Source organism: Camarhynchus parvulus, chromosome 1A, assembly GCF_901933205.1.
Source record: "Camarhynchus parvulus chromosome 1A, STF_HiC, whole genome shotgun sequence".
NCBI classification, from domain to species: domain Eukaryota; kingdom Metazoa; phylum Chordata; class Aves; order Passeriformes; family Thraupidae; genus Camarhynchus; species Camarhynchus parvulus.
The window spans coordinates 6,624,922-6,768,525 of NC_044586.1; the positions used below are offsets into that span (position 1 = coordinate 6,624,922).

A 143,604-nucleotide genomic window follows, 5' to 3' on the forward strand; every position below is an offset into this window, starting at 1 on the left:
ATATTCATTTAAATATTTGCGAAAAGCCAATCATAAAATATGTGTTTTTCACACCCTGTCTGCGAGTGACTTTCACCCGGCCGTGAAGGTGTTTGCTTTGATCATCGGAACAAGCCACCATTTAGCAGGGTTCTGGACTGTGCTTTCCTACAGGCCTAGCACACTGCTTATAATTACTATCCTGATTAGGATTTTAATTAAAAATTAAGGAGGAAAATGAACCAGAGGCAAGCAAGAGGAAGCAGGATAGCCCAGGACAATCCAGGGCACGGCCGCCCCCTCAGCCGCCCTGAGGCGCCTCCCGTGTTGAAAATGATGAATTATGTTATTCAGAACCTGCGAACATTAACTTGATTAAAATGTATAAACAGGTGAGAAAATTTCTTTATCAGCTTTTGTGTGGAAGCCCGAAGTTTTGTGGGGCAAGGCAAGTGACTGACTGACACTGACAGAACACCTTCGGGGTTTGTTTTTCCCGACGAGTTCGGGAGAATTCGGTCAGACCGCGGCTCGCGCCGGAAGTCACGTGAGCCGCGGCTCGCACGGGGCCCCCCCTTCCCTCGCAGTTGCCTTTGGGGCGCCCCCCCCGCGGCCGCCGGCGGTACTGCAGCCCCCGGCCCCGCCCCGCCCCGCTGCCCCCGCCGGGTGCACGCGCGGTGCGGGCGGGAGCGGACGGCGGCGGCGGCGGGCGCGGCGTTCCCGCTCTGGGCCCCACCGAGCCCCGTCTCCCGGCGCACACCGAGGGGGCGGCCGGGCCGGGCGGCATCGGGGGGATTGTGCGGGCACAGCGGGGCGCGCTCAGCCTGCGAGGAGACCAGGAGACCCTGCGTGCCGCCCGCCGCAGCGTCGGCCCCGCAGCGCAGCGCGGCAGGAGAGAACCGCCCGCCCGAGCGAGTGAGTGCCGCGGGTGGGGGGCGCGAGGGGCGGCCGGGCACGAGTGGGACCCGAGCAGGGGAGCGCGGGCTGGGGATGGAGGCAGCGGGGCGGCGGCGGCGGCGGGGTTCGCGGGGGGTCGCACCGTTCGCAGGGTTCGCAACGCGCGGATCGGTCTGTGGGGTGCGTAGGCAACGCGCGGCGTCCCCGGGACGGAGCGAGCGGAGCCGGGAGTGCAAGCGGAACGGCAGCGCCGCGGCCACGGGGGCGCGGGGTGGCCCCGGCGGCATCCGGCTTCCGCTTCCTCCCGCCGGGAGCTGCAGCGACCGCGCTGCGACACCGCCGGGCCCGGCACCCGGCCCCGCTGCCTCCGACACCGCCGGGACTCCGGCCCTCGGTACTCGGGTGATGCCGCCCCCTGCGAACCTCCAGGGGAGCCTCGGCTGCGCTAAATAGGGCAGCGAAGCGCTCTGTAGGTCAGCGAAGCATCTGCGTTGTGTTGTTTTTAAACAAGAAGAGCTCGTTAATCGGACAAGAGTCAGGGAAAGGTTCTTTCCCCAGAGGGTGTCGGGCACTGCCCAGGCTCCCCAGGGCATGGTCACGGCCCCAAGGCTGCCAGAGATGCGGGAGTGTTTGGACAGCGCTCTCAGGGATGCACAGGGTGGGATTGTCAGTGTGTCTGTGCAGGGATTGATGGGGTGTCTGTGCAGGGATTGTGGGGGTGTCTGTGCAGGGATTGTGGGGGTGTCTGTGCAGGGCCAGGGCTTGGACTCGATGATCCTTGTGAGACCCTTCTAACTGAGGATATTCTGTGATTCTTTGATATGTTTCTCAAAATCCTTCTATCTCAGCCTGTTCAGAGCATGTGCTCCAAAAACTTCGTGATGTTTGTGAACACCAGCCAGACGTAGGTCTGTGTTGGTTCTTGTTTCACAGGATAGAACGGACTTCAGGTTCTCTGACAGATCCTCTACAATGTTTTTGAAGAGAATCTCTATAACACAGGCGGGTGCAGAGAACCTGGAGCTTAGGTCAACAAGGTTTCCCCTCTTTTGGTGGGGGATAGGCTCTGTAGTTAAAGTGCTCTTTCAGTAAATCAAATATCTGATGTAATAATGAAACTAATACATTTAAATAATACTGTAGTATATTATATACTATATTATGTACTATAGTATATTATATAGTATAATAATACTATAGTATATTATATATTATACTATAGTATATTACATACTATTATATAATAGTATAGTATATTATATAAATAATACTATATGTATTATATAATATATATACACATATATATTATATTATATTATGTATATACATAATGTATATATATGCAGAATATACGTGCAGAACACTTATTTATTATAAATTAAAAATTAAAATATATTACATAATACATTCTACATAAAAATTATGTAATAAAATAATAATTCAAATAAAGGTGACTTTAAAATAACTTCTTTTTTAGCTTTTCAGTGGGTTAGATTGAAATTATCTCCCAGGGATTTTCAAGCAAGGATGTCTACTTTCAGGACAGAGCAGATTAGGGAATTTAAATATGTATACACAGGCTCATCTTTGTCTCTCTACTTCCAGAAGCTCTAGTAACTTGACCTAGTAATTTGTGATGTGTGTCAGAGAAAATTCAGGACTTGGATGTGTGATCTCCAAGTGTGCTGCTGGATGTACTGTTCTAAAATGTTTCAACATATAAACAAGATATCTTGTAACAATGTATTGTTACAATGTCTTGCTCTGAAATTCAGCTATTTGTGGATTTTTTAATCTTTTTTCTGGGCAGGTCTTAATCACAAACCCAGGGGGGTTTTGGAAGGGTTTTAGTTCTTGTGCTTGCTTGAGATATAAATTGCAACAAAACTGCATATTTCCTTTGGAAAGTTTTTATATTTAGTGTCAGAAGATATAACCATAGTTAGTAAAATATCTCTTTTTTCACATAAAGTTCCAGTAGTGTGATTGCTTGCCAGGTTTTTTAGATTGACTGCAGCTACCATGTTTTCTTTCTTTGGTTTTGTACACAGCTCATAAGTTGTACTTTAGTAAAATTGGACTCAGAACAGTTACAGACATTACATACAGTTACATCACAGAGATAACCAGGAAAATGATGATTGTTTTTGCCACAACATTTGGTTTTCAGTTGTCATTCCAATCTTGACCTTCTTCTGTATGAACTGCAGTTCCTGTTTTATTGTTCTAAGAATAAAAAATTGAAGATCACTGCTACTTAGAATTTAATTTCTGTGCAATTCTTTCTAGGATTTTTTTGTTTCTTCCACACAGGTGGGGAAAAATGGCCAAGAGAATTGCAGAAAAGGAGCTGACTGACCGAAACTGGGACCAGGAGGATGAAGCTGAAGAGGTAAAATACACATTAGTCCCCCCCCATGCACACCTGCAGGTCATAGAGTAGCTGTTTATATTTCCTGTGATCTTGTGCATAAAACCTACAGTAGAACTGGTTAAAAGTTTAGCAATTAAAGATAATTTTATAGAAGTGGATTTTAAAAATTGTTTTTATAAAGCTTCCACTTATGCATACCCTATAGCAAAGCAGCTTTTAAGGGTTAAAATTTCATCAGTGGTTCTGGGGAAAGGAACTTGATGTTTCTAGAGGGAACTCCAGGCTTGTTAAAATGCTTTTGGACTCTTCAAATGTGTGATAGATATTTATTGAATTGACAGGAAAAGCAGATTTGATTTCTGGAGATAAATGCTCTGTATGCCTCCAGTATTTTTTTTTGAGGGTCAGTAATAGCTAATTTTAGAGCTATGTTAATTTCAGCTGAATTTCCCCACACAGCCAGAGGAATTAGGCAAATAGTCAAGTGGTATGTTCCACCTGATTGTAAAAACAGATTTTTACTTTTAATGTCTCATACTTCCTCATGGCTCATCTTTAAACAAACTGATTGAGTTTTTTTCCAACTAAAAGTATTAAATACTTAGGCCTGTAAATGTAAAAAAGAAAATTTTCTCTTCCAGGAATTTGAATATAAGAAAACTTAATTTCCTCATTTGTTGCAGGCTGGTACTGAGCCATTAGCTGCCTTTGTTGTGTTTGAACCACAGCAGGCCGCTGGAGGTTGCCTTAGAGCCCACATCTCCATATATCTGCCCTAAACTGTGGATTACTGACAGATTCCCTTCAGCACAGAGATCTTAGAGCTGTGTTTTAAAAAAGCAAAGCAAAACTTACATTATTTGTTGCAATAAAATGGAGATAGCACAGGGAGAAATGTAGTGCAGAACCAGAGTTTTCCAAGTATCAACTCACAACCAGTGGGCTGGTTTTTAACTTGTTTCCCTGTTTGTTTGGTAGCAGTGTTAGAGTTGTGTTAAGAACCTGATCTCAGCCATCCCTTCATGTTGAATATTCCACTAATGATTCCATAACTTCCTCTTCAAGGTGGGAACATTCTCTGTGGCAAGTGAGGAGGTCCTGAAGAACAGAGCTATTAAAAAAGCAAAGCGCCGGAACGTTGGGTCAGAGGTAATGTGGTCACTGAACAGGAGTGCTGGAGTTTTACTCACTTACAAAACATGACATCACACTCAGGTTTTTACTTCTTGGGTTTGTAGTGATGCTGAATAAAGTCATCATTTCAGCTCACCAGGTCATATGTTCACATGAACTTTGGCTTTACTGTTCCATGCTAAGAATAAGGCTAAAGCAAAAAAAAAGGGTAATAATAGTTTGGTGATCAGGGTGTTCTTGCATATTTTTGAAGTAAAAATAAAGAGTGTTTCAGACACAATGTTGTTTACAAATGGGTAAAACAGCATTTTTACTGCTTTACTTCCATTTTTTTATAGAGAAGGAAGTATGGAAGTGCAAAGTTATTAGTTATCCATACTGGAGGGCTGGGGGATGGCTCAGAAGCTTTATTGGTAAACACCCAAGTACTAAGCTGCTCTGAGAATGAGAAACATGTCTTTTGTTAAGAATGCTGCTACTTTCTTTTCCTCCCTGCCTGTCAAGAGCTTTAGTGCCATCTACTCTTTGCACTAACAAATTGAAAATTGAAAGGAAGTTGGCCTTTGTTACAGGTTTAGTCCCTGTGAAAGCATTATCCCAGTCCAGCCAAATTGTTGTCCTTCCAGAAATCTTTGATAATGCTTTGCTGTATATATTTTTCCCAGGGCATTCATGATGTTAGAAGTAGGCTTGGAGCTTTATGTGTTAAGATTGCTTTAGGACTAGATGGGACTAGGCACAGTTAGGAGCTAGACAGCCTTCTCCTATGCTTTTGATTTTCCTTCTTCAGTCCAAGCACTGTAAATGAGGAAGCTGTCTTAGCCCACTGATGCCTTGAGTGGTTTTAGCCACAAATGTGGTAGAGGGTACAGTGAAATAAAGGATTGTACTGGAAGGAGGTGATGCAAAACATAAACTACAACTTGAGCAGGAGAGATTCAGGGGCAAATGGGATGGAAAAAGTAGAATAGAATGGGAAAGGGGAGCAGATGGATTGTAGAAGTAGTCAGGAGACTGGGAGCAGGCTGTTAGAGCTGGGAGAAGGGCTGGTGAGGCTCCCTCTGCCTCCTAGTGTGATGAGGAGAAGAATCAGAAAAAAGGATAAAAGCCTGGGTTGAGACAAGAACGGTTTAATGATTGAAATACAATGATCATGATGATAAGGGAACCAAAAAAAGAGAAAGAAATAAACCCCAAGAAAAAGCAGGGATGCACAGAAGGTTGCTCACTACCCACTGACCTCATCCCATCCCCAAGCAGCAATTAGCTGCTCCCAGCCACCCCCTCCCAGTTTCTGTGCTGGCCATGACATTCTGTGTTCAGGTCACTGTCCTGGCTGTGCTCCCTCTCAGCTCCTTGTGTCCTGCTCTCTGGCAGAGCATGAGACACTGAGAAGTTCTTGATTGCAGTGAGCACTGCTCAGCACCAGCTCAAACATCCTTGTGTTATCAACATTCTTCTCACCCTGAATTCAAACCACTGTACCAGCTACTAGGGAGAAAATTAACTCCATCCCAGCCAAAACCTGGACAACAGGCTGGACAAAATCTAAAACACCAAGAGATGACAGGGCAGCTGAAGTTGTGTAAGAAACCTGTGAAATAATTACAAAAAGGTAAACTTGAAATTTACTGATGTTCCTACATGGAGCAAGCAGAATGCTGCAGTGAAAAAGACAGCAGTTTAACTGGAATGTCCAGAGAGAAAGGTGGGACTGATCAGAGATACAAGCACAATAAAAATGCCTACCTAGGAATGAGAAGCAGAGGACTGCACTGGAAAAGAGAGCACAAAAGGAAGCAAAGAGACCCATAACCACAAGGTCAGATAATGGAGTACAGCCTAAAATTGACAAGCTTTGCCATTTTTCAATGGCAAAAGCAGATGGAACTCAGAAGCAGTTCTCCTCTGATGGTTTTCCAGAGACACTGAAAGTTCACTTTGAGTAGTAAAAGTTTATTACCTTCAAAGGCCTAAAAATTGCAGTGCTTTATTTGCATGTTAATTGTACTTTGTCTTTTAGAAACACCTAAGAAACTATACCATAAAATAATATGGTTGCAAAGACAGTGGTCAGAACTGGGTAATGAAAAGGTTGCAGAGATGGGTATTTTGTGGTCAGGTACAGTCTGTCTTTGCATCTTCTGTCAGTCACATTGGAATATTTTGGGTAAATCACAAGAGGTTTCATAGGTGACTCCAGAGTGATGAGGGGATTAAAGTATTGGGCTCTTGACTGCCATTGTAAATGCCAAAAGTTGTTGAAAAGAAACATGAAATTACATAATCTTGTGTAGTTATTTAAAGAAAACAGGATGCTGTGAATATCCAATAGGTAGTCAAACACATCCACAGCTCTGAACAACTTCCATGTATTCACGTCCTAGACCCAGTTTGTTTTCATACCAAACATCTGAGTCTTTTAAAAACAGTAGCAGTGTGTGTCATAAGGAAGCTGTTAATTTTGTTTGCATAGCTGACACAGTAATGCATGGAATGAACTAGGGAAAAACAAACCAAGGATATCAGGAATATTAAGTGGGGGTAGGTTTTGTGTAGAAAAGATGTTTGTAACTGGTCGTCTGTCTTTTTTTTTTCCTCCCCAGTCTGAAAGTGGAGGAGCTTTTAAAGGGTTTAAAGGCTTTGTATTGCCTTCTGGAAAAGGAGGAGGTGGCTTCAGTGGATTTGGGAATGGTGCAGGAATAAAACCTTTGGAAGGGTTGTCTAATGGAAGCAGCAGTGTCTCTAGTACTCCTCCTTTCAGCAGTTTGAAGAGCACCTCTGAAACACAATCAGCATTTGGTAAGTTTTAAATAAGCATACAGATTTATCAACACTTTCAGTCATAAAGTTTGTAAGGTTTTTCTAGTAGTGAAAAAACAAATTTAGACCATCTTATAGTTGTGTTTTAAGGTTTTGAGACTTCATACCTCTTTGTAAGATTTCTTATTATTTTAGAGTGCTGGAGGGACAAGTTTTCGTCTGCATGCAATTTAAAGAGGTGGCAGCTAAATTCATATTTCTAATACTGGAGGTAAAAGTTTTCTAGGCACAGATGGAAATGGAAGGCACTGGCATAAGGCAGTCTGTAAAAGTATAAAGCATCTGGTGACATGTCCCAATTCTTTGAATTTAATAAAAAATACATGATGCTGCATAGCTAAAGTCATCATCTTTTTTCCTTGTACATCTGATGTTGCAGACAGTTTTGTTAGAATTTTATCTGTTACAGTTATACCTACATTTTAAGACATTTTAAATACTTCAGCATGTTGAGCTGTCATGCTTTGGAATTCCCTGAGGAATATTAGTTCTGTCCCTTTGTGCTGGACATGCAGAAATGTTAACCCTGCCACCACAGAATTTTGGCATCACCATGGCATAGAATAAAAATGGTGGAGTTTGAACTTTAGAGTAACTTGGATTACAGTGAGCTTGAATAAATTAAGGGAAAGCAAATATTCAATGAGAATTTTTCTAGTTTGCTTCTTAGGCTTTTTATACAGAAGTGCTCAAAAGCTTGTAAAATTATGGGCTAGTGCACTCAGGGTGGTTTAAAGCACATTTAAAACACATTTAAAGCACAAATGGCAAGAGATAAGTTGAGTTTTTTGATTTAATAAGTGTTACAGCTTGCTGAAGATCTTAGATTTTTGTAAGATTCTGAAGGTTTTGGCAATATATAAAACATGTATTTTTTTTAATGTTCCGTACAAGATGTCTTTGGATTTTTTTGTACACCAGTGTGCTCCATCTATTTTGTCTATCCCTAACTTACTTGTCTAAATGAAAACTTGGGTCAGCTCACTGGCATGGGAGTACCTGGGGCACAGTGTGGTGACCCAAAAGAAGGAGCTCAGCTAAGTAAGGATGACTGATTTGATTAAGAAATGTTGAGCATGTTAGGCTTTTAAGAGAGCTGTGCTTTCTGGGTAAAAAAAAAGGTTCTAAGCCACGTTTCTCACTAGGTCAGCAAAGCATCTGTGTTATTTCTTTAAACCAGAGCTTATTAAGCAAATGAGTTAAGTTGATATTGGGATAAGGTATCGGAAAAGGTTCTTCCCCCAGAGGGTGTCGGGCACTGCCCAGGCTCCCCAGGGAATGGTCACGGCCCCAAGGCTGCCAGAGCTCCTGGAGCATTTGGACAGCGCTCTCAGGGATGCACAGGTGGGATTGTTGGGGTGTCCTGGGCAGGGCCAGGAGCTGTACTCAATGATCCTGTTGTGTCCCTCCCAGCTCAGGATATCCTATAACTGTGATTTTTCCCGTAACAGGATCCCCAATGTCCAACGGCCCCACTGCTGCTGTGTTTGCTGAGAAGAAGGCTGCCAGCCCCACAGCCAACGGCAGCAGCCAGCCCTGCTCCTCAGGCAGCACCCTGGGCTCAGCACCCGGCTCTGGCTCCTACCACAAACAGCTGGCTGCCCTCAACTGCTCCGTGCGCGACTGGATAGTGAAACACGTTAACAGCAACCCCCTGTGCGACCTCACCCCCATCTTCAGGGACTACGAGCGCTACTTGGCCAGCATCGAGCAGCAGCACGGGGGCAGCAGTGACAGCAGCTCCGAGAACGAGAGCAGCAAGACCCCTGCCCCCCAGGCTGCTCCCGTGTTTGGGAGTTCAAAGCTCCAGCAAGGCTCCACCTTTTTGTTTAACAGCAAAACTGAGGATACCTCAGACAAAAAAGCTGAAGCTGCATCAGAAAAAAGAGACCCGTTGTTAGGAGCTACATCAACTGTCTCGTTTAATTTTGGCAAGAGTGTTGACAGTCCTGTTTTGGGTTCCCTTGGTTCAGGAACGCTTAGTAGTTTCTCATTTTCTTCTGGGAATTCAGGTTTGTTTGGAAAAGATGCAAACCAGGCCAAGTCTGTCACTGCAGCATCCACCAGTTCATTGGAAGCTCAAACAGACAGTGGCAATAATGATGACAAAGGTAAATTCTCTGTATTTCTATTGATAGTTATTTTAATGGTCAGCTATGAGTGTATGTGACTTTAGAATATGAAAAAAATGCAATATTAGGTTCACTGAGATGATGGCTGAGGAGGTTTGGGCTGGATATCAGGAAAAGGTTCTTCCCCCTGGGGGTGCTCAGGCACTGCCCAGGCTCCCCAGGGAATGCCAGAGCTCCAAGAGCATTTGGACAACACTCTCAGGCACAGGGCAGGATGGTTGGGGTGTTCTGGGCAGGGCCAGGAGCTGGACTCCATAATCCTGGTGGGTCCTTTCCAACTCAGGAAATTCTGTATTCTGTGATCATCTTCATTCTTCAATTTGAAAGTGCAGAATTATACCTCTTATCTGGAGAACCCAGCCTTATATAAGCAACACCAAAAGTATGTGCTTATCAAGACTTACATAATTCTATCAGATTTGTACTTTATATAATACAATATACAAAATAATCCCATATCTGAGGACAGGAATTGATGAAATTTAAAGCAGCTGATACGTTCACCTTTGAGCCTGCTTTTCCTAGTAGGTTTATCAAGAGATCCCTGTAGTAAAAAGCATGAGATACAGAACAGTTCAGTCCATTTTACTTAATAGATTGTAAGGAGGCCAACAAAGTTGCATAGTACCTGACAGTTTTACTCTAATCTTTGCCTGTGCTGAATACAGTAGGCTGGTAGAAATCCCAGCAGCTGAGGGGCTGGAAAGGCATAATCTGCCACTCTTATCTGTCATTCTGCTACTAATTCCTTTCCCCCAAATTAAACCTGGCTCTTGGAAGTATTTATTGTGCTTTCCTTGAACCTGTTTGTGGAGCATACTCTGAAATGTGAAAACTGTTTCTGTTCAAACAGAAGCTTTTGACTACTAAGCTTTATATTGTTGGTGTTTGATTGTTTGGTATGGATTGGGTATTTTCATCCCATTTAGACTGGAGGTGAGAATGAAGTTGCTTTAAGAGCTGAATGAAAAGCAAGCAACCCTTTTTTGTAGCTGAAGCTGCTGCAGAGTACACATGTCCATGTCAACCATGGTGGGCATAAGGCAATTCCAAGACAGTGCCAAAATCTGTGCTCACAACATTAACATATTAAAACTTTCTATTTAAAGGAGGAGAAGAGGAGGAAGAAGAGCCACCAAAAGTCATCGTCAATGAAATAAAAGAAGATGATGCTTTCTACTCAAAAAAGTAAGTGACTTTAACTTGGAAAATAAAATTAATATCTGTGTATTGCTACTCTTAACCACCTAAAATGGCTTTAAGTTTATTAGAGCCTCACTTAAAAATGTTTACAAATTGTACATTAAAGTCCTATTATAACTTCAGAATGATACAGCCAGTTCTTACGACTTTCTGATAAGGCCCCGAGTACAGGTTGCTGTGCCTTTTACTTTTCCCTGAAAGTAATACATTTATCATTTCAATACTGAAAGAAATAATTCACTTTCTCTTTGATCTCCAAGTGCTGTCCATTAGCACATGAAACAAGGTCAAGAATAATAAAGATTTAGGTTACTCACAGCATGTTAAATCCTGATTACTGTTACTGTGAGTCAGATGGATACATGTACCTGGGAGATATCTTTTTATTTCATCTCTACATGGCTGCACAAACAAGGATTTGGGTTTTATTTTTTTTTCTCCACAGGTGCAAACTGTTCTACAAAAAGGATAATGAATTTAAAGAAAAAGGTGTAGGAACATTACATTTAAAACCAGCAGGAAATGAAAAAACTCAACTCTTAGTACGAGCAGATACCAATTTAGGTAAGTACATTTATCCCAGTAACAGGTCTTGATGTCAGAATTCCTTGCTAAGCATTAGGATTTTTTTTTTGCTTTTTTTACACAGCATTAACAGATACAATTAGTGACCTTTCTACTTTTTTTCCCTAAATCATTTAGAATACTGACAAACACTTGGGTGCCTCTAGTGAGCATTACAAAAGAGAGCACATGAAGCAGTGCAAGAAGTAAAAGGTTGTGGTGTATGTTTGGGGTTACAAAGTACCTGTTTTACCCTGGTTTGTCCAGATTAACATCTGTCTGTATCAGAACATTTTGGTTCTGCATCTGAACTGCATCTAGTGGTCAGAATGAGGAACTTGGCATAAACTAAGCACGGTGACTGGACTCCTCATTTGCTGCTTTTCCCTTGTCCCCTTCCCTTTCTCCTGTGTCCCCCTACTATCATTTGGTGTTCAGGTTCCTCCATTTAAAAAAAGGAGTTTGCAGTATTTGCAGAGATTTTCTCATTTCTAGTGAGGAAAGAAATCTGAGACCAATGGCCATGAATGGATGCTTAGGAAAGAAGAAGACAAACATACATGATGTTTGTGAACTGCCTTCCTTCCAAACACCACCCAAAATCTCTAGTTACTATCTGTACTAACACTGTATTGCAGTAAAAGCTAGAAAATGGCTAATGGTAATTTTTTCCCCTCCTCAAATGCAGGAAATATCCTGTTGAATGTTCTAATTCCACCTAAGATGCCATGCACAAGAACCGGAAAAAACAATGTTCTTATAGTTTGTGTTCCTAACCCACCCATCGATGAGAAGAACCCAGCTGTTCCTGTCACTATGCTAATAAGAGTGAAAACAAGCGAGGATGCAGATGAGTTGCACAAAATCTTACTGGAGAAAAAGGAGGCTTAAATAAGTTGCAGTCCATAATTTGAGGATTTATTGCCAAACTGCTGCTGCTCTTTTTTTCTTCCGTAACTTCATTTGAACATTTAATTCTTTACTCTGATATTAAGAACTGTTATAGGAATTCTGGAAAAATGATGTGAGGAAAAGCTAAACTAGCTAATAAAAGCTTTAATAGAACACAAGTGTTGGACTGTTCTCCCTCATTTTCAGTATCCAAATGCAAGACCTCTTCTGGATAAAGCACATGGATGTAAATCCAAGCAAATGTTTTTAGCACCAGTCGACCAAATGGACAGAAATCTGAGTACGAAAACATGGTACCAGAGCTTCCTTACAGACTGTAATACAATGCAAGCACCTCCTGTTTTGGAAAGGGAGGATGTTCAAGCTTACCTGTTGCAACTATTTCTAGACTGCAGATTTTTAATAGGTCTGTTGTATTCTGGTGAGAGTGACTTTTTAGACACAGTGGCAGTACTGCACCCCACCAGTGATGATCTCCATTGTGCTGGGTCTGTACCCTTGCAGACCTGTGTGCTTTCAGGACTCAGAGACTGGAGATATTTGAAAGAGAATTTGCTTGTGTAGTCTTGTTGACAGTAGTGGTTCCTGCAGAGGAGCTGTCAGTTCTGTTCTTACTGAAGCAACAAGTGAATGATGTGCAATATGGTACAAGCAGACAACTGGAAGACAGTTTTATCTTGGACACACTGGCATCCCCTGGCTTCTGACAGGTCAGAACAAAGGGTTGCACTTCCACATGGTCCTTCCAAGGTGTTTGTCCCTAGTCCCAAAACCCAGCTGAGGCAGAGCTGGATGTGCTGCATTGCTCCTGCTGCTGGTACTTTGCTGAATAAAGCTCTTCCCACAACAAACTTCAGGACTTTTAAAGACCCTTCTGTTGCCTGTTGCCCTTGCCAGGAGACACATGCACAAGGGTGTGTGTCAGTATGTATTTTTCCATGTGATAAAAATGCTGTGCTGCACTGCATTAAACAAAGCAGGCCAGAAGCTTTCTGTTGCATGTGGGGAGCATGGGGTAATTTGTAAACTTAGTTTTCAGCTGTGATAAAATTAACCAGGTGGCAATAATTTGGGGATCAGAGCATTCATTCTGGTCTTGGTTTCACTCCCAACTTTGTCAGACTGTTTGCTAGTTTAATCCTTTTCTTTTTTTCAAATGTTTGCTGGAAATTCCTTCCCTAGTAACTTTTTCTACTTTGCTTCCAACTCTGGGACTTCTCCAAGAGCTTGACGATAATAAGAAACTTGAACTGCTCTCAGATGTGTCACACTGACCAGCTCTGGCAAGATGGAACAAACATGCTGTTTTGCTTTTGGCTAATGTGACACAGAGGAAAAACCCCTTTCCTTAAAAAAACTCAGTGTGACACAATTCATACAGGGGACCTGGTGGTCCAGCACAGTGGCATCCTGTGGGCAGGGAACAAGGAATAACACCATTTGATGAGGTGCAGCACATCTGTACCCCTGCTCTGGCAGGGAGCAAATGGCTGCCTGTAGGCCTAATTCACTGCACAATTCAGGTTACGGCCTTTTTCCCCCTCTTCATTAAAAGGAGGAAAATCTTGATTTTATCTGTAGCCCTGTTGACCAAAGTTCCAAAAGAAAGGCCTTTGCTCACATTTCAGCCATGCTTAGGGTACAAGAATTGCATTTTTAACACTGGAGTGTGAAGGGAGCTTAGATGCCATTTGAGATATCTGAAAAATAAACTGGTGCCTTTGAGGATTCTTTTTGCATCTGGCTAAGTACTTAAACCATTAAAAGTCAGTGACATTGCTTTCCTCAAAATAAGATATACTTTTTTAAAAAACAAGTTTTGCTGCTACCTAAATTGGAGGCCCAAAGCTGACAGGGTGTGTCTAAACGTGTATGAATGAAAAACAGAATGCTGCCTAAGAGTTTAGTCCAGGCTCTGGTCCAAGGGCTCAGTTAATTTTGCATTTGTCTTTTGACTGTAGTGTCTTAACCCTGTCTCTGTACAGAAAGCTTTATAGACAGAGCTTTGGTTGTACATCCCATAAAGAACAGCTCTGTCTATAAAAACTTGGCCTTTTCTTTGCTTACCTCCAAAAGCTCATGGATTTGGAACTGTTCCTTCATCCTTAGAAATGTGGACCAACAAACTGAAGTTAACACTTCTTTCCTTATTGCCTGCCTCTAAAGAGGGGCAGTTAGGTTTTGCACACATGGATGTGGCCCAATTCTGACAGTACACCTCTGGCCTGTTTCCAAGCAGAGGGCACAGAGTGAATGGAAAAGTAAGTAGATGAATAATAAATTGTGCTGGAAAGAATTAAACCTTACCCTAGCCATCATAGCAAGTAACACCTGAATTCTTCTGTGCACATACTTAATCACTAAAGCCAGGGGAAGGTAAAAAATTGGGATGTCACCTTCATTAGAATGTCAAATATATGCATAAACATGCAATTTTGAACATTTTACATGGGGAAAATTGCCTCTAAAAGGACAGGGAAGATTTTTCCCTGCAAAGCAGATTTTAATCAACATCAATTCATGGTGACCATACCATTATGTGGACTATGAAGCAGGAAAAGATAGTCATACACTGACAAACTTGGTGCTCAGGTATAAAGCACAGCCTTTTCCAGCACTTTAGAAGTTTTTGATGATGCTTCAGTTTCTATTTAAGGAATACTAAAATATAGAAATGCTGTAAAAGGCCAGAGATTGTTAAATAGAAATAAAGGCCTTAAATGAAAAAGCAAATTTCACGGAGACCACAGACATCAAGTGTACAACTGCCTTCATAACAAACTGGCACATGCTATCCAAGGAAAGAATTTTGGTCAGAATTCCAACTCAAAGAGGCATTCCTGTGTCTTAGTAATGTATTTAACAGCTGGATATCAGATACCTGATATTAAAGATGCAAGTTTCTGCCCCAATCTGCGTTAATGCCTTCGTTGTTCCAGGTGTATGGAGATGTTGGAGTGTCTTATCCATTCCTCCTCCTCTGATTTTGAAGTTTCAGCTGGAAAATAAACATCTCTGCTTCTTTTAATTATCAGAATAATTTCTAAGGGAGATTATTACAGTTGGCTTGAATTTTATTTTAAAATATTAAATTGCAGTATGCAAGGTTTAATTTGAGAGGGCAACACTGTGTTCCTCTAAGCCCTTTTGGCTGATGGATGTGAAAGTTTATATTAAATTTACAGTTCAGATGAACATACTGTAGAACCTAAATTAATCAGGAGGTTTGCTGTGCTATTGAAACTGAAGTTCAGCTCCCTTTGCAGCACTGTAACATTTAAACTGTCGTTAAAGATTGACTTTCTGATGCCTTAACTTATTTGCATTTGATAAATTTTGTAGCTGGTGCCTGTGTGCAGAAATTACCTGACATTAAACAATTTAAAGTGGCATGAGCTAGTCTAAATCCAATGAAGATGCTGAATGTGATGATTTGTTAGTTGTTAGTAGATTTCCAAATGCTCTGAATTTTTCAGTGGATACTTAAGTTTTACATAACGTGTATGTTAATGTTTTCATTAGTTCTGATACACTGAGGTCATGTACAACAATCCATGGAAATGTGAATAAATGAATGGAAGATTCATTTGTCTTGTGTGAATCACTTTCATTTTGAGTGTATAACACTTGGAGTAAGTAATAAAATGAATTGTACAACCAGTGGCTTGCAGGTGAACTCCTGTCTGGATAATTCTGCTACTCAAAGAAGGAATGTCCTGCCCTGCCCATTCCTGACTTGGAAACCTGGAGCCAGTTCAGCAAAATGCTTCCTCCTTGTGAGGTCAGTGAGCTGGGGCTGCCTTGGAGGACAGAGGGAACACTTGTGCTCACATAGCAGTAGAGTGACTGGTAGAGAGACTGACCTCTAAACCCTCCACATAAATATTAAAGGATTTAGAAACCACATCATCTAGGTCTGCCTGATGACCCTTACTGAATTTACTTTAGATCTTGCCTAGAGGCACAAACCTAAAGTCAGGCCAAAGTGATTATTTTTTTCATTGGTTTGTGACAGTTTGCAAACATAAGAAAAAAACCCCATTTGGATTAAAAACTAAACCCAAAACCAGCACACCTTTCCCTGTCCAAGCTTCTTGAATGACTAACCAAGCAGGGGAGGTTTATTACCAACACTTGTGACGTTCTAATGCTCTTTACCTTTAGTAATGATTTAAATAATACTTCTCCATTATGGCTGCTTCCAAAACCTTTCAACTTGAAGCATTCAAGGAAAAAAATAACACACTTTGTTTCAAAGCAATATTTTAGTGTTTCCCAGCCAGCTAAGATTCCTGCCCAGTTGCATGAGCAGTCACAAAACAACACTGCCAACAATCTGCTCAAACATCCATGTAAAGAACTGAGACATCCTGTTCTTCTTAAGCTCTGTGTTTTATTTCTCCCTAATATCCCACATGCCTCTGGAGCTATCACACTTGGCTTAGGATAAATGTTGTTACCTACCACATGGATACATAAAACATCCTGGTCTGGGATTCTTTAAAATGAAATCATCAGCACATCAACTCATGGACATAGTTGGTAACATTTGTTCAAGGAGTATATACAAAAATCCCCTGAAGGTTTCCAAAAAATCAGGTGAAGAGGGAGTATTCAGAGCCTTGCAGGTCTTTAAATCAAGGCAGATCCCTACCAGTACACACAATTCAAGGCAGTGTAAGCAGTGCAGATCTAAATGCAATCTCATTTTTGTGACAATGCACAAATCTGCATTGAAGTTCTTCCTGAATTAATCAAGGAAAAAACCATAAGAGCCATCAGTCCTCATTATTATACACTGTACAAACATAAATATGTCTACATAATCAAGTTTAGAACAAATCACAGATCAGTTTAGAAGGGCTGTTGTAAAGGCAGTAACAAAAACCTTTTGTAAACCAATTCAGGACTACACAGAGTTTTACCTTCTTCCCCCTTATCCAATGTCAAGTAGTCAGGGACTGATCACTCAGAGGTTCTGTAGCAGAAGCAGCTTTGTTCCAAGGGCACTGAGAATGAAGAGCAATGAGGCCACTCTGCCACATGAGTTTCCATCTGGCAATGCCTACATGAGTGCCACAGAGCCTATTCCACCACTGGTGCCTGCCACCAGGAAGGAATGCATCCAAACTCCAACACCAGCAGGCACAGTAGAGAGAAAACACCACTAACAGACTTTATGGTCATTAAAGAGGTCTGTTTATTTGCTGCAGGGTCCAACACTTTCTTCACTGCTGCCATAAGCACAGCCAACTTTATTTTTGGTGCACAACCTTCTCCTTGCTCTTTGTTCAAATGGCTCAGTACAGTGCCTGCACAATTTTCAACCCCATCACCTTTTAAGCAACACCAATGATCGATGAGGCAAATAAAACCCGAACCATGCAACATGTGTTAGGCTGATAAAATTAGGCTGAGAATATTTATATATTTACATAGAGAACATTCAACATTGGAACCTGCTTGCAGACTTGTATTATCTTGACCAAGTATCCAAACAGCTACATTCTGGTGTAAAATACTCTTTTGTTTAAGGTTTTGTGTAAAAGCTACTTACTTCACAATGCCTTTAACTGGATAACCGTACCTGGTTTTGACAGAGAATCTCTACACACCAGCACCACACACTTGCAGTCATACCTTGCAGAATGTGTAAGGCATTTGCAGACATCTGATTGCTGTGACCACAGGAAATCCACCTTCCAGAGCTTTCAGCCATGACCTTTGGAAACCATGAGAGTCTTTCAAATACAAAGAGTGAATTCATATGAGAGACACTGTTCATCCAAGAACTATAAACTTGTCATTTCTTGACACTGCTACATACAACACAGATAGAATTTAAGACTAATAAATTATTTTCCTAAATAAAAATTTGTTCTTAAACCCCACTGAGTAACAACAGGGCTTAGGCACTTCTGAAGATTTTATCTTACATCTGTCTTTAATATGGAAGCTTTAGACTATAAAATATAGGACAAGAAATCATCTCAAAAAGGAACAATTAGTGACTGGCAAGAAACAGGTCAATAGTCTAAGAATGTAGTCTATTTCCCTGGATTCCACATCCATACAGAATTTCAGTGATCAGATGGGATTCTGTACATGAGGGTCTGCTGGAAGAAATCTGTCTGCAGAGCCAAGGACTTCACTGTCTAAATAATGAACATACTTTGGGGAAAACATATTACTGTGAAAAGCCACGTGTGCAAACAATTCTCTTTTCTGGAAAGCACATCCTGCCCAGAAATAGAAAACTATAAAAAGAGTAAGAGCAATCCAGAGCCCAGCATGCCCAAGCCTTGTAAACAGTGAAGACCAGGAGAATAAAAAGAGAAGGAACAGGGACCAACACAAACTGGATTAGCCAAGACAGCTGAAAGACTCAGAGTTTCTAAAAGCATCTTCTTTTAAAAGGAGATTTGGAATCTGCCTTGTCCTGGCTGGCAGTAAGAAAACATAATTTCACATACATGGTGGTCTCTAAGGCAGAGCAATAATTTGCTAGCACAAAATAATTGATTTAAGAGCTTTCTTAAAAAGACAAACAAACAAACAACAACCCAAAAAACCCCCCCAACCAATCAAAACAAAACATCCCAAGCTTTTTATACTGGTTAAATAAATAGCAGTGAAAAACTTGTTATGGATTAAAAGATTCACATCCTTGTATTTGACATCTATCAACATACAACATCTATGAAGAGCTCAAGTGGTAAGCCTTGATCTCCAGAGGGAGTGAATGGGCAGAAGGATGGAAGGAGTTAACTGAGCAACGAGGTATGGTGGAATTCCAAAAAGAAAGAAAAAAACTTTGTTCTGCAAAGTTTCCCAAATTTGTTAACTGAGCTGCACCTTCAAACATCAGCATTACTTATGAAACACACTGTGCTCCAACCATTAAGACAATGGCAGCCAAACAGCCCTCATGGCACTGCAGGACATGCCAGCTCCATCTGCAGCAATTACTTCAATGGCCAACAGGGGCTGAATCCAGTCCACTGCTTAGGAGCTACAGAATTAAACCCCCTCCAAATTAACAGGGTGAGAGTTTCTTACTAACATTCACTTTTCTTTTTTGATGTAGTGCAACAGCATGCTAAGGGTCCAGCTGTGCCATCCTGACCCAAACAAAATGTTCTGATCAAACTCCTTGTCAATCTGTCCACACACAATTTTCAGGGTTTGCTTAAAAGCAGAACAAAATGTGGAATTTGATAACAAACGTGGGAACCACTGGCTATACATAAAAAGTCCAAGACAGTTGTTTAAAGAAGGAATAACTGAGAATCTGGAACATTTTTGCTTCCAAAAAGCACTATTGACATTCAGTAGAACTTTTTGACCTCTATTTTCCATGGATGTCCATGAGGGCATACTTGTAGTCCTTTTCTACCAGAAAAGGTGAGTCATCAATGTACCTATAGCATATCCCACTAGCAAGATACAAGAAAGAAATTCACTTTTTTTAGGACATTACAGCCCTTCAAACACTAGACATCAAAATCCAACCACATACATGTAACAAAGCAGATGATACCTCCTGAAACACGGATGTAGGATCTAAACTGTACCTTCCATAGCACTGCTTTTACACTAATGCACTAGCTTAGAATCATTCCTCATTTGCTTTGAAATCTTACACAGCAAGATTTTCTCAGTCTTTCAAAATCACACAAAGTTAAGCCACCTAAACATAATACACAACACCAAGGGAGCATTACAAATTCTTGTCCACTGAGAAGTGTTCAGGCACCTACAGCTGAGGGTCCTATGTGGATACACTTCCTTTTTACATTGTTCCTCTGGCTGCCTGCCTGAAAGGTATCAATTGTCATGATTAGTACAAATGTGAACCCTCTCTCCCTTCCCTCTGCAGTGAACATTTGAAGGAAAACCAAGCACTGATTTGCCCAGTCCAGCAGTATGAAAGCACAGAGTAAGGAGCACATTGAGAGGCTTGTTTTCTAGCTGAGAAGTGGTTTAATTCTCAGCATGGGCAAAGAGAGAATATTTGTACTGACTGGTGCCAGGCACTCTACCTGTAGGGGATCTCAGGTACCCACCCAGGCTGCCTGGCCAGTTCCTTGAGAGGGCACTTCAGCTGCTGTGTGAGGACTCCACCTCTCCCTGGGCTCAGGGAGGAAGCCTGGGGCAACCAGGTCAGATGGTGGAAACGCCCTCACAGACCACAGGCAACATTCCAAGGTTGCAGCATGAAAAGTGGGTGTGCTGGTAGTGACAAAAGGAACATTTTCCTAACATTTTCTTGCAACACATTTGAAGCCAACTGGAAACTGGTCAGCTGTCCCTGTCATACACTCATGCTGCCAGTGTAAGAAAGGCCACCGTGCTGTGCTAAGGTGACAGCTGGCCTCAAATACAGACAGACCTCCTTACCATGCTGGAGTCATCAGGTTGGGCTGAAGGGCAAATTTGGCCTGCCTTTATGCTGAAGTGGAGCTATTTCCACGGAATCTAGCCTGAGGAAAAAAAGCAGTAAGTCCTATTTGAGAGGTTAAGTCATTAGATGCTACTGTGAGAGTAACAACAAAGCACTTTGGAAACCAGGTACGAGGGAGACAAAGGTCCAGGCTCAGAGCACATGCCCCAGCATCAGCTTTAGGTGCTCAGAGTCTGAAAAGTGACAAAAATGGCATCTTCTCTCTCCCTCTGTGCATGCACTGGAGTCTCACATGCCTTAAGGGACATGCCACCCCTCCCACTGCTGTGGGGCCCTAAATGGACCCAAGAATGTACTGGCTCTTATCAAAATATCCAGAGCACAGTAACCTCAGCATTCAACCATTTTGTGTTCAAATGTCAAGGACAGCAGTTTTGCTGTTTAGAGAGAGCTGGACTTCATGTGTAAACATAAGGCTGTTTTCCTGAGAGCTCCTGACAGACCTCCCACTATGCAAATTTTAGTCACTTTTCAGAACAGAATTATGTTTCCATCTTTTGTATTTCAAGAAAGCTCTCTGTGCTTCAGCATGTAACAACCAAAGATGGAAAATTCGGGCAGGCTGCCTCATCATAAAGCAGCTCCCATGCCCTCCTTGCCTACAAAGGGTACCCCAAGGATGACTACAAACCCCCAAGTCCAGTGCATGCAGGAGGATGGGTTCCTGGTAAGGTTTTAGGTCTTTGGAGACTGATTATAGTCCCCTGTTTTTTCACTTTAGACTCAAAGTGGAATTGACTCAACTGAGAGGAAGATAAGCAGCATTAGTACTGGAGATGAACCTCAGCTTTACTATAGCAGCACATTTTAGCCTTCTTTTCACTGGCTCATTTTCTCAGCCAGCTCTTGAGGATGAAAATGTTGCTGTTCTTTGGTAGATATGGAAATCTGTCAGCAGAGTTCACCTGTCCTAACACTGACACATGAAAAATGGGAACATTTTCAGCCTCTTTTAAGCTCTGACCTGACCTGCTGCACATACCAAAACAGAGATGTATCTTTCTCTTTTTCTTCCCTTAGAAGGAAGCTTCTCTCTCCCTGCTCTGATCCACACACACACACACACACACACACACAGAGGCACACACACACACACACACACTCACAAATGGCTGATCAGACGAGGAGAGGGTATGGCCAGAGTCTGTGGAGGGCGGTCCAACAGCACATCATTATGAAATTCTTAGAATGTTTCTCCCAAAGAATATAAAGTTTAGCACATTCTGTACATATTGTTGGCTTCTTAGTTATAAAGTAAACACGGTAGCAAACTGTCCATAAAGTGTTGACTCAGTTTAAACGCAGCCCCTTCTTATTTTGTCTTGCTAAAAGTCCTCTTCCAGTCAGAAACACTCCAGTCATGTGGGCATTCGGTGTGTGACAGCAGAGGAAGGAAGAAAGAGGCACTTTTGATCGGCTGGTATTCCTGGAGTTCCCTTTTTCCTGCGGAGGTCTCTGTTCCTGACACTAGGTGGTAGTGTTAGCAGGGAAACCGCTGGGGATAGGCACTTGGCAACAAGGCTCCAAGGCAGTGCCCGCCCTCTGCTATGTCATCAGGATTGGTTTCTGCCGCACTTCCAGGATATCTGGGCATGGGAGAGAAACAGAGAGACACAGCCAACTTAAAAGGCTCCTCAGAGCAGCCACGGTACCAGGAAGCAGGAAGAACTGGAGATGTGAGCGTGGACTGTGGCACAGCCCACCAGGAATCTAAACCATAAGAAATACACGGCTTTGCCTGTTAAAATCTGAGTTAACCAGGATGCAGCTGGGAGGAACTGAAAGATGAAAAACTGCAAATGTATCCCATCATGTGGAGAGAAGAGCTGATCTACTATAACTTATACTGAGATGAAGCAAAATACATTATTCCCTGGCAATATTTTCCAGGGAATCAAGGGCAAGTGCCATTAACAAGAGATGCCAAGGGGTTTCCCATTCTTGAAGGGACAAATGCAACATCCCCAAGTCCATTAGGGAGACTTCTCTGGGTACAAATAATTCAACCCTTTCCTTCATGCTATAGCCCAAAGCCTACATTTCTGCACTCAAAAAGCTGCCATAAAAAAACATCCATCTTTTTGGCTCCTTAATTCCATATTGTCCAAGTGGGACAGAATATGAACCTTAAAACTTCTGTTGTAATCATGGCCATCTTTCTAAATATACACAGTAAAACCAACGTGGCAGGGCACTATGCAGAAACATCTGGAAACTGGGCTGTGCAGTCCTTTTTCAAGGCTACACAAAGAAAAAGGAATGTGGGAAAAGGGAGCACACAATTAATAGGTTGATCAAATGGCACTGCACAAAGAAGATGACATGAGCAAACAATGATCTCCAGCTCCTGATGGCTCCAGCCACACCTCTGTAAAGAATTAAACATAGTGGAGGGAATGAAGGGCCACAGAGATGACTAAAGGAATTGGATCATCTGACATATGAGGAGAAGGTGACAGAAGTGTGACCATCCAACAAGGACAGAAGGGTCAGAGTGAAATCTTATCAATAAACTCAAGACATTTTAAAAAGTACTTTGATCACTATCACTGGGATTTTAATATCTTAATACAGGTTTCCTAATTACCCAAGAGAAATGAGCACCTTTCCCACTTCACCCTGCCCCACATGTCTACCTGGAAATCTGCCACTGGCACAGATACATTGATTACAAAAAGGCCTTGGAAACAGGGCCTACACAACATGTTAAGCTAAAACAAATGTGAGTAGGGAAAAACGCAGATGAAAATTCTGCCTTACAGTCCAGAAATTTCATTCCCTATTTCTATGTATCTCAATACATATCCTAATTCTTGAAACTGTATTTTCAACAAATTAAGTCTCAGAAAGGATGTTCAAGCTCAAAGCCAGTATTTAAGCATGGAAGCATTTGTGCCACCCTCTTGAGCAGATATTAAATGCCAGCAGAAACAATACATCTTCTGTGAATTCCAAAACGCCTGTGGTGAGAGACTGAGTGAGCTTGGTAACTCCAGCTAACTTGCTGTAAGACTATCAACACAATGATCATAAGGAATAATTATGTACTTTGCTGAAACGTTGTTCAAAATCCATCCTGAATTACAAATGACCCATTTTTTAACTGGAATCTGTAACTTCTTCTAAATTGAAATCAATTCCTATTTATGACAGCGTTACAGAGAATGTCTTAATAGCAGAGGAATAAGTATTTGGTGGGCTGTGCACAATGGATGTCAAAATTCACCTGTTAAAATTCGATGCAATGGCAAAGTGATGTATGTTAAGTGTGCATAGAGTAGAAAGTTTTCATCAGTTCTGTTCAGCTTCAGCCACGAGCCCACCAGCGAGCGTCCTGTTCCCGACAGGGAGCGCGAGCGCAGATTGGTCGCGTTGTGCAGATCTGCAAAGGCAGGAAGAGACAGCAAGCCTCAGGGGATTGTACTTCACTGGAACACTTCTGAAACTCAAAAAAAAGAGGAAAGCCTCCCATTCATTGTTTAGAGACAGATCACATGCAGGACACTATCATTACTGCTTTTTAAAAACCAGGCAGACCTTGCCTAGCACAGAGTTCACCATTTACACCGAAGCAAATAAACGGTAGCAGCAGCAGCTGAAAACAGCAGACAGACAGGAGAGGGCTTGTGTTACCACACTGCAGCAGCAGAACACTGACTCAGCCTTCCCTCATACACAAAATCATAGAATAACCGTAAAATTAAGTACTTACTCATGCTGAAATTCATCTGGGTAACAAAATAGAAATAGTTTCTTTTGAAGAAAATTGCCATCTGGCAGATATGGAGAGAATCAACACTAATACTTCAGTTTTCTGCACACCTCCATGCACACCCTGAGCCACACCTAGGATCCTTCAACTGAGCCACTGTTCTCAGAATTAGTTTAGATGTCCCCAAGCAACTTTTAAAACTAAAAGATACTGAGTCCCCTGTAGGTCAGAGGAGTTTTTCCATAGGTGCAGGTCTCTCCCACAGCCACGTGCTGGATTTTTGGAGCGTTTTTAAATTTTTGCTCTATTTCCTTGTAAAATTCAGTCCCACAGGGCTAAAATCAGATGTTGAAGTCAACAGATCGATTCTGAACCAGAGTGATCCAGGCTCTGGGACTGAAAGCAGACTGTCATCCAAAGAGGAAAATATGTGGTGGCAGCTGCTCTAGAAAGATGCATAGCAATGTGGGAGGAAAAAAACTGTGAAAATCTTACTCTCCTTCCCTATACATGTGTATAGCCAAGCTGTCTATTACCTCTTCCCATGCATGACCACTATGCCAGGAGCTCTGTGGTGATCAGGGTAGAAGGATCTGGCTCTGGAAGCTGCAATAAGAACAATTCTCCTGGTGTACCATGCTTGCACACAGCAAAGCCCCTGAAGTGGGCCTTGATGGGCAGTTCCTGTTCACCACAGGTCTTGTCTGCACTGGGGCAACTCTGCAGCATCACTGGCTGTACCAAGGACATTGCTGATCTTTACACACAAGCCACAAAGCCAAGAGGCACCCAAATATCTGCTCCTATCTCTGCATCTTCTGCAACTGGCTTTTTCATGCCAAAATAAGAGTTTCACCACTGCAGCTCCCAAGGACCACAGGTAGGACACTCAGGTTTCTGAAATTTGTAAAAAAAGTAGCAATTTTACAAAATTTAGCAATTCTTTTTACTATTCCTTTTAGAAAACTAATTTTTGAATAAATTAAGCTTCCTAGCATAAGCTGTTAAAATATTCCTCTTTTCATTTTTCCGATGACGAACAAGAAGGTCAAAACATTTAGAAACCATTTCTTGGTATTTTATATGAATGCTATAAAATATCTGAAAAACCTAGAATTTGTTTACTTCCATGAATATATTAGAAGGAAAAGGATATCAAAATAAAAAGAATGTCCATCATTATCATTAAAGACTCTAGGATCAGACCCCACAAGACAACCCTGAGCAGGCACTGCACAACCCATGAGGGCTTCCTCTGGAATACCTCAAACTCTGTTCTATCCTGGGCAACCTGCAAAATAAAGATACCAGAAACAGGACTACATGTGGGGACAGCTGCCCTTCTCCCCACACTACCCTGTGCCTGGTAAAATATACTAAAACACATCTCATTTGAAATAACATATGTTCTGACTAGGAAAATTAGGGGAAAAGAGATGAGTGAAAGTTTTTATTGATAAATTAAATTAGCTGAATTAGCTACCATCAGTTTAAGCTGCCACAGAATTTGCATTGAAGATTGTCACTTCAGTTTGGTTTGTAAAGTGCAATTCTTCATTAGCAAAGGTGGTCCAGTGCTGCTGACAGGCAATTTCTTTGCTACTTTCTTTGCTACTTGTAATCTGGAAATTACCTTTGGGTTTATCTGTTAGAATGCTAACAGACAGATTTGTTGACTGAATTGTTTTTAAACATATGGAAAGCAATTTGGACATGGATATTTGTGAGTTTCCTGCCTCACAAGACAATGATGTGACTGGGATTTATGTACTATATTCTGAGTCAGGCTCCACCCTGCCAGTTGTTTCCTGCTGAGTAACTAGGATTTAAAGGAAGAGTTCCACAAGGCACTAAACTATTACACAGACAAACTCATTAAGTTTTCTCTATAAAGCTCAGAACTGATTCAAAGGCAGCTGAAGTAAATGCCTTTTCACCAGCTTTAAGCAACTCTGGATCAAATCAGAATCCAAAGAGAGAACATGTCCAACCCCACTACACCTGGAGAAGTGCCCCCAGAGACTGGGGCATCTTGTAAAGGGGCAGGATTTCAGCTGCTCCAGTTTCTCTCAAATAGGTCCACATAAAATAAATAAGTTTTAATATATTCAGGGCTCCAGCCTTCAAAGAGATGCTTAAGCCTATGAAAAATTTCATTTTCAGAGAGGCACTGGCTATATGCAGAGCTCATGTTTTTCCACCCTGCAAACCTTCTTGAAAACCCTGCACTGGGATCCCTTTCCACAGCTCTGTACCCTTTACAGACAGGTCTGTTTAGTTGTCAGTACTTCTCTCACCTCCACCATCATCATCTCTGAAGAACTCCTCACTGTCATTTGCTGAATGGGACTTTTTCATCTCAGCAATTCGATTTCGGGGCACTTTTCTCTTGAGGGATGGGGAGAAGAAGGAGGGGCGGTTGTTTCGCTCTGGGGTTGGTGGTGTGCTGAAAGAAGTAACCTGAAAGGGAAATAAAAGAAATGCTGGAGAAAGTCTCGGCTTTCCCTCCATGTGACACAAGGCAATCACATGTGTAAAAACCAGAATGATGGCTGGTATATAGGTCCATTTTATCAAAGTGGCTACAGAATTTAAACTGAACAATCACTTCAAGATGCTCATCAAGGGGAAAATATTTTGATATATCACAACCCTCAACTGTTACATGAATAATGAAAAACTTCTCTCCTCAGATGATCACTTTTAACAAGGATCTACAGTCATAATGGCACAAAATTAGTAATTTAGGCACCAAGAATGTCAATCTTATTTTTGCAGGTTGAAATGCAGAAGACTTAATAAGAATGTACTTTGTTGAACACACTCAAAATGTGCATCTTCATTTCTTTGGCACACACAAGGCAGCAGTTTCCCTACTGGGAAGGCTGTCCCATGGGATCCTTGTGGAAGGTCAATGTTCCTGGGGAGCAGGGTCACAAATTCCTGAGCCCAGCACACTGAGGCAGAAGTTAAGACAGTGTTCTCATTTATGTGTGTCATGTTTCAATACTGGAAGGAGAAAGTGAAGCTGTGGTGCCTCAGAAGATTTGGTCAGTCCAAGTGATGACAGGGATGGAACTGTCTGTGGTTAAAGTCAAGTTAGGGACAAAACTATGGAGACACCCTTCCTTCAGAGCAGTAGTTGCCACTGAGTAAACTACAATTAAAGCCAAGTACACATGTTTTGGAGAGAACTGAAACATAGTGCTGATGTACTGGCTTACTCTATTTTAATAATTTTAAAATCAAACTATTTTAATAGTTTCATTTAAAAGGGAAGAAAATAGGGATAACTACTTTGCAAATGGATGTGAGTAATTTTGATCTTGTCCTTCTTTCTTCACACAGTCAATTTAACAATCCCATAACCTCCCTGAGACAGCAAATGACACTGCTCATATCTGTCCAAAGAAATGCAGAGGGAGGTGACATGGAGTGATGATGGCAGCCAAACCAGGTTGAGTGCAGAAACACACTCCACTCCACAACTTACTCCATGTTGTACCTCTATCACTAATGCTAAAAAAATAAAAGAAGGGCATTGTAACACCCAACTGATCCTCTTCCCAACATTTAATTTCTAATTTGTGGTTGTCTCTGTATTTAATTTGGGAGTCATTTCATATTATACTGTAGGAGGAACCAGAAACAGACATATCAGTGCTAAAGCCATTAGCAAAAAGCAGTGGTAACACATTATCAAATCTAATTTTACATTTTCCAGCTGACACTGAAAGCCTTGGAGACAAAAAAATCATGTTGTTCCTCCAGGCCTGATGTCTTCTGGCTATATTTCTGTGGTAGAGAGCAAGAACATCCAGTTAATGAGTTCTGTGCTGGTAGCTGATGTTGCCTTTTACCAAGTCAGAAACAAAAACCATACTGCCTGCATGGAGACCTCTAGAAGCTGTTCTGCAGATGTTTAAATGATACAGGTTAGCTGCACTACACAGAAAACCATGCTAGACTCCATCAGGTACTGACCCAGCCCAGGTTTGTGCATTATTTTGAAGACATGTTGCCTAATCCCCATTAACCAGGTAAAATGTCTCAATGGAAAATAAGGCTCAGGATTGAATAAAGGCCAAATCAGCATCTGTGCTCTGATTCTACTTGGATTAAAATTAAGCATATGTATGAATATGATGCTGGATCTGGATCCATGATCTGTGCTTTAGCATTATACAGGCTTTGTGTTGGCAGCATTCCTCAGTGGCACAAACTAAAAGCCCCACTTAATATGAGGCTTAGCAAGCAACCTATATAATACACAAATTCCATGTTTCTAGGTAAATCCCACTCTGCACAGAAGTGGAATCTACTTTTTTTTTTTCCCTAGGAAAAAAAGGCAGAACCATTGGTTTCCCTGGCATCAAGATTGCTGTTGTTTCAACAAAGCACTCCTCCAGAAGTATGAATCATCCACTCATCTCTGTATTCAGCATTTGCTCAGGGGAAACTGTGTTAAAGAATCCATCTCACATACTGAGCACAACCAAATTACACACAGGCAAACCTAAGTGCAGAACCTGGATGGGAGTTAAGTCCAGCTCCAGCCTGTTGTGGCATTCACATTCTCTGAAAAAATTCCTTCACCCAGGGTTTTTCTCCTGGGAAGCTGAAAGGCAGCGAGAGAAGCCTAAGAGAACAGGAAAACAATTCTTATCTCATTTGCTTCTCCTGTGTTGTGCTCGTGTGGAATGTGTTTGGAGATTGTTTACCCACAGGTGATTGTTTCACTGGATTCTGGTGTGAGTTGCTTTCACTCATTGGCCAATCAGTGCCAAGCTGTGCCACTTTGGAAAGAGTAATGAGTTTTCATGATTCTCTCTTTAGCATTCAGCAAGTATCCTTTCTGTATTCTTTAGTATAGTACAGTATTCTTTAATATAATATAGTATAATAAAGGAATAAATTAGCCTTCTGATAAGACGGAGTCAGATGCATCTCTCTCTCTCCCCTCGTCGGTGGCCCTGCATTTACAATAGCCTGCCCTCCTGTCTTTGGAATAAAGCATGTTCATGCTTCACCTTAAGAGAGTATTTCTGTCTGCTACTTACTCTCTCATGCACTGGGGAGTCTGGATTTGAATCCTCTTCTGTCCCATACGGTGAAGTGTCACCAGTGGAAACTCTGCTCACTGCCATCTCTGCATGTCCTTTTCCCTGTGGTCCTTTCATTCGGACAAACTCCATGTTGTTGTATTTATAAAAGCCAAAAGACATTCTCTGAGCCATCTTAGCTGCAACACTCACCTACAATGCATGGAGACAGGAGAGAAAAACATGTAATAACAGCTCTACCAGTTGAAAATAACATCCTCTGAAAGCAGTTATCTAAGAAAAAGGCAGAACCATAGTGAATAATAATTCCTAAGAAACATTTTAAGCCACAATCTGAAGCAATCTCAAAAAATAAAGTAATTTTACAGAGACAAAAACAGGTTCTGAGAAGAAACAACTCCTTCAGCCACCCAAAAGGCACAGTAAGCAGTGGCACAATGAGAGAAAAGGTTTTTATTCAGGTCCACACACTGTGAGCACAGGCAAGCATGTGCTCAACTCGATGCAGCCTGTGCTGGGGCACTCATTCAAGTTCAAAACCAATAAACATACACACAAAATTCCTCAAACCAGCAGAGCACACCCCACAACTGGGTCACTACTTTGTCCCAAGTAATTTCTGACATTTTTATGTTCCCACGTTCATGGCCAAAAAATAAGGAACCAGCTCCATGCACAACTAAGCTGCACTGCATGGCTCACCAGGACACCCTGACAGTTTTAAATCCCCTCAACAGATACAGGGGCTCAATTTCCAGTCAGCACAACTGAACTGAAAATTGAACTGAGAACTGAAAAAGGGAACAGACCAATATGAAAACAGTCAAGGTTTTCCTAAGTGAAAATGATGCCTTAAGTTTTCAGCTTTTATCTGTAAGTTTAAGTGATTTATTGCAATTTTCATCAGTTTAGGAAAAGCCCAAGATGCTCATCAGCTTGTATAGTAGTGAGAATTACAGAATCCTGGAATAATTTGGGTTAGAAATAACCTTTAAGATCATTAAGTCCAATCATCACTGCTGAGCCCACCACTAAATCATGTCCTTAAGTGTCACATCTACACATCTGTTAAATATCTCAGGGGCTGAGGACTCCCCCACTTCCCTGAGCAGCCTGTTCCAGTGTTTGACAACTCTTCCAGTAAAGAAATTTTTCCTAGTATTAAATTTAAACCTTCCCTGAAACAACTGATATCAAATAATCTTCAAAGGTATAGAGATCACTCCTGTTCTGTGAAAAAAAAAAAGGTAAAATTTCGAGTTTTGCCTCTGGCCATGATGAAATATTTGAAGAGTTAACAATTTTATTTCATCTAACAAAATAATATCAAGTGGTTGTGTGGTCAGTCAGGACATTCCTAGGCTATAGGGTGACTTTACTACATCAAATCTTATCTTTCCACTGCAGGGCTTTCTTTTTATGTTGTCTTCAGTGATTCTGCATTCCCACTTATTTCAATAACCCAGCTGCTGATGGTGTAAGGCCACAAGATGATGGTGGGAGAGAAACAACTTTTGTTTCATGTTCTCTCAGAAACCTGCTGGAAGAATGCAATGGCTCACATTTAAAACAGGGAGATGGGAAATTATTCAGTAACTCTCCTGACAAAGAGAGATTTAGAGACACAGTAGATATTGTGAGAATTTCTTTTGCTTGTTTCTAAAAACCTCTCAGGATTGTCGTCATAATAAACCATTTGAGAAGTTCTTGATTTCAGCACTCAGTACTGAATTTGAAGGTGAAAGTGCTGGTATTTCATGTCTCTGTAGAAAGCAAAGAAAGCTTCTCTCAGTGGCAATGAGACTACAGGGGTTTTTTGAATACAGCCAAGTGCAAAATACAATGAAGAAATATACACTTTATCACAAGGTAGTTACCAGAGTTTAAAATCTCCCATGAAATCATACCTTCTTTGAACACAGAAATATCTGTGACTTTTCAAGAAAATGAAGGGGCTCCAAGAACTGTTGTTCAGGTCCATTCCTGTGTCACACTCTTGACTATGTATCCCTCCCTTCCCTCCTTCTGGCAAACAGCAGAGGAATATTCCCAGTCTGAATACCCTCAGTTATCTGAGCCAAAACCAGCAGCTTTCAGCTAACTTGCAAAGCCAAAAAGGACAGACTATGATGTAGCTGATCTAACAGGACAAAAAGCTGACAGACTCAGCCACAAAGAAAATCTAGTCAGAACACCACTGCTGCAAAGGACATTGTCTTTCAGAAGCTCCTTACCCTGTTGTCATAGACCTTCTTGAGTGCTTCATAGCGGATGGACCCCTGGAAAATCACCCCTTGGAAGGTGTTGCTTTTATCACTGGCCACAAGCTCCACACAGACCATTTCTCCTTCTCCCACAGTCATGTCACTGAAAACCTGCCAAAGATGCAAGATGAAACACTTTGATGCAAAGCTGTTCAAATCAAAATACCTTCAGATTCCCATGGCTGTCCTTATGCCCAAGGAAGTTTCAATATAAATTGAAAGGGAGCAGAATGTTCCACCCCAGCCTTTCAAAAACAGACTCCAGGCAGTGCACACAGCAAATCACTTGTTGAGATGAGCAGCTCTCACATCAGCCTGTCATGCTTTAGCCCATCATCAACACCAATGCCAAAATCCAGCTTTAAGATCAGATTTCAAACATTAAAGAGAGAGGAAGGTTAAATAAATTAAGATCTAGCAGAAAATAACCCTCAACTGACCCAAAACATTTGATCAAAAGGTACAAGAAAACAGCTAATCAGGACATAAGACTAGAATGGGATAAAACTTCGCTGCTGCAGCAAGGAACTCACCTCCTCAAAACTGTCAATCATGAAGAATATATTGGGGTAGCTGATCTTTGATTCCTCTCCTTTACTGTCCATCGGGTGTTTGCTTGGAGAGGCAAACACTTGCTGAGAAAGATGCAGAAGAAGATGTCACCTCTCAGTTAAATGTGCTTGGGAACAGACACATCAAACACAAGGTAAGTAATTACAAAAGTATTTTACAAGGCAAGTAATTACCTCAGGCTGGCACTGCTCACTTACACTAGAGATGCTGGACATCCTGCAAGCACAGCTGAGCTGGTTTCTGACTAAAGCCAGATTTGCAATAATAGCAGTTGAGAAATCCTTTCACATACAAGTAATTAAAAACTCATTAATTCACAGTAAATGTCCCTGTGTGTACCTGACCTCTCACTATACTACAGCAGACCATAGTACTTTTTCACCACCACTTTCAGGTGCTTTTAAGTTGCTGCAATGCGCTGCAAAGTAGAATGCCACAGTGCAAGAAAATTACCACGAAACAGCTGACCCAACACCTTTACTTTAATTTGTTGTTGTTTACTTAGAACCACACTAAGATCAACCTCCCTCAGTAAGGGTAGCGTGGCCGTCCTGGGGTGATTCATAATGTTATTTTATTCCACATCTATCTGCACCCTAAACCTGTTACTGTATCTTTCTGACCTTACACCTGCAGACCTTGCATGTGGGGAGCTATCACAGGCATTTTTGAAACTGGTGTGGAGGCAGGTTCCATGCCCTTGGCCGTGTAATATTCACTTTGCAGGCTACTGGGTCTTTGTTCAGGCAAACTATTTCCTTCCTGGTTTTCATTCTGTCTTCATTTTGGTTTGTTTTTTTTTTTTTTCCTTGTCTAGAGGAGACCGCAGTTAGCAATACTGGGCTGTCTGGGGGCAAATTCCACAGGTGCCCACCTGCAGCAGCCCTCACTCCAGTCCCAGCCATGCCGGGAGAGAAGACTATGGAGAATCTCTCTCTGTGGCAGCTTTAGGTTTGCAACTGTAGCTACTTGTAGGATATGCAATTTGCAACTAGAAACTGTTTCAAAGTTAACTTTGAGAACTCTCCTTGAGGTGACAAAAAAAGTGAGCAAATTCAGGGGGCTAGGCCATCCTGGGCTATGCCAGGAGAGAAGACTATGGAGAATAGAGAACCTCTCTCTTCCGTGGCAGCTTTGTGTTTGCAACTGTAACTACTTGTAGAAATTGCATTTTGCAACAAGGAACTATTAGAAGTGAACTTTGAGAACTCTCCCTGCAGCGACAAAAAAAGTGAGCAAGTTCAGGAGGCCAGGCCACGCTGTGCCATGCCAGGAGAGAAGACTATGGAGAATCTCTCTCTTTGTGGCAGCTTTAGGTTTGCAACTGTAGCTACTTGTAGAAATTGCATTTTGCAACTAGAAACTATTAGAAGTGAACTTTGAGAACTCCCCCTGCAGTGCCAAAAAAAAGCGAGCGAGTTCGGGAGGCCAGGCCATGTGCTGTGCCATGCCAGGAGAGAAGACTGTGGAGAATCTCTCTCTTTCATGGCAGCTTTAGGTTTGCAACTGTAGCTACTTGTAGAAATTGCATGTTGCAACAAGAAACTATTAGAAGTGAACTTTGAGAACTCTCCCTGCAGTGCCAAAAAAAAGCCATCGAGTTTGGGGGGCCAGGCCATGCTGTGCCAGTGCCCACAGGCCGGTCCTTTCCCTCAGCCCACAGCCGGGGGCAGAGCCCACAAGCAGCAGGAGGAAGGCAGGGGTTGTCACTGTCAAAAATAGTTGGAAACTGTTGTGAAATACTTAATAATTGTTAAGCATGTGCTGTTAAAAAGTCTGGTTTTTTATACTGTAAAAGGGTAGTTATAAGAAATACAGTATTCAACATACTGTATTGCACCTAAGTAAAGTGCACCACCCCCTCAAGCAAAAAATGAGCCAGCCTGGACAGAACTGTAATGGGCCAATCAAGCACCTTAAACCTTTATAGAAATGAAGGATCCCAACAGAAACCAATCCAAAGGGACAAAAAACAGGATAAAAAGGCGGCAATCCAAGGTGGTGAGACTGTGGAACATCAGGAACATCCCTGCTCAAGAAAGGAAGAAGATCCAGGCCCGGTGCTGCAGCATCCTTGCCCTTCAGGAACGCTCCTGATTGACCCACAGGCCCTCCAAGCTTTAGGCCTTACAACAAAAGCTGAAATCACTTTAGTTCCAGGAGTGTGTTCCTGTTTATAACCCCACCATCTTGTCACTTTGTTCCCGGGGACACACGGTCACCTGGGAGGGACCATCTTGGTGTGACGCCATCTTCCCTTTGTCCCTTGGCCTCCTTCAGGCGCCATTTTGGGAACAGGCGTTTCTGGCATTTTGGGTCTCTCTTTGCTCAAAACGGGGTTTTGAGTTATAGCAGTTTGGTATCTAGCTGTTATTTACTTTTTCCCTCTGACTGTTGGCGTCCGTTTCATAAAAAAAATGTTATTTTTTCACTTAAACCTATTAGTATTTCCTTCCTTATTGGGGGAAAGGAATTGGTTGGAACCAAGGGGGAGTTTACTCATTTCAAAGTGCCCACTTACAACAAAAGCTGAAATCACTTTAGTCCCAGGCAATGGGTGGGTGAAATGATTTCTGTTGCACATCCTGGCCAGGACAACATCCTGGCCAGAATAAAGTAATGCTTTGATTCTCTAACACTAAAAAGGTTTTTGAAGAGTTTTTGCTTTTCCCGCAGTTTTGGTGACAAAACCAAGACAATGGCTCACAGGAGGACTTGGTTTCTCATCTGCATCTTGTGCTTCTGTTTCTTTCCCTATCACTATGCTTCCTCTTGCACATTTCTCCCTCCCAAGCCATTCCTGAACTCCTTTAGCGACTTTGTTTGTGACTTTGTTTAAACAGCAGAAAGCTTTAGATTTTATCATTCCAAAAATATTAATGAGTAGATAGGAGGAAGAAGGAATTCATACCAAGCAGATTTCTTTGCTTCCACAATTGTTTACAAGCAAAGCCTTGACTTAAAGAAACCTGTCAAATCTCAGCCCACTGCGAACATGCCAAAAGCTACGGATCTGACCAGGCTGTCAAGCTTGTGACATTCTTGCTACAAACCATTCAACACAAAACATAATTAAGGATATTAGATAATTATGAGAGGGTTGCTTTTCCTTATTTGCACTTATGCAGACTTTATGCACATTGAATAGAGTTAAAAAGAAAGGTTTAAGACCAGAAACATCATTAGAAAGCAATCAGACTCCTCAAAAATGCTACCTACACCAATGCCTATAACAAGGACCTTTTCCAGGCATTCTTGCTCCTCAAACCAGCCAGTGAACAACAAAACACCCTCCCAAATTCATCTCCAGTCAGGCACACCTGAGGAAAATACAGTTTGTGGAGATCTTATTGTCAAGCCAGCAGTTTGCAAAATAAAGTCAGCCTTTTCCATACTGGCTTCATGCCACAGGCACTCACTTGTGTGAGCAGAGTAGATTTGTCATAGGTCTCAAGTAGGACAGCAAATCTTAGGCCATCGACATCTGGCTGCATATGGGCAGGAGAAGACACATTTTCTAAAGCAAGAACCATCAGAGCAGAAATGCAGATCCAAACAAGCTGGATCTTCTTCATTCAAAACCAACAAGCCTCAACAGTGGATGCGACAATGAAATGCCCAACTGCAAACACGCACTTTCACAGCATATGGAATTGCCTTTGCCTCTCTATAGATCAACACAATGATGTTGAAATGTTTCCGGTATGTACTGGCAAGTTTATGTGGAAAAGGGAAGACAACAATTCATAAGCAGTCCCACAGTAGGAGCATCTAGAAAGGAGGAACAAAAAACTTCCTCTTCATTCTAAATACTGCTCACATGCAATAACGGCATATCCCTCATCTTCTTCTTCCTAGTTTTCAAATCTGCAAATAATATTTACATATTTTTCTCAAAAACATTTGCAGAAGTTAAGTTGTGGTGAAATTAGGACTGGCCAACAGAGAAAAAAGCAATGAGAAATAACAGGCTTGAATCAGCACGGCAAAGTGGCATCTCAAGAGCCTCTAAAGAAAAAAAATTATGTGTAATCAATGTAAATCACAGAGAAAATAATCAGCATTGCTAGTTCTGTTTGTAGGCAAAGCAAAAGTTCTTTTAAAGTGGTTAAACATAATTAAAAACTCAAGAGCATTGGATTATTTAAGTAAAGCCACACAAGCAGCTGCATGAACTAAGGGAATGGAAAGCCTGGGAGAAAAAGCCATTTAAATGCAACAGGAGCCTTTTAAAAGAAGAATTTCTGCTAGCTAGCATAAGTTGTTGCAAGGTCTACATTGCAAATTGAAATTGAGTGGGGAAGTCTCAGGTTTCTTGTTCTTATCCCCTTTATCCTTGTTATTCAGTCTCTTCCACTATGGGTTAACTACACACAAAAGATAAAAGCCTGTGGAAGGAATGAGCAGTTTAAGAGACCAAAAATCTTGCAAAATAATAAAAAACCAAACTGGTCATCAGTAAATTGCCTGCCATTTAGCAGCTCTACATTAGAAGCTTACCCTGAAGGCTCCTCATATTCCAGATCTCATACAACTTCAGGTTTAGTCTCAGACTGGGGAACAGTTGGGCATCATATTCCTTCCTCCCCCTGGCACCTTCCCTCTCTCCCCTAAATCCAGCAGGCAAAGATACACACCCTGAAGCATGCAGGGGTCTTCACAATTCTTTGAGAGGCACTATAAAGGACATTTAGATCTCAAATCTAGATAACTGGCAAGAAATATCACAATACAAAGACTTGAGATGCTTCAGGAGGATGAAACTGCCAGATTACAGCCTGAGAACCACTACCCCAGTTTTGGAGCAGTTTTTCGGATTAGGTAATACTGGATACCAACCTCTGATGCAAAGCAAGAGAAGGGGAAGCTCACCTGAGATTTCTTTTTGTGAATATGAATATCTCCTCCATCAGAGCGTGTGCACACAGCACAGGTCACCACATAATCCAGCTGGAACAGGGCACCAGGCAGAGAAATGAACATTTAGACTTGGGAAAACAAAACATTCATGTGCATGAAGCAGAACACATTCTGACTCCTTTTTTTAGCTGTCTAAAAACTAAGGTATTTTGGTGTTGCCATTTTCTTTACTCTCTTTAGTGTACTGAACCACCTACAATTGTTTTATTATTTTCATAATAAAATGTTATTTTTTCCACTTAAACCTATTAGTATTTCATTCCTTACTGGGGGAAAGGAATTGGTTGGAACCAAGGGGTTTGGAACCAATTGGTTGGAACCTGTGTTTGTTCATTAACTCAGTGACACCAAAATCTCTTGTACAGCTTCTTGTTGAAATGCTCAGCTGATGGGTAAGGAAAGTCCTGCCAATATTGTTTATCACGAGCTTAATTTCAGCTGGGGGAATAAGCAGCACACACACACACACCCACACACCCACCCCCACAAACCCCTAAGCACACTTTAGGATAGAAATGGAAAAGATTTCCTCCCTTTGAACAGGAAAAAGAGACACTAATGTACAGCAGTGACATGTTAGAGAGGTCAGAAAACACAAGCACAGCCTTCCACACAACATGAAAATGCTTATAAAGAGCAAGTGCAATAGCTCTAGACAGCAGCTGTAGTAACATCTCTGAATTCTGACTGTGGCAAATGCATCCTGGCTTTATTGAGCATCAAATAAAGGCAAAAACTGCTCTCTGCAGAGAAGTTCTGCAAAGAGACTTCTGGGAGGAAGGAGAGAGAATGAAAACAATTTATTTTCAAGGATGTGTGCCTGAGCCAACAGTTTCCCATTCTGAGATCATAATGAGCAAAACCTTTAAGGGATCTCAAATGATTACAGTAATCAGCTTTCCTGAGCTATAATGTAACACACACAATAACCAACCAACCTATAAGTCAATTAAAGAAACAATTAGTTCTAGCTTCATGTTCCTACCCCCAAATATTTTATCAAAGTTATGTTGTGAAGAACAGTATAATTTATGACACTGCATTTATACTCTTCTCTCTTAGCTGCACCAGTGAACTCTAATGGAAATGCTGCTTATCTAAGTCTCATTCATTCTCAAAAAACATTAAACTGGATGAAGCCTTCCTTTCGCAAAACTTTGTTACAGAGCACAAAACTCTGCCTAGCTTCACTGCATGCAGTTAAAGATTTTTGTAGAAAGCTATTAGGACTCTTGAAAAATAATGAACATCTCAGTTTAGGTTCATTTAGATTCTGAAAGGCCAAAGTGCATAAATAGTGCAAATTAGATAAGCATCCCTGTCACCTTCTGCAGGATGAGGTTCAAGTAGACACTCTCTTCCCAGTCAATGTCAGGGTCTCCCAGGCCAGGAAGCTTCTTAGAATCTCTCCGGTAAACTTCAACTTCAACCTGCTAAGAAAATACCACATCTCTTTGAAAACTATTACTCAGAGGTACCTATTTCCAAACATCAAACTGCAATCAGAAGCTGTACATCATGTAGCTTCCTAGTTTTCTGTCGGGATCAGATTTTGCTGATGATGCAAGGCTTTGTGTGGAAGTGTATTGGGGAAATATTTTTTAAAAGGTTTGTAGACATAGTTCTTCTTTTGGTTTGTTTTTATTTCTTCCAAGGTTCCCATACATGATATTTTATTTGCAATAGAATTACACAAACTAATGACAGTTTCTGCAAAAAACTAAAGATGTGAGCAGATGAAGGAAACAATCTAATTTAGATTCATCTCCAAACAAAGGTAATATTTGCAGTTCTGTGCTTAAAAGCACAGAAACATGACAAGAACAAAATTCCAGAAATATCTTGCGAAACAACAGCCATCCTTTCTCTGAAGGAAAGAAGTGGTGAAAATACAGAAGGCAGGACTGAGCAACGGCAGGGTAAAACCCCAACTCTAAGTAACACCAGGAAAGCAAAACCAAGTGTACAGCAGACACCTTTTCAGTCTCTTCTGTCTCAGTATCCATGGAGCCTTTATTTTAAGCCAAGAAGCAGTTAATCACCTCATAACACTGAAGTTAAAACCTCTCTCTGCAGAAGTCAGCCACTAATTCTTTCTGTTGGTGAAATTCACTCACACATGAACAACTTCTCCCCAGCAACTACAATGCCAGTGCTCAACAACTCTTTCATGGAATGCCTTGCAAGTCTATCACAGATATTGACAGGAAAAAGGCTTTTTTAAACCATTTTTTCCCCTGTGCACCAATTCAGGGTAGGATTCCTTGGTGTACAACCTGTGGGTCAGGGCAGAGTGGATCTCCATGAATCACAGCTCTCCATGGACTGGAGAACATGCTGGATTTCACACAGCTGAGTCCTCCCAGGAACACAAAACTGCCCCAGCCAGGAATCCAGGAGACACTGGGCCTTTTCCAGGTCTGCTGCTAACTCACCTGGCTATGCCTTATCTTTGTGCTTGTTTACCTGGCTCTACATCAGATGTGCCTGCCTGCAAGTATGAAAATAGAAGCAACTATGTAAATACTAACTCTTTATTCCCAGTGAATTCTATATATTTGCTCATTCAAATCAGTGACCCTTCTGGAGCTGAAATCCATGATGCCACCTTTGTATCAAGTTTTCACAGGGTTCCTGAGCTACAGCTGTAAAGGAGAGGGACCTCAGCCAGGGGTACCTCCCACATGCCATGGATATTTCACCATGTTACTTCCTCAAAAACCCCAGTTCAACGACCTTTGGCTGGACAGTACCTGGGAAAATACGTTGCTTTGAGAACTCATTCCAATGATTAATCATCCTCTTGGCTCCAAGTGTGCAACTTCATTTAATTCAGCTGCTTTCCTTTTGCCAGCCTCTGGATCTTGTCATACCAATTTATGTATTTATATATATATACGAAGAAGATCTTGAATACTCAGTTTTGGCTTTTTTTGTTTCGTGCTTGGGCTTTTGGGATTTTTTCTGTCATGTGTTAATCTTTGCTAATCTTTTAAATAAAGCTGACAAAATACTTTTAGGACACCTCTGAGCCTCTCATTAGGCACCACCTCAGAACTTGTGCTCCTTTGCTCCCCATCTCCAGACATGGAGACACTGGTCACTCCTGGCTTCCCTCTCTATACATGTCAACAGCATGATGCAGTTAGGGAAAAAAAAAAAGATTATCTCAGGAGCTGCCTGGACCCTTTGGCACAGGAAAAAAGCATTTTCTCACACTAAGAAACCCCAACAAACAGCATGTCTAATATCCCAGGACTTGTGATTCCTGTGTTTTAACAAGCTGGGAAGCTCCAGACATGCAGAACCCCATTTGGTACCCAGCAGTGCTGCAGAACAGATACTGAACAGAACACAGGCTGGGCTGGCCAGTTGGCCATCAAAATCCATCTGCTCATGCATCTGTTCTCCAGTGACATCCCTGTCTCTGCTAAATGGGAAGGAAATCCAAGGAGCCTGCTATTTTCTGGAGCATGCAGAGAAGCCCTGTGGGAAGGGTGCACTCCCAAGTCCTGTCATGCAGGGAAGCTGATGTTACAGCTGGAATATTTATATCCAAGATAATATCTCAAAGGGGACAACTGTATTCAACAATGCAACAATGTCCTAAAATGAAAAAGAAAGATTCTTTCAGATGTTATATGGAGAAGCTTTCTTAGGATTATGGCTACTGAAATTTTCACTGGTGGTAACTGTAGAGCACAGAGTAAGGAATGGCTTCCAAGACAAAATTCCTATTCCCTTTTTCTGGATACTATCAATTATTCAGAAGTTGCACCTGATCCTCCTGGAACACACTCTGGAGCCCACATAAAGGCAGCATAATGCCCAGTAGCTATGGCAACTCGACACCCACCATAGCTATAAAGCTGAAACAAAGCCCACTGCAATAAAGCAACTGCAAACTGTGCAAGAAGCAAAGTTCAGCTGCAGAAAAACCGCCCATTTTGAAAAATTTGCTTCTGTGTCAACTGCTTGATTTCTGTGCCCACAACCCCTCTGTACAACCAAATGATCACAAACTTTGGGAACTTTTCCTTGTGCTAGTGTCTTGGTTTAGAGAAAAGTTTAGGAGAAGAACACTCTGGAATGAGTGTTTCCACTAACAAAAAAGGGTTGCAACAATCCCTTTCTCCCAGTGAGAGATTAACACTAGCGGATGAAAGGGGAAAAAACCAATTGGTTATTGACAAACAGAGTGCCAATATGGGATGGGAAAAAAGCTCCAATTCAATTGCATATTAATTTCAACACTGAACCCAGACCTTCACATACCTCTAATAAGCAAGTTGACCAGCCTGTAACCCAGAGATCAAATCCACTAAGTGTTCTAATAAACCAGTGGCTTCATGAAGCTTCTGGGGAGCTTCAAGCAGACACTTTTAGCTTTTCCAGGATGCAAGCTTAGCCTAGCAGTGCCCTTCTGTCCCTCAAACCCCCAGTGACTCAGACAGATATGATGCATTTCTGATACTGAATTATTCAGCACATTTCATCAGATAGGAAAACTGGGTCTGGGCTTCTTCCCTTCCCAGTGAAGTTGCCCTCTGTAGCAGAGAGCAGAGCATCTTCTTGGCTGCCACATTTCAGTGCCATTCATATTAAAATCACATCTGATTCTGGCTTTCTTGTCACCCTGTTTGACTGCTTAAGAAGGGTTCTTCAGAGACTGGGAGCAATATAAAGCAATTCATTAAAAATGCCTTTGCAGCCCACACTCCTTCCTAAGTCTGGAATTTTGTGACTGTGATACTGTGAAAGAATTTCAGCTGCACTTGCTCACACATTTAGACAATCAAAGTGGCAGAAGAAAGCACAGAGATTTCGGGCAAGGGGAACTGCAAAAGAAAGGTCTTTACACTGAAGATACTGAGCTCCTTACAAAAAAAAAAAGAAAAAAAATCAGAGTATCAATCTGATAAGGCCAGGGTTCCTTTTTCATGTTTCAAAATGAAAGCATTGTGTGGATGTTGAACTCTGCAGGAGCCAGAGCAAAACCTCTGCAAGTTCAGCACAATGGAACAACTGAGGCACAACAGCTGATTCTGTATCAACTTGGATGTGTTGGAATAATTGTTCCCTCATACTACCCATGAACAAGGAGAAATCTATTCAGCAAAAGAGATTCAATTTTGGCCACTTGTTTTCTCTTCAGCATTTGGGTGGTGGCAGGGGACTGCCATGAAGTACAGCACAGGGCTCTTCTGGAGACATTCTGTTTGCTTGCAGTGTTGAAAAAGACCTTAACACTGGAACAGAACCAGCAATGAAAGATTCTTAAAACTTGTATTTTTATTAGATGCTGAGTTCAGGTTGTTGAATCTTCCAGGCAGGCAGACATTGACAGTAACTTACAGATTCAGTTAGGAAAATCCTGTGATTTTCTGTGCAAGCCATGTGCCTGAAGTAATTTGAGTTTGGAAACTGACTGGTCACACCACAAGTCATATTTGTTGAGTCACAGGTCCAGATGCACATAACATACACACCATGGCTCTGTTCAGTTCTATCTCTGAAGCTGCAGTCTCAACACCAATAGTTTAAGCTTTTTGGAGACTTAACAGGCCTAGTGACTATCCTGTGCATTTGGTAGCAACTCTACTCCTCCACATTCATAGGATGCTGAAGAAAATAGGAACTACTCCAATATCCAGGCAAGCTCAGAACATATGCCCAGGGTATCTTACATTTATCTTTTTTATTGCTTTGCTCTATAGATATGGCACCTTTTCAGGTGACAAGGCACAGTGAAAGGCAGAATACAACTTGCTGGTCTATCACTGAAGTTTTTTCTTTCTTCCCCAGCTGTCTGTGTAACACTGTATACTTGCATCTTTTGGATTTTCAGGAGAAAGCAAAGCTGCTCTCTACAGAAAGATTAGAAAACTCAATCTTGACCTAACACCATTTTAAAATCATAATCCTAAGTCCAACCATGTTAACCTTTCAAACCTGAAATGTCCAAGACCCTTTGGAAGTGAGGATCAGGGCTTACATTTTCCAATAGGTCACATCAGCTGGCATGAGAGGCAGCAGCAAAGCTGGTTTTGAGTCTTGACTTAATAAAGGGCGACAAGTCAAAGGGATTCCACTTTACAAAACCCTGCTAAATTCCTTAACCTTGTGAAAAGCTACACTACACAGTGCCTTGGTCTGCAAAGAACCCGATACAAGACACCAAGAGAAGATGTATCTTCAAAACTTGGCAAGAAAAACATGCAAGAGTGTTACTGTGACATGCCAAGGAAAGACAGAATTAAATGTACTTCTCTGGGATCCAAGAGTTTGTGTAGTGGATATAGCTCAGAATTCAATATGGAAGTTCTGCCCTGGCATTCACATATTAGGAGCTTAATTGCTGTTTCACCCATCTATGCTCAGTTTAGAAATTGGTGGGAAGGAAAAGAGAAGCAAATGGAAAGTCACTTAGACCAGGCAGAGTGCAAAGCAGATAATTTAAAAGGCCTTTTAAAGTAAAATTTATGTTGGTAGAGAAGTTTACCATCAGCACCTACTGGACATAGCAAATGGTACAATTTATTACTTCAAGCTGTTGTGACTCATCCAAAGCCCTTCTCATTCAGTTTTAAAACTGAGCAGAACATCTCATCTCAATCCTATCAGGTTTTTTCTGCTTATCCTCTGTTACACTTCAATTTAAAACCAAATGTTATTGCCAACACTCTTCCAGCTCCAGTAAGCACAGAAAAACCCAAATCCACAAGCAGGAGCTACTTTTAATCAGACAGTTCAGGCACCAAAGCCTGGGAACCACTGGATTCATTGACCCTTGTTCCCCACTGACACACACCATCACACCAGGGCATGGAAATGACACAAACAAACACCACCATTGTCAGCATTCAGACAAACAGCATGTCCCCACTCAGCCCCTTTTGTCATTCTCATCAGTATGATGATTGCTATCCTCCAAGCTGCACAGATCTTATTTTCATTAAGAAAAACTAATGTTCTGGGCTGACATGGCATCGAGTCACCTCTGCCAGAATTCTTCAGCCAAAACCTGCAGCAGCCAGCTAAGCACAGAGCAATATGTAGTGGTGTTGGTGGAAGAACTACAATGACCTTGCTTCACTGTACACCCAGACTACAAAGTCATCCTCAATGTGGTCCATGAAGGAATCATCACCAGACCATTTGACTCAGCCTGGCATAAAGCAGGAGCCAACAGCACAGATCCAGTTCTGGTCCTAAATGTCCCCAAACAACTCTGAGCTCTTCACTTGCCTTTTCAGTCTACCCCTGGAAAGCTAAATGAGAGCACAGCTTGGTGGGTGGCAGGGAGGCTTGCACTTCTAGCCAGCTCCTACAGATATCAGTCTCCATCTCCCTCCCCTTTAACAGTACGACTTTGGCATCATTTTTCAAGGAAGAATGTCCAAAACTACAAAGTAAATTAAAAACCCATGGAGTCATAATTTGGCGTGTAGGAGTAGTTGTCTCACTGCACTGGGCAGGCTCAAAAATCAGACAAAAGAGGAGTTGGAACTACAAAGCAGTCAAGTGAAATCTAACAGGAGGACAGCTGAACAAGTGCCAATGAATCACCAACTATGAAGTTTCACAAAGCAATTGAAGTACTTGAAAGTCACAGGAAAGGTTCAATTCTCAGAAGCCATGCAAAATAGAGCCAGCCACAGGAGAGTTACAAAATGCTGTGTGTGCTATAAAAGCCCACTCCCCATCCCTGCTATCACTGCACACGATTCACTAACGCTGATTTTGTGGTAACCACCACTTATACAACCTCCTCACAAATAAAAATTATTTATGATGCTTTTAAAAAAAGCTTAAATAATGCTCTGAGAGAGCAGAAACAAGGGTTTATGTCACTGTCACCTGTCCACAAGAGCTTCAGACACTTTAGGCTAATGAATTAGTTAGATTGATCAGTGGTCTGTGAATGGATTTAAGCAATGAGGCTGTCTCTGAGATTCACTTTCCTTGTTGAGAGGACAAGAGGTTAAACAACCCATGCTTTTACCAGGCTGAATAAAGCCACAATATCATTTGATGTGAAACAGGGATGCTTTTATAGTCACTGAAACAACCATCAGGATGGAAGTTTTCCCCACAAGTCATAAAGCTCCAAATACACTAGCTGAAGACTAAACCACTGACTTGACAGAGAAAGAACCATATTTTTCCATCTTCTCCTTAGTGGTTGTCATGATGTAAGTTGGAGAGCCAGGGAGAAGAGAGAAGATAATTCTGTCCTTTTTCTCTATCTTCATCAAAAGTGTGGGAAAACCTTCTGGAATCTTTTTCTCAAGGGAGCTGACAACTGTGACTCTTTACACCAGCACATATGAACCCAGAGAACTCTTACAGCTGGTTGCAAACACTTTCACAGACACCATGCACAAATACCTGTGATTCAACAACAGTGTCAATTTTTTACACATGTCAGGAAATGAATCCCAGTCTTTTCCTCCTCCATTTATCTTCCTACATCCACCAAACTTAATTCCCAATAAAACCATCCTACCTCTTGCTTCTGTTTCCCCCAGCTAAGATGAAAACTGCCATGGAATGCTAAGAAGTTTCTCAGATCTCTCATGGGAAAATACCTGTGCAGCAGCACTAGGACACCTGACTGTGCTTGCAAGGAACAATAGTTCTTTATGAGTTCTTTACATTGTCTTAAATGTAAAGACTCTGAGAGTACAGGAGTTTCTCTGCTGTTTGTCACTGTTGTATCCCAGCACCAGGAGGCTGCTTGTGTTCTGCTACTGAGTACACCCAACAGATGTTCATTCCTAATACTCTGGTAATCTCAGCCAGTTTTCTTCTAGAAATAGCAGTGTGACCATCTCTCTTCTCCTTTTTTTCCTGTCTTCCTACAGACTTGTGCTTTGAGTTTATAAAGTATCATCACTGAGAAGCGAAACAAAAGTCAGCTTTCCAAAAAGGCAGGCAAGATTTCTGATTTTCTCAAGTCCATAACAGAGCACCTCACTTACCCTGCTGCTGATGTTACAGAATCACAGAATTGTTAGGGTTGGAAGAGACCTGTGGAGATCATCCAGTCCAGCCCCCCTGCCAAGGCAGCGTCCCCTGGCATTCACAACCTTAACCATGTATTTCCTCATGGACCGATTTTGTATAACATCTTGTGGTGAGCAGAGCTGGAAATTCCTCATCCTCGCTTTGCAATTCTTCAGATGCGTCAGGTACCCCACAACACCACCAAACCCCATGCTACCTTAGGCTTCCCAAGTTAAAACACATTGTTACTCACCTTTTTCCCCTCTGTGCTCTCCCCAGTGACATAGGACAGCTTCCGACGGACGTAGAAGAGCATGTCATCCTGCCGGGGGGCCCACTTCTCCATGAAATAGGTTGAAAACATCCAAGTCCAGAACACAATACGGTCATCTTTGAAACACCCTAGGAGGCACAGAAGAAAGGAGATATGAGAGCTGTGAATGAGGGTGTCACTTCAGCTTGTGCGTAACACGACACCAGAACTGTAGTTCAAAGTGCTTCTGTGGTGCACATGACAGTAAAAGATTTTAAAATCACAAAATTCAGGGAGCTAGAAAGAAAGTTAGGCTTAGTAGGCCCTGGGAAAATGTTAAAGGTAGGCCCTGGGAAAATGTTAGGCCTTGTATTTGCTAGACCATGTGAAACTGCACCTGTGTAGTCAGTATATGATAAATGATATAATTGTTAGATGTGGTTAGATATAATTATTGTTTAAAGAATCATGAGAAACTATGTTAGAGGTTTGAGGGGATCATGAGAAATCCATGCTTGGATGAAACCAATGTATACAATAGAACAATGTAAGTTTAATAATTAATATGTAAGTTATATAACGATAGAATATAAAACATGTTCAGTCCAAAAGCATGTCGGAGTCAGGTTTGGGTTTGTGTCCCCTGACACCCAGAGCTCTCAATAAAAGCACCTGCATATAATAATTCTGTGATTATGTGGAGTGCTAACACACAGACGTGGTGCTGTCACTTGGCCTGAGCCCAAAGACGAACCTGGGACATTGTCAAGCCCATTCCAGCAACCAATCTGCCCCTCTGCCCCACAAGCAGGGCACAAGGTCAGGGCTCAGGAGCAGATCCTGGCTTGTGGCATTCACATTCTCTGAAAAATCCCTTCACCCAGGGTTTTTTTCCAGGGAAGCTGAGAAGTCTCAAAGAAAAAGGAAAACAATAATTATCTTGTTTGCTTCTCCTCTGTTTTGCTCCTTTGGAATGTGTTTGGAGATGGTTTCATTGGTTTCTGGTGTGAGTTGTTTTCACTCATTGGCCAATCAGGGCCAAGCTGTGTTGGGACTCTGGGAAGAGTCATGAGTTTTCATTATTATCTTTTTAGCATTCTCTAAGTATCCTTTCTGTATTCTTTAGTATAGTATAGTATTCTTTAATATAATATAGTGTCATAAAGTAATAAATTAGCCTTCTGAGAACATGGAGTCAGATTCATCATTCCTGCCTTCATCAGGGCACCCCACAAATACCATTCCTGGCTCTGCCTATGCTTTGAAGAAGTGCAGGGCCAATGCCCTGAGGGAGAACACATCACAGCCACACTCAAGCACTTTCAAAGACATGTGGTGACAGCAAATGCTCCAGTTAATGACCTGAAGCCACAAGGTGCCTACAGGTTTCTTATGGGGTCTTGAGGATTACAGCCAGTGCTTCAGGAACTAACAGCTGATGCCTTCCTTAACCAATACACAGAAACAAGAATGTACCTGTGACTGTAATTCACCCTCTCTGTGAGAAAGGAACAAAATCCAACTCAAGGAAACAATGAGTTCACAAGACTTGAATCCCAATCACACAAAAAAGAGTGGCAGGAGAAGGACAAAAATGGGAAGAAGAAGATGCCACAAAGTCTCATTCAAGGAGATGAATGACATCAGCATTAGCACTGCAGTTGGCCTCTCCCCAAGAAAAGGAGGCACAGTAGAGGTGACATCTCATTTTGTGAAACTCTTCAAAGCTCTTAGCTGTAATAAAACAGCAAAGGCTGCTGCACCTTTTGTATTGTTAAAGATAAGAAGAGAATGCAGTCCTGCGCCTGGTGATAGGGGAGCTGATTACTACTCCATGGAGTGATTGCATCCCCTCCCCAAAGCCCCCAAGCTGTTTTAAACATGTGAGGAGAGAAACTGTAAAAAACTACAAATAATTATATTGCTGACAAACAACAAAAACCTGAAATAGATAGTGGGGATAATGGATGGTTATTATGTACAAGACAGCAAGACAGGGGGAGCCAACCCCTCCTCCTGAACATCTACCCTTCACAGGACATCCTCAGCACATTCTCCTACTTCACTGTGCCGTATTTGCCAGACAAATCTTTCTTCCAATCTTTAATTACTGGGGTGGGCAGGAGATTAGACTTTCAAAATTTCAGGAGATAGATGTGTGACTGAAAGAAAAAGATGAAGTGTCTCCAAACTAAATAAAAAAGCAATATTGAAACCACAATAAAAATCCACTAATGGACCATGCACAGAATATGTTAATCAACATCAAGCAGGACATATAGCTGATTTAAAAAAAAATGGAAAGGCTGAGGGAGAACAGAAAAAGGCCAAGATAGTTAGTTCCCAGTGCAGGCTAATTCCAGGCCACACTGCAATTACTTTATTTGCATGACTGCAGTGAAGTAGTTTCAATTACTTAAGGCAGCATGGAACATGATGTGCAATCCTGAATAAAATCTGCACTAAATACTTGAGCACTTAAGGACTGTCCATTTTTTTCCAGTGGACAAATGGAATCAAGTGCTGGGAGATAGATACAGGATCCTGGACATCTTCATCACAGGAATGTCTCCTTAGGGCACAGATGAACAGGAGTGTGCACAGCAAATAATTACACCTGAGAGCATGTAAGAGTGGATTCCAGTGTGTTCAGACTCATAAAACCAGTGTGGAAAAGGACAGGATTATCACTGGCCTGTATATTCACACAGGAATATCAAGAAGAGAAAAAGAACTCCTCAGGTTTAAGGATAAACCTCGCTGACACAAGGCCAAATGGCTCTAAACGAGCCACTGACACACATGCAGGCTGGAAATCCAAAGCGGATTCCTAAGCATTCAAGTCACAAAGTTGAGGAGCAGCACCCTCAGCTGGAATAGTGAAGGCAAAATTCCCTGCAGCTGAGACAAAGCTCAGCTTGGTTAAGAAAGTTCCTGTGGTACCTGTGACAGCTGAGGACACCATGACCCAGTCCCACCTCTATATTTAGCAAAGAGCAGAAAATGGCACACATTCATCATGGTTAACTAATAGCCTCAAAAAACCTCAAAATCTCATGGGGTTGGGAGTACCTGAATTCCTAACCTTAATTAGATAGGAAGGGAGGAGGAAAGAGGATTGCCCTGAGTTCCTCTGAAGTTCTAAGAAAGACAAGGGAAAAGGTAAAAAATGAATGTACATTCTGTAAGAACCATCTCTGAAAGTGCTCTAGTGTTTAGAAATACTTTGCTTTGGTTTGCTCCATAGACAAGGAAACAAAATAAGTCTAGGCAACTCCTAGATTTATAATGCAAAATCAAGTTATCTAAATCCGGCATTATAAAAAAGGGTTTATTAATCACTCCTAGATAGATTCTTACAGTCCATGCAAAACTCTGAGAAACTGTCCATGAGCTGCTGACACCATCAGGTGTGTTTTAGGCTATAAACCACAGGAATTTCCTATGCTCAAATAAGTATTCAGGGGTGGTTATAGCATATATATTTAGCACATATATTTCTGGGTGGTTATACCTGCAGGAGAACAGAACTGAGTAGAATACCAGGACATTGTGTGTGCTTTTATCCTTGCTGGGGAACACAGAACAAAAGAGATTCCACAGATTCAGCCTTAGTCTAAACAGAAAACCTGGGGACAAAAGTGCTGCAGCACTGAACCGATTTCAGCACTGCAGCACAATGCAGGGGAAAAACCCTGGAAACCCTTGGAGCCACATTGGATCACTGTCCATTTCAGCCCCACCTGCAGCTGATGAGATGTAAAACTCTTCTCCATGCTTCAGAGATGCTTGCAGATTCTGCTGTAATTAAAACCGGCCTAAGGATGCTGTGATTGTTGTGACTGCAGTGGCTAAAGGACTCGTCTTGAAGCCAAAAAGAGCCAAACCACAGCAAAAGAGCTGCTTTTTATCCAATTCTAGTAGAAGCAGCAAGGATGTGCAACAGCACACAAGAAGAAATAGCCTTTAAAAGCTACTATTAAATTGCATTAACTTGCAAAGGAAACAAAACATTTTTATTTGTAACCAGAACTTAAAAATTGAGAGGGAGAAAATCCATTACAATTTAAAGCCTGAAACTGTCAGATCCAGTATGTCCACTCAGGAACTCCTTCAACTATTACATCCCCACATTACAGTAATTTTGGTCATTTACAGCTTCTCGTGGGAAGCTTTCCAGCTTTGCCAAGAAGAAAATTGGAAACATCTATAGTTGAGAGCGTGTAGCAAGTCAGCTTCCTGAAAATGCTCCTCCCCTAGCAAATCCCACTTCTAAAGGAATAAAATGGAATTATGAGTTCAGACTATAAATCTTAATAAACCCAAAGTAGGTTATATAATTATGAGACCTTTGTCATGAACAAATCCTAACTACAACAATTACTGTAATTATACATTTACATGTATTTTACCCTCATTAGAAGCAAAATTTATGCCAACTGCTATGCAATAAATGTCTTTCTTCTTACCTATTAGGTTTTTATACTGAACATTCATTTCAGGGAACTGACTTCATATCCACATAGGAAATCATGAATTTATTTCTTTAATGCCTTCCAAATAATCATTGGATAAAAGGAAGTGTCAGGTTATTATTTTGCTTCAAAAGAATAGAATAAAAGACTTCTCATTCAGTGGATAGTAACTTTTTTCAGCATGTACCACTCAGAGCTTAGAAGAACAATAATTTCAGCTAGACAAGGTTTCTTGCTATGCTTTTATTCCTTTAGTCTGCCAGGAGATTCTCCTCACTGTGAAACATTATAAAACTCATTTCATCCAACACTGCCACAGTGATCATTCTGTAAAATAACTATCCTTAGATGTTTAGGAGTTAATTAAACACTAATGAAGATATTTACAACCCCAGTATGGTGATGAAATGAGAGTTCTAAGCAACTCACACTGTATTTAGTTTTATTTTTCTGAGTTTAGCCAAGTACTTTTGCAAGGACAATATAAGAAGTACTTCACATATATTAAAGCTACCTTTGATGTTATAAGATTGTAATTATGACTGCATAAAATCAGAATGGGTGTTCCCTCTCTAGAGATAGTTGCAGCTAACCAGATCATCAGAAATCTGAAGTTCAGGCTTCTTCCCAAGACTACATACAGGAACACCACTTAATCCCTCCAGCTTGACCTTACAAAAACAGGACTTCAGTGAAGTTGCAGAAGTTCAGCAGCAAGCAATAGTTGGAAGGCAGGTGATACAGAAGGAAAAAATTTTACTGGCAGAACTTTGGCTAAAAAGGAAGGCATCATGGTAACAGCAGCAACAGGGGCAAGGCAGATGTCACAGATACAACCCTCCTCATCACCCTTGTGAGAAACAATGCTCACTTCTAAAATGTCAAAGGTTTATTAAACCTTAAGAAAAATACAACAAAGGACTGAAAAAGGAAAAATTACAGTGCTGGGAGTCTATGTGACCAGCAGCCACGTGCTCTTCTGCAAAATGGATGTTCGGGATGCTCTGCCTTTTATACTCTCAGCCCCTCCCAGAGTTTTGTCAGTCAGCTCCTTCCCTGCCATCCATCGGTGGAGATTATTCTCTTACATCTCAATTGGAGGTCAGCTGTTGTCATGCCACACCTCTTAGTAATAAGCTGACCCTCCCCAAATGCCCCCACTACCAAGGTTATTACAAGGGGCAGGGGAAAGAGGACTATGGGAGGGCATATTACAGTAATGTGAAAAATGCGTACTTTATGATTGGTTTTTTGCAAATATTAAAATGAATATTATATGTGTTATGTGAGAAAGTTATGCTGTAGTAATTTTCTTAAGTAGTACGTTAAATATAGTTTTAGGTTAAAACAAAATGTTAAAATAGAAACTATGCTATGTAGGACACTTTTTCCTAAAGAAAGGACTCGTACTGAGATAGCAGCCACAGGACACCTAAATCTTTCAGAGAAAGAGAATTATTGCTTCCTTATCAGAAGAAACTGACTTCATCCTGCCTCACTCAGCCAGGACGATGCCGTTAGGATTAAAAGGAAGAAGCTGACACTGACCAGACAGAATCCTGTGTTTGAGTGGAATTTTTGTATCATGTATGAGATGTATGAATATGCAACAGGCTATTGTTTTTAAGGGTTAATCCTCTGTTCAGGTGTGTCCTTTTTCGGGCTTATTTTGCCCAGAAAAAGGTACCCATACCGCCCATAACTCTTTGTATCTATTGTCTCACATTGTCCTAATCCAAATTGTCCAAATTATTATTATTCTAATTATATTGCTATTTTTATAACCATTCTATTATCATTAAACTTTTTAAAATTTTAAAAACAAGTGATTGGCGTTTTTCACAAATAACATCACTATATATCTACAAAACTTCTCTTAACATACACGTAATATTCATGTCTTAACTGTGAGAGCAAACCATCACATTATTCATCTATAACACCCTAAAGTAAACTGTTGTATTGCACTAAATAGTTATTTAGACACCAAGTTCTTCTCTATTCTACCCCACCAAGTGTGGCATGCACACATCCATCCATCTAAGATGAGGAAGACTCAGTATTACCCCAGTTAGAAAAACCCTGAGATCTCTTATATGTTCATTCAGAAAACAGCTGGAGATGAGCCAAGAAATCCATGGAAAGGGTGTGGAACCTGGCTGCAGGGAGGCAAGGACTGATTTCAAGGAAATCCACAACTGCACACCAGGCTCCCCAGCTGTGCAGTTACAAATTCAGGAAGTCTCATTGTGCCTGTGCCATCTCACCAACTTTTTGGTGGGATGCAATCAAATGGTCTGGAGATAACCATACAGTCCAGGCATCTAAATAGACCTAACTCTTACTAGGTGTAACCACATATTATCCTGACTTCTAAAGCATGTTTTTAAAGAGGTTACCATAATTATCCTATTTAAAAATTTATTGCTAGAGAAGTATTTCCTGTATCTCATCCATCTGGTGGGGTCTTTTAAGCTACTTTGATTTTTCCATTTAAATCATTCTTTTACCAAACTCAACAAAATTGGTCTTGCTATCCTACACCAATCTCTGAAACCTGCAACCTGTTTCCCAACCTTTTCCTGCAGCTCCTACTGTTTTAACCACTCACCCCCCCCCAGAAATTGCCTCTTCTCCATTAATCTACCCAGAATGAAAGCCAGACCACAGCAAGATTAATGAATATAATACCAAGCAGTCCTTTTAGGTACTGGTCATTACTGCTGTGCCTAAGAGCACAGACAGCCCTGCCAGTCAAAGTTACCAACACTTAATGCATGTCTCATGTATTTAAGGACTTAGCTTGGCCCCAGTGGTATTTATAGACTTGGAATGGGGAAAGGAGGGCGCAGGATGAAGAGAATCCTCAAACACAACTACCAACTCTACAATTTGCAGGAAAATTTTAGGAAAAGGAAGGTCTCAGCTGGTTTTCAAAAGAAAATACAGGACTTTGGGATTAAAAAAAAAGTGTAAGAGATGGCTCTATCTCACCTAGGAAAGGACTTAAGGAAGAAAAAAGCAGCCAAAAGAGGTCCTGGCCTTGCAAACCTGCCCAGCTGGAGAACACAAAGTAGAGGGCAAAGCAGGGAGTGTAGGGCTTAACAACTCATCAGCTGAAGGGTCTTTTTCAACATTTATTTTAGGGCCCAAAAGTTTAATTACTTCCTCAGCAACAACGGGGAGTTGGAGGGGGTGCAAGGGGTGTGAGGCACAACAATTCTGCACACTGAAATCATCAGAGAAAGAGTCTAATCAGGAGATAAAACAGTGAGAGCATACTCAGACAGCTCTAACCATAGTACCTGCCCATTTTGAAGGAACTCTTTCACATATTTAGACACTGATTCAAAAAGAAGCATCCACAAATGAACCAGGTTGTACAGAAGGCATGAAAGTTCAAGCCAAAAAACCACCAGAAGAGGGTTTTCTGCCCCCATCACCAGATCTTTAACTCTTTTGGTTTGAGTAAGTCACTCAGCAGCCCTGCCTGACTATTCCATCTGTCAGGATAAGGCAATACTGACATCCTGTCACAGAGACAGATCAGTTAAATAAATAAATAAATTCCAAATATTTCATTTGTACTTAATGAGAAACATGCTTTAAGCCATTCTTTGTCCAAAATGCTCTCAGATACGTAGATTATGACTCTAGCATAAGCAGAGATGGGCCAAAGAGCATCCATGGAAACATAGGAAAGATACCAAGGACCTATTTAGACAACAACTATCAATATAACTATCATCAAGTGTCTGGAGTGTCCTGACAGGACACCACAGAGCTGCAGTTTAACCTCTTGCTAAACCATCTCCCTGCCAGCACTTTGATCTGCCTTGGTTCATTAAACAGTGACACAAAGAGCTTATTTTTCTTGTCTCTTAGGAGTTTCTTGGGATTAACACTGGGGTATTATTCTGCAGCACAATGAAGTTTAATGATCAAAGTTATATATCCACTAACTCCACAGAGTTACTAAAAGATCAGCATACAAATACCACAAAGTAGCTAAATTCAGATAATCCAAAACTGCATAGTATGAAATTAAAGAAGAAATATTTCAAATTCTCTCTGTATTACATCTCATAGAGTAACATTACTACTGGGCATCATCTGCTTGGACATATCTAGACTATCACAACCTACAATTGTTTGTGACCATGAAACCCACAGCTTTTATCATACAGGAGCTGGTTTTGTTTGGTTTGGGAGTTTTTTAGGGGCTTGGGGGTTTGTTGAGATATTGGGACACAAGAAAGATGATGGACTTTGGACCTGGTTAGCATAAGAGGTTTGATAACAGAATGCCTGGGCAAACAGAACTTTGAGGATTAAAAGAAGATTCAATCAGACTGGTTTACCAGAATAGTAAAATTTCATTAAACTCTGCAAGCAAGGAATGTTGTAATATGCATACGTTTGTGTATGTGATTTTAACATAATCATTGCAGTAAACATTACTGGTCTTCCTAAAACAGTGTATAAGCATTGGTAGTCCACAGTAAATCTAGATTCTGGTCACCCATCTGTCTTCATCACTGACAGGGGTTTTCTTTCCTACCAATTTCCAACTTTAAGCAATGGTTTTATTCACAGAGAGGCACAGTGAGCAATTCCTGCCTACACACTGTATTCACACCATCTACTTCACAAGTATCTCGTGGCACACAGGACCTGGAGCATCCCTTTGCCAGGCTGACAAGTCCTACCCTACTAGTGAAGTATCCCCCGTTCAAAAGTCATCCCCATAGCACCTCTGCTGCCCTTCTCTGAACCTTTTCAAGTTTACAACATTAAAAATGAGCAAATGCCACAGAATCTTGCTGCACTTTTGCCTGCACTGAACACAGGAACAATTACAGCTCCCAAACTAGGTAATACCAGCTTGCTCTGTGAAGATGATGTTTGCTAATCTGCTAAACCCAGGGGCACAGTTTCTTATGCAACAAGTTTTAGGGTACAAACATGCCTTTCCACAAAACTATTTCCTCTTTTTCCCTTCTCTTTATAACTCATTGCAGAGCTGTAGCACAATGTGAAAAATGCATATTTTATGATTGGCTTTTTGCAAATATTAAAATGAATATTTTATGTGTTATGTGAGAAAGTTATGCTGTATTAATTTTATTAAGTAGTGTGTTAAATATAGTTTTAGGTTATAACATAATGTTAAAATCGAAATTATGCTATGTAAGATATTTTTTTTAAAGAAAGGACTTGCAGTGAGATAGCAGCCACAGGACACCTAAGTCTTTCAGAGAAAAAGAATTCATTGCTCCATTATCAGAAGAAACGAACTTCTTCCCTCCTTGCTCAGTCCTGAAGATGCTGTCTTGAGTATTCAGAGGAAGAAGCTGACACTGACCAGACAGAATCCTCTGTTTTAATGGAATTTATGCATCATGTATGAGATGTATGATTATGCAACAGGGTTTTAAGGGTTAATCTTCTGTTAACATGTGTCTTTTCTGGGGCTTATTTTGCCCAGAAAAAGGTACCTGGACCATCCATAACAATTTGTTTGTATTGTAAAGATTGTCCAAATTATTATTACTCTAATTTTATTGCTATTTGTATAACCATTTTATTACTATTAAACTTTTAAAATTTTAAAAATAAATGATTTGTATTTTTCACACACAACTAAAAGGAAGAAGCCTTATGCAGAGGCAGAACAACAGTGCAGATTTCCAATGTGTTTGTGCACAAGTGGACACATTACAGGCCTAAAGGAGGGAACAATGGAGCTCCTGCAGGCAGCACTTCAAACACAGCCACGTGTGAAACTGCACAGCTTTGCATTAAGAAAATTCATCCCAGGGCTCCTCACTTTTAATACATCTTTGTCAACAATACTTCACACAGGAAAGCTCAATATTTCATGTGCTTGAATTTTCCAAGATTAAACTTATAAAAACCCACTGCATCAGCAACGGAAACAATTCCACCCACCTGAGGAATGCTCCTGACTCTGAAGAGCAATCAACCAACATAAATTTTTCAGTTGCCTCCCTTGCTCTTAAGGTCTTGTACAGCCTTTTCTGAATCCAAACAACTCTTTTCTGCTATTTTCTGTTTTACTGAATTTCACCCAAGAGAGAAGGGATTCACAGAAGTAAACTTGAGTGTGGCTTTAGGCACATCTGCAATGCACAACCAAAGGAGAACAATGCACAACACAAAGGGGTTCTGTTAAGGACCAAATTGTTTTTTCTGTGGTAAATTGAGCACCTCTTTATATAGAAAACAGCTAAAGGCCAGTAAGACAACTCCCATAAAGAGCTGTTACCTTAGGAGAGAAGGTACACCTGAGTTAACAAGCATTCTCTTTCAGCTTTAGGGTTTTATTTCAGTTTTGGGTTTTTTCTCTTCCTATTTTCTTACCAAACTAAGATTTTCTGCCCAGTACTCATCTCACCATTCTAGATATCAATAATATATCTTATCTACATCCCCAACTGCTTTCTAAAGTACTTCTGGTCATTTCAGAAAACTTCAGTTTCTAGAACACTTTTAATTCCACTTTCTGAACTTCACATATAATCTGCCACTTCGATTACATTTACCATGTTTGTTTTCCCTTTGTTTTCTCTCATGCAGAGGAGCACAGGATGACCTTGTGGAAGTCCAGCACAAGTTCATGGATTATTTAAATTGAAGACACATGAAGAGAACAACTCAGTTGATCCTGCAACTCATGCTAAGGTTTACACCACAGCCATGCAGTGTCACATCCTACAACACTGGAATGCACTTGATGCCACCAAAATGCAAAGGACATGCAAATTTTTGTGTAGTATTTTGAAAGTCTACTAAAAGTGGCAGAGAAAAGTATGACTGAACATGACTGAGGTTAAACACTGGTCACAAAGTTTGGCTGGGGTTTCAGAGCTGCCTCAAATTTGGATCCTTTGATTCCTCACATCCTGGAAAAAAACCAGTATTGCTTATTTGTCACTTCATTTCATGCAAGTAGTGAGGATATTGAAGGGAAAGAAGTGTTCATTTGCACAAAAGCATCAAGAAATCTCAGAGTTTGGACTCTGGGCATTGCAGTTTTCTGTTTTATTCTCCTTGGGATGGTTTCTGTGTTACTCAGAAATGGAAGGTGGAAGAGAGATTACTTTCTTTCATCCAAACATTTGTTTCAATTCTCCATTTCCATTTTTACCTGCACTTCTTCCAGAACAGAAAATTGCTCCATAGCATCATTGCTGAGAAGACAAACACAATCTCCTCTAGAAAAATGATTTATAAAATGTATTCCTAAAGTTCACACATCTTCCTGCAGGTCTCTTCTTTACTATTACTCATCATATGCTGAGGAAACCATCTTTTCAGTTAATATTCAAAACCCAATCAAAGCCTGCATAATTAAAAAGCATAAACAACTGTGTATCATCTACAGATTTCCACTTTGAAAAAGCAGAATTCAAGTGGAACCATAATAACATGAGAAATATTTTCCAACAAGAGTAACCCTAGAAGGTAAATTTAGAGAAAAACCATCCAATATGACAGGTCAGTATGAAACACCAAATAAAGTCAGCATTTTACAGTTTACTTTGAGTACTAATCCTAGCAAGGGTCAACACAATGAAATGGATATGGTTACCTGCTATTGAACTGCAGGGCACAGAAATAATAAATCCATTCTCATCCAACAGTTGTCAGCTCCTTTGCTGTACCTCAGCCTCTCAAAGCATGTGGTAGTTCAGTTCCCTGGAAATGGCACCCAAACTCTCAAACTATGTGCAATTCCCAGAGGTCTGCAGCATCGCTTCCACAGATTTGATTTACTCAGGAGGGAAGCACCAGAGGAATCACCTTGTTATGCCTTTCCTAAGAAACTGCTGCAGAAAAGCTGCTGTGTTTCAGAGCTGGCCTAATTGGGCATTTAGTGTAGGTGTACACATTCTCCTTCAACAGAGGCAGCCCCACCTGATGCAGACACTTTAAATCCAATGAAAGAGGGACAAATGGTTACACATTTCCTACTGCTGCTTTCAGGATTACCCAGCAACAATCCCAAACTTTCCAAGACCTAGATCCAACCTGGAAAGGGCAACTTACAAAGCATGCTGGCCCTGCTGGAGTGCAGAAACTTGTCTATAACAGCACAAATATGTATTTTCACTGCTAAAATATATGCTATTTTTGTTCTCTGCCAAAGCAATCCCCCTGATCAAAGACTGCTGCTTCTCTAAATTTATGACATCCAAGGTCCCTATTTTCACACTCAATAAATACCACTGGCAAAGCCCTGTCTGAGAGACCACTGTGGTAGGTCAGGTAAAACTAGCAAATTGTATTTTAGGAGTATTCCAGCCTTACAAAACTACCAAGACTGTGGTTATTACTGATAATTTCATGTGTGTACCTCCCCCAGCACCTTATCTTTGCCCAGGCTGCTAGTTAGCAACTTGCTGTCAAGGCAGAAGGCAGGAGCAGCTATCACACAGCAGCTGGCAGAGAAGCAGAGCTATTTCCTAGCCATACTTGCTATCACAGACTGGCATTTTCCAAATTCAGTTTCTTTTCTGGTTAGAAACATCGGCAGCATCTTTCTGAGCGAGCACTTGGCAACTTTACAGTGGAAGCCATAATTCTCACTTACCTTCTACACCACAAACCCACTCACTTTTAGAAGCTGACAACCAACACTTTCACCTATCTTGCAGCCAAGATTTAAAAAAAAAAAATTGTTTGACACTGCCATCGCTTAGCTGGGTGCCCAACCTGATATGCACACACAAGACAACCAGTCTAAAGAAGGATGTATTTCTTAACAAAAAAAAAGAAAATAAAAGCCCTTTAAAAATCTCACTTAGGGTTGTTCAGGGTTGGGTTGTCCAACAAACTGTCTTTGCTAGCATCTGGATATTTCAGCTATTTAGGCAGCACTCCCTTTAGCACTGCTATTACTGTTAATGCAGGTTTCTAAGACCACAAATACAGCTGTTTAGATAGAAATAAAAGTGCACTGCCTGCACACTCACCTCCATCCCAGTGAAATCTCCTGTTATGGCAAATGCAGGCCACTCTCTTTAAACAAATCACAGTCACGCATGGAAGAAAAATGTTTTCCCTAACAGCTGATCACTTTCCTATGAAAGCATCAAATTGTCAGGGAAGCACAGCCAGGCTGTCCTGCAGGCACTGCAGGGCTGGAGAGCATCAATGCCCTCAGCAGCACCCCAGGTTTGCATGCTGCAGGCACCTCATGCATGTGAGGAAAGGGACAGTTCTTGACAGCCCCAAGTAAGGCACAAGAATTTCATTTAGTCCACAACCAAACAACTGGAAACAAGAAAAAAACCTGTCTCTCTGTGGAAATGGTCATTACTGGGAGAGGAGAAGGGAGGGAGAGGGAATTTTATTAACAGATGTGACATCCTACATTCAGTCAGACAGAACCCAAAAACTGCCCTAAAACCAGCACCCTGCTCCTTAAGGGAGAGCAACTACTGCAAATCTGCTGTTCTAGTTCATAAACAGAGATTTAGTCTTGCATTAGTATTTCAGCTACTGTAAACATGCCATGCCTTTCCATTGGTAACCAGCATCACTGCTCCACTTTCTCATCCAAAGGGGAGGCTTGCACAGCTGCAAATCCCTACAGACCTGGAAGGCTTGGTTCATGGGTGTATTACAGCAACCTGGCCAAGGGAACAGAATCCTGGGCTAAAGAGTTAAGAGACTTTGAAGCTTTTTGCCTCCAACTACACCATGTCTATTGTTCAGCACTTCAGCTCTGCTACTTCCACCCTCCTTCCCCTCCCTGGTCTCTCCCACCCACCACATCACCCTCAACAGGCACTCTCTCCAGGCTAAAAAGAGTTACAAAAATGGCTTACAAACAACAAGAGAAAGTCACAACCTTTATCTTCTGAGAAATCACTTCTTCTGTCTCATGACAGTGACAAGGTCTCAGGCAGGAACACGTGAGCTGAAGAAGAAAAGTCTTCCTTAGAAAATTCCTCAGCACAAGCACCACAAGGTCTTTTACTGCCTTTTACCGCCTCTGCCCACCACTGGGCTTACAAACATGCTCCCCTGAGATTTTGATTACACAGTTTAGTGCCTTTTGATGTTGCAAATACTAGTTCAGAAGAAAAGAATATAAATCTTAATATTCTTCTATTCAATCATTACAGCACTGCAGCACAGATCCTGCATTTGAAGAGACACACCAAGGCTTTAGATGCAGCCACAGTAACTGCAATTTCTCCCTATCCTTTTGTTTTCTGTAAATTTTAGGAAATGCCATCAGTCTCAGGTTTCACAGACAGTGACAAGCAAGTACAAGGGAAGCATTACATTTTTACTTGCTGCATTATTCACAGCATTTTGCTCAAGAAACATTTGTGATTCCCTTCAAAGTATTTTACCAGAAAAGGAGACAGAGGAAGGATATGTCTACACTTGATTTCCCTTTTTGATTTTCCCTTTTTGACCCATTCAGGACAATAGGCTAAAAAATTCGAACCCAGAGTTTTCTTCATTTCTGGCACTTGTAGAAAATAATTCAAACTGGAAAGGAACTCGGAATTCAAGTTTTGCTGCAAAAAATCACAGGCAGCTCTGTGTTTATGTTTTTTGTTAATAAAGCAGAATTTATGTTATTTACAGGCCAGGTGGTGCTCCTGGCCATGCCACAGGAGGGAACAGAAGACAGCACAGTCCCCAGGAACAGGACACTGGGTGCACACCAGCTACAGCAAAAACATCAGAGTGAGCTTCAACACAGCAAGTCTCAATTTTTAGTCTCTTTATTTTGAAGATACCTAGACATTTACTTTAGGAATTTAGAAGTTACTTTAGAAATTACTTCAAGACAGCAAGATTGTAAAAGTGGCAAACAGAGTACTTGGGATCTCACACTTTGCCTGCCTTTCCACTTTTCCATTTGAGACTCACAACCACATTTTCCTTACTGGCTTCTAGGAGCAACTAGGACTTCTAGGATGCTACTCAAGTGTAGAACGAGTGCAAAAGGATCATTCTTCCATTCAAAAATACCTCTGTTGTGTCACAGGATTTATGCATCCTATTAAATATACACACACATATGAGTACTTAGATATCTATCACCAAATGAGTTAGACTGACAGCTGTTGAACAGAAGAAAGTGAAAAATCTCATAATTCTATTCTGGTCATTTTTAAAGCACCTAATGCAAACATTTAAATTGTTGTTCCTTTGTTAACTGAAAGAAAAGAAAAGCCACTGATGAAGAACAATCCAGAATGAATCTGAAGAGTCAGAGCAAAGAACTCAGCATAACGTAATCTATGATTTTAATTTCAAAGATCAAAGAGGATGAAATCAGTTCCTCTTTAATCATGTAAAACATGGGCTACTAACAATTGAAATTCTTTGAGTTTAGTCACCCTTGTTATGAAAAACAAGGGTCATCTGTTCAGACCTTCATTATTTAGGCAGAATTAAACTATTCATTAGAAACAAACAAATAAACAAAAAAGGTACTTCAACATTCCTACAAAGTATATAAAAAGCTGGACCATCATTATTCAGAAAGACACCTGGGTTTACAGAGCTTTATCTCCAAGTTGTACTGCCATGAACTTGCTGCTTTCCTTCTGAAAGGATGAGATCAGGCAGTCACCAAGCAGGAGTGACCCCCCGAGGCAATAGACTCATCTCAAGACTGGTTATTTCACTCATACTGAACAGCCTGTGTATTGTTATTTTATTACTGTATATTACAGAGCACTGAGTTTTATGGAAATTTGAAACCCACCTCTCAGGGTCCTTTAAGGCAGGTAGGAAAACAAATCCCTTATTGGCAATGTAACACTGCTAGACATGCAACATCTCCTGGATCTGCTCTCCAACAACACAGAGGAATAAATTTCCAGTGAAATCCTTCACAGCTCTTAGCAGAATGTTATAAATCCATTTCAAAACACTTCCCTCATCTTGATGGTGCTTCAGCATCTCCAGGCAATTAAATCAAGCTCTTCATAGTGCAAAGACAGCTAAAGCTTCACTGGCATTTTAATCCATTTCCCAAGTTCCTGCTGATCACACCAAGCCCTGCAAGGTAGGACCAAGAACTCCCAACACACTTCTGCCTTTTATCCAAGCTTGAGTTCAGACATGCAGACAGAGTTTGGAGCTAAAGCTCCCTACGTTACTGCCAGACACAGATAATCAGAAATAATCTACCTTCCACCTCCATGTGCTCAAAGGAAACCCCACCTCAGCGTTCACCCATATTCCTACAGAACACCTGACACGGTGCAGCACCAACAGATGGATACAATGGGAGCAACACCTAACACAATATTCCTGACACTTGAAATCACTCTGGCTGTGGTGACAGGGCAATTCCTGACTGGGAGCTCATGAAAAGCTGGGTCACTATTGAGCTACAAAGATTTTCAACACAACAGCAAAACCAGGGGCAGTCTCAGCCTGACTCACTGAGCACATCTTGCCTAAAAAGGAGGAACAAAACGCCCAATGATGTCATTTTCCACAGGGAAACACTACAAAGTTCAACAGATCAGGCCACCTCAAATGCACTTCTGCACATCCAGCACACTGCTGTACCTGGAAACAACCCAGAATACTTCAAATGTGAAGGACTGATGATTGCCTGACATCTGCTCTGCCTTCTGAGATAAGAAAGAAAATTATGCAAAAAAGATATTCTGAAACACCAAATGCAGCCTCAATACCAGCAGCAGCAGCTGTTTCCTCATTGCTGTGGCAGGACAGATATGGCTCCAAAATGAACTTCTCTTCACATCACAGCACATCACCTGCCTGCAAAATACCACATTCACCTAAAGGGACTTAACTTGTGGCCCCTAAGGAAATATGTCTAGGGAACCCCCAGAGTAGGAAGATAAAGAATATTATTGTTTTCAGGGTTCAATTTCTGCATGGTATTAGCACACTGTCTACACTAGAGACCAGGCAAACCAAAATGACAAAAACTTCAGTTTTAAAGCCTTGAAATTGCAGAAAACCCTATAAATCTTCACATAAATAATATAATTCACATAATATCTTTTGTCTTATCATTTGTGTCTATAAGTTGTGCCTTCACATAATATAATTTGTGCCTTAAACAGTAAGGATTCAGGGGAAAAAATTACTCAGGAGTGTTGGTGCATCTGATTAACTTCAGCCAACAGAACTAGTGCTGCAGTGTGCCCAGGTGACCACAACTCCACAGCAGCAGCAGGATGCTGTATCTGCTGCTCCTGTATCCTCACTGCATTTTATTTCCTGCACAAAAAAAGGCAATCAAAGCCCTCTTTATGAGCACACACCCCAAAAAAACCAGCAACCTTGCTTCCCTGAAATTCACCCTGCTTAACCCAAGGGACTGGGTTAACAAACAAAACCAGCTTGTTTCACACACTTTTGAAGGCTCTCTGTAAAAAGCATCTTCACTATTCAGTGGGCTCCTGACACCATGAACTGATTTTGTGCAGACTTTCTCTTTCTACCATATTGTTCACTTCCAGGTAATGCTCTAAAACATCAGTGAGCTGCTACCTGATCCTACTGAGCCAGTTTGCAGGGATAAGCAGATGCAACAACCATCACTCACTGTTTAACTGCAGGGGTTTGGTTTTCTAGAAATGCAGCTGAACATGAGCCACTGTGTATTGAAAAGCCTGCATTTTCTGAGTTTTTTCTGTTAATCAGCACCCTGAACACTAACACTTAGAGGGGAGACCAACACACTTCATTCTTCAGGAAATTCCACTTTTCATTCCTTAGAAAGAATCCAAACGGATGGAATGTTAAATCTTTAAAAGATCCATCCTGAACCTTATAGGTAAGGTGTGTCCTAATCCCTAAGACAAACCTCCCATCCATTTTAAATTCTAAAACAGAACTCGGACTCCCAAATGGATTTACAACTTACTAAAGATTTAGAGCACACTACTAGGACACAAAACTAAGCAGCAAAGGTTGCTAGAGCTATAGTATTACATAAATAAGAGATGGGTGTTCTCAAATGCTCAAACCCACACTCCTCCCATTATCAATCTTATGGATTCATAATTCTGCCCAGAGGGACACCAATCGGAAAAAAAGAAAAAAAAAAAAAAAAAAAAAAAAAAGAAAAAGAAAAAAAAATGTAAAAAAAAGAATAAAAAAGGGGAGATCCAGCAACTTCTGCTAGCATTCAAAAATGAACAGCAGCATGCCATGCCTTAGAAACTTAACTGCTCATTTTGGTAAGGCAACAGTGTTCTGGAAGGTATTTTGTCGGATTTTTTTTTGGGGGGGTGGTGGGGTTGGATTTTTTCCTGGTTTTTAAAAAAATCTTGCCTCTCTACTTCAGCATCTCCAGTGGGATTTTGATAATTTGAGCGTGTACACTCCTGAGCAGGACATGAAAAATCCTGTAAGGTTTCATCTCTGCTAAAATGAAAGAACAAACTAATAAACCAATTGTTATAAAAAGATGTGAAAGGTGTAATAAAAGAGAATTTGGTATATTATCCATGTGGCATGGAGTATCTGTCACACTCCAGACAGAAGCCAACCTTCAACAGCCACATGACAAATCCCTGAATACACCAGTGAGTGATGGAAACCTGACAGGTTATTAGTGACATCAGCATGAACAAGGTTCTAAGGAACAATCAAAACAGAATTTTAAATGAATCACCTTTAAAAGACAAAACCAAACCAAAAAAATAAAACCGCACAGAAACAGGGATTAACCCTGGAGAGCTGCAGCCCAGGAGCTTAGCCCCAGACTGCTGTTCTGCATGGCCTGATCCTACAGAGAATCCCTAAACTTGACTGTAGAAGTGACAGGATGGGATCCCAGGACACAAAACCCTTGGACAAGCAGAAATGCATTCCCATCCCCTGGACAAAGCCACTGGGTCTAAGAGTTTGCTCCACCTGTGGTTTCTCCCACAACACCCCATCCAAGTGCTCATGCACTTCTAATGTCCTCATGTATCTGATTGCAGAAATGTCTTCCAGACAATTTTCAATGCCAGGCAAAAAAAAAAAAAAAAAGGCAGTTTTAAAATAATCTTTCACACAGGAATTTCTCTGGTATTTGCTCATCTTTATCCAACTACAAATCTGAGGTTCAATACCTCAGGGTATTTACCTAAGGGTAAACTGGTTGAATCACTTTGATTTCAAAGTATCTGCTTTGACTCTGATTTAAATAATCTGGTCTGATCTTGCATTGTATTTGCACTTTCTAGAACTCTTCCTGAAAAGAAATACAGATTCCTCTCAATTGAGTGTTGTGGGGGGGTATTTCTGGTTTTGACTGATTAGGAAGCTACTCTATAAGCACTTTTTTATTTTACTATTTGTAAGCTTCTTACATTAGTATCTTCTTTTTCTTCTCAGTATTTGACTATGCACTTTTTAGTGAACATTTCATATTCATTAGCTGCAAAGCACTTTATAAATAGGGCAAAAGAAATTGTGTAAATAATAAGGTAAAAGTAATAAAAAAATGTCTTTTTAAGGTGAAAAAATTGTTCTAAATAAAACAAACTCATTGGTCAATTTGATTGCATACATGCCTCAAGTTTTGTTAGGACAGATGTGATTTTCATTGACAGATCAAAAGAAGAAAAAGCTTTGCAGCTTTTGTAGTTTCTCACCTTTGACTCCACAACTCCCTGAACTAATTCCCAGAACCACGAATGAAGAATGTTTTGTGTCTGCTGGAAAGTGACTCCTGTCAAACCAGTTCTGTGAATTCTCTTCAGGCACTTCCACCTACTCTGTGGATATTCTTTCTTCAAAGCTACAGACACAATTACATCCTTCTTGAATATTATAATTTAATTAAAAGTTACTACACTATGAAAAAGTTAAGGCCTGAATATTTCAAATCCAAATTAATTCTCCTTTTAATTTTTCATTTTAACCTCATTTTGTTTTCCAAAACAAATTTCTTCCCCTGTTCTTCATCCTTTTCCCCACATTGTGTTTCCATCACAGGGACCAGCATTTACTGTGTGCCACCTCACCTTCCCTTCTCTCAGGAAAGCTAAAGGATTCTCTCCAGGTCTTACTCATCAAGGCAACGTGGCCCATGAATCACACTACAGCTTTTTCTCACATGATGAGCCCTGAGCTTTGTGCACTGCTGCACAGACAAGTCCAGGCAACCTCTGGCTCTGAGGATGAGCATTCCTGCTTCTGCTGCCCCTGTGCCAAGCACACCCTGCTCTGCTCCAGAACACCCCCAGGACCACAGGAAAGCAAGCACAAGGAATTCTTCACGACAGGTAACACCACTGGGCCTCTCTGCTGGCACCTGGGACAGGTTCCTGCTGCACACCTCCGTTTTCAGCTGCCTGTTAAAGCCCCATGTGCTGCACTCTCCTTCTTTTCAGATCTTTTCAGGCTCTCTAGGACTTCCACTTTTCACCCACTGCATGTCCCCATTACAGACTAGCCACAGTTCAAAAGATTGTTTGGATCTACTTATTTATTTTTCCTTACTCATTCCAAATTCCAGTAGGAATAAAGTCACACTCCACCCAAACCCACTCTACTACTCTAAAAGCAGGGCAAATTGTCCCTGAATGACAGAAGGAAATTAAGTATCTGAAAATGTTACACAGTAGTATCAGGAACCACCAAAAATAAAACACTCCCCAGTTCGGGGATTTGGCCAAAAGGAAAACTTTAGAGCCTTAAAAAGTTAAAAAGAAAATTTAGAGCCAGGAGTGTGTCTCCTGCAGCCTGGCTGAGGAGAAGTATTTTGCCACAGAAGTGTTGCAACCAGCAGCATTTCAGAGGGGCCTCAGTGCACAACACCAGAGCTGTCCAACTGGGTGACACCAGCAGCCAGCCAAGAATTCCTGGAGAGACATCACCCTTCCCAGCTTGGTAAATAATGACATGAGTCATTATTTTGTGTAATGTACAAAATGTAGCACTTCAAACAGGACATCACAGAAAACCCCACCACACAAGGGGATTTACATTTCTGAACAAAGCCTGTCCAAATGCTTATGTGACATCCTTGAAACAAAGCAATTCCTCTCACCAAACCTCAGTGTCAGCAAAAATGGCAATTTCCTCCTCCTTGGGCTCGCTTCTAGAAAACACACAAAAGGAGACAGAATGGCCAAGTTGTGACCTAGTGAGTCCCATTTTACTGTTGAGGGATTAGCAGCACTCAGGGAAAAGCCACTGTTGGAGTCTTTGCCAGCTGTTTTGAAGGGAACTGAAAACAACAGGTTTCACCTGCTGATACAGCTCAGAAGGACACAGCCACCACAAAAAACCCCACCACAAATACAAAACCAGCTGTGGGTGTGCAGCTCCCAAAGCCCCACAGGTGACGTGCTACCCAGGCACAAAAGGCAGGCAGAATCTCTGTGCTAAACACCTGAACCCAGACAGGACTGTGAATGCTTCCATGACTTCTGAAATTCAAGAAAATCCCTGCCATCTGCTGTGCTGCCAGAGCCCAGCACAGCCCAGAGCAGCCCAGGCTATTCCAGCTGTGCTGCATGCCTTGCAACAATTTTCATTAGAGCAGACGTGCACAAGTTTAAGCCTCAAAATCACACCTTGTGTTCATCCACAGTTTCTCCTAAAGGAGAAGGTGTTCTTCCTAAAGGAGGTGTTTAATCAATTTACTAACCTGGCAACAAATCACAGCAGAGGGGAAAGAGCTCTCATTAGCTGGGAATGATGATGTTGAGGATCAGGGAACACACTGCAAAATGCACATCTCCACACAGGGACAACTCTCCAGAGCCACGAGCAGCCCCTCAGTGCCACGAGCTAAGCAGCTCTCCTGAGGTTCACCTTTCCAATCTTCACCTGGTAGAAAAGAGGTCCACTGTGCTGCTCCTTGTGTGACTGTCCCAAAGCCACTCAGCAGGACTTCCCATGATGGGCTGTTGTGGATGTCTGCTCAAACACAAGCAGAGAAGAAGTATCTGCATGGTCCTATCAGCTACCACAGCTTTTCCCTTTCCTAATTTTAGCAAGTGATGGTGATCTTTCTCTTTATCACACATTCAAACATGAGATGGCCAAACAGGACCTGACAGAAGCTTTTCCAATGAATGCAATCTCACAGGCATTTAAATTTCATTTACAATTTCTTTGCCACAGCATTTTACTTGCTTTATTAGACCCTGCAACATTTCAACACTACATTACATCCCAGAGAGCCAATTCTATCAGGAAAAAAGGCATAAAGAACCAAGAATCATTTCTCTTTGTTCATACAAGATTCCACTCTGTGGCAAAGCAAAAGGGAAGAACAGAGAGCCCGTTCCTTCCCAGGAAGCACTGACAGAAAAACTGATGCATAAAGGCAGAGAACCAGAGAATTCCCCATGTTCATCCACACCTCACGGCCTGTAAAACCTGAATAAAAACTTATTCTGAGCTTTCAACAAAGACTTAAAAATGGATGAGACTTTTGGGGCCTTATAAACAAGCTGAGGAGGGAGGAGTCATTAATAAAGGCACCATGGGAGAAACAAGTGTTGTATATCACTTTTCATCATTTCAAGCACTGCCCCTGCAAGAACTTCTGGATATTCACCCCCTTAGAACACAGGTCCAGCCCTGGCTATACAAAAGCTTTGACTAAGGTAGACAGAAATTTTGGAAGAATAATTTCCTTGATCTCTAGCTGCATATAAAAACGAGTAATTTCTATTCATTAGCCTGGCCAGAAGAGTTTCCTGATGTGAACAATTTTGGTTAATGAGCTGCCATATCATTCTGTTGCCTAAAGTCGACCGAATTTCAACCTGAAACTTCTGTTTTGCAGCGCATAAGCTTTGCCAAAACCTAAATAAAGACCCGCTGCGTGAAATGAAAATTAACAAGACAGAAAGCTCAAGAAATCCTCCACGGTTTAAAAAATTAAGCGACCTGCAAGAGCCACAACATCCTGTGCTTACTAGAGCACGGCGAGCGGAGTGAAGTCATTTAAACAGAGAAGGGAGGCGTCAGCCTCGCAGTCTCCAGAGAGCCGCACAACAGCGAGCGCTGCCAAGAGGCGCCCAAAATCGCTTGTTTCCACCCCAAAACGCGCGATACGCTGTTTACACTTTAAAAATGCAATATGGGGTGACGTGCGCGGTGCTGCCTGAGGGGTTTTTTTCCCTCCAAGGGCATTTCAGACAATGGAGCGGGGATGATCCGGGGGGCTCGGGCGGGCAGGAGGGGCCGTGCCCGTGGAACACAACAGGTGCTGCTGCTGTTTGTTGTTGTTGGTGGTGAAGCGGGCGCGGTGCCGGCCCGGGGCTGAGGCTGGCGCCGCTGCCGGGGCTCTGCCGGCCCCGCTGCTCTCCCCCGCCCGCCCCCCCGCCCGACTCACCGAGGCCGCCGAGGCCGTCGTGCCGGAGCCCGGCGCGGCTCCGCTCCTCCGCTATGGCCCGCAGCATGTGCCGCAGGGAGCGGTCGGGCTCGCCGTCCGCCTCGCCGTCCCTCCGGGCACAGGCCATGCTGCCAGCGCCGAGCTCATGTCAGGCCGCCGGCAGGCGGCACCGGGGCCCGGCACGGCACGGCACGGAGCCTCCCGGCCCCGCTGCCCGGCCGCTTCCCCCGGGGATGGTCCCCGCCGGCCCTCCCGGGACACGGCGGTCGCTGCTGCCCCGATCGCTGCCCGGCCGCGCTCCGCCGCTTCCTCCTCCCGCTGCCGCCGCTGCTGCTGCGGCCGGGCGGCACCGGCAGGGCCGGCACCAGCCCCGGCACGCCCACGGGGCGGGCCCGCCACGACCGTCATCCCCGGCAACCCACCCTGCATCCCCGACAGCAACCGGCATCCTGGGAAACCCGTCCTGCGTCCCGGGATACCCGTCCTGCGTCCCTGACAGTCCGTCCTGCATCCTGGGAAACCCATCCTGCGTCCTTGACAATCCACCCTGCATCCCTGACAATCCGTCCTGCATCCTGGGAAACCTACCCTGCATCCTTGACAGCACCCGGCATCCCGGGAAACCCATCCTGCATCCTGGGAAACCCATCTGGCATGCCTGACATCAACCAGCATCCTGGGAAACCCCTCCTGCGTCCCTGACAATCCATCCTACATCCTGGGAAACCCATCCTGCACCCCTGAGAACCCAACCTGCATGCCTGACATCAGCCAGCAACCTGAGAAACCCATCCTGCATCCTGGGAAACCCATCCTGTGTCCCTGACAATCTGTCCTGCATCCTGGGAAACCCATCCCGCATCCCTGACAATCCATCCTACATCCCTGACATCAGCCAGCATCCTGGGAAACCCATCCTGCATCCTGGGAAACATGTCCTGCTTCCCTGACAGTCCATCCTGCATCCCTGACGATCCATCCCTGCATCCCTGACATCAGCCAGCATCCTGGGAAACCCATCCTGCATCCCTGACAATCCATCCTGCATCCTGGGAAACCCATCCTGCATCCCTGACATCAGCTGGCATGAAATGCAGTTTTTTGAGGAAGAGATTAAGCAATTTAAAAATTCTAATCCTATTTTAGTCTCATTTTGGGATATTACCATCTTTGGTAGTTTGCTGCTCTGCTGAGAGCTTGCCTGTGGGTCAGTGGCCATCCAGGCAGTTTATATAAAAAGAAGAATTCTCAGTCTCTACTTAATTGCCTCTCTAACTGCATCAAAGCATTCTAACTTAGGACGTGCCAGTTTGGGGCCTCCCATTATAAACTGTGTTAAGTTGGTTAAGATAAAGTTACTTCTAAAACTTCAGCACTGGCCTGACTTTGCTTCCAAGATTAAACATAGAAGTTACTGAAAGTTTTATCTGCAGAATGTTACATGATCTTTTTTTCAGCTAAAATAACTCTTTGAAGTTAGGCCTCTGAATGCACAGCAGAATACTTAAGGTCGTGCAATTTTGAAGTTAGAGGTGTTCTATGTATTTAGTTTTCTTTTACTCTTCCCCCTTTCTTTGTCTTGTTACCCCTGCTCCTACTTTAATCTGTTAATTGCTGCAGGTTATACTGAATGGAAGCCAGAAAGGCTCAGCCCAGCACTGTAGGAGTAGAAACACACCTGAACTTGTATGTAGAGCTTTGAGCCCAGACTGATCCCTCTTCTCTTCAGCCAAAACCACTGAGCCTTCTGCATCTGAGCCTTTTATCCCAGGTTGTTCCTGAGAGGATAATTATCTCAACAGGAGTGACATATGAACCATAGCCTTTGTGATAACAGGCTTCTGAGATTAATAAGCCACTTAGACAGAATCCACATCTCATTGTTTTATTTGAGCTGTACTTGTACCCAGAAATCCTTCATCACTTGTGAACCCACCCCAAGCTCTTCACCAGCTCAGCAAGTCTGAAATCCATGTAGGAACTATTTTTTCACACTGCTAAGCTCTTGGATAAGAGGAAGCGGGGAAATCCCTTGACAAATTCAATTTCCTCTCAGGAAAGAAGCCCCTGCCAGGCTAAGTAGGGCTCTTCATTCAGGGCATGGGATTCTGCTGAAAAAGCTGAACTGGCTGGAGGCCACCTCAGAGAGCAGAGATAATCAGGACTTAGCACAGGCCAAGTATCTGCTGACAGGTCTGTCCCAGGGACTGACACAGCATTGCTTTCCACAGGACTCTTACTTGGTGCCAGTATATTTTAAATTCCTTGTCATGTTACCTCACCTGTGCCTCACCTTCACGTGCCTGCACTCTTGAGCCTCTGCGTGTTACAGGCTTTGAGTTCACAGGCAGCAGCTGCTGAAGAAATGTTCAGCACCTCTTGGACACAGGATTTCAGAACTGTGAATGTGTAACTCTGCTTAAGTGTTGCCTGTGTCCTGTGAGAGGACAAATCTGGTGGAACACAGGTGGGTGATGGGGCCATGGGGGCTCAGTGAGGTGAGCCAGGGCTGGGAGCTGCTCTTGCGTCACACTGAGCTGTGGCTGCCAGGAAAGCACAGGAAAGTGTTTGCCGTCCACTTCAGGAGGTGCTCAAGGCTTGTGCAAGACCTGTTTGTAACCACACAGAACAGGTTTCAGCCTGCTTTAAAGAGAAAATTCCCCAAATGGTACTTTAGAGGAGCTGTGTGTGTCAGAAGTTTCTGTACTGCTTGTAGACAAGCTTACTCTGTGCTGTAAGGCATTTGTGTCTCACCAGGAGGAAAAATTAAGACATTTGAAGGCTTGAGGTGTTCAGTGCTCCTCCTGTCAGTGTCAGGCAGTTCCCTGGCCAGTTGCACCCTCCCGGGTGACACTGTCCTGGGGAGTGTTGATCACACTGGTGCAGGCAGAGCAGGAGGAAATGGACTCGAGCCAGTCAGCTTCTGGGTGTCCCCAGGCACAGCACTCCTTCATGAAATGCTGATCTTCCTTAGCCAAATATTTTATAGATTATAAAAACTGCTCCCCAGATGAGCTTAAAAAGTATAGTCATCTGTTAGATTTAGGGAGTTTATGATGTGCTTGTTTCAGGCAGGAGGCTGTGAGATTTCCTTTCCTCAAGCACTTCGATGAAGAAGAGGCAGCTAAGGAGCAGCTAAGGAGGTGGGATGTGTCTTTCCACTGAAGAAAGGCTGTTTTTAGCATATTTAAGATAAATAAGCTGAAGAACATAAATTTGAATTTCACAGTTCTAATGGCTTAGAGAACACAGAGGATTACTTGATTCCATGAATTTAGGCAGAAACTTTTCACTCTTGAAACACGAATTTGGTTGCTAAGGCGAAAAGAAATGCTGTATTGCAAACATCTCTTCCTTCTTCACACCTGTCTCTGTCAGCACACCCAAAAATGTGGCTGTCAGGAAAATCCTTTCTCTGTCAGTGTTTCATGTCAGCAGTGCAAGGGGTGCTGCCTTGCCTGCTCTGAGCTGAAGTGCACCCCAACACACACACACCTCATCCTGCCTGCTTACAGCTACTCTTGCAGCTTTATGCACATCAGGTGCCAAATTCTCAGAATTATTTCCTGCATCTTACCAGCTCTTTGTGGAAACATTAAGGAAGAAAAGCCATCTCCTGTCAGGAAGATCGAAAGTCTCTGTAAGCAAGCACCAAGTCCCTGCAGAGCAGGGGTTTCACATGCTGCATCTCTGAACCAGGCACAATCAAGAAAATGGGAAGATTTGGGAAGTAACTGGTGAGTGCAGCCCTGTCTGTCCATGGATGCCTGGCTGTGTGCTAGCCCTGACAAGTGCTTTTGTTTAATTTGAAAATATTAACCTGATTTTTTTCATACTGCCCAAAAAATAATATGGTTTTCTGACCATATGACACTGCTGACAGTGTCATGGACAGCTGCCAGGGTTTCTCTTGATAAGCTAGTCTGATGTCATGCTTTGTTTCAAAAGCCCTCATGTTCAGGGGAAATACACCTGTAAGGCTTTGCAGAGGGTGGAAAGGGACAACTCCACTTGTGAAGACCATATTCGAAGAAAAATAAGGTTAATATTTTCAAATTAAACAAAAGGAAAAATGTATTTCGCTTTGAATGCTACAGTATCCCACACATGCAATATCTAGAGGCTCTAAATTATGCTAGGTCTAATTACTGCACAGGGACAAAAGAAGAGAGTCCTCTAAGAGATTAAACACACAAGTTATTGCTCATGAACAAAGGGTGAGAAATTACATGTCAGAAGTCTTTCAAAAATCACATATGGCAGCAGTCAGATAAGAAATTATTATAACAAAAGCATCCTGAACTGTCAGGTCTTTTCTTTAACTTGGATGTCACCCAACATTCCATCATCACAAAAATCTGCTTTCTCTATAGCTGGTTGCAAGTCTCATTCCTTATTTTGTTTCTTTTCTCCCTTTTTTTTTTCCCATCCTCCAACCTTTCTTCAAACCTAGATGATGGGAATGCCAGCTCTTCCTTTCTATCCAGCTTCCAGATGTGGCTGCCTTCCAGGGATGGCTCAGCACTTGCCTCCCATCTTTGCAGGGTATTCTGAGCCTGTGGGCAGCACAGGAAATGCCTTTTCCTGCTCTGTTATTCCTCTTATGATAAGCAGCCAGAGCAGCAGCAGTGTGCCTCCTGACAGGCACAGTGCACTCCAAGCCTGGATGGAAAGGAATTACAGCACAGGGCTCTGCAGCAGCTCAGCTACCACAATTAAGGCAGAAAACCAGTCATGCTGGCCTTTGGTTTTGTGCTGCTCCTTTTAATTTCTGTGTGTGCAACAAAATGAACCTTAACAAAAAAAAAAGCCAGGGATTTTAATTTTAGAGGTATTACACTTTTTCAGTGGTGAGACCTTCTTGTTATTGACGTTTGGTTTAAGTCAACATCTTAGCTGGACAGCAAAAAATGCAATGCTACCATGTCTTTAAAATGATTTCTTCAAAGTTATAATGCACTTGTAGAGTGGTTGGTTTTTAGGAAAAGTCAGTGAAAAGATACAAAAATCTTCTAAACATATATTCAGACATATACATGCACACTCATGCCTTTTTATTATTTAGGTGATTTAGGACTGTGTAGAGAACTAACTTGAAAAAATATTTCTAGTTTAGAAACTAGATATCCCCGGTTTAGAAATATTTTCCAGGAGAAAAACTCAGCTGAAACAAGGCTTGACTTTTTGTGCCTGGACAAATGACAAAAAATACAATCGATGTGAAAAATACATAGTTCTTGTTTTATTACACAGATAATCCAGATGAGTGTAAATTTTTTTTGTAAAACTTTCTGTGCCTCAGCCTTTCAACAATCAAATGAGTAAAGGTTTTGAAGGCTGCATTCCCAGCTGGGGTGTATTGGGTATGTACCAGTGGAGCTGTGCAAGCCTAAAGTGCAAGCCTGAGGCTGTGCAAGCTAAGGATATGGCCATGTTTTAGTAAATATCATAAATCTTTAATATAACTACCTTGTAGAGATATATCAGATATATACACTATCTGCTTTTCATGGCATGCAGTGCTCTTGGGTTTTGGCTGTTAATGAAGGTGGAGTGAAATTTCACAGCTGAATTTCTAAGAGGCTTATGAAAGTGAAACCTGAAAGGACAGCTACAGAACAACACATTATTTCTGAAATTAAATCTGCATTCTATTGCAATCACAGTTTTCATTCTGTGGTTCTCTGATTTATGTCAATCCTAGCAGGATCCACTGCACTGTAACACAGACAGAAGAGGTCTGTCTGTACCACAGTAAAACTCAGCAAATACACTAATAAATCAAAATAACATCAACTGTGGACTCCACATCTGTACACACACATACATGTTTCAAAAAACAGGTGAGCTTATTTCTCTCAGCTACTTCCCTGCTTTACATTTTCCTTAAAAGTTGATGCAGGACCTGGCACTTCCCCAAGTCTGTGTGATTCTGCCTCCCCACAAGCTGCTGCACTCTGTGTGGGAAGCTCTCAGCTCCATGCTGAGCAGAGGGCCAGGACAGCCAGCTCTCCAGGGCAGCTTGTCCCTGGTTATTCATTCCCAGGGCACAGCTGAATGGATACAGGAATGGGGCCCATAAGCAGGGAGAAGTTTGGGCCTGAAATGAATAGTGACCAGAGAGCTGCACAGATTCCTTCTGGTCCGTGTGAGGTCCAAGCACACATACTGGTGCTGTGCTTTCTTCTCGTTACAGTCTTGGTTCATTAATGACCAAGCAAAATTCTTCCTCACAGTTGTCACCCTGTGTGGCTCTTTGTGGCTCAGGGAACCTGTGACTGTGAGAGACACCACAGCAGTGCTTCATCTTCTCACCCATTTACTCCATGAGTAAAAACTTTCAGACTTTCAACACACCTTACTCCCCTTCAGTCCTGCTTACACCAAGTGTTAAAATCCTCTTTGAACCCTGTCCTTTGAACTGGCATGAGGAGCACAAGGCTCCAGTGAACAGACTGCTGACCTGAGCTCTGGCCAGCACTGAAGGAACGTGGTCAAATAATTTCACCCTCTCTGAGTTTCTCCTCTGCTAGACAAAGCTACAGTGTGTGAAACCAGTCAAAGACAAACTTCAAAACATATCCAGTCCTTGCATGAAACTACTAGGCTTTTTCTAAAACTAGGAAACACAAGGAGAGCTGATTGTACTGTGACTTATGTAAGCAGAGCAAGGTACAGAACAGTCAGAACAAAGTGATGTCACTCAGCTTGCACAATGTGTGGTTAAATGTAGGCACTGCACTGATTTATGGGTGTACCTGCTGGACTCTAAATTTAGAATATGTTCTTGGGGTTTTTATAGGGGGCAAACCATGGCTGCAGACATGTCCTGTGATGTTGTCATCACTCCTGCAGGAATCCTGGTTCTGCCCTCTGTTCAACCCAGGAATGATTCAGACTGCATGTCTGTCTGTCTGTGCAGGAGTTTGTGTGTGCTTGCATGGGGGCAAGGTCTATTTTATGAACATATACAATCATTCTCTTAAGTGCCTCTGTGATACTGCACAGTACTAGGACAGGATGATTTTTTTAATGTGGGATTTATTGCTTTATCTTTAAAAATATTGATTGCTCTATCACTGCATCAGCTTGCTCCTGTCCAGATGAGATTCAAAGTGCTATAATGATTTCTCATCACATCCAGTGGAAAATGAAGGATCTGGTTTTCACTTTCACAACTGTAAAGGTGGAGTTAAATGGCTGGAGAAGTAATAACATAAAGCCAGTCAAATCCCCCAGTTCTCCCCAAAAAATAAAAGCAGTGGCTAAGAGTCATATTTTGAGAGAAGAGCTGTCTGGGTATGCGCTCCCTTTTTATTTGGAAAGAAATTCCCAGATAGTGTTGTTTTTATGCAGCTTGGGAAACGTGCTCAGCCTACTGCTGTGCAGCCCTTGGATGATTTCAGTTTCTATAAAAAGGAGGTGATCTCATCTTCACTGCTTAAAGATGCATCATCCTATCTTTTCCCCTTGGTCCAGCACAAAGGGGAATTTGAATTTATGAAGCCTAAAGTGGCTGTTAAAGGATTGACCTGACTGACAAAGGCATTAGTGTTAACCCCTTCAGTTCCAGCCTGTCCAGGCTTGTGCCCTGGCACTGAGAGCAGCTGGGAATTGAGATCCATGCAGGGAATGTGAGGTGCATTCCCTGTGAGCTCAGGAATCACTCCTGTGGCAATACCTGGGGGCAGACGGTGTGTGCGTGCTCAGCTCTAGGAAAAGAGATGGGGATAGACCACCCCATGCATTCCCTGGTTAGACTGGGAGAGAACTGACAGCCCCACAAAAGGGAGAAATGCTTCATTACAGACATTTATCAGCATATTTGCCATTAGCAAAGTAGGGTTTGAGTCCTGAAGTTACATTTTGGCATGCCCACTAGGATTTGATTTTCAAAAGCACATGTTTAAGTCTGAGAGAAATGCTTCAGGTCAAGCTATTCAGTTGGGGCCAAATACTAAAAGTTATTTAGGCTCCAGAAACTTCTTGTTGCTAAATTTAATTTGAGGATTTCAGAATTAAACTCAAAGCATTTGCCCTGAGGTTCTTTTGTTTTTGTCTATGTGTATGCAACAGATTAGTGATAATCTGTTTCACCTTAGCTACTGCTTGCATCTTCATGACACAACAGTGGTTTTTTGCAAAGTCATTTAGTAAACCTAGTCTAATCCCAAAGAATTTTTTTTAAAACTGTAGAAGGGACACATACTGTGTTGTGAAAAAAATTTGTGCAGAATGGTGCATTTGATGTATTGGTCTTAGTGTATTCTTACAAAGGTTTCTCTTTAAGCCAAAGCCTAAGAGGAGATGGACTGGAATGCAGAAATGGTCAACAGTGCTGTACTTACAGCATTTCATAGCTAAATATTCATCTCTTTTATCTTACCACTGCTTTGTTCCTGCCTACCACTGACAGCACACACCTCAAAATGCAATCCAGTCCTGTATTTACATTTCACTCCCTTCTATTGCATTTCTTCTTAAGAAACTCCTTAACCTCATCCAGTAGTTTTAAAATAAGCTATAACAGATGACAAGTAGCTGAACACAATAGGTGTCCTAACAAGAAAGGAAGGTTTCAAAATCCTTCCAGTGCCTTCTAGAAGAATTGCTTGTGTTGGAAGGGACCTTAAAGTTCCAAACCGCTCTCATGGCAGGGGGCAGGGACAGTCTTCTTTTTTTTTCTTTGGTTTTGTTGTTTGTTTTTTTTTTTTTTTAAGCATGAATATTTCAGACTTATACTTGGAGGAAAAAAGTGGAAAAAACTGTTTATTTAACAGGCAAAGCATTCACCAGTACAATAAAATGAACAATATTAAACAATAAACTCTTGCCAATCTGAAGAGATGACAAACTCAGGAAGTCCCTTGGTGGGCTGTAGCTCAGCCCACTCAGTCTCTGCTCAGTCCCTCCAGTGCTGGAAATGCCACGGCCCAGGCCCGGCCCAGTGCCCACAGCTGGAGCTGCCCGTGCTCTGCTGGGTGTTCTGTCCAGAGCAGGGTTAAACAGGTCCAGGAAAAAGAAAAACCACAGTCCAGGGAACTTCTCTGCCTCAGCTAGCTAAAAACTAACTAAAAGCAAAGGAGAGCCCTGTCCTGCTGTCTGTCCGTGCTGCTCAGTGCCCAGCAGAGGCCAGGGGCACACACTGAAACACAAGAGGGTCCCTCTGAACATTAGGAAATGTTTTTTGGCTCTGTGGGTGACTGAGCAGTGGGCACAGGTTGCCCAGAGGAGCTGTGGAATCTCCATCCTCGGAGACATTAAAAAACCCCAAATGGGTACAATCTTGGGTAACCAGCTCCAAGTGACCCATCTTGAGCAGAGGGACTGGAAAAGATGATTTCCAAAGGTCCTTCCAATGGTCCTTGGACCATTTTCTGAGTCTGGGTTAGTGTTGAAGATAAAGCTTTAAAATGTATACTTTCGCATTTTCAGCTCCCTGACTGATAGTGATTGATCAGTTCCATGGATCCACAAAACTGATTCCTTCTTCATGACCCGGCTGGCTCCATTTTGGATGGCAAGCAGGATTAGAAGAACTCATTCTGAGTTTGTATTCCAGGGAGAAACAAGGGGTAAACCTTTATTGAAAGAGGAAATCAAGGCTTTTGCTTATTTTCTACCGCAGCAGAACTGAAGTCTGCACTCATCACATTGTGATGTTGACCTAGAAAAAATACTAATCCACATTCATTATGTGTTAAAATCAGAAGTGGAGAGTACCATGAGTCTGACACTTAAACTTGAGGCCCAAAGCTGTACTTAATCCAACTCTCCTGTCACCCTTACTGTTTGCAAGGAGGAGTCCAAGGATGTTTAGCTCCTCCTGGGGGTTTAATCTCTCCTCATAGTCTCAACAGTTGTGTTTGTAAGTACATGGAAATATCAAGGGAACAGCTAACATCTTGTTTTTAATGTATAATGTTGACTTACCTATGGCAGTTTGTATAGAAGGCATTATTAAGCAAGTAAATAATATTTGCTCACTAAATTAAAGAACATTCTTAAGGTAATCAGGTGCAAAACTACCTTGCTGCCCAGGTCCTCCTCTAGCCCTTTCTCAGTTACATTTAACTCAGATTATTTAATCAAGGGATGACTCTTGACACAGAATGTGTTTCTCAAGCCTGTAATAATTATTTCACTGTGATGGATATGAAATACAAGTTCACCATTCAGGACACAATGTACATATCCCAAGTGTTGCCCAGGGATTAACAGGATTTATGAGCAGATAGAGCTCTGACTGGATACAGCCTTTAATATAGCTGCAAGTCCAAGCAGGGATAAACTGCAAGTGTTTAAGCTGGGGAAAGCTCTTGTTATGCTGCCTAATTAAACCTCTTCTGGTATCACCTTTATTACTCTTGATATCTTGCAGACAATTATAACTGCAAATTGGTGAGTTCTGCCTTGATTTTGGTAATTGCTAATTATTAAAATTTTTGGTTCATATTGGAGAAGGTGTTTCATAATCCTGTTGGTAGGGAGGTCACAGAATCATCAGCAAAATCCAAATCATGCTACCTGGTGCTACATAAGCCAAATGATAAATACTTTCTCATATAATTCTCATTATCCCTTCTCATAACTAAGCAGACAGTGACATAAAGGTAAAACAAGACTTTTTCATTTGACACTCAGTTCTATTAAAATGTTCCTTGAAGCTATGCTTACCTAAAATATGAAACCATGCCTTGCTAGAAGAGTTTTCATGTCTGTTATTTTTCTTGGATTTTATAATACTTCAAGATGACATTGATACTAAAGCCTGTCAAAAGCTTTCTTTAAATATGTGACCTTTGGTGGCTTTTGCTATTCAATTATCTCTTTGATGACAATTCTTAGGGTAAAAATCTGGTGGGGCCTTGGTTTTCTGGAAAGAACCATATCTTGATTTTTCTCTACTTTCACCTTAGTTCACTAATTCTTTTTAAGTCATTTCTGTCTTTGGAGAGGACTGAAGGGACCCCAAAGCCTTCACAGTCTGTGCATATGCTTAGGTCATCCTTGGCATTTTGAATTAAGTGCTGCTTTCAGGTTGATGAGAAACCTTCCCTGTCTCATAGGGTTTTCAACCTCACAGGGTTGGTTTGATTTTACTGATAACCTCACCAATTCCAGCTTTTTCTGACTGTTTTTTAAGAGATTTTTCTCTTTGCCTGAAACTACAGTGGTTTTGCATTGTATGAAGCTTTTTCACAGCTCTGTTTGTGATGTGAAATGATTTGGGCTTTGACTACAATTGCTGACTGACAGCATCACTGCTTTTCCATGCTGCTTGCCAGTGCTCCATGTCTGAAGCATGATTTGTCCATAGCTTTTTTTCCTATTTCTAAATTTTTCTTCTGTTTATTTTTAACAGGTTATCAAGTTGATATAAACTTGTCACTCAGAATTTTGCTTTTCTCAATTAAGTGATTTTCATTGTGGCTTTCAGCAGCCATTTCAGTTTCTGTGATAGTGCTGATTCATGTATTTGCTTGTTTCTCTCAATTTTTCCCCCAATATGGAAAATTAATCCCCTGCTTGGCTTTGCTTGTGATCATGGTTTTTCCTTTTCAAACGCTAACAAAAGTTACCTTGTAACTACAACACTACATTTACCATACTATTAAAATGTTAATACAGCACTACTAATCAATACAACATAATACATATAGTAAATATCTGCATAGAGCCATATAACATGCACTTTTTACAAAACTCATCATTGCTATTGACATTGCATGTGAGAATCAAGTGAGGAGGGCAGAGTCTGTGGCAGGAACACCTCCCTGCAATGACAGAAAACTCCATCACCCACTTCAGAGAGCAGAGGACAGAAACATCTTGGCAAGGCACACACACAGAAGAGCTACCAAATGCTGACTCAGGCATGAAAACAAGGCAAAAAAACCCTCCCTGAATTATTTCAGAGAAGCTGACAGAAAGTGGCTTTTTTGAGCAACAGCTCAGTCGTCCAGCTGTGCCAGAAATACGTGTCTCCAGAACAAGACACTGAAGGGCTGGGATGTTCCATGACTGAGATTCCAATTAGCTAAAACAGGGACAAAATTGGTAATACTTAAGCTGATTCAATCAACAGTCTTTAAATTTAAATGCCAGACTAGTAATCATTTCAAGCATGTTCTCAGCTATGTACTTGTGACAGCCTGAGGATGAGCCAATTCAGAAGATGCATCCAGTGAAGCTGATCAAGAGCTGGTTGACACACATAATTTAATTTCTATTTTTGCTTCTCTCTTTTTTGTCAATCACTCATGTGTTGAGAATTCACAGCAATTTACCCATCAATGCCAAGACTAACTACAGTTAACACACATAAAGATATTCCTTACATACCAGTGGTAAAACATTTAATTTACATTTTCCTAGAAATCCAGGCATGTGACCTCTCTGCTAGTTTTTGTAGCTAGCTCACTGTGATTATGAACTCACATAGCTGGAATTGTCCACTCAGTTCACTCCATGAGTCACCTTAGTTATTTAGTCTGGCTTTACTGGATGACTCTGAAAGAATTGGGAAAAATCCATTGAAAAAAATTACAAAAAACCTGGCAACTGTAAGACTTTCTCTAAATACATGTTCTCATGTTTTGGGGAATATTTGAACCTCAGGATTTGTTAATCCACAGACAGCTCTCACTTTCTCCTCTGTGATTAAAGCAGATTGTAACAGTTGGGACCAAATTCTTCACTAAACCCTTTATTTGTTTCCCAAACATGAAATGTTCTCTTCTGTTCTGTCAGTTTTACTTGTGCCTTGCCTTCTTTGCCTACAGCCAGAGAAAACTCTGCAGCTGCCACCTCAGCTCCTCTGTCATCCCCTTCTTCTGCACAGTCATGCCTTACACATCACTTGCTATTACTGCATCCTCTTCCTTCGGCAAGCAACAGATCTGATTTCATAATCATATGAAATCCTGTGTGAGCTCCAAAACTAAGCTCAGGGAGGAACCTTTTCCATCTGCTGTGCCAAACATAAAGAAACACAAACAACCCAAACAACATATGTAACAACATAAAATTTATATACATACTGAGAAACATTAAAATGCAATAATCGCTATTAATAAAACTTTAAATTATTTAACATCTTAACAATACTGATGAAGATTCCTTACACCATGTAGACAAACTTTAGTTAGAGTACCCAGCCATCTCTCTGAGACCTTCTCAGTTTGGGAAAAATAATTCTTTTTTCAGAAAAAATAACATTTCCTTTACATAAATATGAAGTAACATTTCCTTTACAAGATATGTGGTGGTAGTAAATAAAAGTGTCATTTCTATCCATTTTATTAAAGAAATAATCTTTATTATTTAGACTTTTCCACCAAAACAAGCTTAATGCTTGTCAAGTATCAGTGATAAAATAATATTAGGAACAGCTGTTAATTTCTGAAGCAGGGTTTTCTTGTTGTAGTCACAGACCTTTGAGATTGTACAAACACAGAAGACTAAGACATCTACAAAGCTCACCTGTAACTTAGCAAGAGCCTTACTATGAATTGCAAAAGAAGTGTAAGTTGAAGTGTTTCAGGCCAGGTTGGACAGAGCTTGGAGCAACCGGATCTAGCTGGTCTCCCTGCCCATGGCAGTAGCTGGGCTGGATGAACTTTACACTTCTTTCAACCCAAACCATTCTGGGATTCTACACCTCAGAAAATTATCAATTAGCAATTGCCATCTGTTGCAGAATCCTCTCCTAAATGTTACACTAGAAATGTGGACACTGTTGGAGTTGTCAGTGCCCTGATCAGAAGCAAAAGATGGTACCAGGAGCTAAAATGGTAAATGTTCTTTGCGACCTTGGTTTAAACTCACAGAAGCTGGAAATGGTCAGGGCCTGAGTCCTGATGTCCTTGTTCTTCCTAGAAGTCTCCTTCCTGGACACTTCTCCCACTTTCTATACTGGGTTCCTGTAGTGTTCAGGTAGCTTGTGCTTTCCCTCAGAATCGAATTCCATCACCAGTAGTAACATACTAACACTGATTTTTAATGTTACAACATGGATTACCACAGTACTGCATTGACGAAATTTAAAGAAGTTGGATCTGAAATGACTTATGGTTCTTATCATGTAAGACAGCAAAGATGAGCACTTAAATTCTCAAACCCCACTTTAGACCTCCATCAGAGTCACTTTTATAATGCTTATCTTTTATTCTGTTTTTAAAAGCCCAGAAGTTGGCAGATGAACTTATTTTCTCCTTGGGAACTGATCCTACTAGATAATAGTGGAATCAGATTGTTTTTAATATCTGCTTTCCCCAGTTACACAGCCCTTCTTCCTGCATGACACACTGCTTCAGCATTTGAAACAGAAAACAGTGTCTGCTTTTATGATTACTGTTTTCAGATATAATTTCAGTTTATCATTAAATCTGCTATAATTTATCTCCACTTGTTCACATTGCTCTTTCTTCATGTTCTTAAAAACCCACAAGAATTCGTTATTCATTTTAATTCTACCATATATAGTCTCAATTTTCAATTCCTTTTTTATTTTCTTTTTCCCTCCAAGAGGGGATACTGTGTAGGTGTGATTCTAGGATTTGACATTTGTGGCCATCCTAACAATGTTTTTCAGATTATACATTAAAACTGACTCCCCATTTTAGCTTGTATGACTGAGAGAAATAGGTAAAATACCATTGTGAATGTCAAATGGCATTATCTCACCATTCAATTTTCATATCCCACTTTCCATATAAAACTGATATAAAACCAAGGTACCAGAATAACCATCATTATATATATATATTCAAATGTGTTGGCAGTGTTTCAGTTTGATATTTTAGTTATCAGCATGACCTCTAAAACTGATAATAATGAAAAATTCTATTTTGAAACGTGTGATATCAGAGCGAAATATTTTTCCAGGCGGCTGCAAGCATGTATAAAAAATTCTTGTTATTTCACACCACCAAGATTCTTTCATGCAAATGTCAGATAGCAAAAAATAAAAACTTTAGTACTTGTATGTGCTTGACTATCATATTAATAAAACCTGATTTCCTTTCGTAAAATTCCACTGACAAAGGCAGAAGACTGTATCAATCCAACATAATAATTGCAAAAAAGCCCAGTATTCATTAAAGAGTGTGTTGAATATCATCCAACCATGGGATACAGAGGCAACTATTAGAGCTAGTTATATATGCTTCTTTTAAAATAATAAAAGGATGACAGCAGAGTAGAACCTTCCACCGTGGAAGGACATGCTCAGTATCTCCATAATAACACACAAGGTTTAGATTTTCTTTGTGCAAGACACGCTTGAAGGATCTAAGGGAATGTGTAAAATCAATGTTCCACCATGAATGCTTCTCTCCCAACCATTCAATTTCCACAAATAACACTATATAACCCATCAAACATCAGATCTGTTTAAAAACCTTCTGCAGCTCTTTGATGCTGTATGTAATGAATTTGCAGAATATCAGTGCAGTTACTCATGTTTGTGTTTTCAGCCTACTTGGAAGGCAAAAGATCTACATAAATCTATCCTCCAGCTGCACCTGATGTGAAAAAAAAATTACAAGGAAGGTAAGAAACTTTGCTTTGATGATTTCTCATTAGAAGATTTGCTTACTAAATGGGCAAGTCTCACCATCCTCCTGGTCTTGTTGGTGGTGTGGGATGCAGAATGCTGACTCAGGTGCACGTGTTCCAGATTTTCATGGCACCCCTTACTGCCTTTTTGCTTCCATGTCATTGCCTGCTTTGTTTCCATCCCAGAGCCTCCAGTGTTACTCAGCACCTCTCTTGTGGTGTGACAAAAATGTTGAAGCAATATGAAGCACAAGAGTTCACAGCAGAGCAAGTCTTTAGGTGCACTAGGCTGAGCAAGGCAGAGCCAGCACCACACCTCATCCTTGCTGCTCTGGTGCCCTCTGCTGAAGGATCCACCTGCCTGGACTCCGAGTCACTGGGCAGGGACAGGAGCCTCTGCCAAGTGCCATATGCTGCCACCTCTTTATCTTGATATATTTCCATTTCTGTTCTGTCTCAACAGAAAAGCAGAGCATGACTCTTCACTTCCTTTCCTTCCTGCAGTGGTACTTAGGCTTTGTTATTTTTGAAATTTCTTCTTTTTCTTCCTCACATTTTACAACAGCCTTTTATTGAGCTTTGGAAGATTACATGTGAGTTGAGATGATAACAACAGTAAGAACTATATTTCATAAGAACTCCTGTGTGTGTGTGTGTGTGTGTGTATAAAAGCATTAATCACTTAAATTAACAATGTCATTTTTGTTCCTTCCTGGAAGACTTTCTCATGTGCTGTAAGAATGGGGGAAAACAAGAGACAGGTAAGGCCATACACACAGCACAGCTTTTCTACAGTAAGTCAGGACTTTTGTTTGGCTGTACATAAACAGCCTTACTCTAACTTGGCAGGGATACCTAAATTGCAAAGGTTGTAAAAACAACTTCTCAGGTTCACATAACGAGCAAGATGAGGAACTGTCTGGTCTCCTGTTCCAACCACCAGATCTTGGGCATCCTCCATGCTCATGCAAGTTACAGTGATTACATGAGGACTAAACTGCCATCTGAGTAATTTTTCCAATGGAATTTCCCAGGTAAAGCACTCTTACTACATGTAAAAGGTGGGATTGTCTTATGTTTCTGCAGTCACAGCACATTTCTTCAGTAAAAGATGATTTCTTGGAGTTATCCTTGCTTCATATGACCCATAAGAACACCAAGTGTGATAATGGCTTGGTTTGAGAATGCCTGATGAAAGATTTCTCCAGTGCATCTTCCAACAAATAGAACTGTCAATTCCCATAGCAAAATTAAGGATCAACTTTGCCTAATCCTGACACATGAAACAAGTCCTAACTGCATAAAACGAGTTTTGCTGTTTTTATATTAGTCTGGATTTCAAACAGCAGCTGCTTGTTTAGAAATCAATCCTAGCAGTTTTTAAAGTGTCTTATTCAGGTAATTGTAGAGGGACATGTTTGACACTTCATCCCTCTGTGGCTTTTCAGAAGAGATCTGTAAACAAAAGTCAATTTTATAATACATACATATATGTATATATACATAAATATGTGTGTATATATATATGGCTGCAGCTTATACTCATAAACAGTTCACAAAATATTATTTTCAGTGACAATTTATCAAATTTGTTTAGGTGGGCTGAGATTATTTTTTAGAGATCATAGTTGTATGGTAATTTCCAATGGTCTTTTACCAGATTCTACATATCATGTTCCCATAAATCTTTGTCTCTATTGTCTCATATTGTCCTAATTCAATTTGTCCAAATTATTATTACTCTAATTGTATTACTATTTTTATGACCATTTTATTACTATTAAACTTTTAAAATTAAAAAAGTTATTGGTGTTTTTCACATTTCTGCTCTGTTAGGGAAATTCCTTATTCTGACAGGGCCTCACCACCCTCACAGCAGACAATTCCTTCTGCACATAGCCTTGAAAACCCCAGATATGGAATTAAAACCAGAGAATTATGCATTTTCAACACAGTTTTGCAACAGGAATTTGGGGGTACAGGTCTGTAACAGCCTCCTATGGGCACAATTAGAGCCTTTAGTTATCTGACTGTAAGGATTAAAGCGAGGTGCTTCAAAGGGAGGGGGGACTGCTGATGGGAGAAAGAGCTGCAAGTGAGCAAAATATTGTTAACCAAAGACCAGAATAAACCATGCTGAAGGACCTGGAAGTTTTTACACTTTGGCTTTAAGATATAAAAAGCTAAAAAAAAAAAAAAAAAAAAAAAAGAGAAGGATTGGAAGCGGAGGGGAGGAGGCGCTGTGGGTGTCGGCGCTGTGACTCGCTGAGGGGAGCCGGCTGTGTGCAGCGTTGGGCTGCCCTGCCCTGCTCTCCCGGCAGGTTACCGTGCCCAGGGGGCCTGTGCCACCTGCTGTCACTGCTGTCCCAGGTGGCCTGTGCCACCTGCTGTCACTGCTGCCCAAGGTGGCCTGTGCCACTGCTGTCACGGTCTCACAGCACCGCGCCTCATGCACGATGCCCCGGCCACCCCCGCCAGCCTCGCCGTGCCGTCAGTAGAGCCGCCCAAGGTAACGCTGCCGTCTATGCCAGCTTTTATTTTATTTTCTTGGTTTTTTTTTTTTTTTAATTTTCCTCATCGTAATGTTTTTCATCTCTAACACCTCTACCGCCGGTACGTTTTCCGAGCACCAACTGCTTAATATGCGGGGTGGCCAGGTGGCTTTCTGCTGTAACGAGAGCTGGCTCTGTGCTTCACGCAGACCCGCAGCTGGGCGCTCTTGCCTCTCAGGGGTTTTCAGTGAGAGGAGCCGCTCCCATTGCCGATCCCAGACCGGGACCTAGCGGACAGACCCGCACACCTCCCCGCCGCCCACCCTGCTGGGGTTTTGAGCGGAACGGCCGCGATTTGGGAGCAGATTCTGATCGCAATCTGCATTTCCGAGCTGCGCGGAACCTCGGCGGCGGGGCGGCTGTTTCCCGGGCGGCGGGAGGCTCGGACCGCAGCGCGTCCGGGGCGCTCCCGGAAGCCGGCCGGGAATTGGGAGCGGCAGGAGCGGCTGTCCCGGCCCGGCTCCTGAACCCAGCAGCAGGCAGGGAATTGGGAGCGGCAGGAACGGCTGTCCCGGCCCGGCTCCTGAACCCAGCAGCAGGCAGGGAATTGGGAGCGGCAGGAACGGCTGTCCCGGCCCGACAGCAGGCAGGGAATTGGGAGCGGCTGTCCCGGCCCGACAGCAGACAGGGAATTGGGAGCGGCTGTCCCGGCCCGGCAGCAGACAGGGGATTGGGAGCGGCAGGAGCGGCTGTCCCGGCCCGGCTCCGGCTCCCGGCAGCAGGCAGGGAATTGGGAGCGGCGGGACCGACTGTCCTGCCCCGGCTCCTGAACCCAGCAGCCCCCAGAGAATTGGGAGCGGCTGTCCCGGCTCGACTCCTGAACCCAGCAGCCGGCAGGGAATTGGGAGCGGCTGGCCCGGCCCGGCTCCTGCTCCCGCTCCCGACGTTGTTCGTGGTTCTCCTCAGGGAGCTGGCGAGCTCGGGACCGGGCATTCCTTTTGCCGCGGCCGCCTTTGGATTGAACGTTTTAGGCTGTTTTCAGCTATAAAAGTGTCTGGGAACATTCGCTCCGTCGAGTCAGCCCGGTGACCTGGAGTTCCAGCCAGGTGAATAGAGCTGTTATTTCACCGATAAACCCGGAGTGTGTCGGGCAGGAAAGATGCGAGGTTAGCAGCGGTGCCGGTGCCCCCTCGTTGTGTTGGGAGTAAGGAGCCAGCTCGCATCCCGGCTGCCAGGCATCCCTGGACCACAGTGGGCTCCCAGTTCCAGGGGAAGCCAGGTTGGAAAGCGGCTGTGCACACCTGCGGTCAGTCCCGGAGGATGTCCCGGAGCGGGTGGCAGTGCTCGGAGCACCGGGAGATGTGACCTCCATCCCCCATCGCAGCCATTCCTCGGTGGGATCACTGCTCCCGCTCGCGCCTTCCAGGAATAACTTTGGGAGCTAAGAGGAAACAGCGAGGCCTGAAATGCTGGTATTGACAGCAGCCTGTGGTGAGATGTTTTTATTAAATGTGGGGATTATAATAAAATTATAATAATATTAATAAAGCTTTCTTGAATGGGGTTATAAAATAACAACTATCTTTTCCACAAAAATGAGTTGCGCTTCCTTCCTGTCTTGTTTTTGCATTGTGCATTTTTTGTTTTGCACATTGTTTTTGCATTTTGCACTCATAATGTTCCCATGTATGAAGGGGACATGTTTTGGGATGATTATGGTGACACTGGCATGGTGGCCTTGATGACCTGGAATGTTTCTGCCAGCCTTGATGGTCCTGTGTGATTTTGAAGTGCTTTGCCTTAAACAGATTATTGTCCTGATTTTTGGATGTGCCAATGAAAACAGTGGGGCACCTCCATAGGGTACTATTGGTCAGGGAAGGGAGTACAGAGAAAATAAATATTACAACAAGAAAATATTTTGCTGCTTTAAAAGACACCATGGGTGCATTTGCTGAAGACATCTGTGGGGTTTTTGCTTGGGTTTGTTTGGTTGGTTGGTTTGTTTTTTGTGGAGGAGATTGTTTTGGCTTTTTTTTTTTTTGGGTTGGAGTTGGTTGGGGTAATAAAATCTGCCATACCCTGCAGTCTGGTCCTGTAGCTAGGTGGCTCTCAGGGGCTGTCATGTGGAAGTCTGGTTTCCACAACCTGGATTGAATAAACTGATTATTATGAAAAAAAAATTGAGAAACTCATTAATTGACTTGAAATCACTTGTAGTTTTAGTGGGTGTGATAAATTTTATCCTGAATTTAGACACAAGTATTTTTTAGCTGCATGAATAGCTGTGTCTCTGTTATCTCAATCCTGTGGCATTTGGAAGCTTAACTGGAGTGTGCTGGGTTTGCACACTTGTCCTTTGGCAGGTTTGTTTCCATCAGTGCCTGGCTTCACTGGGATGTGACACATGAAGCCTTGGTATTAAAACACTTGGTAGGAATAAAGAGAAAAAATACATCTGGTTTTGGGTTTGGCTTTTTCTAAGGTAGAAGCATTAAGAATTATTTTGCTTTTTGTTTTATTCAGGGCTCAGAGATGGATTCACCAGAAGGGGCCACCGTTAGAAGTGAGCAGAAATACAGGTAACTTGTATTGGAGTTGATACAAAACTGTCTCTTAATGAAAATCTGAAACTAGAGTGGGAATAAACTACTGAATATTGAATACATGAACAACATCATGCCAGAAAACTTGAAATTATCCCAGGAGCTAGTGTCTTCACTGGCCTACTACTTTATGCTTACTCAAGTTGTTTATGAGGAGTAAAGAGTGAGAGGAAAAAACTTGGGCTCAATGTAGCAGGAAGGCATGGGGCCATCAAATATATTTTATTTGTAGGCACTAGCTGGCAACCATACCTACATGTGTATTGCTTTGCCTGAGGCCATTTCAAGTTGACCATTATAGTTTGACCTACATAGTTTCAGATGATTGTGAAATAAGATGTCTTAATCATCTTTATTACCATGTTACCAGGAACTGAAAATCTGTAAAGGTAGTTTGGAAAGCCAGGGGAGTTCTGAGTTTCTGTTCTACTGAAGTCCTTGTGTGTACAGAGTGATTTTGCTGTATGGTTTGTATGCATTTTCACTTATTTGCTGAGTAATCATGAAAGACAGATTTTCCTCACATTCCTCCGTGCTGGTTTATGCAGAGACTGTGGATGTAACACCAGCACTCCTCTGAGAGGAATCTGTGGGTAGTAATGTCAAAACAGTGAGTTGGATGAACCCTTGATCTGAACCAGCATGACTGCTATGTTCACATATCCTACAATGATCATAAATGGGAATAAAATATTCTACTTTTCCCAGAAAAAAACAAAAGTTTGTTTTCTTGGAATAGTATGGCTTGTCCCTTTGAAATAGTTCTACTTCCTCTTTATCACATATGTATTAGTTCAGTCATTGGACAATCTTTTGCCTACTTTTTCCAAAATTTCATTGGAAGTTGTGTTTGGCTTGCCTTGTAAATTGGCAATTATCATTTTGGATCTCAGAGATAGTGGTGATTTGAAGTTGTTGCCTTTTTTTGGCTCTCATTAACCAGATTTATTTGTCTGAAATGGCAAAAAGGCATCAAGGCTATTTGTTGGTTTAGGGGAGGCCATGAGCTTCTGTGGCTGGAATAGAGGAGAATGTGTAGGAATGGAGAACTGTGTTCCTGCAGGTTTGTTGGTGTTTTGCAGAAACTTTAATGGCTCAGGTGAACTTCTGGAGTCAGTCCCTGAGCTCTTCAGGCAAGCCAGGAAATGCACTGTGAACAATGAACACTTTTGTTTTCTGTGTTTAAGAAAATTCTTAAAAAGTCTCATAAGAAAGCAGCCTCGGGACCTTCTGCTGGTGATTGGGACGGGGGTGAGTGCTGCAGTGGCCCCAGGAATCCCAGCACTCTGCTCCTGGAGGAGCTGCATTGAGGCTGTCCTTGGAGCAGCTGAGCAGCTGGAGGTGCTGCACCCGGGGGATGTCGCTGAATTCCGTAAGAAAGTGGCCAAAGAGAGGGACCTGCTTGTGGTTGCACATGATCTCATCAGGAAGATGTCACCAGTGAGTATGTTTGTAACCTCTGTTAATTTCTAAGCCTACTCTGTGCTTTTGTTCTGTTATAAGGGAACATTTCTTCCAAAAGTTGATTTTTTTTTTATGGTGAAAATGGAAATTTTGTGAGTAATCATACTGTTGTAAATGCAGGGCCACCAAGGAAGGAAGGAATGATGAGGGGGACTCCATCTTAGCAGAAGGCTAATTTATTACTTATATTAAAGAGTACTATATTATACTAAACAATACAGAAAAGACACTTACTGAATGCTAAAAAGATAATAATGAAAATTCATGACTCTTTCCAGAGTCCCGACACAGCTTGGCCCCAGTTGGCCCTAATGAGGCAAAGCAACTCACACCAGAATCCAATCAAGCAATCACCTGTGGGTAAACAATCTCCAAACACATTCCACATAAGCACAACACAGGAGAAGCAAATAAGAATTGTTTTTCTTTTCTTTGAGGCTTCTTACTGCCTTTCAGCTTCCTAGGAGAAAAACCCTGGGCGAAGGAATCATGTTCAGGGAATGTGAATGCCACAATCATACAGCACATTGTACATTTTGGGGAGACTAAAAAATCCCTGAGTTTTAGTATAAGTTAGTATTCATCAGAATTAATGCAAACAAGAGTCCTGACTATTAAATATTTGCTGTAGTGTTTTTGAGATTGAAAGAGGAATTTCTAGATCTGTGGCTATAACTGGAGAGGCCCTGTAAGTACAGATAGCTGCTGATGGCCTTGGGGCCACACATTGTGAATCACCAGTGCAGATCACACTGTCTCTGAGGACAGCCCATGCATGCCCAGTCTCACTCATCTGTCTGAGTTTTCAGAGGTTTTCAGTGTTAAGACATTTGCCAAGTCTTCCTTCCAGTTTAAATAATCTGGGTGGCAGATATAGTGCTGTGTGTAGGTTGGGGTGAGCCTCTCAACAGCTCCAGTGTGACACTAAGTCTGTGTGTTCATAGCAGATTTAATTAGTAATAAAGTTTTCTCAGCCAGGAATGAAAACACAGAAACTGCTGCCCCCCCATCCCTCTTTATACTGTATCCCAGGGATATCCAGGATATACTGAATAGCTGAATACTGATAAAATACTGGTGTGTCTGAACCCAGGGTAAGCTAATGTTAGTGTTGTTCTACTGCACTTGTATTACAAGCTCTCTTGAGAATCCCAGACAACTGGTCCTCTCTTCTTTCCTCAGCGTACCGGGGACACCAAGCCCAACTTCTTCCAGGATTGCTTAATGGAGGTGTTTGATAATTTAGAGCAGCACATTCAGAACCCTGTGGTTCTGCAGTCCATCCTGAGGCTCATGGAGAGAGGCACGATGGTTCTGACTACAAACTATGATAACCTGCTTGAAATATTTGGTCAGCAACAGGGTAAACCTATGGAATCTTTAGACCTTAAAGATAAGGATAAGGTACGATGAGAGCAGTAAAATTATTTGACTTAATTTTGACAAGTTGGCACATAAGCTGCACTGAAAGATGCTTTCCTGTTTAAAGAGTCAAGACTAAAAGTTGTTAATTGTTGCATGTCTATGTTAATTGTCTATGTCTTTGTTAATTGTTGCATGCATTGTTGCATGTCTATAAGTTACAGCAGATGCCCAGACATTTCTTTTACATATCTCTTTATTCTGAATAATCTGGTAACAGTTACCAAGGAGAATTTCAGTGACATGTTTGTCAAACAGTTCCCTGCCATTTAACTGGAAAAACCCATAAATTATTTAACTTGTGTAAAGTCATTGTTAAAATTCCAAATAGAATTTCAGCTGGCTGGTAGTTAATTTGCTGTTCATACCTTTCTGTCAGTGGTGCTGGAACTTGCTTCTTGGTTGACTGGCTGTTTAACCCAAAAAGCAGAGACAGCTGCAGTATCAGCCATCACCTCTTTGTTATTTAAAGTGAGCTGTGTAATTAGTAATTACAACCTCTTGTTGTAGGAAAGTGCAAAAGGAGTTCTTTCTGCTTTTAAGTGGTTTACAAGTCAGTTCAGCTGTATAGTTTTGCAGATTCATGGTGAGTGTGGTATATTATAACAAAAGGGTGTATCTTCCATTATGTGCTTTAGGTTCTTCAGTGGGCAAGGGGCCATGTAAAATATGGAGTTCTTCATATTCATGGCTTATATACAGATCCCTGTGGAATGGTGCTTGATCCCTCTGGATATAAAGATGTTACTCAAGATCCTGAAGTCATGGTTTGTATGATCTTTAAAATTTTTGCCAAACAGTTTTCTTTAATCACTGCATACAAGATATTTAAGGCTCTGTGGGATCATATAAATTAAATACTTGGGAACCAGAGGAACTGTTCAGGAAGATGGCTCTGTTGCAAGGGCAGTCTGTGCCCTTGGTTGTGTAAATCACAACCAAACCCCTCACAGCTGGATGTCACAGTTTGTATTTATCTCTGGAAAGAACAGGAGCCTCAAAATACTGGACACCAGGACAAGGATTCATCATCATATGATTGCTAGGTTTTTTAGCGGTTTAAACTGGTATCAGGATCCTGGGCTTAATGTCTTAACTGTCACAGGAAGTCAAACATTTGGTCAGGAATATTCATTTTCCACATTTAGAGGTTGATTTACAATAGTCTGTCACCCTAATTCTTTAAATTTAAATTCCCTTTCTGGCAACACTTACATGCCTATTTAAATTCCATGGAATGGCTTGGACTGGAAGGGACCTTAAAGATCATTGTGTTCTAATTCCCATATTTGTATTATAGTTTTGCCTGTTTTTATGTATAGGAACAATGGTTTTGAAATGTCAGTTTGGCCTCATCCTGAAACATTTGCTTTTTTCAGGTCATTTGTGAGGTTCTGCTCTGCTGAACCTTTTCTGGTTGATGTATTTTAAAGGTTTTAACCTTGGCTTTTGTCTGCTGAAGTAAATATGGCTCTTCTTTCTTTCTGTTCCTTCACAGGAGGTTCTCCAGAACTTGTACCGAACCAAGTCCTTTTTGTTTTTGGGCTGTGGAGAGACTCTGCGTGACCAGATATTCCAAGCTCTTTTTCTTTACACAGTAAAGAACAAAGTGGATCTAGAACATTACATGTTGGTGCTTAAAGAAAATGAAGACCACTTTTTTAAGCTGCAGGCAGATATGTTGCTGCATGGAATAAAAGTGGTGTCCTATGGGGACTGCTTCCAACAATTCCCAGAGTATGTCCAGGATCTGACTGCTCAGATCTGCAAACAGAGAAGTCCAGGTAATGTGGCCTTGTCAACAGCACAGTCTGGAGCAGGTACTGGGCAGTTTGCCCTGCCTGAACTCTGCAGCTGATCCAAGGCACTGACTTCATGAGCAGCTTTGTTGCTTGTGAGGGACATGTGGCCAAACTGTAACTAGATTTTTTTTTTTTAATCTGTGGATTTTGGAGGTCTGTGGATTCTTGCAAATTTAATCTTGAATTCTGGATTTGTCTCTGTTAGTATTTGGTAAAGATGTTTGCTTAACATTTATTTATGATGTGAACTACTTGAGCTTATTGAGTATTACATTGTCAGAAATCTGACTTGTCAGGAAAAGAGATTAAGAGAATTGAAGGGATTAGCTGGTGGGATAAGCTGGTAGAGCCACAATATCTGACTGAGCATAGAATGGGAAATTAAATCACTACATCCAGTAAGTGTTTGGTTTAGTACCCTTAGGGTTGTGAAGAGAATGAAGAAAAACAACAACTGTGTGTCTAAGGAAAGAGATTTCTTTAATGTTTTCCAAACAAGGACAGCTCAATTTTGGTTTATCCAGAGAACAGAGGAAAATAACTAAATGACCTTGGGAAGAATCACTATTTGACAGCTCTTCTATTTATCATTTCAGTGAAACTGTGTTGTCTAAAATTATTCTCAGTTGCTGCATAGGAGGAACCTTTCTCTGAAAAGTGTGTGTCCAAATTAATATCCTGGTTTTTGTGACTTGATGAATACTCCAATTAGACTGCGTTATGTTTTTCTTTCATGAAGGCTAGAAAAAAATATTTATCACACCAGTGAGATTCCAGGAAGTTTATCTGCAGCCTGATTTGCATCAGACTTGTAAGAAGAGGGACCTTACTCAGATTTGAAAACCTCGTGATCTCATTGACAAGTCAAGATCGCAAACAAAACCATTTTCAGGTGTGCAGAACTGCTCTGTACATCACCAAACTGTCAGGGTTTGGTTTTTTGTGCCTATTTACAAACTCTCTTCTAAAATGTAGCAGGAGGAGTTTGTTAAGAGGGTTATATTAAAGAAATGAGAAATGCAAAACCAAGATAAGCCTGATGCAGACTGGGGACTACAGGAAAAGGAACACAGCAAACCACAAGCAGTCCAGGAATCCTGGAATGCCTTGAGGACCAGTTCCTAGGAGAGGTGAAAGAGAGATAACAGAGAGGCTCAGCTGGACCTGAGATCAGGGTTTGTAGTAGCCTGGGCTGGAGTAATCCTGTCCTGGTGGAATTCTCAATCTGCTAAACTGTGAATGATGTTGCTTAGCCATATGATTTGAAAAACTCTGTCAGCTGGGGAATTTCCCACTGACTGGAAAAGAGGAAATATAACCCCTACTTTTAAAAAGGGAAAAACTTGAAAACTTGGGGGATGTGGGTAAAAAATGGGCTGGATGGTCACACTCAGGGCTGTGGGCAGTGGTTTTATGTATGGATGGAAAACTGATGGAAGCTGTGTCCTCCAGGAGTCTGTATTAGGACCAGGAGCATGTAACAGCTTTGATGAGGATGTAGAGAGAGAGCTTGAGTGTCCTCAGCAGACAAGAGTAGGCTCAGGGCTGTGGTTGTAGGGAAGGGGTCACATCCAGAGAGACCTGGACAAGGTCACAGAGGGACAGGACAAGGGTGAATGGCTTCAGACTGAAAGGGCATAGATTTAGATTAGCTATGAAGAGGACATGTGTTTGGGATCAGAATGGTGGGACCCTGGCACAGGGTGCCCAGAGCAGCTGTGGCTGCCCCATCCCTGGAAGTGTTCAAGACCAGGCTGGACGGGTCTTGGAGCAGCCTGGGATAGTGGAAGGTGTCCCAGCCCCTGGCAGGAGGGTGGAACTGGATGAGCTTTAACATCCCTTTCAACCCAGACCGTTCTGGGATTCTAAATACAACCTTGCTGTTTTGGGATGGTGCATAAAAGTGTAAAAACTTCCTGGATGCTCATGTGTGTTGCTGATGTCTCTTACACTTCTCTAGATGCTGATCGGGTGGACAGCACAACGCTGTTGGGTAAGTAACATTTTTATTTTCACAGAAAGTTCCATAATCCTACCCACACAAGAAAAATACCCCTCTTATTTCCAAAGTAATTAAGTAATTACTGTGCAGAGCTCTGATTTAGCTCTGAAAGTTTGCTGAATGCTCTTTTTTACTCTCTGGTTTTCTTTCTGCCTAGCAGCAGGTAACTGATGGCCTTCAAGTCTATCAAATGACAAATTACAGTACTTCAGAGTACTCTGGTGAATGCTAATCACTTTTTATATACATTTTCTCCAGCTTTTACATGCTAACATCAGTAAGATTTTTGGCTTAGATTTCCAAATACTGGTTTCTGTTTCAAAACCCTTCCTTAAGGGGCTCAGGAAGAGTGAATCTTAAAGGGTGTGGTACTGAAGGTGATTTTACAGCTGAGTTGTTCAGGTTGCTTTGTGATATTTCTGTGAATAACCCAAGCAATAATACATTCCAATTGATGGAAAAGATACAGTGAAACAGCTAAAAAGATGCCACTCCTGAGAGATCTGTGCTGCTACAGCCAACATCAAAGCTGTATAGAAGTATCATTCAGTACTGCATGTAAGGGCCTAGTGCAGGAGGTGCAAACCCTGCTCTTGACCAGTCAAAAAGCACACAAGTGCCAAGACACTTGTGTGCAGGTGTAAAGCCAGAGATTAATTTTTTAATTCCAATGAGATTTTAAACTTACCTTTCTCTCAAATAAGTTCATCAATCCCAACTTCAATCAAGTACAGTTAGGCGGAACAGAAACCAAAACCTTGAGTACAATTTATTCCAGTCCCTCTTAACATCACTTTTAACAGTCTTCCTTTACTAACTTGTTAGCACCATCTTTAGGTAGTTTTAGCACCTGTTTACTTCTAGTTCAGAATACAGACCAGGTAAAAAACCCAAGAGGATTTGTGCATGTAATACCTCACAACCTTCTGCTTTTGAAGGAATTTCTGTTCCATTCCCATTACTCTCCAGTTATGCTGTTTATGTACTTCCAACAGCCGCTTACACCAAGGATTTCTGCTGCGGACTTCAGGGATGGTTCAAGTTAGGACCACTGTGGTAAACTATTTCAACCCTCCAGCTCAAGCTGGGGCCTCTGAATAAGGGATCCAGACTTGTGTGAACTTCACAGGTGTTAAATTAGCTGTGGCAAAAGGCAGCTGAATCCTGAGCTGAGTCCCTGTTATTTGTGTCAGTACTAGAGATCAGTTCTGGGGGAGAGCTTGAGCCCAGACATTTAGCAGGGTTAATGTTACATTTAATTCAGAATCCAAATAATGAGAACCTCAGGGGACCAAGATTGTGTTTATGTTGCTAGCTGGTGCTTAGAATAAAAAGTACACCAAGCACCTGGATGTAGAAATATTAATGTGTTTTCTTTCCCCTCTCTCACCCCAGGAACATCATGTGTGGACTGTGCTAAAAGGAAGTTAGGAGAAAGTGGCACTGATTCTCCTAAGAGGATAAAAGAGTCAGATATGCCCTCTCTTGAATGAAAAAACCCCAGACACCAAAGGCCCGCCCCAGAAGCTTTTTAACAGTAGGTGTTTTACATCTGCTGCATGGAAAGTTTTGAGCTGGTATTTTCATGATTTTAAGTGGAATAAAATTGTACATACTAGCTTTCTCTTTTCTAAAGCCATAAATGTGTCATGTGTAAAGCTTGAGAGTAAAATGAGTCACTCCCCTGGCACTGCCAGACCACTCAGGCAGGGCCTGCAGGGTCAGACAGAAGCAGATGCAAATTCTCTTTGCATCTATGTGAAGCCACTTGGACCAAACTCCTCCCCAGGTGAAGCCACTCAACATCTGAATCTGTCAAAAGTGCCTTTGAAATAGAGGGGTTTCAGTTCTCCCATCAGCTGAACTGCAGGTGGGTTTCTGGATTCTTGCAGGCTTCAGTCTCTGATCCCCAGGTGCTGAAGAACAGTGCTGTTCTACATTTATGGAACCCACAGCATGATGACCCACCTGCTTTCCACTTTTGGCATGAGGATTTGTTTTTTCCTTTGTCTGATAAGGCACAAGATCACCTGGGGAGGAAAGGCTGGAACTTGCTGTATCTGCAGGGCCAAGACTGCAGGGCTGGCATTCCCTGACCTGTGGAAATGTTTTAAGTATTGCTACATCACAGGTTGTGCTGCCTGCTGCCTTTGGTTTGGCAGTTTTTTACTGTCTTGTCACACAGCCACCTCCTGCAGCTGCTGCAAAGTGCTGCTTTGGAAAGTGCCTAGTCAGGCTCTTGTGGATGCTGATGATCAGCTCAGAAGCTGTTCACCTGTTCAAGCCAAGCAAAATCCATCACTTGCATTGAGGTGTTTATGACCCTCATTACTACCACAATTTAAACCCTAAAGTCATGCAATTCCTTATCATGTGCTTGAAGTTGGGTCCACAATAGGAAACCCCATCCCTCCCCTTGGTAAGGATCAGCTTACACCCAGCTTACACTGGTGATTCTTCCCTTGTAGATACTGCTGAACTGTAGCTTGTCCAGCAGGCTCCTGTCTGAGGGCCATCTATTGTGTCCTCAAAAGCAGAAGAGTGAGGGGTTGTTTCATCTCCTAATGCATCTGTTACCACATTCTGAAATAAGGCACTGATGCTGACTCATGCCTCAGAGTAAATTATTTTATTCAGTGAACTGTAGCAATAACACAAGTGTTTGATGAACATCTGTATCCTGTGAAACACGTAACATTCCTGCTCAGACAATCTTCCACCCTGTGGCAGGATCCTCACAGGCCCAGCCCAGGCCCAGGGCTCACAGCACATGACAAGGTAGGTATGTGTAAGCAACCCACAGAACAAAAAGAACCTGCTCTGAACACAAGATAAAATTATTAACAGCCACAAACCAAGGGAAGCTCTTCAGCACACAGAAAGGTGGAACATAAGCCAGAAAAAGTGATTCCAGCTTTCAGTTTCCTTTACCCAACTTCATTAACTTTAGATGAAAAATTCATTAACTTCCATCCACTTAGATCAAAAACAGCCAGCCAAGTAACTTCAGTGTACTGGGAGAGCTAAATAATAACATTACATTTTTATATATTCATATATATATTTAATTTGCCTCTATAGCATGACTCATTCTTTCCACTTCTGTACGAGGTGAAATAGCTGAGAGGTGATATTTTTCAAGGTTATATCACAGCTCTAGAGCTGCATCCCAAGTTTTTGTACAGTTAACTAATAATTGTGTAAGCTTGCAGCGGAGAACTGAAGTCTGATTGTCACAGAAGTCACCCAAGATAATGAACGCATTCCAGTACCTTACTGCTTTAGAAGAGAGGAAATAATCCTATTCTGAAGGCAAATAGAGGCAGTTACAACACAAAAAGTCCTGACTGGAGCAGTGAGCACCTGAACAGCATGCTGGCACTATGGACTTTTCCTAAAGTTTTTTTTGAAAAAAAAAGGGCTTTTTTTTTTCCCTTCCTTTTGAAATGAACCTTCTTACAGCCAAAATATTTGGAATGAAAGCTTTGGGTACCAGCTGATTCCCTTAATATTTTGCAAAACTGCTTCACTTGAAAAGTGAATGTTTCCCTGTCAACCTCTAATACCCCATTCAAACTCAGGTTTGTAACAGCCAGCTGTGAGCCCAGCTCCTGTTGTCACCTGGCCCTGATACCATCCATGCACTACTGGAAGAGAGAACCATGGCTGGGCTTCTCTGCTGTGTCCTGCTCTTCCTCCTCTGGGTACTCGGTAAGATCCAGGGTCAGGACTTGGCTGAACATAACATCATCGTACTGAGAAGAGGGAGGATCAGAGCATGTAACACACTTCTGGTACTTGAAATAAGCATTTCGTAACTATGAGAAGCAATCATAAGCTGGAGTTCCCCAAAGGATGTTCCCCAAAGCTGGTACATGCACAGCAGGACACACCCAGCCACCAACTGTGTGCCTGGCTCACTGGAGCAATGCTCCAGGTGTGACCCAGCACTTCAACAACCCCATGTGCATTATTTACCCATAATTATTGTTACCTCAGGACACACTCCAATCAATGCATCTGCCTTGCAATAGAACTCTTCCTTTAGGGAAATGACAATCATTTGGATCTGTTCATGTGCCTGTTCTCTAATGAAACTTGAGACCTTTGGAAAGAAACCAAGTATTTCAGTTAGTTCTGGCAATCTGAAACAATGCTGTGACTGGGGAATGGTGAGGGAAGAACTGAACTGTGCTAGCTGCAAAAACCGGTTTTAAAAGCCAGATATTTTGCATGGTTTTAAGACAACTCCTCAGGTGTGCTGCTTTTTGAAAACATTTAAGGAAATAATGGTTCATTCCATTGGTTATTCATGAATAAAGCTACAAAAAGACAGCAGTGCCAATGAATAACAATTTTACTTTATATAACTAGAAAGGAAGGTGGAAATCCCTAAATAAATTTTTTTAGAAGTGTGAAAAGTTTGCTACTGGCTGTATAATAATCTTAAATTAGTTTACTGCAGACAGCAGCAAGTTTCTCAATGATCATGCAACTTAAAGGTACAAAATTTAACTGGTGAGATTGCAATTTACCCCAATATAAATTAAATGCTGCATAAAGAAAAGCCAGTACCTTTTTAATGCGCCCTCTTTCTGCACACTTCTATCTACATGACATGGAAATTAGTTTTTTACTAGAAAAACTGTTAGTAAGTTATGGGAAGAACTCTTGTTAGTAAGTTACAAACTGCACAGTAATTTCAGAGTATAGTTCTAATTAGTGAGAGATCTGCTTTAATACATCATCAATGTGGAAGAATGGAAACAAACAGATGAATTTCTTAGGATAAAAAACAGATACCAGTGAGTACCAGCAACAATCTTTCACAGATCAGTTTTGCTCACTTGCAGTATTTAATTTTAGCTGTGTTTGAATTGAGTAATCCAGGTGCATAGATCACATCTTTGTTTCCAGTGTTTTGACAAGAATGGTGCTCAGCACATCCTTAGGTGCAAAGAGGACCTCTCTTCCTCCAGGCAGAATGAGCCTCCTCAGAGAGGCAAAGTGCTTAGTGCACTCTATTAACATTATCAGCTCTGGTAATGCATCATAGGTGCTTATATGGAAAGCTGGCAACACCCCAGAAATCCTCACCTTCATGCAACATGTACAGGACTGGGGGCATGTCTAACTGCAACAGGAACTTATCTGGATTAATAAAGTCATCCAGGTAACAAGCAGGTAAGGGTCCCTGCCTTAGCTCCAGACAGAGCCAGAAACACCAGCCAGCCACCCCAGGCAGCTGCAGAGATGGGCAGTGCTCATCCCCTGACACACCACAGCTTCCACAAAGAGCAGAAATGTGAAGTTCAGGAGTAAATGGTGTAACAGCAGCGGAATGCCTGGAGTCAGCCTGCACTGCTCCAAGTCACCAGCCTTGAGACATCTGAGCCCAGAAAGAATAACACACAGAAAACACAATACTCATATTCAACCAGAATACATCATCTTAGAGTGGTCCCAAGTGAGACTCAGAGGCAGAGCAGTATCTGATAGAAGCTCAGCTCATGGAGGTGCTGTGTGATGTGTAATCTTGTTTTTAATCATGTCACAGAGAGCCAAACCCTAAAACTTCCTTAGGGATCTTCATTATAGCCCCACTACATCCCATCTGATGCTGCTGAAACACACTGCACCAAGTTAAAACAACCTCAGGGCCTGGGTAACTCCTGTGGATTGCATCCCAAGGAATCCTTGGGATGCAAGTCCACAGGGATTTTAGGTTCAGGGAATTTAGGTTCAGGAATCTCTCACAGTGAATCAGTAATCTCCAAGAAGGAACTGAATTCTATCTGGCAGGCACAAGTGGTAGAGCTTTCCAGCCATCTATTCCAGAGGTACCCTCCAAGCAAACTCTGGGGTACTTGGCACATCACAGTTAATGCCATCAGGGGAAAAAACAAAGTATCTGGTGTTTAAACAACTGCTTTTGTTTGTTAGGCTCTACCAAGACTGGCATTAGCAGTAATGCTAGTAGAAATACTGTTCTGAAAAAGAATGCTTCCACAGAAGAAAATCCAGGCATATGTGGGGAGCTTTAGGATTCCTCCCTACAAAAAATCCCCCTGTTCTGAGCCTCCCCCTCTCTGCTGTTTGTGCTCCAGCCTCCGTTCTTGCTACACCGAACAACTGCTGCCAAAAAGGGAAAGAGAAATTAAGAGGGCAGGAAGGTGTTTTAATGAAGAAAAGTCATGGGACTTTTCTCTCTCATAGACTCATTAGTTCATCCCTAAATCCAATCTAATTTAAAATAGATTCAGTCAGGCTAAACAATCTCTGTATCCCAACACCCTGCAATGGAAGCAGCCACCCTTTTACAAAAGGTACCAGACATTGTCAGTAGAAGAGCAACTTACTTTATCAATGTTTGTGTTGTCCAGTGCAGCATCTATCTCATCCAAAATAAAAAAAGGAGCTGGACGAAAGCTGTAGAAGACAAGAAAGTATTTTGCATTGAGATACCAAAATGTTAATCAACATTCTAATTATTTACTCCATAAATAAAGTTGATAGTGTTTTGCAGTATTATATTTATTATAATTTATTTAATTGGTATCACTTAACATTTAATATTCAATAGACAAGAAATTAGTTAGCAGTTAATATTTGTAATTAACATGAAATTCTGCATTGAATATATGAAGTCACTACAGATAAAGAATAAAGACTTCAGCAATGCTTGAACACTCCATCAGCAGAATTTTTAACCTGTGTATAAGCTGTCTCTTTCTGTCACCTATTTGGCCAGATACTTGGAGAATACCCTAACACTTTTCCCCCCCTGGACAGTCCCAGAACAGTTCTCTTACCTGTGTACAGCAAACACAAGAGCCAGGGCTGCCACAGTTTTCTCCCCTCCTGACAAACTGTCCATGGGCATGAAGCGCTTGCCCGGAGCCACGCAGTGAAAGCCAATCCCTTCCAGATAGGGCTCCTCAGGATTTTCTGGACTAAGGAAGGCCTTGAAACAAACACATTTAATTGTTAATAGTGGTATTTATCCAATTATTTAGATGGGTATTTTTTAGGTTTAAATACTGCCTGAGCTAGTGAGGAAACCAGTGAATTTGCTTCCCATCTAGGGAAGCTGTTCATCCATTCTGAGAGCAGCAGTTTCCAGTTCCCAGAGAAAATGGTTTTGTAAACAAACCAGGATCCAAGAGGCTCAGTAACAAAACCAGCATGGAAATAGTGCCACTTGTTTGTTCTTTCCAGACTTTCAACTACTGAATAAACTTGATTTTATCACCTTTTATGTAATTGCTTTGATTTTTTAAATTACTAAAATATTAGACTTCAAAGGCAGATTTTTTTTTGCCTGGAAGACAATATATTTGCAAAATTTCCTTTTTGGTGAAAGGTTAGCTTTTCAGAACCTAGTTTTGAGCTGGACAAAGACTGCTTGTACTAAAGTCTTTTTCTGTACTTTGTATCTTGGTTCCCAGGGACAAAATTCAAAAGCATTATTTTAAAGGAACCACCATTTTTCCTAACCACTTAAAGGTATGATGGGTAAGATCTTTGCTAGATGGTTTATTTTTCTCATTAATAGGAGAGACAATAAAATAATACCGACTCTTCCCCTCTGCACAAGTGGAGACAGGCAAGAGAAATTTCCTTACTTAACTCTCATTTCAAATGTCTCCTCTCAGATCACAGACATCATGGAAGAAAAACAAACCAACACACGACACACTGAAGAAAACCACAAAAACTTAAGAGTTCAATCCCTTAAACATTCCAGTCTATGGAATTTGACATAACAAAGCATTTGGGAGTTCCCTCTTGACTTTTGTATTAACAGAGGAACAGTAACAATGATTGTGAGAATTTTTCTACATGTTTCTTAAAAGTTGCAAATATATTATGTCTGTTTATGTTTTCTAAATATTTAAAGTGGGGTAGAAAGTGCTTTAAGACCTTGTACAAAAGACTAGCACTGATTTATGATTTTCAGTTGTCTGTACTAATGATTACTTTTAGTGTAACTTAATGTGTAAACCAATGTTATTTTAACTGAAGTACTCAATTACATTTCACACTTGCATTCTGATAATTTACAAGTCTCCTAAAAGCAAAGAGTTAAACTAAGCCAAGCTGAATTTTTGCTCACAGATTACCTCTCTCTGTCTATATCAAGCATCCTTAGGCTTATTGCCTATTCCTTCTCTGACCCTAAACTTCTGTAGTCTTTATTTCTGTGATTTTCTTCTTAAGGTCTGAGACTGTCTTTGGAAACCACAAGTGCTACTTTATTCTAGGTAACAAAGCAGCCACTATGGCCTTTAAGGCACAGCCCCTGTGCACAACTCACCTGAGCACTGCTGTTCCTGCAGAGCCTCTTGTAGATCCTGTCAATGGCTATGGAGGCATGCTCAAAGCACCTGCTAAACAGATCATATCTCCTTTTTTTCACCTCTTCAAATTCCAGCTTGCATATTCTGGCCTCCTTTCTGCTGTTCTCAAAAGCTATGGAAAAAAAATAAAATCACAGGAATTACTCCTTAAGAAGCCTTTGAGCAAATACATAGAACAAATATATACTGGGTACCTTGAACAGCATCAAAGAAAATACTTATTGCAGAAAAAGGAGCATATCAGTATAGTGTGTGTTTCCTTCCAAATTTCAAATGGAAGACCCACAAACCAGCAAGGTTGTGATGTATTCAATCTGCTCTGTGCCACATTTGTCTGGAGCAAGGAACAATATTCTTCTCCTAATTCCTTCTGGGAACCAGGTAGCCCTAAGCAGCACCTGGTACAACTCCAGAACCCCTTAAGTTTCTTACATTGTTAATATCTTCAAAACTCTCTGGAGATACTAATCATTTTGCAGAAATGCTCATGTATGAGTTTTGGACAACATACACAGTTCCTTCAGTTATGTAAGAAAAATTTCAACAACTTTAACATTAAAGTCAGTACTTCTCAGAAAGCTGGTAAAAAACACTTTGTGATGTCATGTGGGGAACAAATATCTTCCCAATCATTCAAACTTTATTTCAAGAAACTACTCAACACTCAAGTGTATGTTAATTAATTGTTGAACATGTAATTTAAAAGATAACTGAGGATAAACACTTGAGCACAAAAAAATACCTTAATATCTGAAATGGGCAAAGCCAGCAGGACCAACCCCAAGAAGAGAAATTTCAATTAGGGTGGAATCACAAAAGTGACTGACATGAAAGACTCAGTGTTACCGTCTATAGATTCTTGGAACTTGTCCCGAGCTATCAGTAACTTCTCTCCTGCTCTCAGGTTTGGAGCAGCTGTCTTCATTAATGTGACCTCTTTATCTTTGATTTCTTGCTGCATTTGCTTCACTTGATCCTCTATATCTTTATCAGATTCTAGTTCCTAAAGGAAAAAACAAACAAACAAAAAAAAAACCAAAACAACAGAGCAATCTAATTTGCTTTAAGGCCAAGACATTTCAATACACACAGCAAGCACTCACCTGAAACAATTACCCCACTCATTAATAGCTTTAACTTGAAACACAACTGAAAATGCCACCCAGGTCTTATTTCTTGCAATGAGTCTACCAGGCCCTCACTCTTCTTCCCCAAGACCTTTAAAAACAAGAAGCCAATTATTTTCTCTCAATTCCCTTTTTAAAATACAACACGGGAAGAGGATTTGTGCTTCACTCCTTGATTTTTAAAGGGGTTCTCAGTGAATTCTTTGAAATAAGTTCTACTGATGACAGATTCATCCTCTGTTCTGTGCTTAGCCTCTGACATTTAACTATTTTCCTCAAGATTAAAAAGGAAAAAAAAATTAGAAAACCGACTGAGAAAATGTGGTTGTTAGACAGGGAAGGATGGGAAGCCTTGGTCTCTTCAAATACCACAAACAGAAAGTGAACAACCCCCCACAGCCACCCTTGGGTTCTGGAGTTTTGAGCCTCAACATACCAAGTTGAAACTTCAAGGCAGAAGGTAAAAGAAGGAGGAAAAAAAAATCAAGGTTATAGTAAGTTTCTCAGTTCCATTTTTGTGGTTCAGGTAAGCTGTAAGTTAAAGCCAGTTATATGGGAAACTGACCTATCTAGAAATCCCACATGTCAATCCATGCTACATCATGAGTACAAAACTGGAGCACACATACACGTGCACTTCAGCTTAGCAGTGGTTTTACCAGGTGTCACTTAAAGACTAAGGTGAAGAACAAAATAAACAACAAATAAAATACCTTTCACAAAAATAAAAATCAGACATTCCATCTCTAATAATTTCAAACAAAAGAGTACCTTTAGGTCAACTTCTAGGGTGCTGTAGTCTATCTGAATTCCCTCTTCCCTTTCATAGATCCCTAATAGAGCCTGGGTTCCTTCTATTTCAGCTCCTGGCTGTAAGATGAAGGACATTCCAGTTCAGAAATACAACAGTTAACTTTGAAACTGTAAAACCAATTCATTAAAAGATTTTAAAATTAAGATACAGTGGTAACATGGTACAAGGTATATGTAATCCATGGCTCTTCCCCTGGCCCAAACGGAATGAACAGTTATGATCTCATGAGCCTAATTAACACACACACCTGTTAAATGAAGATGAAAACATCTGCTCAACTCAGCTTGAAGCTATGCTAAAAGCAGCAGCAATCTGTTTATTATATATTTACAACACTGTACATACTGTAGATGTCCTGATTGGAAAGATGCACACTCATTGATACCTCAACCCTTCCAAGGGAAGGCTGTGTAAGCTGAGGCATTTCTTCCACTCAAACTCAAAAGAATCAAGAAGGTTCAGTTCTGTATGGCACAAGCAGAGAATCTTGTACTGCCTGTCACCTGAACTTCAGCCACATTCCCTCAAATGAAACAGGTCCTATCTCTCATTATTAGACTCCTTTCCCACCAAGACTTTCTCACAACCAAATCTTGCTGGTCTTCTCTGTGAGGTTAATTAAGAATCCACATTGTTATCCCTCCTTGGTTTTCTCTCTTCCTTATTCAGAAACAGTGAGAGCTGAGTTCCCACATCCTTGGATCATTGGCCTTTCTTGCTCCTTCCCTTCACAGACTGCCCACCCCACCTCCCTGCCTGCATTTTGTCTGCTGCCCAGCTCACACCTATCTTCTAGCAAAAATACTTTTCTAAGGAATGGGTTCACAACAAGACTCCTTCCAAATTCACATACTTGTTTTAGGGTCTTCAAAACCCACAGCTCATTTATTTTTTAACAGTGCAGAAAGTTTATTTCTACTCACAAGAGGTATGTTGGAAAAAGAGGGAAGATGGAGACGATTAATAAGGAGCAGTCATGGTACAGAAGGAATGTTTCTATTTTAGCCTATCCCTGATTTCTGTGAATATCTACATCTACTGAACACAAAAGGATGATTTTATATACAGCATTTACATTATGGATGATAGACCAAATATGATCTCAACCCTTGCACATGCCATATTTATTTACATTTCTGAACTGATCCCTGTGTATCCTCTTACTTATCTTCATACCAATTTTCTTGTACAACAAGATTTTATATATTTCACAAGAGCATGTTTCAAGCACAAGCAAAAATACCTGCCAACAGTATTTCTGTCTACAAAAATAAAAATAAATCCTTCTTTTGAATGAAAGAGACCTGATCACATGAATAGCGTGTATTGGTTGGAACATTACTATGTAAGAGAAACAGTCCTGTAAGGAAAGAAAAATTAAATTCATGAGTAAGTGCTGCTCCATGATATCTATCTTCTGTAAACAATTTAAGTACCTCTACTTCACTGATGTCGTCCAGTGATCCAGACAGTAACTTGATTTTCAAGTCCTGCACCTTGCACTCAAGCAGCAGATTATGTCTCCTTAATCTCATCTCTTCCAGGGAGGTTTCTAGAGCTGTAGCTTCCCTCTGCAACTTTGTGGCTTCTCTACGTGCACAAAAGGCACAAAACAACTCAAGAGTGGAAACATGGCTGCTAATAACATCCACAGAAAAAACACAGCATAGAAAAATACAGCATAGAAAACAGATTCCAAGCACCAAGAGGACTGTTTCCTCTTCAATAACCCCCATCAAACATAAAGGAAAATGATACTTCTGCCATCCCCTCCATTCTCCTGAATTACTCCAGAGGGAGCCTCAGTCTCAGTGCATTAAAAGCACATTCAAATACCCATCATCCTAATTACAGACTACTTCTGTTCTGTTCAGCTCTAGTGAACATGCATGGAGATTTGATCCTTTAACAGGTAACCAAGCATCTTCTATCATTACTCTCCCTGAAACAGCTTGATGCTTTACAACCAATTCCTGTGGTAGCATCAAGTTACCATCAGCAGAAACACAATTAAAATTATACAAAACATAAATGACAAGGCATACAGTCATGAGTTAATAGAAAAATCCACAAGTTTACATAACCATACTGTGCCAATGTGATGGGGTTTTTAAACACAGCAATGACTCCTGATTAAGGGACATCAGCAATAAGCAAGCACAACAGAACTGAAGTATAAGCTGTCCACAAAGGAGGTGATTTAATATAACAGTAGGAGAAAAAAATGACCTAAAGTTAGTATTAGTTTAAGGTATCCAACATATGAAAAGTCTGGAAAAATAACAATAAGATTGGAAAATAAGTGTTCCCATTAATCAGACCCACTGTCCAACTCAAACTGAACCGTGAAACTATGAGGGAACTTCACATGCTGCCAGTCAAACTGTACAGCTACTTCATATTCACCACAAGAGATGAGAGATCTGTGGTCAGAGATCACAGTGAGACCTAAGATTAGGTAGATAATAAAATAATTCTGTATGGTTTACGGGATGGCCCTCTTGAAATACTCTCCTTCACACAGTGAATTAGAAACACTGTTCAACTAAGGCACACTGTAGATGCAAATCACTATGTCTCTAATAAATCTTTCACAAGAAAACAAAACAAGATAAATCCAAACGTGTGATCAGTATGTCCTTCTATATATTTTCCCTTTAATCATCTTCCCAGGAGTAGAAGTAGGAGTTACCTATTAAGAGTTAACATCGTCTTTCTGAACTCTTCGACTTCATTTTGGCTTTTTGCAAGCTCAGCTTTATGAGCACTTATTCTATCCTTAAGGTGTTGCTGCTCCTCCAAAAGTTCATTCACTTTTTTCAGAAGCTTTTCCTCATCCTGCATTGAAATATTTAGATTTTTAACTTCCCACCAAGAATCTCGATCTGGAACCTCTACTATACAGAAAGAAGGAGTTAAACCTGTTACATTCAAATGTGTTACAGAGAAGATCTGAAAGGCACTGGGGAGGGGGGGTTCCCCCACTTTGTGGCAGTTTTATACATTTCACATTTTGTTTTTTGTTCAAAGCACCCATCTTCTCCTTCCCTTTTCTGTGAACAAGCACAAGCTTGCTTCTTTAACAAGCACCATCACACAGTACAGGATAAAGAACACTGTGAAGGAGGAACCCACACATTACTTCAACTAAAAATCTAAATTGGTTTCATAGCATTATTTCAAATGTATTAGTGGCTGTAAGGTAGCTTAGAGATGTAAAGCACCAGAGTTGCTTGCTCTTACTCATAAAATCTCTGCTGAATCTGAGCCACATCCTGCAGGTTTTATCTATAGTTGCATGTTGCCCTTTCATATCAACAGAACACATTAACTGAACAAAATATAAAATAATACTGTACAGACAGTAATCCAAAACTTAATATTAAAAATAAGCTTACTAAAAATTAAATAGGCATTCAAATATGGCAGTTTATTCCAAGATTAAAACGCAATATGCATCTGCATTTTTCTAAGCAATAAAAAGTCAACCCTGAATTAACTCCTTGAAAAATTAATTCATGGCATTAACTACGTTTATTCAAAATTGAAACTGAGAGGAAAGAATGTACTGAATTAGAGAGACAGAGAAATTGTTGTTATTATTACCTTCTGTAGCTTGATAATCTCAGCTTCATCTTTATGAATTGTCTCCCTCAACTTGCTGACTGAGTTTGTTAATTTTTGTAGATGATCACGATTATACTCCAGTTGAATGTTCAGTCGTGTCCTCTGATTTTCAAACTCCAGCCTAGTCAAGGTACAGGATTTAAAACCCTTTCTTACAAAGCAGGCTATTAACTATGATTGGACTCTATTTAGATACCATTACTGTATCTCCTATGTGAACACAAAAATCTGCATTACATTAATTCTACTACACCACATCCTGTGAATATATGGGAAATCACAAAGACATAGTGACACTTGAACTTCAACCATCAGTTCTTTTTAACATTCTCCTTCTAAGATACAAATCTGTGGTGCAGTGACACATGTCTGTGAGAGAAACTAGCTGAGGTTGCCTTGAAAAACTCAAGAACCTGTTTTCCTTATGAGAGTATGTTCCTATGCCAAACACCTGCATCTTACACCCAGTTTTCCTTAAGATTTATTCACACATGAGTGACCCTTCATGCTATTCTCTATCTGGGATAGCGCCATTTTTCAATGTGGGTATTAGAAAACTATTTTTTATTTTTTTACAATACTGCTACCAAAATAGTAAATGTTACCTTTCAAGTTTGTTGCAAGCTGTCACTGACTGTGTCTAACAAACCCAAACCACAGCAGTGATCTAACTGATCCTTGTCTAACTAATCTACAGCAGTGGCCTAACTAACAGTGACAAGGAGAACCTTCTACATTCTCCTATGACTTTGTGTTGTTTCCTGTGAGGGACTTTCTCCAGTACCAGTGTGCCCAATCTAATAGCAGCCACTGGTTTACATTTTAGAGACAGATACCACCTTCTCTTATCAATCTCCTCTTGTTGTCTCACATGTTCTTGTTCATACACACGAATATTTTCTATACCGATTTCTTCACAGAATTCCCGGAAAACAACATCTTCAACCTTTGAAAACAGAGAAATGGAACAAAAAATGATTATATTATTTGGCAACTCAGAAATGTAAAATATTCAATCACTTCATGCTACAGACTAGATTTTTAAGGTACTTCAAGAAAACAGCTAACAGCTACTGAGAAGTAATTTGTACTTGAGATTTTCAAATAACACTTTCAGTCCAAATGCCAGACATAAGGCATATGTGCCTGTGATCTACTAACTCCAATCTAAGCTCTTCTAGACAGCACCTGGTCATTCTGAAGACAGAAGTCATCACAGTGTAACCAGCTTCCCTGGTTTTGCCTATTATTCTCAGACAGCTGAAGAACAGAAAGCTAGACAGGACACTAATTCAGATATACTAGATTTCTTGGAGTTGTAGTTCAGTTCTTTATTTGAATCCTTTCAAGAGATCCGTAAATATTAACTACTATGCTCTGTTTATAGAAAAGTCATAGCAAAAACTCTGCCATGGAATAGCTCATTTCCTAATTATACAGCGTATACTAACAAAAGCATCAGTCAAAATCAAATCTAATTTTTTTTTTACAATTTAAGCAGGTGATTACTAGGTACAGTGTATATGGCTGGACTGAAGGAAGAAATAGCAATAGTCCATTCCTATAAACTCCTATTTAAAAGGAAACCCAATGGACTGGACAAAATTTTAAGAGAACTCTACAGGTCAAAGCCTGGTATTGTTTATATTGTTTTAGTATTGTTTAGGATTTTTTAGCCAGGTATCAAATACTACATCAAACCAAGTTATACTCTCCAAGTTACACTACTCTTTGGAAACTGATGATTGGTTCCAAATGATAGCCTCTTATGTTTTTGCTTTTTCAGAACAAGCAAAAGAGAAGTTCCTGTATCTGGAATTCTTCCACAGTTAACCATCAATGACTTCCTCAGTGTTTGCAGATGACAGACATCTGCACTCCCTCATGCCTGCACCCCCAGCAAGACAGAGAACAGGCAGCAATTTTGGCTTGTTCTTACATGTAGAATTCCAGTCATGGATTAATCCCAGACTGACTGATGAGAATGGGTCAGAAGCCAGGAACTAAATTACAGATGTACAATACAGCCTGAGTTACTGCAGACAGTGCTGAGGAATGCCTCCTTCTCCAACAACAGACATTTACACCAGCATCGAAGTCCTGGGCTCTGTATTTCCCAGATAAAACTGCAGTACCATTTTTCCACAGCTTATATCAGATTTCTTTGTTTGACAAGAGTAGGGACAAAGGCAGCTTCAAAACACAGGTAGAGATGAGGTGCCTATTTCCCCAAGAGGTCAATAACTGCCTACTGGAGCAGAACCCAGCAGGAAACCCCTCTTGGCATCACACTAGGCTTTACTAACATTCCCTTCCCTGAATGCCTTTAGTCTCCTCACGACAATCCTGCTCTGCAATCTGTCCACTATCTGTATGAACTGTATGGGACCACTGGAAGATTGGGAAATTACAGGGAAACCAAGGGATGAGATGGCCAAAGTGTCTACATCAGTAAAACATAAGCTTCTGTAGCCTAATAGCATGAGCTCTCAAAGTTCTGACAGAAGGCATTACCTTGTTAATTTTTTTCTGAAACTCTTCTATTTTTTCTTTTCTCTGCACTATTCCTTCATTCAGCATATCATACTGAGCCTCAATATTTACCAGTTCACTTTCTAGTTTTGATTTTTCCTAGATAGAAAGGAAAAAGATGGTAATTTTTCTCAATAGGAAGATCGACTTTCTAGAAATTAAGGGACAGCTCTGTTCCGGGTTAACAGTTTTTTTCTGATTAAAAACACTAAATATTTTCTTCTCAAATGCCACTTAGTCACTATTACTGCCAATCTGCACATAACAATTACAGCTTTCACAAGTGGAAAAGCAAACTAAGTACCACATAAAGTACACTTTGACTTACAGACTTCTGAAGGTTACTAGATGATAAACCAAGCTTACCAGAAACCCAAGTTTTTAAACCACAATAGAAAAAGCCTCATATAAAGTACTCTGCAATCTTTGGGTTTTTTTTATTCTATCAATTCCTCAGTTGTAACTGCTGTATGTAAAACTTTAACTGAATTTAAAAAACTATGTAAGGAATTGCAGTTCCTTACATAGGAAGGAACTGCAAATCTATGATCAGTAATTGCAGTTAAAACAATACAATTATTAAACTATGAAAATTATAAAGACTTAATATTATACCATGAAGAGATTAGCAAGATGCTTCTTTTTAATAAGGTCTAATTCACTCTGTGAATATTTAAGTCGTGTCTGAGTTCCTCGGCACTGAGCACGCAACTGCTTCAAGTCAGCCTCCTTGCGTCTGATCCTCATCAAGCCCTGGGAAAGTGTTATGGTGGGAGAAAAAGCTTTTTAAACAAAAGATGAACTGTGAAAATTGTTTTTCAGATGTTAAAGCTAGCCCCACTGACCAAGGCCTCATTCAAGGTAAAGGCTGATAGCACAGGTCATATGCAATATTAATATTGTAATGGATTTACTTCTCCCCAAAAAGTATCTGCTTGCAGATTAAATTACAACTCCATCCCTCTTAAAATAAGCCAACTAAAGGTATGACAAATCATTTTACACTGGCAGGTTTTGGTTCATGCCAGCATTCCCATGTTTACACAACCATACTGTCATTTTCATTACAAGGCTTCAGGTATTCTTAACATTTTCCTGGAGGGAGCTTGGACCAACAGTGTTGTCCTGTATTTCTGCCTGTGAGCTGAGAACCACAGCTAAGAACTGAGATGCAGAGTTCATTGTTAACTAGAAGAAGATGAACAGCTATTATGTCCTGCCTGCATCTTCTAGAAGCTTTGCAAATTAAACTTCTAGAAAATCACCTTCCCAGAGCTGAACTAAGTTAGACACAGCATGACTTCTGCAGTTAATTGCTTTTAAGAGACCTACCTTTAACTCAGTAATCAAGCTATCTCTTCTTTCTTTCATTTTATTCATTTCTTTCTCATCCCAACACCTAGCTTTAAATCTTAAATCACTTGATCCTCCAGAAATCACTCCAGATTTCAAAAATAAAGTTCCATCAAGAGACACTGTCTGGAAGAAAATAAGTTATATCCAAATAAATCTGAAAAAAACCCCAACCAAAATATCCCATGCACTAGTGCTCGAGATACGGCAGTAAAACAAGTAACAACCACATTTTAGTTGGACTCAATTTTTTCTTTTCTCTTCCAAACTTGCTAACATGAGGCATTTGAAGCAAAGAGAAAATCTGTTCCTTCTTAGGAGTAATCACATTTTGGTATTATTACAGCTGATCAGAAAATAAACTGAAATTGTATCATTTCCTTGCATATAGCCCCTTGTGAATACACTTGCACTTAGAAGGTGTAGAACAGACACCTTTAAACTTGGTAGAACAGACCAAGCAACATGGTAACAGAGTAAAGGCAAACAGCTTGTTTGTAAAGTGAAAGTGTATGTTTTTGTAAAGAACATGGGTGTTTGTGACTTTACTTCAAGTAAAAATGACTTCCCACTCACCTTCAACTTAAAACTCCCTTAATCAAAATTTTAGAAGGTTTATTAAGTGAATAAAATACAGCTGCAGCAATAGAGACAGGAATAAGAAGAAAGAACTGCAGGAAGTGACAGACATGCTTGCAGTCCTTAATATAATCCATATCAACAATCAAGATATTCTGGCAGATAAGATATTCTGGCAGATATTTTAAAGAATTTTGAAAGTATTTCTTCAAAGAAAATCTTGCAAGATAAAGTCTGGTTTTTTTAATCAGACAGTTTTAGAAGCATCACAATCCATCCCCTCCTACTCCTCATAACAAGGACTGTACCAACACCTGTATTTGGACACTAACTATCCTTTCATTTGCCTCCTCCTTTTCCCAGAAAACCACTTCAGCTTACTATCAGAGGAAAAAATAGCAAAGAGAAGTAACTAGGGATTTGTTTCTGTGGGATTAGACAGCAGAGTACCAACTCTTTGTTTATCTGCAATACTCCAGCATGTTTACAGAAGAATTATTTAATGGAATCAAACACGTAACTGCAATGAAAAATGTATGTAAAAAACTTTGGCTTCTTACTTTCAGTCTCACTGGTCCATCAAATGCAATGTGTTTTGCTTCCTTAACTGTTTCACAGATCAAGGCATTCCCACTCACAAATTGAATCACTTTTTTCAGTGGAGCAAATTGGGTTTGTACAACATCCACCATCATTTTAGCTTCTTTTATCTCCCTTAGCTTCTCATTAATTGGTTTAACCTGTAAAGCAAACAAGCAGGGTTTAGAATACATGTTGTTAAAGCAAAGCATGTCCAAATCTGAGTAGTCTGGGGACAGGACATGCAGACCAACACAACAGGGAGCTCAATCACTGCAAGTCTAAAAACAGATCTGAGGTTTATGTTCTCTGTACACCACTGTCCTTCAATCTCCATAACCTATTGCATTACTATTTATGATAGCATTAAGACCTGTGCATCAAATCAAAGGACACCAATGCATGGAGAATAAAAAAGAGAGTTCAAGATGAGCCAGTATCAAGACTTACAAGTGTATTAGCTTGCTGATGACAGGAGAAAGAAAAACATACTTACATCAAGGTAATCCAAAGCAAGAAAAGTTTCAGGTTCAGCTCGTTCGTGTTTTAGGAACCGAATGCAATCTCTTGCTATTTTTTCAGTGGCAACAACAATAGCAGTCATGTATTTGCTGAATACCTTGGTAACAGCAAGCTGGTATTTTTTATGAATAGGATGACACAGGTCAAGCAATCTTCCAAACTGAAGATTAAAATACAGAGAAATATTAGTTAATATTAATAGTATACACTCAAGCAAGAACAAAAGTTAAGACGATATTCCAGACTGTCCAATTTACTCAAGCTGCTTAGTCAACTGCAGAACTTTAACCCTAGTCTTAACTCTAAAATAAAGCACTTAAATGAGGCCATTCCATTACCACAGAATCTGGATAGAGCCTTTTCAGACTTTCCAGGATCTCTGCTCTCATCTGCTCACGCCTCCCTTCATGGTAATCAATTTTGGCATTCTGCAGTTCACCGACTATTTTGTTCAAGTCTTCGTTCACTTCAGCCATTCGTATTGTTGCATTCTCAATTTCCTTAGCCAGCACTTCCTCCTGCTGCTTTTTTTCTGTTAGTGATCCACTTTGAACAGCAGCAAAAATAAAAAGCAATTCACAATTTCATTTATACACACCTTCAGTACAAATTAAGGTCATTCTGCAGTCATCTAATTTCACAAGCAGTAAATATCAGGCAGAAGACAAGACCCAGGAGGCAAGAACTGAGCTGTGCTAATACACAACATAAATTTTAATGTTTTCTAGGGCAGCACAACTACAAAATTCTCCTTTTTTTTTGCTGTTTTGTTGCTCAGAATTTGTCCCATAATAGCCCCATACCCACAGTAACATAACTTGTGAAAAATTAGAATTATAGAACCAATTCAAACAAAATATGGATTAGTCATCATACTTCCTACTTTATTTTCACAGAAATATTAAGTAAAATTAGTAGGAATTAGTAAGAATTCCAGTTCTTATTAAAATTTCAAAGAAAATAATTAGAAGGAAGTAGAAACCTGCTATGTTTTGAAAATGATTAATACCCAGTAAATCCAGTTAGCTTTTAATTTTTTACACATACATGCATATTTTAGCATATTCTTCCAACTTCTCTATGCGTTTTTCATGCTCTTCTACCTGTTCCACAGTCTGTTTAATGGTTTCCTATGCAGTCACAAACAGCATGTGTTAAAAACAAATCAGAGCAAAATGACAGTTTTAAGATATACAGGTCTACATTAAGAACAAGTACTGAGATAGATATTTTCTTCTTTATTGCTATTTCATGGTGAAGTAAGAGCATCTCTTGTGCAACAGTAGGTGCCAAGCTACACCTGAACAAATGACATAAAGAAATTATTTTACCAAGCCATTATGAGATTTTCCATGTTCAGCTACAATTTAGGGAAAACCTCTTCAGCACAGCGAATCACGACACCAACAAATAAAAAAAACTTTAAACAAAGCATCAGGAAATTATAGGTCTTGAAACAGAAGAGGTGCTATTCTTGGCCTTACATCAGTAGCTCTTTCCAAAGAAGTTGACACAGCTTCCAACTGACACAAAATATTGCAGTAAAAAAACCCCACTAATGGTAAAACAAGAATTTTCAATTACTCAAATTTATTAAAAACAAATTAACTGAAGCAAGTAGAGAGGAAAAAAAAATACTGCTACCTACACAGTTTATTAAGCCTTAATTTAACCCCTGGACTCCCTGTGACCTTTTAAATAGTTCTAGGGATGGAGAGTTAACCTCTTACTGCACTTCAATGTTTGCATAGACATATTTCATGCACTCTTAAGTAACCCTTATTCTTTTCTCAACAACACAATGGGACTTGCTCAGTTTAAGAAGCACAGGCAATGGAATTTATTTCACTTCTACATAATAACTACATTTTTCTGGTAACTAGTAATTAAAAAAGAAATTGTATTTTATGAAGTAAAAATGGATGTACAAATATTATCTTAGCTATTATTCATATCCTCATAAAAATGGAGCAAAATACAGACTTTTCCAAAGAAGTAAGCTTATATATTCAAAATGAGGTGTTTGGAGCTCTATCACTACAACGCATTCTTACACACAACTGACCTTAAAACCATCTCAGCAAAGAGGCTGCTGTGATGAAAATACACCTCTGCAGGGTTTGAGTGTCATACACACATACAAGAGCAGTGTGACACCTCAGAAAGACTACACTTACACAACCAGATGCTGACAGTTAAGCCAATGTTGTGAGTACTTGCAAAGTATCAGAGCCAAAGCTTTCAAACCCCAATCCTCAGTGTGGGCTCATGCACACAATTTCTGAACAAATTTAGAGGCCATTCTGCTAAACCTGCTGCAACATGGAAACTGAGTTAACACTTCCAATGTACCTCTTCTGCTGAGGATCTGATTACACCAAAACATTGAACATGTTTATATACAGTTATACCAGAGGGAACAGCAGAGAGATATTTTTCTCCTAAAAAGTTTGATACAGATACCTCAATTTCATTTTTCTTCCTGTGATTAAGTTTCAGCCTTTCTTGATCTCCTTTATCCTCCCAGCGAAGTTTTTCTAGCTGCTGGGCTAGTGTAGCTACTTTCTTTCTTGCTATTTCCTTTAGCTCTTTGTACCGCTCTAACTGGACAAAAAGAAATAAAACAAAAAAATTCACTCCTTAGAAAGTGAGAAAACTCATGCTGTTACAGCCTTAATAACTTTACCTACCTAAATTTTATGAAAACTATCCAGAAGACTCTTCTAGCTCCTGATTGCATTATAACAACCTGAAATTTTTTACATTAAGTTTCAATCCAAAGCTTACACCTAACAGTTCTCAACCACAGTGTTTTTTTATCCTTTTTTATTACTCTTATTGTTCAGGGAAGCTTATAGTATTTCCCATTTAATCTGAAGATTAACACATCTGTTTTTGCATAGCCCAAAATTAGTGCGGTATTTTCAGCGTTCTCACGTTATTAAAAAATTTCACATAGTAAGTGAAATACAAATATTTTAAACAAATTTGCTAAGTGATGACTAACTGACCAAATGCCTCTAAAGTGCAGTGCAGGAAGATTCACAAACTAAGGTAGCAATTCATCAGGCTCTCCATTAATTGATCAGAAATTATTTTGAAGAGGAAACAGTGGGAAAAAAGCTATCATGTAGTTTTACAAACATTTGTGGCCATATGGCTACAAAGACAGCTTCTTTCCAAGTGAATTTACTATCAAGGGATGTAGCCCTTTCCTCCTCAAAGGAGAAGATGGTATGCATATTACCAGGCCTTCATTGGTTTTCCCTAATTGGTACCTCAGATGAACAGACAGTTCTCAAAATTCACTCACCCTGAGACCCTGACAAACACTTCCTGTCCTACCCTCCACAGTGTACCATGTGTCTAAATAAAACTTAGAATTTTGGTTTTGTTTAAGTTCAAGGGCAAAAAGATTACTAAAAATCACAGGTCACTGGTGAAGTAATAGTTTCCATGTAATCAAGAGTATATTTGGACTTCTCTAGTAAACAGCACTTTTGGGCCTCCTGGTTTACCTGACTTTCTCCCAGCTCAATATCTTCTGCTCTCTGCATTCTCTCTTCTTCAGTTTTCTCCTCAAATGCTCTCCATGCCTTCTCAATATCACTCAATTCCATCTCTAGTTCTTTTATGTTCTGCTTTTCCTTATCACAGGCTTTCTCCTTGTCCCTTAGAGATTTTTTAGACATTTCTACTTTCTTGATTTGATAGGATGTGTTTTCCTTTGCCTTTATATAGAGGGGTCTCTGCTGAATCAGCGATGCCTCCAGAGTCCTAAAAAACAAAACCAGAAACAAGCCCAAAACAACCAACCCCAACAAGACACAGCCAAAACTGCAAAGCCACAGGAAAAGGGGAGAGAGGGAAGATAGAAAAGACACTCCCTCCCCCCTGCTGACCACATATGCAAACAATGTTTTAAACTGTAAGGGTAGGGCTTACACAGATGTATGCCCATAGAGGATTTTTTTTATATCCAGTGAAAACAGTAATTTAAGAAGTGAAATAAAACCTCCTAAAATTTAATAGCAAACAAGTGTTTATATAATGAAAAATATAACTAGGCATGGTATAGGAGGTAAAAATAATTTCTGGATTTTACTTCAGTGAATTGCTAGGAACTGCACAGCACTGGACTATCAACCACATTTTCACCAGGAAATGTAAACCTGCCAAGCAACTCCCAGTGCAGACAATGCTTTATTCAACTATCACAGAATCTGATTGGAAAACCTACTTCATTTCTTTTTCCATATGCTGTTGGTCCCTGTTTAGTATCCCAAACGTTTTTTTCTTGACTTTAAATGAATCTTCTGCTGTAGAAAGAGCCTCTTTCTTGATATGAGCCTCCATATTCTTTTCATCCAAACTGTGTTTCAGAAAGCTAATTTGTTTTTCATTGTGATAAAGCTGAAAAAGCTGCAGCTGTATCCTTTCTTCATCCAGTTCCTTGATTAACATCTGGTAATGCTCTGCCTACCAACATTAAAATTTAATTTATAGTTTACAAAAACTGTTTTCCATCATTAGCAGTCTAATTTCAAGGCCAAAGTGATGCAAGATGGTGTACAAGTAGCTCTAATTCCAGTAATGGTCACTAATTATAAAACTCAAATATTGAAGTCAATACTTTAATTAATTATACTGGCAAGCCTATACTTTCTTTTATTTAGATTACATGTATCCCTCTACCTTATCAAATGATACTAAATTATTATATAGTATGCCAAATTGAAAAAAACTACTAGACTAAAACCAAAAAACGTTTTTGGGTTTGTTTTGTTGGTTTGCTGTGCTTTTACAAACACTATTGAGGTTCATAAGAGATGCAAAATCTGGCAACTTAACACGAAAAAACTGATTAACTTTAAGCTACCTCCTCTTTTTCTATCTTTGCTTGTTTGCGTTCTGCTGCCACACTTTTTTTCTTGTTATAATTAAACTGTGCATCCTGTTCTGCTTGCTGCATTTTCTTCTTCTTTTGTTCATAGTCTTCAGCATATTCCCATGAATTACTAATTTGTTCAAAAAGCTGAGTTCTCTCCTTTGGCTTCTTCATTGCAATTGACTCTACTGTTCCCTACACCAAAATTGAAAATAAATAAATTATGCAGCACCACAGATCATTCTGATGCCTTATGAATTTAGGAGCACATAGTACTGATTGACTTTTGTATTTATTTATGGTCAACACTGATGGTGGAAATGCATCTACATTCAAACCCAAGGAAAAATTTCATGCCAAAATAAGGATCACCTTGCCAGCCACTCAGATTTCCATAGATGTTTCTGTAAAAGGGAAAAATCTATTCTTCCTTAGGAATTTTTGTCAACATGATTTTGTGCAATGTATTATTCATCAAAAAGCTTAAGGCCTATGTCATTAAATTCTTGGAAATTAATAACTGAATAGAATTTCCAACCCCACCATTTTTAAAAAAATCCTTTACATTTTCATGTGTCTTTACAAACAGTAGTATTTTAAGATGAAATGACTTTTTCTTAGCACTACTGCAATTAAATACACTAAGCATTTATTCAAGACCCATACTTTCATATATATTATGAATAACAGAAGCACTCAATTTCTTTCAGATTAGCTTTCTTACTAGTGTATGCATTCATATACAAATTCCACTAAATGTATTTTGTAGTCTTGTACTTGGTAAGGTCAATAAAAAGTATGCTGCTTGTAGTGGCTAAGGGTGCTCTCATTTCCAGAGAATACTTAACTGTGTATTCTATGAAATAACCCAAGAACCTTTTGTTTTCTTTTGACAGTACCCTGAATGCTCACCTGAAAAATAAGGCAATTCCTGGCCTTGACAAGAATGCCTACTTTTTCAAGCTCTGATATGTACACAGATCGGCTGACAGACTTGTCATTGAAAAGAAACTCAGAACAAGTACCTAAAGGAGGAAAGGAAAAAAGATTTCCGCTGAAAATGGCTACAACAAAAAAAACCCCACTGGAAAAGAGTTAAACTGGTAGAATAATTTAACTGAGTGATTTTCTCAAAGACGACAATAGATTTCAATTACTTCTTTATTCCTTTCAGTAATTTATTTTTTCTGTTTAAAAAAAATCTAGTTTCCAATTTCAGCTCTTTCTAAAGGAACCGACACCTGCAGCAAGGTGTCAGACCCCATTTCTTAGAGCCTACATCACCTACAGACCCCAAGGAAATATCTAGAGATAGATACTGAGCAAAGAACCTATAGTAACTTGTTAACTTTTTAACTAATTAACTCAAACATATATTTTTTTCATTAATATCACGACTAAAATGCTATCTGAAGGACTATACTAATCTGCCCAACTATGAGCTAATATTAGGCATCTGAAATTCTAACTTGGGTATTTTTGGTCTTCATTTCTTTATATATCAGACAATAGACTGCAGCAGAATCTACCACCTACCACGGATAACTCTTGAAAATGTTTTTTCTTCCCCATCTTCCTCACAATACACAATCTTCACACTGGCTGTAGAAGAAACAGGTTTTCCAACATGTGCTCCATGAATAAGTTCTCGAACACTTTTAACTCGCAAGTTTGCTGTTTTTTCACACATCACAAAGCTAACAGCATCCATTATGTTAGATTTTCCTTAAAAATTAAAAAAAAAGTAAGAATTTTTTTTTACATAAATTGAAGCATTTTATTAAGAATTAAAGAATATGGAGAATTGCCAATTTTTTAAAAAATTCTATTTCTAGTTATGTATTTTTTATTCTTTTAGGAAGAAATTCTTCTCTCTGAGGGTGGTGGGATAGTGGCACAGGTTGCTCAAAGAAGCTGCGGATGCCCCACTCCTGGAAGTGTTCAAGGCCAAGCTGGATAGGGCTTGGAACAACCTGGTCTAGTGGAAGGTATGATGGAGGGTTAGAACCAGATGAGATATGGGGTCCATTCCCACTGAAACCATTCTATGATGTTGGGATTTTATTGAAGAAAAGCTGTTGCACATAATAAACACATTTTTAAGATATAAGACACTGGGAGCAGAAAACAAGCCTATCTGGCATTATAATAACCTGAATTTTTTACACTAAGTTTCAATCCAAAGCTTACACCGAACAATTCTCACCTACAGTCTTTTTTTATCCTTTTTTATTACTCTTTTATTCAGGGAAGCTTATAGTACTTCCCATTCAATCTGAAGATTAACACGTCTGTTTTTGCCCAAAATTAGTGCAGTATTTTCAGCATTCTCATGTTATTAAACATTTTTATAAATAAAATAATTTAAAATATAAATATTTTAAACAAATTTCCTAAGTGACGACTAAATGACCAAATGCCTCTAAAGTGCAGCGCAAGAAGATTCACAAACTGAGGTAGCAACCCTGCAGGTTCTCCATTAATTGATCAGAAATTATTTTAAAGAGGAGGCAGTGGGAAAAAAGCTATCACATAGTAGAAACATTTGTGGCTATATGGCTACAAAGACAGCTTCTTTCCAAGTGAATTTACTATCAAGGGATAGTATAAAGGGGTAGATATCAAGCCCTTTCCTTCTCAAAGGAGCCACCCCAGTTACAGACCCAGACAAGATGGTATGCATACTACCAGTTTTATTCTAATTATATTGCTATTTTAATAACCATTTTATTACTATTAAACTTTTAAAATTTTAAAAACAAGTGACTGGCGTTTTTCACAAATAAGTTCCAGCACCCTGGGATCACGACACGGCGCTGCTGCCCCTTCAGAGCCTCGCCGGTCCGAGCCCCGCTCCACGGCAGCCGCCATTTTGCAGAGCCGCCCTCCCCTTCCCGGAGGAAGCGCAGCAGAACCCACAGACTCCCGTCAAGAAGCTGGCTTTCACTGGTACAGCCCGGCAGTATTAAAATAAAACCATCTTTATGTGATCTTTGTAAGCTGAGATGGCCAAGACAAGGTGTGCTGTTTGTAAACTAGGCTTTCTGCTTAAGCTGGAAAGCACCAGGTCAACACGATAATAAAATTCCATGAACCCCCTTTCTCCCCTCCAGCCTGCCCCTGCCCTTCCATGCTGGGAAAACCTACACTTTCAGCTAAGGATTACAGAGCAGGTGCTTCCTAGGCTTTATTTATTCTGCCACACCTTCAGGCGCACTTAAGGTGATTTTCAGCAGACTGAGCCCTGAGCGTTGACAGCCCATGGAGCATCTCCCCGTATGCACACACCCACCCACAATACCTGATCCATTGGGCCCGATGATGCAGTTGAACCTCATGAAAGGTCCAATAACCTGCTGCCCCCTCCACGACTTGAAGTCCTCCACCACCAGCAGCTTCAGGTAACCCATCCCCGCGGGGAGCTGGGGTCAGGAGCTGCCGAGCTCCACACCTCAACCCCCTCAAACACTCGACGAGGATACACCACCAATTCACCGACAATAAACGACCCCCACCCCACAACCCTCTTCAACGATTTTATCGCCTCAAAGGCACGGGCGAGCCCGCTCCGCCCTCACAGCCTGCGCGCCTCGTGCTGCGGCTCCGCCCCGCGGTGCCGCTCGGGACTCGCCCTCCCGTTCCCATCGCGACCGCCTTGTGTCACGCCTGGCCGGTGCCATCGCGACGGGCCGCCTTGTGTCCCGCCTGGCCGGTGCCGCTCCCGTTCCCATCGCCACAGGCCGCCTTGTGTCCCGGCTGGCCGCCACCGCTGCTCCCGGCCACCGCTCTCAGTCCAGCCCCGCCGTGCCGCTGTTCCCTCCGGCGCCATGAGCGGGCTGGGGCCGCAGCGGGAGCTGGAGGAGGCCGCCGCCCTGGAGCGCCGGCGGCGGCGGGAGCTGCTGCGGCGGGGCCGCATCTTCAACGCACGGATCCGCACCATAGGGGTGAGGGCGGGCAGGACGGGAGGGAGGGCGCCGTGTCCCCCCGGTGTTCCCAGGGGTTCTGAAGAGAACGGCGTAAGGCGGGGAGGGAGTGCAGGGAGGGAAGGGGCGGCTGAGCCGGTCTGAGCGGGCCAGGAGCGGCACCCCAGTGATCCCTCCTCAGGTGTGTGTGTGAGGGGGAGCAAGCTGGAAGGGAGGGCCCAGATGCAACTTTCAGAGTCGCTTTTAAAGTTACTGGTGAAAGAAATCATAGAATATTTAGGGTTGGAAGGGACCTCTGAAGATCATCCACTCCAACCCCCCTGCCATGTCAGGGTCACCCAGAGCGGGTGACATAGGAACGTGCCCAGGTGGATTTGGAATATCTTCAGGGGGAAGGACTCCTTGAGCTCCCTGGGCAGCTGTTCAGTGCTCTGCCACCGTCGATGGAAAGAGGTACTACCTCCTGTTGAGGCAAAACTTCCCGTGTTTTACTTTATGGCCATTGCTTCTCGTGTGTACCTGTGCCTCACTGCTCTGGATTCAAGGGCAAAGTGTCATTGCCTCCTAACAGCACAGAGGGATCAAGCCCTGTGTTGTATCTCTGTGTAGTAGTACTTTAATGGAAGCCAAGAGCTTCCAGTCAGTTCATGTAATGTGGCTGAAACAAGTAAAAAAAGAGGTATTTTTTACCTCTCTACTCTGTGATACTGCCCTTTTCTGCCTGGACCTTGCTAGAATTGATGCTGTGGGAGATTTCCTGCAGTAAGTGTCCTGCAATTAGTCCACATTTTGTATCAGATGAATAGGACAGATCCATCCTTGTTTATATAAATGTAATTAATTGTTGTGTCTGATTTTTCTTGGTGTGGATGTGTAAATGTGAATGCTTCAGGCTAGTGGATTTTCTCCAGAGTTTACCTCTGCAGTTTGCATCCCGAATGTCAGGAAATAATGTGCTCTATATCTATTTGACTTTGGATGCAATAGTATTTTAAATCTCCCTGTGATACGTCCAAAGGCCCACATTAAGATGTTGTGAGCATGCATGGAGGGAAGAGTGCTGTGAGGTGATTTCATTGAACTGGCAAAATTGCAACAGATGTCAGTTGGATCCTCTTCTTTTAGGTACAGAAACATGTCTCAAGTCAGTGGAAAAACATCTTCACCTTATCTCTGACCGGGCCTTGAATTTATTCTTTTCACTCTTATGCAAGAGTCATGGTATCTGCAGAGCAATTAGCAGTTCTCACTTACTGAACATGACAGGTGTGTCCACCTGGTACAGCATCCCCACACACACCAACAATGTAATTAAGTACCCAACAATATGCTTCAGTGGAAGGAGCTAATAACATTTTTTAGCAGTTGTGATATGGGTTAAGATACTTGAAATTTCTTAATCAGAAACACATACTTTCTCTATAAAGTGGCTTTTCTAGAGCCTTAAGAATGAACAGCAAACCATAAATTCTCAGTTAATGAAATAGCTGACAACTTACATATCCTAGTGTGTTTTATTGAGCTGTACTGGAGTACACCATCCAAAGGTTTTACCCAAATACTTTTGTAGAATTGACTTGTTTTCTAGAACTGACTCAGACAGGTTTTGGTAGATCTGTTTACATTAGACAAACATCTAAAATAAAGGAGAGTTTGTCTGGAGAATTTTGATTAACAGCTTATTTTGATTTAACATCATTCAGTGTACCTGAACAGTGATGCTGACAGAATCTGGTTCTTACGGTTTGGAGTTAGGCCAGGTCTGAACCATAAAGAGCCAGGAAATCCATACAGAGCTATTCTATATCAGTATTTCTGTGTGGTTTTAAGATTCTTTGCTTCAGTTCTCTGACCAGTTTACCTGAGTGGCAGTCATTGAGAAAATTTAAAAAGCAAGACAATATTTGACTTAGAAACCAGAAATCCTAAAGCAGGGTTTGCATATTTTAAAAACATGGAGGTAATATACTGGAAAGCAGAATGGGAACCTAGATTTTATATTTTTTCCTTGATTATTACTAGGTTTATTATTAATTTGACTTCTGTATCTGTTTTGTCATCTGAGTAATGTAAGCATAAGATAATGCCTTCTTCACTTACAGATTGAAGAATCTATCCTCAGTAGATCACTGATTTTTCTAAAGAGTTCAGATGAGTAATCCAAATGAAAAATTACTTTCAATTTACATGTAAACTTTACACCTAAATAGAACTAGTTTACAAATTCGCTGCCTCAAACTGTTCATAGATTTCTTATTTAAATGCTTAAAAGTGAAACCTGTAGTGTTATGTGACTGGGAATGTCAGTTTTAGGGATGTTTTTCTGTCGAGTGAAAGTGTTTGGAAGAGGTCAGAGCCAACAGTGTAACACAAGTCGATACACTGACCTACCTCTATTATTGCCATACTAAGAACTTGTATTGAATTTCTCTTAGCAGTATTTCCTGTAGTTATATTGTCAGCTTGGCTTTCCCAATGAGACCTCTGAAAGAGTTGGTATTTAGTGTCCACAACACCATTGTTTTTGGAGGATAGAATTCTTGATGGTTTCAGCCTTGCTTACAAACTTATCTCTTTGCTGATGGCTGTTGTCAGTTGTCCTTTACAGCAATAACCATGTGTATTTTCAGCCGTGATCCGTTTCTGTTTTCATCTGAATAGGTTTTAGACAAAGATTATTAAAATTGTTTACCAGATTCTTGAAGATTTGTCATTGAATTTTTGACAAAAGTTTAAGGACATTAAGTGACTTGTCAGTAAAAAAAAGCAAAAGAAGTAAAATCCATGTTTCTGCCTATTAATTTGCCACAATCTGCTAACAAATGTGGGGCCACATTCTTTTGCCCAAAATGGAGGTGTCTGCTCCCATTTGATGATATGGCCTATATTATCCTTTGCTCAGGTCCCACTTGCCATGGATGTGGATGGTCTGTTCCATATCTGGCAGCTCATCACAGATCCTGTATCCTTTAGTGCATTTTGGCAACCATGGGGATCTCTCTGATAAGACAGGAAACATCTCTATTCCTTTTTTTATAGTGAACCCTTTGTATTTTTTTCAAATATGAACTATTACAACTTCCTGTCATGTTTACTGTTAAAATACTTACCTGCTTCATAAATGAAAGCAGAACAATAAAATAAAATTGCCAGCTGTAATGGGGGAAACATATTCCATGTAATGCAGCTGAAAATATTTATAGCTCTATGTATCATGTAAATGTGGTGTTTTCATCTGATCAGGTGCAAGAACATATCTATCATTATTAAAACAATGCAAACAAACAAGAATATTTCTGTTTCTGGATTTTGTTTTACCTACATTAGAAATGTGTATAAATTCTGTTGCTAGTGGGGTTATATCTATCTTGTACAACTGTGAGTCAATGCAGCTTGACAATGTTTTAATTGTTCTCCTAATGAGCTGCTTTTTTTTTTTTCTAATAGATTGATAAAGATGCATTGGATGCACAGGTCAAGGAGAGGAAAATTCAAGAAGCAGCTGAAAAAGCAGAACATGAGAGATTCGGTATACTCCTAGATACTGTGATATTTCTGTGAATAGTTAAATGTTTTAACCAGTTTCTTGCTTTCTTTTATCTTGCTGTCTTTTATCTTTCTTTTATCATATATTCTCTAAATTCAGTCATCCAATTTATATCTATTTATGTTCATACATCTACATTGGCACAGTATGTGTTCTTCTTGTTATCTTAAGATTTCTATTGACATGATTAAACTGGGATACATTGCCTGAGAGGCCAGAATTTTCAGTGTTTTCTTTTAAAAGGTATTGAGGAATAGCATCATTTAAAAACCTGAATATGTAAAAGGATTAAAAAAGAATAAAATAATTACTTACCACTGTAAGTGGTAAGTATACCTTTTCAGTATAGTAGTGGCTAATCTGGTTTAGTTGCTTTTTGTAGGGTGAGCTCATCTTTTGTCTAGCCATTCTTCCATAGAATATATGGATTCTGTGGAATCTTCTCTAGGTTGTTATTGCTGGAAGCATGAGTCATGTGCAGTAAGGTGATAAGAGGAGCCATTGCTGAATCAGAACTTGCAGCCACACAAATATTTCGTGCTGTGCCCTGACCTCAAACTCTTTGTGGTCTTCCATGCCTGGGGTGCTTTCTGGGCTATCAGATGAAAGGGTCCCACAGCCTGAGCTCTCTTTGTGCCTCAAGAGGAGCTAAAATGGAGCTGCCACTTCTATGCTGTGCTTCTACTGCAGCTGCTTGTGATTTTCCTGGCTGGAAAATACACCTGTCAGTGTCTGACTCCTGGGAAACTACCAGCAGCAATGTGGAGTCTGGCTAAAGAGGAAATTATCTTTTCTAGCAAATTATTTTAAATAATTAATACGGCTAGTTGGGTGGGAATTTTGTTGTATGTTTTTTCTTAAAAGTGCTGGAATTTATTTACTTCCAATTAAATGGGCAGGAACTCTTAAGCTGTTCAAAACTTAATGCCAGACAATGATTTTAGTGCTATGATTAGAAAAATAATTGGAACTATGGAAGAGCTACCTGTATTCCTTTCAGTTGCAGCCCAATTTTGGCTTGCTTCCTGGCAAGCAACAATGTATTTCAGCTGTAGCTGTAAACTAAGAGTAAATGGGAACAACTGGTTTACTGTACGTGTCTTATGTAGCAGGTTTTTCACCAGATGAAACCTCATAGTTCTGGTACTTATTATTGTATTTGTTTCACATGCACATATTTCATTGTATTAATTGTAAATAAATAAAATAATTTATACTTAAAAAGCTGAAAATATTTAATAAGTAAATATTACTAACATTAGAGTGCTGGGCTGGTACTTATGGATCAAATACTCTCCTAAGGCATAACAGTTTGAAAACTTATATTCTGTGTGTTCATCTTAAAAATTTTATTTTCACCTTATGTGTGCACTCCAATGCCTCATGCACCTCTAAATGTTGTGGTTTCATTGTGTTCATTTTTGTGTAGCTCATCACATGAAGAAAAATGACAAGCTCATGTGTCTGCTAGAAGAACGCCAGAAAAATGAAATCAAAGACATCAATAAGGCTCTAACTGAATTTCATAAGAATTTTCAGAAGCCGGAAACAAGACGTGAATTTGACCTGAATGATCCACAAGCCCTAAAGAAAGACAGACCAGCTCGAGTTTCAGATGATGATCCTCGGTGTACTATCTCTGGCATGCAGAAATTTATGGGTGAAGACTTAAACCATGATCAGAGGATGAGGTTTCAAAAGGAGCAAATAAGGGAGTGGTCTCTTCAGCAACAGAAGGATTTAAAAAATGCATTAGCTGACCAAAAATTGGCAGGTAACAAAAAAGATAATGTAGTTTTAATCTTCTTTTTCTGAAGCTGTGGTGTATCTGATGAAAATATGGTATTGCATATTTAACTTAGAAATACAGGACCAATTCTTACTTTATAAGCTTTAATGTATTCACTGTTTCTCTTAGGAAGTTTCTGTTTCATAACATGTGATTGTAATGTCACCCAGGTTTCATTTCTGGTTTATGCCTCCAGTTGGTATGCTTACTTCATCAGGCCAAACTGTCCAATCCCTACTGTCCTAGAGCAGAAAAAATAATACTGATTTTTCTTTCCCAGCTTATCATGAAACATTATTTTCTGCAGTACTTAACATACTTCTTTCATTTTAACACTAAGTGTTTAGACAAGATAGGTTACATATTAAACGGATTCATTAATCATCTGAAATCCCAAGATGGACAGCTTTGATGGGAGGATTTGGAAATAGTTACCAAGCCTACTGTATCTATAGTTCCCCCCTGCCTCTTCCCCTGGTTAACTCATGTGGCACATCATGTCCATGAATATTGACTATGTTTTATTTGAATCTAATTTAGATGATCTTTATGACAAGTTTAGGATTGAACTTGACCGAAGGATTATGGAAGAACAAAGAAAGGAAGAGGAAAGCAGGCGCGCTGTTTGTACAGCTACTAAAAATTTCAATAAAATCCAGGTAAATTAATACTTAGTTGGTTTGTTATTTTTTAGAAAATGTGGAGACAGAGAAGGAAAGTAAGATGCACAAAATCTGAATGAGTAGTGATGTTTTCAATGGGAGTTCCTTATCACCTGACTTCCGAGGCTGTTTCAGCTTGGAACAAGATAAATTTTATGCACTTTGCAAAGTGAACAATCGATCCAAGGATTTAGATGTCTTCTGTCTAGTTATCCTCTGCCAAAATTGTCCCTCCTGGTTCTGAGCTTGCTGACTGGTGGGCAGAAACAGCTCCCCAGTCATTCAGAGGCTTTGAGCTGGTAAACTGAGGTATGGCAAAAGCCTCCCATGCTTCTTTCTGGGTTTATATCAGACCTCCCATACTCTTATTGTGTCTGTCTGCTTTCCTTTGCACTTGTGTGGAAACATTGCTAACAGTTGCTTTTTGTCCTTATTGTTTACATTAATTCCCCACAACCACTGGTTTTGGCTCTTCGGCTGCTTCGTGGGTATTTGTGTACAATGTCTCTTGGTTGTTTACTGACCTTCCTTTGGAACCTGTCTTAGTACCATTACTTGTCATGCTCTAGTTCTTCATCTTACTGCAAAGGGTTTTCTTCTTTTCAGCTTCTACACACAACTCAAAGGGCTACATGGATCCTGTTAGCTTGGTTAAACTGTGCTTGTTGTGACTTAGCTTTAAACGTATTTATCACATCAAAATAAACCAAATTAGAATTGCTTACATTAAGTATGGTATCTTTTGGTTTAGCTGTATAAGCATGCAAGTCTTTAATGTTGCTTGAGCCTTTTGGAGGCATTTGTCAAATTATTTTGTTTATAGACAGCCCAAGTTAATTGAAAATCAAAATGTGTTAACATTTTTTCATCCCTTAGTTCATATTTTTCTTGGAAAAAAAATCACTTCTCTCTTTCCATTGAATTTAGGTTGCTGAACTAGATCACAAAAATGAATTGGAAAAGGCTCAAAAAATAAAAGATGACATGTATGAAATAACCTGCCTCCTTCGAGGAGATTTCCTTTCTGAAAACCCAGACCAAGCAATCGGTCCTGGGGGTAAACGTAATGTGCTGGTGGATCGATGGAAGGGAATGAACCAGGAGCAGCTGATGGCAATTCGTGAATTCCAAAAGGAGCAAGTTCTGGAGAAACAGGTATTTAATCTCACATACATTTTCATGCATTCTTTGTTTTCTTGGTTCTAATAATAGTTTAGACAGTGTTTGTAGACTAAAAATACCATAGTTTGCCCTGGACATGCCAATATGAGACTGTGTTTTCCATTGATCTGCATTTTACCCAAACTTTAATCAGTCTAACTGAACATGTACCTCTGGAGCACCTGGGAGATGTCATGGGGTAGGCTGGAGCCCTGGAGTTGGACTGGGGGAGTCCAGAGCCAAAGGGATCTTAGGGCATGATCCATGATGGTCCAGCTGAGCCGCAAAGTCCTGCCCAGCCTGAGACCCAGACTTCATGGTGACCTGGGAGTGCCCAAGCTGCCTGCAAGGAGTGGGCTGCTCCATAGGGGAAGAAAATCCAGGAGCTGAAGGTGAAAGCAGGGCACGCCAAAGCAGTATTCTCATGCTCAAGGGTGCCCAAGAAAGACAAATAGAGCAGGTCCAGTGACCTTGCTCATGCGTATTTCAGAGGCCTAAAAGTTCATGAATGTAAGAATGTGATGGAGTTTCATTTCTACCATTCCACACAACTGTGAGCCATGCTGTAAAATAGAATTTCAATGGTAATAGTTGCTGCTCTAGAGGTGTACAGAAGCAGGCAGTCAAAATGAAGATGTGTAGGCTCCTATAAAGTCAAGAGTGTCCAGGCCTAGATGTTGTGGAGTAGGAAGTGACTTGTCTCCCTTGTGCAGAGGCTGCATTTATGGTAGCTAAGGAATAGTGTTTGATTTTATCTTTTAGTCCTTACAATACTGTAGGCTTTACTATATCTTACCTTGTACTGTTATTAAAGCTGAAGGTAGAATTGTTATTTTCCTGCCTCTCCTATTACTCTGAAATGAACCCATTCAAGTCATTGGGCTGGCTGAAAATGAGTACAACCAAGAAAAGTAAGTTTTTTGCAGGCCTGATTTTTGATTCTGTTCAGTGGAGTGTTAGACAAGAAGTGAGGCAGAGGAAAAAAGTTTCTGTTCATGTGGTGTTCATGGCTCCCCTATTTTACTGAGTTAGCCATATTATAAGCCATACTGATGTCTATGCACCTTTTGCTTCAAGAAGTTTCAACTCTTGCTAACAATAATTAAAAAAAAATGTGTTGCTGCTCTGGGTTTTTACAGAGAGAAAAGAACAGCTGTTTCATTGGCTGTATCTTGCTTCTGCCTGGTTTAGAAATCCTTGCTGCCTTCTCCCCATTCAAATGCTACCCCTAGTGTTCAATAAAGGCAAGCAAGTTAGTTTGGATGAACTTACCCATGACACTTTATATACACAGTTCCATCTTGGAAAGAGAAAATGAAGCCTTTTTCTCACTGCTGTAGAGAGCAAGAGAGCAGGAACGCCGAAGAGATGCGGAATGGGACAGGCAGCGTCTGCAGGCTGCGAGGAGCCAGCTGCTTTGGGAGCGGCACCAGCAGCGGCAGGATCAGGTGCAGCGCCGAGATTTGGATGCTGTGAATGCAGGGCTCTCTCAGGAGCAAAAAGCAAAGTAAGTACCAAACCAGCATTGTTCAAATAAAAAAAAGCTCTTCATCATTATTCACCAAATGGCTTGGCTTTCAAAGAGCTCTTTTGACTTTGTTCCGTTTGTAACTTTTTTGATACAGTTGTTACAGGTTCATGCTTTTTAAAAAATCAATGATTCACCTGAAGTGTGTTTTCCAGTATTGTTTAACCAATCTTCAGAGAGTAGGTTTTGAGTGTTAGTGATTGACACGAATGAATTAGGATCTGGAATTCTTAAAAGCATTCCTCTGACAACAGACTGTTTATATAGATGGCAAAATAGTGAATAAATATAATTAGCTATGCGGGAAATTATATTATGAGGTGAAAAACTATTACACGTTTCTTTAATTTATCTTAGTTTTCTGAAACAAAAAAGATGAACTGCTGGTAGAGCTGCCAGTTTCTGATAGCTCAGGGTTAAGCTAGCAACATAAACAGCATTTCAAATATGTATGACAGAACGGAATGATTCTTTAACTAACCCACTGGATGTGTCTTGAAGGGCAGTTCTTATGTCTGCTCTTATGGGATAGGAGAAAGATAATACATGCAGGAAAAGAAAAACAAACATAATGATTTGGTGTTCTATTTTTTCAGGTGTTTTTTTTTGGTTTTTGGTGGGGTTTTTGTTTGTTTTTGTGTGGTTTTTTTTGGTTTGTTTTTTTTTTTTTTTTTGTTTTTTTTGTTTTTCGGGCATGAATACAAAAGCACAGAATAGTCAGAGTTGGAAGGGACCTAGAATGATCATCAAGTCCAGCTCTTAAATGAATGGCCCATATGGGGAATGAACCCTTGACCTTTGCATTATTAGCACCATGCTCTGACCAACTGAGCCAGTCTCAGGTTCATATATACCTTTTGCGAATGAATTTCCAATACGTGATGCTTTCTTATTATGAAAACAAAAGTTTGGAATTGTGTTAATTCAGGCTTTTTTACTCTTGAGATTTCTGGAGGGGTATTTCAGGAAGAAAAAACCCAAGTTTGCTATATTGAGATGTGGTATATATTTTGCAGAACAAGTTCTAGTTACATTAAATTCCATTTCTAATAATTTATGAACATTTATGTGTGTTAATGCATTATATCTTCTTTAGATTTCTCAGGCTACTTCTGAATAATAGCAAAAAAAATTACTAATGGCTTTTAAAAATTTTATTTATTTCTAGGAACATTTATCTTAAAGAGGAAGAGTATTCAAATATTCCAACAGAGGAGTTTTATGCACAGTTTAACACAACCACCCGGTGATGATCTGGATAAATCAACCAGAATTATACAGAAGTATGTAGACACATTAAAATTTTCAGTTGAGCAATCCCATGTTTTATTGTTTTTATCTGTTCCCTGCCCTGTTGAAACACTGCATTCAAACTAAAAGATAGATCTGTTCTAAGAAAAGGAAAACATTGTAATAATTTTTAAACATTATTGTTGTTCTGATAGGACTAGTAGATTCAGTAGTAGGCTGTTTTATTCTTGTGTCTCAGGCTTAGCTGTAATATTTGCATTATTCATGCCTATAGGAATCAATTCCTGGAAAGAAATCTGAATTTTAACTACAGTGCTGCTTTATGCAACTTGGCCAGAGGGGAATGCTGCCCCATAGACTACAAGAGATGCACTTCTCTGGGAGGGAAGGAAGATGACCTAGGCAGAAAAGTTTGTGTTTGTTTGTGGTTTGATTTTGGGTTTTTTGTTTAGGATTTTCTTAAAGTAAAAAAAAACAGCCAGACAGAAAGGCAAGAAAAAAGGAAGAAGTGGTCAAGTTGGTCAGAAATGTTGTGAACAGTGGGAATAAGGAGAAAAGAGTCCAATAGTCATGGAGGTGATTAGTGCACTGAGGCATGGCACTGAAACAGAATGTGTGTTAGAGTTAGTGTGGAAAAGCAGGGGGGAAAGTATTCCTACATACACCCTGATGCTTTGGAAATAGTGGAGGAGGTTTCAGGTAATGTGCTGCTGAAGGAGGGTGGGGACAACTCACAGGTGTGACAGAAGAGGGGTGAAAAAGCAGGTGTGCACCAAACAAAGTCAAGGAGAAAAATCTCAGCTTGTGCAGGGCAGTTCATGGAACCTGTGTACTTCCTGTCTTTATGGTGACAGTATTGACTTAGCAATTAAAGAGCCAGTCATTGGCATCTGAAAATGGGTGAGCACAACACAGGGGAGGAAAATATGGAGAAGCATTGTTGGAAACTAACTGCATAAGGGAAATGGATGGTGGAGCTAACAAGGAAATTAAATCCAGAAGAGAAAGAGCTGAAATGGAAAGGACTGCAAAAAGGGTTGGAAGACTAACCCTAGGAGTCAGAAAAGCTGAAAGATAGGAGGAGAAAAAATGAGTCAGATAAGAGATTCAGCTAAAAATCCAATACCTCTAATATTGCGAGCCTTAAATAAAGATAGAGCCCATTTATGAGGATAGATCTCAAACTGTAATTTGCCAGCATATGGGACATAAATCTGAGGTAAAAACATCCTGATGATGCTGGCTTGGAGTCCCCTGATTGTTTTTTGTCTCGGCAATAATGGTAGTGTTTGGTAATGAACTTTGTGGTGAAACGGGTTGAAGATGCTCCACCAAGCAAAGGAGGAAAGATGCTTAAGAAAAACTGGGGGCTGAGGTAAACTCAAATGAGTTATTCTTATCTGTGTGAAGATAATGAAGAATGCATGGTTCTTTAGATATTAGTAGGAGGATTTTAAAGGTGCTTGAAGGCAGCATTTCTTGAAAGGGGACTGTTCAAAGAGGTCTGTTTGCTCAGCTGAAATAGTGCCCTGTGGGATCACACTGATAAAATCTTGCTGGCTGATTCAAAACACTGATTAAAGAGGAGTAGCATTTTTTGATATGATTGTAGAAATTGGATTGGGATCTTTTTTTTGTTCATTGACACATGAACTAGCTAATTATATATGTAAATGAGTTGTAATTTTTTTCTGTCTCTCATTGATAGTGATTTAATGCAAAATGCATAGTTAAGTCTTGGAAATTATTGTAATTGGTGTGAGCAAATGAGTTTGAAATTCTGGGTATGGTTCCCCTTCTTCCATTCCTTTCTCTAAAGAGGGACTAAGAAATTTGTCAGACTAAATATCCAGCTAAGCCATCATCTTCTCCAGGATGGAGGAATACTCCTTTCTGGCAAATTGTCTCAAGGACTTCCAGAGCTATAATAGGTGCTTGTTATTGCAATCATTAGCTGTGATAAAAACCCCTTGCTTTTTGAACCCGGGTAAATAAATGTACCAGCCAAAATGTATTTCTGCAGACTCACCTTCTGTCTGTTTTTTGAACCTAACATCTTTGAGCATCACTTGCTTCTTGTTAATCTTTTATGAAAATGTTTTTAAAAGGTAAATAGCTGTTCCTCATATTTTTAAAGTTGTTTTAGACTGCTGTGACATCACCATTTAATTTTCCCTTTGTGTAGGTTGAAGAATCCTAAGTTTTTCCAGTTTTTCCTCAGTAGAAGTTATCACACAGGTTTCTCAGTCCTTTTTAAAATGGCTTATGTACTTTAAAAAAATTGACCATAGAACCTTTTTGAGATGAGGGGGTCAGAAGATTGTGTAATAATGATATTTTCTGGTTAATTCTTATTTTCCATAATGCAAATACATGTGTATTTCTATAGAATTCTAACACTGGGGGTTTTGGCCATTGTTTACCACTGAGAGGCATTTTCATAGAACTCTGTAGTATCTCAAAATATCTCAAGTATATTTTTTTGTTTAGTTGTATCAACTAGTTCAGATCCCCCAAAATATATACTTAAAATTGGGGGGAAGGGGAGGGTGGTTCTTGGTATGTGTCACTTTTGAGTTTTCCTTTATCAAGCTTCACCTAACATCATTTTATCTCCCCATCATCCTTTTGCTGCACAGGTAGGTTAAAAGGATCAGGAAAATATATGATCACAACATTAACTTCCTTCTTTAGGATGTTGAATAGCATTTTACCCAGGGCTCCTGGGACTTGGCAATTTCCTTCCAAGGGGAAGTTTCAAAGGGAATTTTCATTCTGTGCAGCCTGTTACTGTCTATTGTGTTATGCTGTCCTGGACTGTCTGTAATCAACACAACAGCTTGAAACTCAACCAGTAAGTTCCACACAATACATTGTTCTGGTTTGGAATCATTCCTACTCTCCACCACTGTATTTTTGTGTATTTTTTGTGAATACACAAAAAAATCTCTTCAACTGTTTGTAATGACCTTATTTTTTTCTGCTGCTTTAAGAAATTTTGTCTCCTACAGGATTCTTCTTAAGATCACCTGCTTATGAGGTATTCAGAAAGGAATATAAATTTTATTCCTTTACTTTAGAGATCCTTACACTTTATTTTTGGTCTATGTTATTAAGTTTTACATCCAACTTTGCCACAGTTTGATTTCCCCTTTGGAATGTTTCTTGCTATTGATGCTCTAAATGTAGTGCTGCTTAGCAGAATTGTACTGAACTCTCACCCTGAGAAATCTAATTCCTGTGGCTTCTCATTAGCAGTCCTGATTCTTCACAGAAGAAACCACAAAAATCTTGCCCATACAAGAAACCACAGAAAATAAGCAGCAGCCTCTAGATGTCATAGTAGAAATTGCACAATTGCTGTTCACACAGCAAAAAATATTCACACTGAGCTCCTTAGAAAATGGGGATAAGTTTAATAAAACAAAGTCTAATCTAACTATGACATTTTGTAATAATACAAGAGAGTGGAAATATTGAGGATCCAGATGCATCACTGTCATACCAACTTGAACAAAACAGTGCTCCAGTGTGTACTATGGCCTTTCTAATAAGAATATTTGCTATTGCAGTGGCGGTTGAAATACACTAAAAAACAGAATACTGTAAATATTGTGAGTGTTTGATACAGCATATAAAAATGAAAATTATTTACCTTTGAGCTTTATTAGATTTTCAGTGAGCTTTATCCATCAATAAAATTTAAGAGTTTATTTAGGTTTCTTATTTGAAAGTGCTAGGAAGGAAGGGAGGATTGAAAAATAGAAGATATTCAGGAAAAATTGACAAAAAGAAACAGCCAGCTACATAAAGATGTTAGTATTTTAAAAAACAAAATATTTAATTGGTAATATTAAGATATTAGTTGCTAGTTTAATGCTGTCACTGGCAATTAAGTGATGAGATGTTTAAACACAATGTCTTGAAAATTGGTTAAAATGCCAAATCAGGATAACTGGGGAAATTAGTGAAAAGGTAGAGGAAAAAATGGTACAACTGCTCAACAGTTTCATAGTATGGGATATGCGACAACTCAGTTAAAAGGACATGTAATAATTGGGGTTTGCTGATTAGCAAAATGGGTAAAATAGTCCATTTCAAGCAAACCTTCTAACTGTAAAATCCTGTTTGTCTTTTCACATGCAGAAGGATCAATGGTCATTCCCTGGGTTCATGCTTCTGCTGGAATAACAACCAGTGTGAAACAATGATGATTTTGAGTTGTGAATTCTTGAGAGATGCAGGTCTGCTTTTATCTGTAGTTATCTAAGTCCAGCTCAGAGATCCAAGTACCAAGCCTAGACTCAGGATAACTGAAATTGCAGTGGATCAATGTTTTTAGCCTCCCACAATATATGTGAGCATGTAATGTGTAAGTATAGATGTGTGCACATAGACAGAAATTAAAATGCAGTTTTTAAAACCATCTGCTCAGCTCCTGCTGGCTTAAAAAAAAAAAATAAAATAGTAGTTTTTTGGAAGGATGGCCAGGGCCAGAGTTCATTCCAACAGAGATCATAAGCTTATTTCTACAAAGAAAATGTTTTTCCCTGTAAGCTTAAAGGACTGAAGAATGAGATGTTCTGCTGAGGCTAGCCAAGTGTTATCCAGCTGGTGTTCTCCAGCTGGGAAATAGCTTATTGCTTTGATGAACTGCATTAAAGAATGGTCTACAGGCTCTTTGCTTTTCTATTTTTGAGACCTTAGTAGGATGTGTAACAGTTCTTCCAGAAGTGAGAGCATGAGTCATGTATGGCATAAAGAAGTGAGCTCTGGTGGGATGTGTACCTTTGTATGATAAAAAGGTACACAACCTGTATAAACACAACCCCTGAGTGCAACCAAAATTTCATCCCTTATCTCTCCCTGTTGATTTTTAGTTTGGTAAGCTATTATTAGCATCTCATAGGAAATAGAGCTATAGTTTTTCTTTAAGGTGATGGGATAGAATTTCACTGATACAAAGGTTACTGGCAAGTTTTGTCTTAGCCAAGGGAAAATAGATTTCATGCTGGTTAATTGAATCATCTGTGTTTTGAGATATCTAATCAAGAAACAGAATGGAAAAGCAAAAAAAGTAGAAAAATAATTAGGTAAAATGTGAATGAAAAGTCAGAAACACCAAACCATGGCTGTATAAAAATCTTGAGTAAATTATGCAAGTAATTTTTCATGCTTCCAATTTTTGCACTTTTGAGCCTCTTTACAGGTAATTTATGAACAAAATAAAGCAGAGGTCACTGAGGTTCTGGTCAGGACTATGGACACTTTTAGCTGCAGCCATGATTTGAAAGTTCAGGTGTGTACAGCTATGAGACCACTCTGCCAGAACATGGGAAGCAGCATGTACTGAGCTCAGGAAAACGGAAGATGACAATTTCAATAAAGCCTCTTCCACTCTGAAGTAAGTCTGCCCTTCTCATCCTGTAGTTTACAATGTGTGTTGATGCATTAGTATTCTGCAAGGAGGTCATGATTTGCCACATACCTGTTAGAATCTTTTCCTTGCACATTTCTGTTTAGTTATTTATCTAGTTGTTTGACAAGAAATTGCACATTCTGCACAGGCTTCCTTAATGCAGAAGGACACTTGGGAGACTTAATCCTCTTAGTCTGGATACCTTTTTTGAAACATGGAACATAAAAGTTTGAGTTTCTTCCTACGTGATTATAATCAAGATATAGGTTGCATAGAGATGGAAGAATCTCAGGCCACCAGATGGGTATGTATTTCCAGTTACATTCCATGTTGAAAAAAGTGAAGCACAAAAAGGGAATATTACAGAAAAAGGGAGGCTCCCACTATGATGTTCTCCTGGCTTGGGATTTTCTTTCCTCCCTTCCTTGTAAAATTCAAATTGTTAATTGCATGCATTGAAGAAGAAAATGATTTTGCATCCTCACTGAAGATGAAAGCCCTTGCTGTATTAAATCTGGAATACAGCATCAGTTTTCAATTTGACCTGTATATAAATAAGCCATAGAACTGTGACATAATTCAGTTTATGAGGAAATGCATCAGCATGGAACAGAAAAAAGCCTTCTGTTAGACATAAGTAAGGCTGAAAAGATTTTAAGGAAACAGTACATATTTTTCTCTTCTGGAAATGTGACTTGTGCTAAAGAGAGTACATTTTTCTTTTCTGTCAGATAAAACCCACGTGCCCTGAAGTTACCAATTATAGCTCAACATACCAAAGGCTTGGGGAAAAAGAAAGGCCTCAGCCTCCTCATTCAGGGCTTTCCTAAGTGCTAGAAAACTGTTTTATTATCATATTGCAGTACAAAAGAGCAACTTACTAGAAAAAGTAAATGAACAAAAAATTAGTATAAGTTTGACCAGCGCAGCAAATTACTTCTCTTTATTTTAATATTATTTGTTAATAAGATGAACTCTTAAAAATACCTGTATAACAATCATTGTCCCAGGGCCTACAGACCTGACTTACTATGAATTTAAATGTTTATTCAGTTCTGCTGTATGTATTAATTCATACAGTTTACTGGAAAATTTTGTAGTTTTTAACTAGCTGATGTAGGATTGGATTGTTGATGTTCTCATGAAGGTAAATGTCAAGAGAAAGTACCTGAGTAGTAGCAGCATCTCTACTAAAGAAAATCACTTTGTACAGTAGATCTCTAGTACATGAGACTTACTGTATTCTGATGTTATGATGCATTTATAGAAATTAATTAATAAATGATGTCATGGTATTTAACTTCTTCTTGATGATGCCATTTTGCAGTAAAATTCTCAGTCTCCCTTCTGTGTCACCTGTCCACAAGCTGTGCTTTGTTCAGACCTGCAGCTGTGCTGCCTGACAAGGCACATGAACAGAAGCCACATGGAACAGAAGTATCAAACTGCTGCATCCCTTTCCCTGAACAGGTCCATCACCTTTGTTCTTTCTACCTTCTCCAAGCTCAGCCTGTGAAAATAGAAATTTCTATTTGAAAACTTTCCCTTCTTTTGTTTGGGTTGAAATTGGTAAGGGATTCAATGTGTGAATGGAAAGCAGGAATGCAAGACAGGAAATACGGGTTCTGTCACTGTGCAAGTCCTGTAACCATAGGAAAAAAAAAGCTTATCACAGGGATCTATGGACAAAGGCACAAATATCAAACCTTCCCTAGCCCAGGTCTCTGAAACTACAAGACGCATTAGGAAATGTTGTTTTATAATGGCAGCATATATAACACTTCACTGATAAAGCCAGTAAGCAGCATGATAATACCTTAAACCTAGTGGAAGACAATGGCTGCTAAAAATAATAACGACACCTATTAAAGAGAAATCATAGCCACTGAAGAAAAAGAGCTAAGACAAGTACAGACTGATGAGGGAAAGTTTTTAGCCAGTCTGTCACAGCCCCAAAACCCAAACTGATTAGGGAATGACATAACATGGTAACATGATCCAATACCTTATGCTTGGCTGTGAGTATCCTCTGCCAAAACATTCTGAAGTACGAAAGGGAGCATTTTGGAGATGAGAAAGAAAAAATGTTTGAATCTCAGAAAGAATCAGTTTGTGCAATAGTTCAGAACACTGGGGACCATGATTGCATATCTTTGGTCTGCCCCATGTCATGTCTGACCAGGACAATTTTAAGCTTTCTCCAGTTTAATTTCTAGTCCGCAAATGAGAATAATTCAACAGCAAGTAGTATAAACAAATACACAGATTAGATCTATTTTCTGTGCTCACTTTGAATTTGAAGCAACTATTTCACAGCACTGCAGTCAAATGATAAAGTTAAATAATAGCAGGAAATTATAAAGACAGATAAAGCAGAAGAACTGACTAGAACAAAAAACAATAAATATACCAAAGATTTTATGTCACTAGACAGAGATATAAAAATACATAAGACAAACTGATAGGTAAAATAGACATCAAGTTCTACTGGGCAGCTGGTAGGC

The 143,604-nt window shown here is 40.7% G+C and overlaps 5 protein-coding genes across 12 annotated transcripts in view; 3 read left to right on the plus strand and 2 right to left on the minus strand.

Annotated features, from left to right (window-relative positions):
* The first annotated feature begins 668 nt into the window (after window positions 1-668).
* On the plus strand, window positions 669-15,643 carry NUP50 (nucleoporin 50). 2 transcript variants are annotated; one of them, XM_030959527.1, is made up of 8 exons: window positions 669-894; window positions 3,190-3,268; window positions 4,316-4,399; window positions 6,991-7,186; window positions 8,659-9,318; window positions 10,449-10,527; window positions 10,988-11,106; window positions 11,795-15,641. In XM_030959527.1, the coding sequence occupies exons 2-8, from the start codon at window positions 3,200-3,202 to the stop codon at window positions 11,995-11,997; spliced, it is 1,410 nt and encodes a 469-aa protein (XP_030815387.1). In that variant the 5' UTR covers window positions 669-894; window positions 3,190-3,199; the 3' UTR covers window positions 11,998-15,641. The 2 variants fall into 2 exon arrangements, with proteins under 2 accessions (XP_030815387.1, XP_030815386.1); XM_030959526.1 differs by lacking the exon at window positions 669-894 and adding an exon at window positions 1,204-1,349 and having other exon boundaries at window positions 11,795-15,643.
* Window positions 15,644-17,194: 1,551 nt separating this feature from the next.
* On the minus strand, window positions 17,195-70,440 carry KIAA0930 (KIAA0930 ortholog). 2 transcript variants are annotated; one of them, XM_030959530.1, is made up of 10 exons: window positions 70,091-70,440; window positions 46,277-46,425; window positions 38,340-38,444; window positions 36,967-37,044; window positions 32,055-32,156; window positions 31,492-31,632; window positions 29,255-29,449; window positions 26,492-26,654; window positions 23,709-23,864; window positions 17,195-22,068 (listed from the first exon to the last, which is right to left on the minus strand). In XM_030959530.1, the coding sequence occupies exons 1-10, from the start codon at window positions 70,215-70,217 to the stop codon at window positions 22,028-22,030; spliced, it is 1,257 nt and encodes a 418-aa protein (XP_030815390.1). In that variant the 5' UTR covers window positions 70,218-70,440; the 3' UTR covers window positions 17,195-22,027. The 2 variants fall into 2 exon arrangements, with proteins under 2 accessions (XP_030815390.1, XP_030815389.1); XM_030959529.1 differs by having other exon boundaries at window positions 38,340-38,447.
* A 17,459-nt stretch (window positions 70,441-87,899) lies between these two features.
* FAM118A (family with sequence similarity 118 member A) lies at window positions 87,900-100,805 on the plus strand. 4 transcript variants are annotated; one of them, XM_030960902.1, is made up of 8 exons: window positions 87,900-88,160; window positions 90,670-90,725; window positions 91,937-92,189; window positions 93,396-93,617; window positions 94,274-94,402; window positions 95,134-95,419; window positions 97,398-97,430; window positions 98,835-99,055. In XM_030960902.1, exons 1-8 carry the CDS (start codon window positions 88,101-88,103, stop codon window positions 98,930-98,932), a joined length of 1,137 nt encoding a protein of 378 aa, XP_030816762.1. In that variant the 5' UTR covers window positions 87,900-88,100; the 3' UTR covers window positions 98,933-99,055. The 4 variants fall into 4 exon arrangements, with proteins under 4 accessions (XP_030816762.1, XP_030816763.1, XP_030816761.1 ...); XM_030960903.1 differs by lacking the exon at window positions 87,900-88,160 and adding an exon at window positions 88,323-89,634; XM_030960901.1 differs by lacking the exons at window positions 87,900-88,160; window positions 90,670-90,725 and adding an exon at window positions 100,170-100,805 and having other exon boundaries at window positions 90,746-92,189; window positions 98,835-98,976.
* Window positions 100,806-100,994: 189 nt separating this feature from the next.
* SMC1B (structural maintenance of chromosomes 1B) lies at window positions 100,995-125,230 on the minus strand. Of its 2 annotated transcripts, XM_030960681.1 has the most exons (25): window positions 125,122-125,230; window positions 123,357-123,545; window positions 122,733-122,845; window positions 121,812-122,015; window positions 121,173-121,411; window positions 120,451-120,709; window positions 119,396-119,536; window positions 117,980-118,062; window positions 117,271-117,478; window positions 116,907-117,092; window positions 116,392-116,571; window positions 115,232-115,378; window positions 114,515-114,652; window positions 113,882-113,998; window positions 112,207-112,313; window positions 111,347-111,488; window positions 110,433-110,578; window positions 109,177-109,330; window positions 107,698-107,796; window positions 106,646-106,802; window positions 105,757-105,911; window positions 104,252-104,403; window positions 103,799-103,868; window positions 101,434-101,544; window positions 100,995-101,194 (listed from the first exon to the last, which is right to left on the minus strand). In XM_030960681.1, the coding sequence occupies exons 1-25, from the start codon at window positions 125,228-125,230 to the stop codon at window positions 101,084-101,086; spliced, it is 3,717 nt and encodes a 1,238-aa protein (XP_030816541.1). In that variant the 3' UTR covers window positions 100,995-101,083. The 2 variants fall into 2 exon arrangements, with proteins under 2 accessions (XP_030816541.1, XP_030816542.1); XM_030960682.1 differs by lacking the exons at window positions 103,799-103,868; window positions 104,252-104,403.
* A 213-nt stretch (window positions 125,231-125,443) lies between these two features.
* Window positions 125,444-143,604, plus strand: part of RIBC2 (RIB43A domain with coiled-coils 2) — a 28,890-nt gene continuing 10,729 nt past the window's right edge. Inside the window, exons 1-7 of one of the 2 annotated variants that reach the window (XM_030960684.1) lie at window positions 125,444-125,764; window positions 129,191-129,272; window positions 130,720-131,064; window positions 131,620-131,738; window positions 132,669-132,896; window positions 134,243-134,409; window positions 135,599-135,713. In XM_030960684.1, the coding sequence (XP_030816544.1) occupies window positions 125,648-125,764; window positions 129,191-129,272; window positions 130,720-131,064; window positions 131,620-131,738; window positions 132,669-132,896; window positions 134,243-134,409; window positions 135,599-135,680 (1,140 nt within the window). In that variant the 5' untranslated portion in view covers window positions 125,444-125,647 and the 3' untranslated portion in view covers window positions 135,681-135,713. Of the gene's footprint in view, window positions 125,765-129,190; window positions 129,273-130,719; window positions 131,065-131,619; window positions 131,739-132,668; window positions 132,897-134,242; window positions 134,410-135,598; window positions 136,116-143,604 lie in introns of those variants that run through there. The other variant, XM_030960683.1, reaches the window with a different exon arrangement.

Excerpts from the sequence above, each read along its gene's own strand:
- KIAA0930 (XM_030959529.1), bottom strand. The coding sequence starts at position 70,217 with ATGGCCTGTGCCCGGAGGGACGGCGAGGCGGACGGCGAGCCCGACCGC. Across the intron at positions 23,865-26,491 it reads CAGAGATGATGATGGTGGAG|ATCTGCACAACGCGACCAAT; the intron begins GTGAGAGAAGTA and ends CTGCCTTTGCAG. Across the intron at positions 22,069-23,708 it reads ATTGCATCGAATTTTAACAG|ATATCCTGGAAGTGCGGCAG; the intron begins GTGAATTTTGAC and ends TCCCATGCCCAG.
- SMC1B (XM_030960681.1), bottom strand. The coding sequence starts at position 125,230 with ATGGGTTACCTGAAGCTGCTGGTGGTGGAGGACTTCAAGTCGTGGAGG. Across the intron at positions 121,412-121,811 it reads CAAAGATAGAAAAAGAGGAG|GCAGAGCATTACCAGATGTT; the intron begins GTAGCTTAAAGT and ends TAATGTTGGTAG. Across the intron at positions 110,579-111,346 it reads AGATTATCAAGCTACAGAAG|GATGAGGAAAAGCTTCTGAA; the intron begins GTAATAATAACA and ends ATTTCAATGCAG.
- NUP50 (XM_030959527.1), top strand. The coding sequence starts at position 3,200 with ATGGCCAAGAGAATTGCAGAAAAGGAGCTGACTGACCGAAACTGGGAC. Across the intron at positions 3,269-4,315 it reads AGGAGGATGAAGCTGAAGAG|GTGGGAACATTCTCTGTGGC; the intron begins GTAAAATACACA and ends TTCCTCTTCAAG. Across the intron at positions 10,528-10,987 it reads GATGCTTTCTACTCAAAAAA|GTGCAAACTGTTCTACAAAA; the intron begins GTAAGTGACTTT and ends TTTTCTCCACAG.
- FAM118A (XM_030960901.1), top strand. The coding sequence starts at position 91,752 with ATGAGCTTCTGTGGCTGGAATAGAGGAGAATGTGTAGGAATGGAGAAC. Across the intron at positions 93,618-94,273 it reads ACCTTAAAGATAAGGATAAG|GTTCTTCAGTGGGCAAGGGG; the intron begins GTACGATGAGAG and ends TATGTGCTTTAG. Across the intron at positions 94,403-95,133 it reads CTCAAGATCCTGAAGTCATG|GAGGTTCTCCAGAACTTGTA; the intron begins GTTTGTATGATC and ends GTTCCTTCACAG.